Below are 144,179 nucleotides of genomic sequence, written 5' to 3' on the forward strand. Positions count from 1 at the left end.
GCAAGTGAGATCTTAAAAGACAGCTTGAGGTCTCTCCGCTCATCGTAAAAACTAACCCCCATGCTCTTCAGAGCCTACAAGGCGAGGCTATAGACGCATGTTTAGGTCTACCTCGGTGCGCCTTAGCTGTCGCATTAATTTCAACTACTTTAACTATACATCGTTACTCAGGCCTAGAGATATAATGTCTTGAAGAAGAAATAGATTATTTTAATATTTCAAGAGTTATATTCAAATGGTGGTCCAAATGCTTGTTGCACAAAACCAATGGGATATAAATAATGGAAGAAATAGAAACCAGCGATCCTACTTTTATCCACCTCTTTCACTAGTGAAGCGACCCTCCCGGCGACCTGTCGAAAGCACGCTAAGATATTGTGGCCCATGCCAAGAAAAGCCTATGTTGGCGAGGACACTCGTAAGCTTCCGAGTTGTAAGATGAAGTCCAAGTTGTTTTGTGATCAGTTTCGGGTTAAGTTCTTTCAAAATAGATTACGCAGAACCATCGGCGTAATTCGTCGTTTCTGTCACTGACCACCGGATATTCAGTGGCAAGGAAAAGCTGTCTTTGTAGAGTGTCGTACACACGGAGACGATTCTCAGAAAAATTAGTTCAGAAGTATGCGATAGTATACCTGGATTGTGATGATTTGAACTTTCGACAGCTGCGCCCGCATGTACAGTGGGCGACTTGCACGCTGTAACTTATCAAAGTGACGTTTCCATACTTCGAATCTATTACGAACATTGCGCTGTACTGTGACGCGCTCGCGCACGCTCAGCCAATTTTGAGTTTTCTATTGGGTACCTCCAAATCGGTTGAAGTCTACGTATAATGCTATAAAATTATACGCGACCAATTGCGGAATTAAATATGTCTTCCATTACAGCATCCCAACGCTCTAACCACTAGGCCATTAATTTTTTTCACGCTTTATTTAGGCAGGATACTGACTGTGAAACATCAAGCCGTGACTGCGCACATGTTCCTCTCAGGGTAAGATTACTTTTGAAACATCTGGCGCATACGTCACGTGCCAAACGCACTGTTATAAATAGCGCGAGAACGAGACTAAAATTAAAGAAACGCCAACAACTTCCGCAAAAGAATATAAGACTTCCTTAATTAAATTCTTCAGTTTTACGTGGCAGAACCTCCATATGAATATGAAGCATGCCGTAGCGGAAGACTGCGGATCAGTTTTGACCTCCTGGGGTTCGTTAACATGCACCCAACGCATGCTACACGGGCGTTTTAGCATTTCGCCCAGTTGAGATCTGGCCGCCGTGGCTTGAATTTGATTCCGAACCCTCTTGCTTAGCAGCGCTATGTCACAGTCAATACTCAATCACGGCGGCCCACCAGGGTGCCTTAGAAAACGTCATATAGAGGAGTTGAAAAAGTGACATCATGATGTTCTTAACTAAATCAAAGGTATGGGCTTTTGCCCCGCAGCAGAATGTATCGCCTGCGATGCTGTTGTATTATTGTATTTATTTTTACAGACTGTGCACGATTCACATTAGAAGTCCGCACACTGATTCCACATTTGTGTTACCAACGCGTTGGTCAGGGCCTATTTGTCATGTGCCGCCACCAGAACCTTCGTCTTGTCGTTGATTTTGTCGTTGGTGTTGGGGTTGTTTCTGCAGAAGAGGTCTCAACGACATCAGTCGATATCTGTCCATTTGTCTGTTCCTCAACGTCAGAAGTCTTTTGCACGCACACTCCTTGTATGCAAACCTGCAGACAAGACCAATAACCGGTTTAATGCCTTCTTCGTCAAAGAACAAGGGCCAAACTCACCAAAATTTTCGTTTGTAAGAACTGTCTTGAATATGTTTACTGCAGCGCGAATAAAAGACAGAACAAAAGAATACATACACCAACTATCTTTTCCTATCTTCTAATCCTGTCTTTTAGCAGCGCTACTGAAGCCTATTCAAGATGCGTTACCAACACGCCCACATTGCAACCCTCGTGTAAGAACACTTTTTACAGCGACGCTGTTAAGGGCTACTACTCTCTCCAATATCGTGTCCCCGTGTAGGAACAAATCCTGAAGATAGTGCAATGCCGGGGCGACGCAGAGAGGAGGTGACGCAGGCGTTAACCAATCCCCATACGTGAGCCGGTCCCAAAGATTGTGCAATGCCGGGCCGACCCGCGGCGGAAGGGAAGTGGGCGTTAAGCACTCCCCAAACGTGGGCCGATCCCGAAGATTGTGTGATACCAGACGGACCCATGGCGGAGGTGAAGCAGGCGTCTGCCCCATACATGAGCCGATCCCGAAGGTAGTACAATACCGGGCCGACCCACGGCGCAGGTGACGCATATGTTAAGCACTCCCCATACGTGAGCCGATCCCAAAAATAGTGCAATGCCGGGCCCACCCGCGGCGGAGGTGAAGCAGGCGTCTGCCCCATACGTCGACCGATCCCAAATATACTGCAATAACGGTCCAACCCACGGCGGAGGTGCAGCAGGCCTTAAGCATACCCCACACGTGGGCCGACCTCGAAGATAGTAAAATGCCGGGCCGACGCGCGGCGGAGGTGCAGTTCGCCATTAAGGGCCCACATACACAGCTTCGCTGGTCACACTTCTTCACAGAGTCGAAGGGCACTGAGTTTTCTGTTAACATCTTGCCATGGCTAATATTAATGTCCTTATTTATAGTGAATTGCCCGTACCCGTTCTTAAGAATCGTTCTAGGGCAATTAATTCGATTCATTGCGAATGCTTGTACCATGACCGATGTCTCACGTGAATGTGTAACAAATAATCTATAACATCTATTACCAATATAACTGAATAAAAAGCCATGTTTTTGTCTGGTGTGGCATATGACACCTGCACAACTGTTTACTACGGTCAGGCAGTACGACTTACCGAAATCTAAACACATTACTTGCGCATCAAATTAGGGAAGCGTGAATGATGAACATCCAATATCCCGAAAGTGATGATGCTACGCAAAACTATAGGCTTGCTAAGTATTCATAAACTTTACAACTGGCTTTGGGGGCAGTATGACACTCATAGACTTAGATATTAGATTATTGAATAAATAAAGCTTACATATCCGCTCTAGCGAGTGCAGGTGCAACGAGAGAAAAAAGCTCATCTACAGAACTTCGCCGTTTCACGAACCCGTCAAGTTTAGTTTTTATTTATTTTTCATTTCCAATACTGTTAGCCCTTGCGGGCTGTTACTCGCAGCTACGCTGCCAGTACAGCTAACCCAAACCAAATCACATTAGCCATGCTCCAAAAAAACTCGCAGTACCGCCCGAAAGGCGAAGCACCGATTGCGATTGTAAATTAGTAGATAGTTGTGCCAAGTAAGGATAGTAGCTTTAACGGCTGCATAAACTTGTAAACATTCGCTTACTAACTAAATTAGCAATGATGGAATGTGTAAGCGCGACTCAACGAGAACGTAGAAAGAAACAGACACACAGAGACAGCGCTGCCTTTGTATGTCTGCTTCTTTCTAGTTCCTTGTTCAGTCGTGCTTACACATTCTATCATGGATTCAAACCAACTAGCCAGCCAGCGTGTTTTAACTAAATTAACCAGCACGGTGTCACGCACGCACAGGTTAAAATGAACACATTCCGCTCGATGAGCGCGGAAACTCGCTGTCAAAATTCTGGAGTGAGGAATCGTGGCAGCCGCAAGCGAATTAACCTTCATACATCTCCCACTTCAACGCGAACGAAACGTCGAAAGCACAGCGCATACGAAGCTACCGGCACTACGCGCACTCTACAAATATCGCAGATCGATTTGAAGATGAGGCCCGTCCGGGCGCGCACTTTGGCCACGTCGCAGATCGCTTTCCAGACGCACGAGCGCCGGCAGCGCGTCCCTACGGCGTCCGCGATTCGCGTAGCCAACGTCGTAGCAGAGGCCGCGGTTGCTTCACTCTGTACCACGGTGAAACTTTTTACACCGTGCTCTGTGCGCAGCGGCGGGCGAGGACACCGAAGCACCCTAGCAGCCGCTGGAGAACGCCTCTCCTTCCTCGCCTCACCCCCCTACCTCGCGCGTGACAGCAGAGGGCACACGTCTAGGCCGCGTTCCTTGTTCGAGCACGCGAGATTGAACTGCGTTCGCCGGCACACCCTCGCAGGCTTCCACTGATACGGAACCTCACGGCGACGACGACGCAGAAATGCGACTGGAGTGTCCAGTTATAATGATCACGCGGACCCACTTAAGACTGCTTACGTGTGGGAATGCGAAAGCATTATACTGTTTGCAGAGATCAGAACGTCAGGAACGCGCTCATTTTATATACTCATGACATGGCGCCACCTTGACCCATTGGCTGCACCGTCGCGTGCCCAATGAAGTGGGCACTAGGTAACACCTTCAGTAACCGTGGAGCCGCTGTGGCGTCGGAGAAGCGTGCCTGTCTCGCACCCCGGGAGGTCGGGTTCGATTCTCACACAGATCAAGATGTACAAAATTTTTTTTGAATGGCAATAATTTACTTTGTTTACAGGAGCCTCCCTAATAAACTCGACGTTAATTCGAGCATTTTTCGACAGATTTTTGCTACTTCGCCAGTAGGCCATTTCGGAACCATGTTTCTATGACGCCCACGCCGGCCAATTTTCTCGTAAAGAGGCATATAATGATTTCGCATTAAAAAAGCCATAAGCGCGACAAATATCATCTCAGCAAGAATGTACCGCATGATGCTGGGAAATATTGAGTGCGCTAAGTGTTTTGTTTTTTTATTGATATGATATAAGGAGATGTTGGCGCGCAATTTAAGGCGCCGGCTACTCCTTATCTCTTGGGTGGTTCCGTCATACATCATTCCGGGTTCAAGGTTACATATCAAATAATCTTTTCACACAAGCACCAGCACTTATCATGCAACGTTTCCACAGGAAGACTATGACGTAAGGAACACATCGTACATACAATATACAATGTAAATGTCTCCATACTTATGTAGACGAAAGTCTCAAAAGTACAAACGATACTGTCGCCTAATAACACATTGTATAGTCAACGGGTGGTACATACATAGTGTAAATCTATTATCACATACAGTCACAACAGAACAGTCAACATAACATAATTCCCAAACAGATGCATATATAGAGTGACATTGAAATGAACAGAACAATGAAAGCGCTAATAACGTCCAACAATGCCGCTGTCTTCAAGAAAAGTCTTTAGTGCTTTTAAAGGGCTCTTCTGCAAGGCCGTTGTTGGCCAAGGGCCCAAAAGTTTCCTTAAACTGAAAGGTCTGCGGTCTAATTAGCGCTGATTTAAGTCGGCATCTTGGTGTGTCGTGATGTGGGCAATCTAGTGTTCATCACTGGAACTTTATTCGCTTCGGTTGCCACGCGGAATAACGGCAGAATGAAATTAAAAATAAGCCTGTAGGTCTGTTTCGTGCAGATACTGCGAAAGCGACTTACAAAATATATTGAGCTGGCATTATTATTTATGATGTTTCCTGCTAGGTTATTTTGCGTGTGCACGCATATCTACCACACGTTTTCTGTTAACGTTGTATAACTTTTGCTAATAAACTCAAGAAATGTTGATAGCTCACGAGAACTCAGCTACCAGATAATCTGTACCTTTCGACTAAATTGAAACGTCAAAAAGAGAGAGTCGGAATGTATATAGTCAAAGAAATGTGCAAAAGCGTGAAACCTAATTGTTACTGCAGTGATGCTGTCTGATATTACATTTTTATGCGATATTTGTGTCGTCACATGTCCGAAACCAAAACATTGTAGTGTTAGTTTGTCAACGTCTTTTGCTGATATTTTGTTTTGCTGTACGGTCGAAAATAGCACGATTGGTGGAATCAAGTTGAGATGTAATTTCGTGTTTCCATTGCTTGAAACGTTTTCTAATGAAGGTTCGTGCCACTATTCTTCGAAAACTAAATACGTGTTTACTGCTATTCTTAGCCGAAGACGCAAGGGCAATCAACCTGTCTTTTTCAGACGAACGGCTGATCCGAAGGGTGTTTTCGCTTTATTTTTCTCTCTTTACTTCTAAGTTTATTAATGTTCGCGAGCATCTGCACTTTCACTGATGCTACACGGCTAAATTATTTTAGTTGTTCACCTGTACACCTAACGCCTACGAATAAAAGTTGCGAGGCAAGCACAAAGTATAACTAACGTGCAAGGAACACAAACTTGTAGTTATTTGGTTGCTCCTAATCACAGGCATTATATCATTTGAAGAGCATCACTAAGTTACACATGAAGCTTCTTTTTTTTCTGAGAAGCATGTACAGGATTCCTTTGTAGTTTTCTGCTAAACGCTCATGTGCATGACGCCGTTTCCTTTATGTAAAATTTCCTCAACTTGCAGGCATCCGCAGAAAATTTTTACCATATTCTGTGTGTCTGCGTTTCAGCTTAGCTCTGCAATTTGCTAACTTCCTGGTTAACTCATGCAGATTGGAGACCGGACGCACTGAAAAGTTGTTAGTTCCGGGTTCCATCTTCGGACAAGCGCTTCTTTTTCTTCAACTGCTGTTTTCTTTCTCAGAAATTTGTATGAGTTTCCTTTCTCGTTTTGGCAACACTATTGAGGGATGGCAATATTACCCTTTCTTGAAACTTCCTCCAGCTCGAAGGTTTCGCTTAACTGATTTGCCAGACAACGAAGGTGATTCCAGGATTAGAGCGCCAGAGTTCCTTTTATTAGTATGGTAGCCAAATGAGTCAAGCGCTAGTGAACTTGCCTTCCTTTCAATTATCCTTTTGTCACACTTTACAGTGATCTTAGTATAAAATTGTCCTGCCTCGGCTTCTTTTTTTTACAACGCTCCTGCAGCTTAACAAGACAACTTTCTGCGCTATGAACAACGCCTCACCTACTTGCAGTTGCTGTCTAAATATTACCCCGTCCCCTATTTTGATGTTCGTCACCTGAGAGCTCCTTAATTTTCAATTTCTTGACGCTGGCGTGTGCTAAACATGCATAAATTGTAAGTCTGCCGGCCGGTGCTTACGTGATTGGAACCACATTCCATGTAGTCCAACGCGTCTTCCCTTAGGGTAAAGGATACACGGTGGCGCTCCGGTATTTGACCAGCAAATAGATACGTGAAAACTCTGGAAAAATGACACACCACTTTACAGGAACTTTGTTGGACCTGCACGAGGAGCAAAAAGATTTTAAAAAATCATAAGATATTCGTTTAAAATGGCATTGTGCGTGAGGTAGCTTACACTCCCGATATATATAAGAAATATTGATACAGCAGACGTTTTATTCTTACGGTGACGTATTCATACGTGGAGTTTTCCTTGTCGGTTTGCAAAGCCTTGCAAAACTTTTCGAAGGTCACTGCCATTCCTGGGTATACGCTCTTCACAACACTCCCCGCTGATGACACCTTCCAGCACGCTGATCCTACACGGCTGAAATTCAGAAATGGCAAAGCAGTTGCAGCGACGGAAGTGATTGAGATTGTCTTTTTTTTTTTTTTGGAGGGGGTACTTTTGTTACTTGAAGCGGTGCACTCATGACAGTACAATCGCAGACGAAAAACACATGGTGTGTTAGTAGCTATACAGTATGCTATGGTAAAGAAATTACCGCCCCTGAATGTAACATTAGGGGTGTGCGAAAAGCAATTTTTGACACCGCATGGAATACAAATCGAAAACTGGCATAATCGAACAGAATTCACTCAAACAGCGAATACTTTTATAAAAAAAAATGCAACAATGAAAATCCGTTTTCACCATTGTTCTTCATATCCCAGTATATTAACGACGATAGGTAGTTTCTGTTATTACACTAAGCGTCATAAACTGCTGTTTCTTAAAACCACGAAGGGAACCTTAGGAGCAAACCCACAGTCTATTGATGAGTGTGAATGATGGCTGTTTATTTGAAAAATTCTGCTTGCCTAACCTGAGTATAGCCTCTTCCACTGCGTTATAACTTCTCGTGTTTTATGTCTACTATGTGACCGCAGGGATTTAATCATCGCACATTAGCGATTTCATTGATTCCTAGGACTGTACCTAAAATGTTCGTGTTTACAAAAAATGAGTGTTCGATTCGAATAACGAATCGAATAATGCAATATTCGGTTCTGTATGCGAATTATTTAAATGTTCGCCCAGCCTAAAACATCACAGCACTGATCTGCGGTCCAAGATGAAGAAATTGACAGGCACGTGTAGAATCAACCGTTGCTTGGTCTGGACTAGCCTGTCCCCGCCACTGGCCTATGCATAGCTTTTAATCTTTTGCACTTTAAATAGGTTCATGCCTTCGCAGACACTTTTTCGCCGAGCACATTGCTAAAGCGAGGATTGCAGTACCTGTGAGTTACACTGGCGCTAGGAGTTTCTGAACGAAAAGTTGTGAAGTAACACAAAACTTACAACTATCTCAAACGCTTGTAGAACTAACAAAAAGTTTAACTAATACCAAGCGACCAGTAGAACACTGCAATTTTGAGGATACAGGTACTAACAGACTGGTGAAGCAGTCAAGATTTTTCATGTCCCAAGGGCACCGCATCAAAACTAAGACTCAGCACTCCAGTTATTGTCTTTCGATATCAATTACTCTGAGTAGTGGTTCTAAGACCCAACTTTGCACTTCTTTTCAGTGACCCCACGTTACTTTGAGAAAAACCCCACGATATAATACTGGAAAATGGTGAGCCAGCTCTAACGGGAGCAAGAGAGATCTTGGCAAGTCTTGGATAGTAACACTAACACGCTCCCCCGCTACCTGTATAACTCCTGAAAAGTAAATAATAACTAACAGCCATCGAGCAAAGATACTCCTTAGCAGTGGACGGCATTCACGAGTACAATGACTCACGCTCAATATACAGGCGCAAGGCAAGAGCGTTAGTGAAATACAAGGGGTGTGAGCGAAAGCGAAGGATGGTTAAAGTGAGCACAAACTAAATTTGGTAACAGTGGGTTCTACATGGTGTGAGGATCAACATGAGTCTCGGTGGATATCAGCATGTGCGCAAGTGAGCACCTGCGATTGAGTGTAAACGTAAGTGCCCAAGAGTATGAACGCAAATGAATGCGAGCGAGTACATAGTCTGGGATTATACCGCTTGCTATATGCTGAGCTATGCTGGTCGGGCACTTAAAAAAATCATCTGAAATTTTCTCTCGCTACTCGAATGGAAACGTGATTAATCGCGACTTTCCTGTTCAAATGTATATGTAAACGACGGAAAGAAATACGAGCACACATGTAAACGCGCATATCGAAATGCACACAAAGGCACGAAACTGTTTATGTTTCTTCAAGAAAGCAATTATATATCCTGCAGTCGCTGCAAATATGCTAGTGTCAGCTTAAATGATCAAAGTTTCTTTTTTCGATAGCAGTGCGACTTCAGCGTAGCTATGTGAGTGGCCGCTAGGTTTGAAAGATAACAAAATAGAAAATGGGCACGATTGAAACAATATAAACATTTGCGATCGAAAGGCTTGCAAGCTTTTTAATGATCTATAATATGTTCGCCGATTCAGCTCAGAAGCAACACTAAAATCAAATGACAGCAATCGAACTAGGAAGTAGCAAATACAGTCAAATTTAAAACATCGGGATACACATACAACACTTTGAACGAGGCAGTATAAGTGACAAGAGAGCATGTACATAAACAGACATGAACAATGCCCTGAATCTTGAGCAAACTTTTTAGAAACGTAAACAAGCTAGTTCAACTAAAATTAAGGTTCTAACCTCAATAGTCCAGTAACAGCATGTCAAAGACAACAAGTATCATTAGCCAAATATAATATGCCAGAACTAAATTCAGTGCGGGTGAGTGTATGATGTACATGGAGATTCAGAAAACACTTTCAAGAAATGTTAAAACTTGTCTGTGGCAGATAGCACAATACTAGTCCATGAGAGGTCTACTAAAAAGGCGGACATGCACAAGAATCGAAATGCACAGTCAATGAATTAACTAAAATTCGCTAATTAGGTTTCTAATTGATTAATACGGAGCACATATTATAATTTACAAATTATAGCGGGTGGCATTGCAAGGCATATCCACTTGAGAATAACTGTGGGTGCGCCGTCAAACCAGGTGTAAAAATGCACTGTTGTTCCAATTACTTTCTTAACGAGACGTCGTTCTATGCATTGAAGCAAAAAAGTAATTGGAACACCAATGCATTTCTCGGCAGAGTTCGGGAATAAATATTTCGGAACTAGTGCCATCCTGATAATTCGTACCAAGTGGATCCGCTTCCCGAACTCCCCGGCTAGAGTTTGTGAATTTCAATGTGTGCCATACGGTAATAATTAAACACTTAACTAGTCAACTTCTGTTAATTACCCGATTATTCATTTTTTTAGCAAGTTGTGCCCCCTCTTCGAGTACCGCAGCTCATGGACTACAATTGAGCTATCTGACACAGGCAATTTTTTTAGGTTGATTGGTTGAAACAACCGGAATCAATTTGTTCAACGTCGAAATTCTTGATTGAAAAAGTTATCAGAATTGTGGCAGCTCTATTTACTGCAGAGTAAATGTTATGAGTTTAATGCTTTCCTTTTTTAATTTAAGATTTACTAATCTTTAGTACACAAAATTGAAGGCGTAAATAAAGAACTACTTCTAGCATTCGGCAAAGGTTCTCATGTAAATACCAAAACCCCTTACGAAGTTTGTTCTGTGGATGGCGAAAGAAACGATTTTACCGTTCACGCACATATAGATAAAAGCTTCCGAGGCGAGAACTTCAGCGCTTGAGGGCTGGGCTTCCGCAGCTGTTTTCGGTCTTACCGTATAACGTGCCGCATTTGGTTCAAGCTGCACGGCGAAAAACGATGGAATTCGGGCCCTTTGTTGACGTAGCTCATCATGTATCCGTCATTCCAAGGACAAGCTTCTGCACCAGGGTGTCCTGGGACGTCCGCGTCTGGGCCGTCTCCGTCGTGTTTTGCTCCCAGCCTTTGCAACATGCACAAGGACGGCAGGCGTCAGATTTGGAATAGCCCTATTTATTTATTTATTTATTTATTTATTTATTTATTTATTTATTTATTTATTTATTTATTTCAAGTACCTGCAGCGCCCGAGGGCATTATTTCAGGGGGGAATACACAGTGTTACATCAACTCGATAAAATACAGAACTGATCAACCAAAAATAACGCAGCAATAGAAATGTTCGCGCCGCTATAAATTCAACAGAAATGCTCTGAATGACGCTTCAGTGCGACAATAAGCAATTTCCTGCGGTAACCGATCGCACTGTGATATTGTGTGTGGAAAAAACGAGTGCTTGAAGACGTTAGTTCTACAAATAATTTCTCTTATTTTTGAAGAGTGGTCACTTCTGTGAGATAAGAAATGAGGGGGTAAAAGGTAAGTTTCTTTATATATTTCAACCATACCGAAATAAATTTTAAATAGCATTTCTAATCTCATATATTGTCTACGTGTGCTTAATAATTCCCACCCCAAGTTATCCTTAAGTGCAGTAATACTAGAAGTAAAGTCATCATTATTACAGACAAAACGGGCTGCGTGGTATTGTACATGCTCGAGCATATTAGACAGAGTTTTGGTTTGTGGGTCCCAGGCCATACAGGCATACTCAAATATGGGTCTTACGTTCGAAAAATAAAGTAGTTCTTTAATTTTGGGAGGAGCTAACCGGAAGTTGCGTTTAACAAAGTTTAGCATTTTACAGGCTTTCGCTGTAACATATTCAACGTGCTTAGTGCAAGTTAAATTCGATGAGAAATAAACACCAATATTCTTATACTCAGTTACTCGCGATAGCAGGACATTGGCTAATGTATAATCAAACAGATATGGATTTTGTTTACATGTAAAGGAGACGTATTGACACTTACTGGGGTTCAAGGACATTTGCCACCTAACACACCAGCGTACTATACAGTTCAAATTGCGTTGCAAGTACTCGTGGTCAGTGGCGGACCTAATGCAGTGATAAATCACACAATCATCCGCATACAGACGCACTTTGCATGACACAACCTGAGCAATGTCATTGATGTCGACCAAAAACAGCAATGGCCCTAAAACAGATCCCTGAGGAACTCCCGAAGTAGCAGCAATGTAATAAGATTGTGAGCCATTAATTGCAACACGTTGCATCTTGTAGATAACCTTTAATCCAATCAAGCAATGAAGGAGAGATACCGAGAGATGATAGCTTATGTAACAGCAAAACATGGGGAACAGAATCAAATGCCTTTCTAAAATCTAGAAATATACAGTCAGTCTGAACACAGATCGAATGAATGAAAAAGATCGTGGCTGAATTCTAGGAGCTGTGTCGAACAGGAACGACCAGAACTAAAACCATGCTCATATTCTCTAAAAAAATTATTATTTTCTAGATGTTTTATTATGGCATTGTATACTATGTGCTCCAGTGTTTTACTACACACACTCGTTAGAGAAATTGGCCTGCAGTTGGAGACAATATTTTTGGGCTACTTTTATGGATTGGTACCACGTTCGCAACTTTCCACTCCTTAGGTAAGCAAGAAGTACTTAACGATTTCTCAAAAATAATAACCAGATAGTGGGCGATTATGTCAGAACAAGCCTTTAACACATAAGAAGGTATACCATCAGGACCACTTGCAGAAGAAACATTTATATTGTGAAGTAACTTAAGTATACCACCGTGTGTCAGGACAAGTTCCGGCATAGGTTCGAACACGTCGTCGGGAATACGCGGTAATTCATTATGACATGGAGTTGTGGAAGAAGACTGGAAATAAAGATTGAAGCAAGAAGCTTTATCGAAGTCCTCAGTAAGAACTACACTGCCGTTTTTTTTAAGCTCGGGATACCAACTGATCCTTTTCTAATTGTTTTTAAACACTTCCACATTTCTTTCGAGTTATTTTGTAACTTTCGGCCCAATGCTAAGAAGTATTTTTCCTTAGCAACCTTTTTTTTTTACTTTTATGTCTTTTCCAAGGAACTTTAGCATTACAAATACATAAGGGTTACGCTGCTTTCTATAAGCACTCAGAAGACAATGTCTCATATTAATCAATCGCTTGACCTCCCGAGTAACCTAAGGCTTATCACCACGTTTTTTTTTTTGTTTTTTTTTTTGCAGGCAAATGTTTACATGAAACATGTGTATCAACCAACTGCTTTAGTGTGGAGGAAAATGTATCCCATAGGGTATTGCAATCTGCGGACTGAGCTGAGTGACTGAATTCCAGCTGGAATATGGCAAGATCATTAGATAATGAAACGTAATTTCCTTTCTCAAAAAAATATACCTTCCTTGGGTGATCATGCGCAAATGAGAAGGGGACGACCTGAACATGCGCTAGAAGGCAGTCATGGTCACCAATACCGGGAATTACGGCGTTATCAGACACAAGCAATGGCTGATTTGAAAAAAGCAGATCTAAGACAGAAGTGCTATTCGGACCACAGCTAGTAGGTTGAGACACAAACTGATAAATATCATTGGTAACTATTGCCTCGCGGAATGTTATAGACAGAGCGGAAGAATTAACAAGGACAGACTTATTGTGAACCCACCCCACGTCAGGCATACTGAAATTACCACCAATAATATAGTCATTTTTTATTGTAGAAAGAAACTCAGAGGGGGCTCTGAAGGTCTCAGGCGATGTGGAAGTGGGGAAACGGTAAAAGGAGCCAACTGTCAGCAACTGCCCAGTTTCAAATCGGATATTGCACCAAACTGACTGGGGACAATCAATTGGGACTAATACGGTAGGCGATTGCAAGCACGAGTCAACAAGTAGAAAGACTGTACCTCTATGCGCATTGCGATCGGAACGGTAGACGTGAAAACCAGGCGGAAAAACTTCGGAACTACCAACAGATTCGTCGAGCCAAGACTCCGTATCTATAATCACGGGAGGTTTGACTGAAGAGGTCAGAGCACCAAATATATCATTTTTTTTACGCTTCTGCAGTTGACGACTAAAATGGTAAGCTCCGAAAAACGGTGGAATTCAGGCCCTTTGTTGACGTAGCTCATGATGTGTCCGTCACTCCAAGGACAAGCTTCTGCACCAGGGTGTCTTGGGACGTCCATGTTTGGGCCGTCTCCGTCGTGTTTTGCTCCCAGCCTTTGCAAAGTGCACAAGGATGGCAGGCGTGAGATTTGGAATAGCCCAATGTTTTTTTTTTTTTTAATCTTCAAGGCTACTCGTAGGTCTCGAAGGGTATACAAGCAGTCTCTTTATAGCATACTAAGGAAGACGGAATCACAGGAAGATGAGAAGGAAGTTATGAACAGAAAGAAAAAGCGAGGAGAGGAAAGGCCGGGAAGTGAACCAGACGCTCGTCCGGTTTACTTCCTAAGTGGAGGTAAGGGAAAGGGGAAATATAAAGAGGAAGAGAGTGAGCAGTGAGTGCACGTGGGAGGATGTACAGGAGCACTATAAGTTGTCTTTGAAGCTTCCTAGCTTTAAGTCATGCACTAGGGCACCAGTCGCTTTTTTGCCAATGACAGATGTGGCCGTGGTCCCCGCACTTTTTACTCAAAAAATGGTCTGGAGTCCAGTAGGTTTAATGTTGCCCGGAAAGAGAGGCGTTCGATATCATAGTGAGGGCAAATGCAGTAGTCAAACAATAAATGTCGCATGGGCGAGCACTAAGCTGGAAAACAACGTAATTACCTGTCAAAATTAAAAAGGAACTACCATCGTTACCACCTACAACACACAAATGCCTCAACAATTATCGGATCATTCCAAATGGAATCGCGATCAAACGGCACATGTGTTAGCACACTAGCCCTAGCACTAGATGACAAACACAAATCGAATTTCTGAGCACACAAATTCCAACGCATACGACTTGAAATGCCATGTGACGGCCTGCATCTTGCTTACTCTAGATTTATACACTTGTTCCGTCGTTTTCATCAAAGAGTTCATAGACTGCGCTTCATGTGGGTCTAGTGTCCTAGTCCATCGCGTCCTTGTCCATAATATTGCTTCGCAGCGCAGTGGTTCATCATGTCATCGAACCAAAAAGCTCACTGCAACACATTAATACATTTCGCCTCAGTTAACTTACCCCCCCTCCCTTGGTGCCATCGTCCGCCGGGTGCCGAAGACGAAAACTTCATATAAACGCGTGCCAGGCAAGCAGCTGTATCGCTGGCCAAGACCCGTCCGCTTGTGGAAACGTTGGCTACAACGACATCTCTCTTGTTCGACCACTGTTTACTGCTTGCTTTGTTGTATAAATTTAAAGAAAATAAACATGTTATTCGGTTGCTTCGTGGACTCGTGTTTCACAGTCAGACTCACGGTTCTTGCGTTTTTTACTCTTTTTAGGGCAGTTCTCATCCAGTATTTCGGGCTTTCTTGAAGGCTACGATTGTTCATGCCCAGCCAAACTTAGTGCATCCAGTTTTCTTTTACTCGGCCTTGTCTCATGCACAAAATTAATTTATTGTTTGTTTTACAAAGCGTACGGCTCTCCAAAACTACTCGTCCTCTGTTCAGCGTAGAAAAGTTTACATAGATTTATTAATCACGCCCTTCCAGCCCCATCTAGCGTCTAATATTTATGGAAATGTTTCATCCCTAACCAGTGACAAGTTATCTTTTCGACCACTTTCATTTTCTTTGTTTCCTTAATAATTCTCTCCGTTTCAATTTTAACCACAGCTAATTACCCATATGCTTTCCTAGGCTTGATTGCCTGTAGGCTTTATATGGTTGTGATTAACAAAAATAGAGTCCCACTGTTTCCATTCTTCTCGTTCATTAATAGCTGGGTCTCGAATCTTGAAGTCTTGTTGCCATTAGGTAGTGTATGAGGGCTTATCAGCCATGTGCCAGCTCTCCTAAGATCATGTGTTACGTGACACCATCGGGCAAAAAATGATGTTCCACATCCACCCATCATGGCCCCGAGTGAGGCTGGCTAACACTCGCCGGGTTAGATCTAGTAGACATAAAGCCCCAAGCTAACGAAAGAATTGATGGCCGTCGCCGAGTCAGAAATGTTGGTGCAACGCATTAGGAGGTAGTGGGCTTGTCTCCCACCGGCAACAAGTTATCTGTTCTTCCATTCTCATTTTCCTTTTTCTTCATTGTTTTCTGCATCTAAATTTCACGTCCAGCTAATTAACTCTTTTCATTCCTTGGCTGCATTGTCTGTTGGCTTTGTATATATAATCTTTGAGTAATTACTCCTATATCCAATGATACCATACGATATATGAGTACATACGGGTTTTTATATAGAATCCCTTTATGCCATAGTTTTTCTATGTTTTTGCCGTATAAGTACCGTTAAAATGCAGAAGACGACGCGTCCTGTGTCGTTCCTGTCCTAATTAAAGAAAGGTGTATGCGAAAGGTCGATCTTACAGATGAGCGATTTCGTGGGCAAAAGTGTGCGTTCCACTGAAGAGTCCCGGGCTGTCTTCCCCGAGTGCGACGAAGTGGTTTGTGCAGACACCGGAAACGAAGCCGATTCCTAGAAAGAGCATAATGGTTGTAAATGTGCACGTGCCTGAATTTGTTCAACTGATACAATTATTGTTTCGTTAGCGCGTTTCTTGACAATTTATACCGTTCGTTGTAAATCTATCCTATGCTAGCGGGCAAAAATTTGAGCCATCTTATAACATTTATTGACATTTTGTAAGTCATACTGTTATAGGTCAACGTTGTGTTTTGTTTTCTTAATGGATTTTGCAGCGGCAATGCTAAGAAAGCTGGCGCTGATGATTGAGATGGAAGGAGACGAAGTTTTTATGTGGACATAGCACAATGAATAACTTAATGCACAGCACCCGGGGGGGGGGGGGGAGGATCGGTCGGGCTTGTTATTGTAGGCGTCAGTTTGGCGAAGAGCATTATCAGCATGCTGCCATAACTTGACAAAGTTAAACCAATTTTATGTGAACGTAGCTCTTTACAGCAACGAGGAAGTCATCCAGCATGATGACTATTACATCATAAGTTCAGGTCATAAAGTACAAAGCAAAGCTACGGCCAAAAAAATTACTTCTGTGTGTACACGCGTGTACGTCCCTGCGTGCCCTGCTTTCGCCAAAAGATAGTGAAGTCCCTGGGATTCACTCTATATAAAAGCGCTTTCTGCTAGTACCGCATGACATGCGACGTGATAAAATCTTACCTACCTAAACCGGCGGTAGTCATTTTGCCATTATAGAAGGTAAACACGTCGAGCCTGCATGAAATACATGAGACATTTTTTCTTAACTGTAATAAACACTATGCCATCGGTTCGTAGGACAGAATGTAGAGAAAGAAGAGTACCCCGTCATGAGGTAGACACAATCTGGATTGCCATACTCCTTCTTGTGTGTTAAGGCGTGCACTTTGAACATTGTTATTGTTAGGTCGTCGAACAGGTAACCGTCCTTCGGCGAGACAACGTAGTCTTCCTTCTGCAGACAGATGAAAAGTTAACACAGGTTCAGCGCCAGTAATTCTGGGCATTAAAGCACGCGGAGACAATCGTGAAAGGCTCACCTGACTTCTTTCAAGGCCTGTAAGTAGAAGCTTCACCTTTGGATTTGACATGGCTTTATACCTTAAGTTTGCCTAAATATAAAGAATGCGAAAAATAAGTGTGCTAAATAATATTTGAGGAGTTGATTAATTAAGACTAATTATGTAATAGGTGGAATGCAATAAATACTCTGAGTATCCCCAAGCGACGGCAAACAACATTACCTAGGTTCTGTCCAGTTACGTGGCATTTGCATATTTTTAAATCTTGGTGCATGATACTTGGTACACCCTGTATATACAGGGTGTTCATGCGAACACTTTCAAAAATTTTGAATGGTTGCATATGAGAGATAGCGCACTTCTTCTTCATGAGGTGGTCTACTTCAAGTGGTGGACACTACTTGCACAAGAAAATGAAATTAATAATCGACTAATTCATAAACATTCCCTAATTGCCTGTTAAAATAATTACCCTATTGCCCATACTGCAATTTACAAATTCTAGTCATGTAGTTCGCTTGGAAAGAATTCTCAGGCTGACACCAGTTCCTAAATACTCATTCCTGAACTTTGCGGAGAAATGCAGTGGCATTCAAGTTACTTGTGTGCTTGAATGCATAAAACCACGTTTTGTTAAGAAAGTAACTGGAACGGCAATGCATTTCTCCGCACAGTTCGCGAATTAATATTGTTACGTAGGAAGCCGCAGACGAAAAGTTATATACAAGTATATTTACAAGGAAATACGCCGCACTTGGCCAAGAGGCAACAGCCCACGCTGGCCTCTAATCGTCATCGTCGCCTTCACACTGATCGCCTCTTCGTCATGGCAACTACTGTTCCGTAACACTACCCCCGCGGCAAAAGCGCCGTCCCGGAGTGACTAAAGGCCGGACTCGGAAGCAGTGTAGTAGGCCTTGAGCCTACTGACGTGCACGACATCACTAGATGCCACAGTAGATGACGAGGTTGAGCTCACAGGAGCAATTTCGTATGTCACAGGCGTCACCTGGCGCAGCACGCGGTAGGGCCCTGTGTATCGCGAAAGGAGCTTTTCTGAAAGTCCGACGTGATGAGAGGGCGATAACAGGAGCAGGAGCACACCAGGTGAAAACTGTACGTCACGGTGGCGGGCGTTGTACTGACGCTGCTGAGTGGTTTGCGAGGCCGTCAGTCGAGTACGGGCAAGCTGGCGTGCATGGTCAGCGAGGGCGATGGCGTCGCGTGCATACTCACTTGTTGAGATCGCAGCAAGAGGAAGTGACGTGTCAAGGGGCAAGGTCTGTTCACGATCGTACAGTAGATGAAATTGAGAAAATCCGGCGGTGCCATGCCGGGAAGAATTGTAGGCAAATGTTACGTAAGGAAGGGCATGAATGTGAAAGACAGGTTACCTGTTGAATAATTCCCAGGAGTTGTGTATAAGATACCATGCGCTGATTGCCACAGAGTATATATTGGTGAAACAGGGAAGTTCTCCAGACGGCTCAAGGAACATAAACGTGGCGTAAGAAATAATAGTCACATGACAAACGCCATTGCCCAGCATGCGCAGGAACATAATCACAAGATTGACTGAGAAATTGCCACTGTTGTTGCCAAAGAAAAGAATGTGTCATCCCGACGGCTGCTAGAATATCTAATCATTCAATCGACGCCAGCTGTGATGAACCGGACACCAGGGACTATGCCTGCCGTTTACGCACGTTCATTACGTCACGTGCTGGCTATATAAGTGACGACGATTTCCTGTCTAACTCAGTAAACAAGGAACCCGTACGCGGTTCCGAAACGTCAGATTATTCATCAGACTTAGTCAGTGACCGTAATTCCCTTCATTTCCATGCCTGATCAGACGAACTTTCGTCGAACCCTTAATTAAGAAAGGGCAATGGCCCAGTCGTGGTGGTCCTTGGAAACGTACTTGGACAGTATATTGGTAAAAGTATGGTTTGACCGCTCTGTCAGGTCATTGGCTTGAGGATGGTATGAGGTATTCAGCTTGTGCTGAGTGGAGCAGGAACGCACAATATCGGCGATAACTTTCGAGAGGAAGTTACGACCACGGTCATTAAGCAGCTATCGCGGGGCGCCATGAACCAAGATAATGTCACGCAAGAGAAAGTCCGCAACATCAGTAGCGCAACTGGCAGGGAGGCCTGCGTGATAGCCTACCGGGTTGCGTAATCAGTTGCGCCGAATGCCCATTTGTTCCCCGAGGATGACGTGGGAAAGGGACCGAGTAGGTCTAATCCAACACGAAAGCGCGGTTCCACAGGCACGGTGATCGGCTAGAGACGACCGGCAGGTAGCACCTGAGGTATTTTCCGACGCTGGCAGGGCTCACAGGCAGCAACATAGCATCGAACAGAACGAGTGAGACACGGCCAAAAAAAATTATGGGGTTTTACGTGCCAAAACCACTTTCTGATTATGAGGCACGCCGTAGTGGGGGACTCCGGAAATTTCGACCACCTGGGGTTCTTTAATGTGCACCTAAATCTAAGTGCACGGGTGTTTTCGCATTTCGCCCCGATCGAAATGCGGCCGCCGTGGCCGGGATTCGATCCCGCGACCTCGTGATCAGCAGCCTAACGCCATAGCCACTGAGCAACCACGGCGGGTGAGACCCGGCCAATAAAAGCGGCGACGGACGCGGTTGTACGTGCGGGTTACCCCAAGATGTCCTGCAGTGGGTGTGTCATGCATCTCAAAGAGCACAGTGTCGTAGATGTTTTGGCACGACAAGAAGAAGATCAGATCCGTCAGGGACGAGGTTCCTTTCGTAAATAATGCCGCCTTGGAGGACATATCGGCGAACGGATGCGTCGGTAGGCGTAGAGCACAGACGCTCGATGAGTGCTCGCCGCGATAGGTCTCGGTACTGCTCATCGGTGATGTTAGCGAAGGCAGACACAGAGAAAATGCCGTTGGTGGTACTACTGTCGGCGGCGTCAGGCTCGTCTACCGGGTAGCGAGACAGGCAGTCAGCGTCCTTGAGTAGTCGGCCAGATTTGTAGGTGACAGAATACGAATATTCTTGGAGTCGTAAGGCCCAGCGATCAAGTCTTCCTGTAGGATCTTTCAGTGAGCATAACCAGCAAAGCGCGTGATGTTCTGTGACAATGTAAAAGGGTCGGCCATATAAGTATGGGCGGAACTTCGCAACTGCCCAAACTACGGCCAGACACTCACGCTCAGTGATGGAATAGTTGCGCTCCGAGGATGAGAGGAACCTGCTGGCGTAAGCGATAACACGGTCGTTGCCGCGCTGGTATTGTGCCAGTACTGCGCCGATTCCGTGACCGCTGGCATCAGTACGGACTTCGGTAGGCGCAGAAGGATTGAAATGGGTCAGAACGGGAGGCGTTGTGAGAAGGTCGATTAGATGTGAGAATGTAGAGGTCTCGTCATCGCCCCACTGGGAAGGGGCGTCTTTATTCAAAAGCTCGGTTAGTGGTCGTGCTATGGCCGTGAAATTTTTCACGAAACGGCGGAAGTACGAACAAAGGCCGATGAAGCTACGCACATCCTTGACACACTTCAGAACAGGGAAGTGCGTAAGAGCATGGATCTTGCCTGGGTCCGATTGCACTCTGTTCACGTCAACGAGATGTCCAAGGACGGTAATCTGGCGACGACCGAATTGGCACTTCGATGCGTGGAGTTGCAGACAGGCTCGACGAAAACCGTCCAGGACTGCTGAGGGGCGCTCGAGGTGCCTAGCGAACGTTGAGGAGTACTCTAACGCCGTGCAAGTAGCACAGGCACGTGGACCATTTGAAACCGTGAAGAAGCGAGTCCATCATGCGTTCAAAAATGACAGGTGCGTTACATAGACCGAACGGCATCACTGTGAACTGATAAAGACCGTCGGGTGTTAGAAAAGCAGTCTTCTCGCGGTCGAGATCGTCCACGGAAATCTGCCAGTAGCCGGAGCGAAGTTCAATAGAGGAGAAATAGCGAGCACCGTGGAGGCAGTCAAGGGCGTCATCAATCCGAGGTAGAGGATACACTTCCTTTTTGGTAACCCTGTTAAGGTGCCGATAATCCACGCCAAAGCGCCTTGAGCCATCCTTCTTTTTACAAGTACAACAGCTGACGCCCATGGATTACATGACGGTTCAATAATGTTCTTGACAAGCATTTTGAGAACTTCTGCGTGAATAACTTGGCGCTCAGCCGGTGACACTCGATACGGGCGGCGATGAATAGTAGGGGCATCGCCGGTATTAATGCGATGTTTAACAGCTGTAGTTTGGGCCATAGGACGATCGTTAAAGTAAAAAATATCGTGGTAGGAAAACAGAACGTGGTAGAACTCACGAGCGTGTCGGACGGCATGTCGGACCCAATCATTTTCTGTAAGTCGGCGATGGTACAAGTTGCTGACTGCAATGGTTGAGGAGAATCGGCTGACTTGTCGTCTACTGCAAGATATGCTACTGAGTGATCCTCGAATGAGCAAAGCTGGGCCAGAGACATCCCGCGTGGCAGCACTTGTGTCGTCGAGTCAAGATTGACCACTGGCAGGCAGACGCAATTCACCGCAATAGATGAAACTGTATGAGGTACTGTAATCCCGTGTGTAAGGAGGACGTCTTGAATAGGAGCCGCGATGTAGTGACCGTCGAGGACTGGTGGGGATGACACTAAGTCAACTTAAGTCAGTGTCGAAGGTGGCAAGCGAACGAAGTCGACGGAACTGAGGCGACTGGGGTGTGGTTCAGAGGGATCCAGAACAGGCAGGTCAAGGCGGAGATTACTGGCGGAACAACCAATGAGAGAAGAATGTGCGGAGAGGAAGTCTAAGCCGAGGATGATGTCGTGGGGACAGTGGGCGATGACTGTGAATAGGATGATAGTGGAGCGATCGGTGAAGGAGACGCGGGCGGCACACATACTAATTACGGGGGCTGTTCCGCTATCGGCGACACGGACAGCAGGCGTCGTGGCGGGCATGATTATTTTCCTCAGGTGGTTACAAAGGTCAGCGCTCAATACCGACAAATGCGCCCCAGTGTCTGTAAGAGCAGATACAGAAACACCGTCGACTTGCACGTCAAGAATCTTCAGATGAGTGGGCAACGTCAGTGGAGGATTTGGCATGCAGCGTCACCTCGAGGCGCTGCATCGTCTAGTTTTCCGACTGGGAGCGGCGTCCGAAGTGAGTTGGCGAATAGGAGCGACGGGGCTGGGGAGAGCGAGATTGTCGTCATTGGGGCGAAGGCGAACGAGAATAGGTGTGGGTCGGCGCAGGAGAATCAGTGGCGGCATAGGGACGAGAAGGGCCACCTGGGGGGCGAGAGTAGGCAGTATATGTAGACCGGGTCAGGGAACTCCAGCGAGTGCGACAGTGCCGAGAAATGTGCCCGATTCGATCGCAGTGAAAACAAATGGGCTTGTCGTCAGCAGTGCGCTATTCAGATGGGTCGCGGAAACGTGTTGGGTAATAAGATGAGGGAGGGGGCGGAATCGAAGAAGCCGGGTGGGTATCAGGGCGATGGGCCGGCCAGATGGTGTGAAGACCCATGTTTGCGAACTCCTGGCGGAAAACTGCCTGGATCAGGGAAACCGTGATAGCGGGTGCGTTGGAGGAGTGGAGTCGAAGGCAGCCGGATTGGCGGCCTCGATCTCACGCCGGACGATCCTGGTAACGTCGCCAGTGTTGTTGGGATGAGTAGCGTCAGCACAGGAAGATGTCGCGGGGGTGTTGGGCAGACGGGCAAACTGCTGGTCGATACGTCGGCTTTTAGCGAGTTCCAGGCGGCGGCACTCTTTTATAACTGCATCCACCGTCGTCACGTTGTTTAATACGAGCAAGTTGAAGGCGTCATCGGCAATATGCCTTTGAGGATGTGGAAAACCTTGTCTGACTCAGTCATGTGTCCGTCAACTTTGCGGCATAGAGCCAAGACATCCTGAATGTACGTGACGTAGGGTTCTGTTGACGTCTGCACACGGCCGGACAACGCCTTCTGCGCGGCACGTTGGTGACCGTAGGGGTTGCCGAACAAATCTCGGAGCTTTTGTTTAAGCGAATCCCAACTGGTGAGCTCATCTTCGTGCGTCCGAAACCAAACTCTAGGTGTGCCTCCGAAGTAAAAGACTACGTTGGCGAGCATGATAGTAGGGCCCCACCGGTTATTGCGACTGACGTGTTCGTACAGGCTGATCCAGTCCTCGACGTCTTCCCCATCTTTGCCCGAGAATACGCCAGGATCACGGGGAGCAGGGAGAGCGATGTAGGTCGTTGGTGTGGCAGCAGGTGTCGGAGGCGGCTGAATCGAGTTGTCGCCGGGAGCCATGAAGGAAGGCTCGACGTACCATCCACTGCGAAGCTCCGTGACGAGGTACAGGGAACGTCCACCTCCATTAAATATGTTACGTAGGAAGACGCAGATGAAAAGCTATGTACAAGTATATTAACAAGGAAATACGCCGCACTTGGCCAAGAGGCAAATGTCCACGCTAGCCTCTAATCGTCGTCGTCGTCGTCTTCACACTGCTCGCCTCTTCGCCATCGCAAATACTGTTCCGTAACAATATTTTGAAACTGGCGTCGTCCTGAGAATTCTTTTCAAGTGAACCTGCTTTGCGAATTCCGCGGCTAGAATTAGTAAATTGCAATATGTACCATAACGTAGTTAGTTAAAAACTTAATTAGCGAATTTTCGTCATTTAGCCGATTATGCATTTCAGTTTTTTGAGCAAGTAATATCCGCCTCTTAGAGTAGACCAGCTCTTGAACTAGAATTATGCTATCTGCTACAAGCAACATTCAAAAAAATTTAAAAGCGTTCGCTCAAACACCCAGTATATATACGGGGTGTTTCACGTCAATTGAACCAAGGATTTAAAAAAAGTTGTCAACCGCGGATGCGTGAAACCAAGGAAATATGGTTTGCAGTCATGTGCTCCTCAAAATATATTTTTCTTCTGGTTAATTGGTTAATTAACTGACATTAATTATTCAATATATTAAACATTCTCTTTAGGGCCAAGTTCGTTTCGTTACATGTTGTAGAGGGGTTAAGAAACGATGGATCCAATTTTTTTTTGTGGCAAAGTACATGTTACGTGGTGATTTTTTTCGGCGTTTATAGAAAGCCCGGAAAATATGAAAGAAAAGTCGCAGTTTCGTTCGAAAGGCGAAGCATAAATTGCGATAGGAAATTAGTACACAGCTATACGAAGTAAGGATAGCAGATTTATCGGCCGTATAAACTTAAAAACATTTGCCTACTAACTGAATTATCTAGCGGGGTGTCAGCACGCACAGGCAAACATGAACACATCCCACTCGATCACCTTAGGCACACGCTGTCAAAATGCTGGCGTCAGCAAGCGCAGCAGCAGCAGCGAGCGAAGTGGCCATCGTGCTTTCTATCGCTTGAACGGAAACAGCAGCGGGAAAACAGCATGCACAAAGGTATTAGCCGTCTTCAGGACGCTTTCAAGTCGTGGCGTGTGCGACCACGCGCTGCCGCGCAAAGAACGCTGTTGCGGCGGAGTAGAAAACGTTCCCCCTCCCTCCTGCCCTCCCTGCCTCTCCCTTTTCCTCCCTTTCGCGCACGAGATTTAGCCGCGATCGTCATTTCCCCTTGCGCAAGGTCATGAAGTACGCAGTTCCTGCTGAATCCCAACGCCGCCCCCCTCCCTTCCTCACTTCCCATGCCCTCACGAATTCCTTTAGCGCGGACGGAAGACGGCGCGTTTGCCCTCCGTATTCCTCACTCGCGCGCGCCGGACTTTGCCGCGATCGTGGGCTCCGGCCCCTCCGGTGCTTTCACTCGCACATACAACATACGGCGCGTCGAAGGTATAATCGCTCTTGGACTTTATACGGAACACCACGGCGACGGCAAAATGCGCCTGGAGTGTCCATATAATTGCTATCCCAATAATAAAACCACAGGAACTCGCTCACACGCTATCGCATTGCAGCACTCTCAACCGTGCTTCAAGCCCATCGCTTATTAGGGACGACGGCGCTCCTTTCCTGCGTCACCATCAAAGATTCCGATGCATTGTGCAGCCGATTCTCAAAGCCTAGGCCACTCACTCAGCCACTGTCTGCGCCCACGGGTCTTTCGCTCGAAGCAAAATTGAGAGTGTCGCAGGACGACAGAGCACCAGTGCAGTGACGGGGTTTCACTTCATATCTCTCGGGCTTTATTTAAACGCCGATAAAAAAATTATCACGCATCATGAACATTTACCACAAAAATGGTAGGCGACCCTAATCATTAACTTAGGTGTCTCTTAGTGGCACTCGCACCTCGGCGTTGGTCTTCTTTAGGTTAAGCGAGCAAACATCTTTCCCCTGGCACTGTAGGCAGGCGAGGAGTGAGGGAGGGCGAGGAGGAAGCGCAGCGCACGCTACCTGGTGGGTCGTAGCCCACTAGCGGGCCGCGTACGAAGTGCACCTTACGCGCCCTCTCCGGTGCTGACGTCAGAGCATATAACGAGCGCGCGCGCGCAGCTGTTGCGAGTAAGCGAGCGAGCAGGTGAGCGCCTTGAGAGAAGCGAGAGAGCAGAGAGGGATGTCACATCCGCTTTGCTAGACAGATGTTCAGTCTATGCCAGGTAACTGCTTTCCATTAATTATGCGGTTAAATATCACGCCACATTATTGTGTGGGACGTCATTACTTCCGCTTTCTACTTCCGGGTTTACAGGAGTTTTGCCAAATTCGAGCCGACGTGGCGGGTCTCTAAAGTCTACGAGTCTATGCTTTGGTATGCGGTAATCCGTAATTTCGAATTAATTCTAAGTATTCCATGCACTTCAGTAATTCAACTTGTAACTAAACTTATGCTCTGATGTTATATCAATAATTAAACCCATGAATTTTGTACTGTACTATTCTTTTCTACTTTTTTTCTTACTTCTTTTGATTTTTGTTCCCGGTCGTATCAGTAGGTGAACCGGAAGTGCTGCGCAAGGAACAAGAGTGTCACTCGATGCTCCTGCCACTAGAAATTGCATCGGTCTTCTCTTTATCCCCTATACAATGTAACGAAACGCACTGGGCCCTAAAGGGTCTATTAGTTAATTTTTGCTTAAGTAATATATTAACTAATAAAGCGAAATATAAAGATACTCTAAGGAGCATCACATGATAGCAAACGATATGTCGTTGGTTTCATTCAACAGTGGGTAACATCCTTGGTTCAAGTTACGTGAAACACCGTGGGTATATATATATATATATATATATATATATATATATATATATATATATATATATATATATATATATATATATATATATATATAGTAACGGTTAACGAAATCGAGTCCCTCAGTTTCCCTTCTTCTCTCGCTTATTTATTGCGAGGGTCTCGAATCTGGCAGCCTTGATGTCATCACGTGGCTTGCGAGGGTTTATTAGCCACGCGCCCGCTTTCCTAAAATCACGTGTTACGTGACGCCATCGGGCAAAAAAAGGATGTTCCACATCCGCCCACCTTGGTTCTGAGTGGCGTTGGCAAACACTTCTAGGTCTAGATCTAGTAAACAAATATCCAAGTTAGTGGACGAATTGATGGCCGTCACTGTAGCACAATTGGCAGTGCAGCGCACGCGTAATGTGCAGGTTGGGGGCTTGGCTCCCACAGACGACAAGTCATCTTTTCGTCTACTTTCATTTCATTTCTTTAATACTTTCTGTATTTCATTTTCAACTACAGCTAATTTCCCCGATGCTTTCGTAGGCTTCATTGTCGGTTGGCTTTACATGGTAATCATTAGCAAAATCGAGCCCCTCCATTCGCCCTCTTGTATCGTTTATATTATATATGTACTGCCTAAAAAATTTGAACTTCCTGAGCTTGCCAGCTTATCACACTTAAAATGCCGTTCGCATTGGAAAATAAAACGCCACTTCACATGACAAACAGCTCATTTTATCATTTCGTGCATGCACACTGAATAGGTCGGAGCACGGCACGCGCAATGAGCAAACACTTACAGCGTTTATCAAAATGCACAAATACCGCAGTTCGTGCTCCGTATGTCTGAAGTAGCTGTTATGCCTTATGTCAGAAACTATGAAAACTTCCACAGTTACGAAGTCCGGAACGCTGCCTGTGTACCACGATGCTCTCTCACTGGGAACATCTGGAGCTGTAATGCAAAATAGTCTTGTTACGTACATACCTCGAGCCAAAGTGCCTACAGCAAACAAAATTGTTATCTTGGGTGGAAATAAGTGTGAAGCCACTCGCTTAATAATTGAAGCTGAGCTAACTGACCATTTCTTTGTAGCATGCATCGGTAAATCTTCCCTTACTTTGACTGAAAAAGAGTAAAAAATTTCTGGGCATTTCCTCACGGTTTTTGTCTCTTCTGAATTGATTTTTGTGCCCTGTCTGGTTTACTTTGTTTTTTTATTATGAAGTGGTTCACGTGATCCATAATGTGGTTTCCTGAAGGTACTTTAGTTCAGCTCGGAGAAGGAAACATATACCGTTGTTGAGTAGCAGCGTCTGCATGCCCACCGTGCCTATGTTGTACTGGTGTCTCTTTGCACTTGACTCCCTCTAGTGTGGTAAAATGCTCAGTGCTGTTGCCATGTTTCGCTTTCATTTGCACAAGATCCTCAGATACCGTTTACCGAGGATTCCTATACAGGCACATGCTTGAAAATTAAAATTGATGAAGGGTGCAATCTTATCAAATGTAAAGCAGTCAAGAACATTTAAATTGAAATTATATGCACATTCACAGACAAAGTCTAACGATAAGGTTTTCTTCAGTTGATGATGCCGAAGTTTATTTTCGTAGGAGGCCTACAAAAAAATATTCCTCACCTTCACGTCTGTAAGTGAGAGTTTTATCCAACATTTCCTTCTGCTCAATTTCGTGGATCTCATGAGGCACCACGCCATCTTCAGATCTCTCCGAGATCTGCGTTGGCTGGATCCGGTGTCTCGGTCCCACTAGTCCTTCCTTCAGTGTGTAGGAAAAAATGAAATAAAATAATAAATCAATATTTTAACAAGTTCTGGGGCGTTTACGTGCTAGTTAATTATGGCGCACATCCTACTTGAGGACCCCGGATGAGTTCTGACCCCTTGGAGTTTTTTACCGTACACATAAATCTAAGTACACGCGAACTCTTGCATTTCGCCCACGTGGAAATCCGGCCACCACGGCAGGGTTCGAACCAGTGACCTCGAGCTCATCAGCAACACTATATATATATTCACTGAGACAACACGGCTGGTAAAATAAAGCAAAGGCCAAAGGGTATTTAATTAAGTTTAGACTTATAGAAGAAACTATACAGCGGATGGTATAGGCAATCAGTTTTTTTACAAGCTATAACAAATTAACTGCCACTTATATCCATTGTCTGCTAGTAATGCAGCCGATTAACAGGATTTTTTTGTTTAGGTGTAAATTCAGCTAGTCGCTTTATTTTAGCGCTGGTTCATTCCGTAGCAGTCGGAGCAGTATGAAAGATGGATTTTCTTTATCCCAACTTTTTTCCCAATGGCATTATACGTGGGAAGCGTGCATCTTACAATATGTTGCGGCAGGCATTTTTCCTTCTTACCATGCGGACACCGTTTTCCGTTGTGGTCAGCATGACAGAAGCAATTTTTTCTTCGTCTTCGTAAAGATGTTTCTCAATATCATCCCCGTTGTACTGAAATCAGTCATGAGTTTGCTTGAGAGAAAGCATGAACAGAAGGTTTTCATGTTGTCAGAAATAAAGAATCCAATATGGTAAAGACGGAAAGCTGAGCAACTTCGTAAAGTATTCCTGATTTGAAATGTTAAGCCTAAACACGTCTACAATGAACATTTCGTTCACCCTTTTTCAAACCTTTTTTGTGTTTTTACAAAATGTCTTACAAAAAATGTTTACAAAAAAAAACAAATTTTTTTACAAAAAAACATTTCAAAGTTATAATCACGACTCCGATGTAGTAAAATTTTTAACAAGGGTAACTTCTAGTTACAGGGTTATAGCACAACAGTTATACTGAGTGCTTACTTTGGGGTCTACTAGAAGAATGATGTTCGGGTGTACGCATGTATTGCTGTTTTTATTGCACTGGGGACATGACATTCGGTTACTTAACCCTGCAATGGCTTCAGTCGTCCCACATCAAGAAGAAATAGAACGGCATTTTCACCTTTAGTTCTGACCGTGAAGACTACATATGTACAAAAAAAATAACGAAATATTATTTGAGTTATAACTCTAGGAGTGTGCGAATATTCGAAACTTGGAATAACGACTCGAATATATTGCTACTTGATTTGAATCCCGAATCAAATTGGACAATATTAGGTTCATATATGGCAATCTTATTTCGAATACTTTTCAAACATTTCAAAAAGTCCACTGCGCACAATTAAAGAAAATCTTATCAAAAGTACGGCACATTTTCATGCCCGCCGGCATAGTATAAACATGAAGCGTCATACCTTCCGTAGTGGACCAGGCTACCTCGCTTAGGTAGCCGTACTTCAAGGCTGTAGTGCGATAAATCGCGCTTTCTGAAGAGTTCCGTGCATGCAAAAAAATCTATTTTTTTTTGTTCCTTATCCTCCATTTGAGCTCTTAATAAAAAACGCTTCATAACGTACTATGTAAATACAGAAACTTGCGGAATTTAAAAAGAAAATTAGGATATGAACATTGCTTATAATATTATGCATTATACTATTAGATATTCGATTTAATTTGCTTCTGGCACTTTTCGGTCTCAAAAATCACCATTCACGAACCCCTGGAACTCGCGACTTAATCTGCATGGTAATAACAATGAGTAAATGGCCTAGTGAGCTATCAACGACGGAAATATATATATATGTATTATTAAAGGCCACATCGACTTTATCAGAATTTTTTATTCAACTGTGAGGCTTTTCTTTCGAGGAACCCGTATGGCTTTCCTTTGTAGCATTTGCTACAAACGGGTGGATGTCTGATTTTCCCTTTCTTAATTACTGCTCTCCACCTTGCGGGTTGCCGCAGAACTACTAGGTCTTATATATATATATATATATATATATGTGTGTGTGTGTGTGTGTGTGTGTGTGTGTGTGGCGTCTTTGTAGTTCCTGCGACAATACTCCGCAGCCTGGGTGCACTTTCTTCACTGTATACTTGGCCCACGCCACGGCTATTGCGCCGGCGGCCTTTGAACACGTGACAACTTCAAGGTCTTGAATTAGGATTTCTCATTAAGGAGTCATTAAGGAGTGTGCAATAGAAGTCGGGGGTAAGTCCGTTAGACAGGATACCAGTAAGCTATCGCGGGAGACGAAAGATCTCATCAAGAAACGCCAATGTATGAAAGCCTCTAACCCTACAGCTAGAATAGAACTGGCAGAACTTTCGAAGTTAATCAAAAAGCGTAAGACAGCTGACATAATGAAGTATAATATGGATAGAATTGAACATGCTCTCAGGTTCGGAGGAAGCCTAAAAGCAGTGAAGAATAAACTAGGAATTGGCAAGAATCAGATGTATGCATTAAGAGACAAAGCCGGCAACATCATTACTAATATGGATGAGATAGTTCAAGTGGCTGAGGAGTTCTATAGAGATTTATACAGTACCAATGGCACCCACGATGATAATGGAAGACAGAATAGTCTAGAGGAATTCGACATCCCACAGGTAACGCCGGAAGAAGTAAAGAAAGTCTTGGGAGCTATGCAAAGGGGAAAGGCAGCTGGGGAGGATCAGGTAACAGCAGATTTGTTGAAGGATGGTGGGCAGATTGTTCTAGAGAAACTGGCCACCCTGTATTCGCAATGCCTCATGACTTCGAGCGTACCGGAATCTTGGAAAAACGCTAACATAATCCCAATCCATAAGAAAGGGGACGCCAAAGACTTGAAAAATTATAGACCGATCAGCTTACTGTCCGTTGCCTACAAAGTATTTACTAAGGTAATCGCAAATAGAATCAGGAATACCTTAGATTTCTGTCAACCAAAGGACCAGGCAGGATTCCGTAAAGGCTACTCAACAATAGACCATATTCACACTATCAATCAGGTGATAGAAAAATGTGCGGAATATAACCAACCTTTAGATATAGCTTTCATTGATTACGAGAAAGCGTTTGATTCAGTCGAAACCTCAGCAGTCATGGAGGCATTGCGAAATCAGGGTGTAGACGAGCCGTATGTAAAAATACTGAAAGATATCTATAGCGGCTCCACAGCCACCGTAGTCCTCCATAAAAAAAGCAACAAAATCCCAATAAAGAAAGGCGTCAGGCATGGAGATACGATCTCTCCAATGCTATTCACAGCGTGTTTACAGGAGGTATTCAGAGACCTGGATTGAAGCGAATTGGGCATAAGAGTTAATAGAGAATACCTTAGTAACGCGATTCGCTGATGATATTGCCTTGCTTAGTAACTCAGGGGACCAACTGCAATGCATGCTCACTGACCTGGAGAGGCAAAGCCGAAGGGTGGGTCTAAAAATTAATCTGCAGAAAACTAAAGTAATGTTTAACAGTCTCGGAAGAGAACAGCAGTTTACGATAGGTAGTGAGGCGCTGGAAGTGGTAAGGGAATACATCTACTTAGGACAGGTAGTGACTGCGGATCCGGATCATGAGACTGAAATAATCAGAAGAATAAGAATGGGCTGGGGTGCATTTGGCAGGCATTCTCAGATCATGAACAGCAGGTTGCCATTATCGCTCAAGAGAAAAGTTTATAACAGCTGTGTCTTACCAGTACTCACGTACGGGGCAGAAACCAGGAGGCTTACGAAAAGGGTTCTACTTAAATTGAGGACGACGCAACGAGCTATGGAAAGAAGAATGATAGGTGTAACGTTAATGGATAAGAAAAGAGCAGATTGGGTGAGGGAACAAACGCGAGTTAATGATATCTTAGTTGAAATCAAGAAAAATAAATGAATATGGGCAGGACACATAATTAGGAGGGAAGATAACCGATGGTCATTAAGAGTTACACAATGGATTCCAAGGGAAGGGAAGCGTAGCAGAGGGCGGCAGAAAGTTCGGTGGGCGGATGAGATTAAGAAGTTTCAATCAATCGGCCACGATTAGTACATGACCGGGGTAGTTGGAGAAGTATAGGAGAGGCCTTTGCCCTGCAGTGGGCGTAACCAGGCTGATGATGATGATGAACTTAGAAAGACACTTTAAACAATTTACTTGGAGCTTGATGGTTCGCCACGGTATACGTGCACGTTTTAAAAGTTTCAAAAAGCGCAAAATTTCAAGAACAATGATGTTATGCGGTTTATTTGCAGTAACATCTCTGAAATTCGAGTCACTCCTAGAAAGAAACTTTTAAAGGCTCCGACGGCCTTTTTGGACTCCCACTGCCTCGCACATTTAACTTTTCACTGCGGAAGCGGTTTTTCATTATTCATCGCGTCCACTTCACGAAAACTATACGTCATCGTGGTCGACATGGCACGCCAAGCCTTCCTGCTTCAGAGAAAAGGAGCAGCCATTCCTGACCCTTTAGTCCTATTTGCGGAAAGTGAATAGTGTAGACATTAGCAACCCTTCACTTCCATCGTCAACAATGCTCAGGCGTTATCTCGACAACATTCTTGAAACTATTTGCCGATATAAAAAAAAATGAGCGCCTAATTTATGGTTGCACTGCGGGAGCCTTGTCATGGCACTGGCGTGGATTGGCGTGGCTTGAGGCAACTGTATATTGTCATATTCGTTCATATTACTTGCGCTATAAAACAATCGGAGTACTCATTGACATACACAAGTGCACCAACGCGTCAAAACGCTTTATTTTATTTACTGGTGCAAATTAAATGGGGACATGCACATGTTGCCCAACACGTTTCAAGTTTGCCCATATGTAATTCATGATATGTTCAACATGCCCTTTAAGACTTAACGCTCCAGCTGGAACAATTTTCTCAGTGAACTACAGTCGACATTTTGCGCGGATGTTTCGAGCGCATGATCTCGATAACATCTTGTCGCTAGAACAGCTTTGTTGTAAAAGTGGGCATCTGTGGCCTTAAAGATGCTTATGTATTTTTCAGCACTAGCTACATAGAATGTTCATCACCGCACTCTTGTCACGAGCAAAAAAAAATTAGGCCCTCCTTATTGTTTTAAAGTTTCTGGCGATCTTTCTTACCCTCACCCATTTATCAGAATGAAAATAAAAGCAAGAAACTTAGTAAAGTGTCACGAATATAATACCAAACCGGCAAGTTTTAACTAGTGTGACTAACTTTGTCCTGTTCTCTACCGAATGTTCATGAAAATGAAAATTCCTAATCGAATATAAAGCTGCAAAGCAATCCTATACATGTTTCACAGAAAAAAAGCTTCGCAGCTAAGAATAAGTTGCCTTGGTGCCGGGATCGAATCCAGAACCAACGCGTTTTAAGGAGGTCGCTCTGCTGTCTGAGCTAAGCAGGAGGCCAAGCGAATCGCAGAGCTAGGCCGCATTGATCGACAACTCAAAGAACAGGGACACTGAATACGACAGGCATATCAGTATCGCCGAAGCCGGCAGAAACGTTCATAATAGAGAAACGTTTCCATCATCTGCCTCTAGCGCTTATAGTTCCCGTTCACGAACCTTCCTTCATCTTACGGGCTTCCGCAGAACTGATTTGCCGTACTTGAAGGAGTGTTGTCACCTGTATACATGCGACATTAATTAAGTTGAAGGCAACATGCATGCATTAATCTTGTATCATAAATATAAAATTTGCTTATTCTGGCCCACTGTATTGACGTAACACCGACGGAAATATCGACTCAGAAACAAATAGCCATTTGTTGGTCACTTGCGAGTTGAACACAGCAAGTCGTGTAACGGAAAACTATTCTAATCTGATTTAATTTAGTCTCCAGGTCTCAAATTTACTGAACCACCGACGGAAGCATCAGGCAGGGACCCACAGCATCGTTCGAACATCTCAGTCAAACATTCATAAGACGTCACTTCTGTTTGCTTTGAGAATAAATATTATTGGCTGCCTTAACAGGTGTTGGCTACATTTTTATATAATTATGCGTGATAGAAAGCCCGCGAAATACGAAATCGTGTCGCTTCACTTTTAGTGCTTTCCCGGCTTTCTGAGTGGCTTCAAAATCTTTTGATTAGCACGTATTGAGCAACAGAAAGCTGGATCGCCAAATTTTCGAGGGTGGTCTAAAATGGAATAAAATTGCATTTTCCATCAATAATACAATAATATGATGGAGGTAACGAGCAGAACATGCACTGAGTATTAACTGCAGACACCTATTGCACCATCTAGGGATGGCAGGCAAGTGAGTAAGACGATAAAACGTTTTCTGAAATCCTTTAAGCATTTTTGCTTTTTCATTGTTTAAAGTATGCTCGCTGGTCTTTTCAATAAGATGTCGCTTGAAGTAGCGCTCGTGTCCTTTAGACTTTTTTAACGTGTGAACGTTTGAGCGACATTTTCTTCTTGTGTCTGCACGACTCTTCAACGTGGCGACACTTAAGCCACTAGAGAGTTTTAGAATAGCGGCCTCAAACGCTTGGGGCCACTGCGCATGCAAGACACGCAAACTGCGTTTGTGTTATGCGTCGGGCACGCTATTTCACTAATCTAGCGGAAGCCCGAAAAGCTTCCCCAAAAGATTCGCGTAAACAAACATGGCGGCACCCATCGAAGCGGCGGCTCTAACCTAGCAGCAAACTGGTTTCGATTCGTGGTAACGCGTGAGGTTCGCAAGCTAGGAGAAGTGACTGCGGTTATCGCTTTCTCTCAACCAGCGTGTGTTATGAAGATTGATTCATTAGACACCGCTGATTCCGAATTCGATTGTGAATTTTATGGGTAGTAGGCCTAACACGGCCTAGCTTGAGTGGTGAAGGCACGTAAATTTGGTTAGTCAAAACTAAGCGCAACTGATTGTTTCCTGCTATCAGAATAATGGTATATTTTATTTAATTATTCTAATAGCTTTTCTTTGACGCTGTAGTGCCTCTGTCAACGCAAGACGCTATCCGCAAACGCAAAGCCCTATTCTAAAGCTCTTCACTCCTGCGTGTTCCAACGCTAACACCTGCAAAGCTCTTTGGGGCAATCAAGCTATTGGGGCCCCTATTCTAATACTCTCTATTGTTTCATATCATAGCGGTTCCCGGCCATATTTGTTGCAAAACGTAGCGATATTTAAAACTCCTGAAATCAATTATATAATCAGAATCTATTCGCTTTAGTATCTCCGCTGAATCGTATTATTCAGCTTTTCTTTTGCAGTTGATATTGTCTACTTGATTATTAATATAGTCATCTCTTCTTAGAAAGTGGTACTTGATATCACAAGTTTTGCACAGCCATATTTACGGAGCCAAACAAATTTCGTGATAAGAGAGATGCGAAGACACCTTTGCGACCATGTATTTTGATGTTATTCAAACGATTTCACTTAGTATACTAAGTCTCAACAGCGTTTCGTTTACACTACCTGCGTGAAGGATCAAAGTTTTGAAATTTCTGTTGACATAATAAGGATACCTTCAGGCAAAAAAAATTTTGTGCGAGGGCTTTGATTATAGTCTAGCAATCGAGGAGAAATAGCATAAAACATATCATACATTCTTAATTCTTAGGTTATTGTTCAATTCTTGCAGTTGCCGAATTGCAGTCGGGATGTACCCTTAGTAATATATTCATAAACTTGCTTCTATTAATCGCTCACCAAATGCATTGGTGTTCCATTTAACTTCGTCTCACCTTAAGAGATGTAAGTTTTTTCGTAAAATGCTCACCTTGAAAACCAGTTCACATTTCCGTGAGCCTGAAGGCTACATATCCCAGAGCCGCTGCTATTTTCACAATTCCTACTTAGTACCTAGCAAAGAGGACTATAACTTCTGCAGCTTTAACATGTTCAACACAATAATTAACTTAAGGCGTCGCAAAGAAGAAAAATTACGAGCACTTCAGTGACATCGCCAGAGCCTCGTGGAAGCTAGTGGAACTGATGGACGGTAGTATTGGGCACATTTTTGTTATTAAATTTTTTCTCCAGCCTCGCTTCAAGATAATATAATTAATTAAGCAATCAATTATTTATAAAAATATAACTCATAAAGATAAGTAAGTAAACAAATAAATAAATAAATAAACGGAAGTCTATTGCAGCACGAAGATGTCGAAGTCTTGATTGAAGCAAGCGCCCAAGATGGAGCGCCACTAGCTCCCGCTCTAGCGTGCGTCCTACTTGTTTTAAACAAACTGATTAGCGAATCTTAGTAAGATATTTACATACCTAGTAACTATCAGACCTTTACTGGTGTCTGCTGGCGCTAGTACTACGCCGCAGTAAGGCAAGATGCGATTATCTCAATTACACGTGATTAAGTAAACTATTTCTGGCTCTTTCTATAAGAATCAGGCGATATGCCAACGCAGATAAAGAAGCCTTGATACTGGTGTGCCCTGCGCGTCAGTGTTCTGTGCAATTCTTGGTCGTTTATTCTGAATAGTTGCGGTTACAGGGCCTCCTTACGGGGTTTCAAAAAGAAGTGCACATCTCGTGAGATCGAGGCAAGTAATGATGATAAATATTTCTCTACAGTAACTTTCATAGTTTACTGACATTCACTACATGTTCAACTCACAAATCGCGTGACCCGGCGTCCGTCCTCCTCCGTCAGCACACGGATTTCACCGGCTGCAACTGATGATTTCCTGAGGTTCAGCGTGAGGTCATCGTGCACGTGGACCACCATCCTCCCGTCGGAAGACCTCTCCTGAAGAAGTCTTGGGTAAACGAGCATCGCAGTGTCCTGACCTGCGTGACAAAAGCTATGGTCACGATTTGTTGATGATGATATGTGGGGATCGATGGCGCAAGGGCCCATTCTGTATAGAGAGCGCCAACTCTCGTTGTGTCCACATTAGATGTACTATATGTTCTGTAGATAATAAATGTGACACGAAATTCGCAGCACCCGCGACATAAATTTTGTGTCATTAGATTTTTGACATTGCGCGAACAATAATTCCCTTTGCTTGTTTCCCCAGTTGACATATTCAAGAACCAGACCTGGCAATCTGCGCAGTTTCTTCCGCTTGGCGCGCCAGAACGACTGAATAACCATCCGCGTCTTTTCTATTTGATATTCATTGAACCGTACTCAGCTTTGCCTAAAGCTGTAATCGCGCATCGATCACTGATATGTCTCAAACTGAGCCGGAGGAGAATGGCCTGAGGTAGGCCAATTTCGCCTTAAAAATTAAATTATGGGCTTTTACGTGCCAAAACCACTTTCTGATTATGAGGCACGCCGTAGTGGAGGACTCCGGAAATTTCGACCACCTGGGGTTCTTTAACATGCACCTAAATCTAAGTACGCGGGTGTTTTCGCATTTCGCCCCCATCGAAATGCGGCCGCCGTGGCCGGGATTCGATCCCGCGACCTCGTGCTCAGCAGCCTAACACCATAGCCACTGAGAAACCACGGCGGGTATTTCGCCTTGGGAAGTAATGCCTATAATTAATCAGCCCGAGCATCTTCTTCCGACTTGCAATGGAGTAAACATGCCGCACAGTTACATGGAAAGTATGTGAATGCAAAGGATATGTCACTAAGCACAGACGCTACAAGATAGTTTAAGCAATGCTACTAGACGTATAGAAAATAGGGGAACTCTCCTCCGTCAAGTCAACCCATGTCAACTGAGCAGCCATTCCTATATCCAGCGGCTTGTGACGAGAAACAAGTGCTGCTAAACGTATATACTCAATGAACAATGCGGCCTTTCTTAAAAAGTCTTATGTAAGACGCAAAATACCTCACTCCCGGAAATGCATCACTCCTGCAGGAAGACTTAAGTCCTTTATGGTCAAACGGAGCCATTCTAAGTTTCAGGACGCCAACGAAAACCCGCCAAATGTCGACGAACTCTGGGCAGCGCAACAATTACTGTTTTCCGCCACCATGATCGTGACAAAACGAACACACTGGCGATGTTAGCTTTATCATTTTGTGTCTTAGTTACATGGCCAACATATACGGGTTGTAAGCCTGGACAAGTCCGTATTGCAGGTACGCTTTGCACCAGGGAAGCTCACTTAGCGGTGGAGTGCACTTCGACGGACGCGGAAATGGCATGCGCGTCAGGGGGCATAGACTAGCTCCTTTCTTGACTAATATGGAATGAAAGTACGCGTAGATGCAAGGTGAACGCTATACGCACGTGTACTTGCATTCACAGTAGTCCAATGAGCTCAAGAAACGGCCTTTGTGGTTTGTTAAAGTACTTCGTTACTAATGAAATCAGTACCTACGCTGTCGGGTTAAATGGCTAGAATTGTTTAAAACGTGCTCTCAAGAATATCTGCACATGCATCAAAATTTTGAAGATGGCAGAATGTGTGTTTTTTTTTTTGCTTGTCCATCTGTATGCATGCGCGCGCGCTGGTATGCTTTTCTATTTGAGATCTATTAGACACTTGATTTGCGCTGCTGGGTCGCCTTACACAAATATGAATCGAGAAGGCACAATGTCAAGCGCACTGCCTATATGTCTGAGGGACACGGAGGCATTCAACACGTTAAGCTAAAGACGACCAGAGTAGCCGCGACACTGCATGACTATCGCGAAGACGACACTAAAGCTCGATCTCTAGCCTTATTTGTTAGCATAAATTTATACACCAGGCCGTCAAAAAAAGAGAACCACGTTACCTTCAACCTCGAGTAAAGAAAGAGTCGCGAAGACTATATGCATCCCGTAAAAAGTGGGGCCACCTACATTACACCTAAAAGTGCTTGAGTATTAGCTTGTGATTCCTACTTCCAACTATAATAGTGTGAAATTGGTAAAACTGACCTCAGACTTGCCCGAATCTTTCCAAGTGCGTGAAAGTGTTGCAATATGTTCATACAAGAGACGCCGCTGGGCGTGCCAGTTAGAGTGAAAACGTTCAGCTTTTTTTGTTTTTTTTATACTTAGCCTGCGTCAATACTTCGCTTCTCTTTCATGGCAGCAGAATATGAAGTGCGGCAAGTAGTATTTTATGACCACAGGGGGAGACATTCAAGATGGAGTTGCCGATCCTCACTTATTACGGGGCATAAAAGTGAAGGCCAAACTGCACTGTTTACCCGCCTGATTCAGGAAGTCACAAGCAGTAGATCACCTAAATGTGAAAAAATAGTTGTTGACGTCAGCTAAAAAGTGAAATTTATACAAGTAAATCGCACTGTGCAGCTTGCTCCGTGAAAACATGAGGAAGCTGCAGTTTTCCCACTGAGGTCGCGTCTCTCAGTCATTGTTCTTTGACACTTAAAAGCCGCTGTCAACGTACAAGTTATCCTAGAGTCAAAAATGGCACAAAAGCTAGCATTTATCCAAAACTGTTTCATTATAATGGCAGAACATCGTTCAGCTGCAGCTGCTGCTGTCGCGCACTTTAAGCTGAGTGCGATTTTATAATTTTGCTTTCCTTTTAATAGGATTGTTGCCCATGTAACTAATCTAGGCTTGTGGTGGAGTTCTCTTTGTCCTGTTCAGTCAAGTATGAATTCTTACTAACTTGCACAAATTTCAGTTCTTGTTCTATCATTTGAAGGTTAGTAACAACCAGCGTTCTACACAAATTGGCTTGCATCATGTTTTGATTGCCCGACCTAGCACTTGACATGCGATATGTGCTTTGCTTAATATCTCAGTTTTGGCTACTGTACACCAACGCTTTCGCTGAAACTAACGCTTATTTGATTCAGCAAACAGAGCATGCGTTGCCAGCGACATGGCTACTGAAACTTTCTCGATGCGATATGCCGCAGTGGCAGTGCAGTATATAGAGTACGCTGCCATTCTGCTTCAAACAATGAGCAATTATTTGAGGATCACAGCATGCACTGATCGTGACAAGGCGCTGGCCGCTACCGTCGATGTGCTTTCTGACGGCAAACCAATCACAGATGCACCCGTCTGGCGCCTAATGAATGGAGAGAACATATTGAATATCCACTGTGATTAGTTGTTTATTCTGGAGCTCGGCTTCGATAAGCTTGCTTACCATTCGTGGGGGCTTAAACAAATCATGTTATTTCATATTTAGGTTCATCTTCATGCTTTGCCATATATCGCCTTCGCCGGCGTTTTACGCGTCTTGGCTTATTCGCACCTGGTGAGCGGATCTAATGCTTCAATCCATCTAAAAAACATATACTTTTTCTTGCATTATTTACTTTGCCGAGGCGTTCAAGTGGGATGATCTATGATGTTATGCAGTATTCCGAGCTCATAACGCCTTAGCAGAGGAGGAGTGTGTTGAGCAGAAGTTTATTATTAGTAATATATTTCATTGGGCTGATGATATTGCCTTGCTTAGTAACTCAGGAGACCAATTGCAATGCATGCTCACTGACCTGGAGAGGCAAAGCAGAAGGGTGGGTCTGAAAATTAATCTACAGAAAACTAAAGTAATGTTTAACAGTCTCGGAAGAGAACAGCAGTTTACGATAGGTAGCGAGGCACTGGAAGTGGTAAGGGAATACATCTACTTAGGGCAGGTAGTGACCACGGATCCGGATCATGAGACTGAAATAACCAGAAGAATAAGAATGGGCTGGGGGGCGTTTGGCAGGCATTCTCAAGTCATGAACAGCAGGTTGCCACTATCCCTCAAGAGGAAAGTGTATAACAGCTGTGTCTTACCAGTACTCACCTACGGGGCAGAAACCTGGAGGCTTACGAAAAGGGTTTTGCTGAAATTGAGGACGACGCAACGAGCCATGGAAAGAAGAATGATAGGTGTAACGTTAAGGGATAAGAAAAGAGCAGATTGGGTGAGGGAACAAACGCGGCTAAATGACATCTTAGTTGAAATCAAGAAAAAGAAATGGGCATGGGCCGGACATGTAATGAGGAGGGAAGATAACCGATGGTCATTAAGGGTTACGGACTGGATTCCAAGGGAAGGAAAGCGTAGTAGGGGGCGGCAGAAAGTTAGGTGGGCGGATGACATTAAGACGTTTGCAGGGACAACATGGCCACAATTAGTACATGACCGGGGTAGTTGGAGAAGTATGGGAGAGGCCTTTGCCCTGCAGTGGGCGTAACTAGGCTGATGATGATGATGATGATGATGATGATGATGATGATGATGATGATGATGATGATGATGATGATGATGATGATGATGATTTCATTGGGCATAGACAATCGAAGCATTCTCCCACCCTATGGGGCTTGTCTTGTTCCCAAACAATTATCGCGATCAGCCTTGTGCCCCATTCTTTTATTTAGCGCCCTGCCCACGCTGATCTTCTGCCAGATCGCTGTGTCACAAAGAAAAGCGCATGACTTGAGTGGCCCGAAAGTTCCCAGATACGAAATTCACACTGTTCAGGTGCACATTATTGTTTGGGAGGCAAGATAAGCACCTCAGGCTGAACATTTTTCAGAATGCAGATAAATACACGTGTGAAGTTTCGCAGTTCCTTAATCAGCAGTGAGTGAAGAAGAGCAGCCTCCGCCCAGTGCCAGTGTTTTTAGCAATGGAGCATGTCTGCGCCCAGACCGAGGCGAGTGTCCTTGTCCAAACATTAGTTTGAAGTTGAGGCTTTGCATTAGGTGACTGATCATCAATTGAAATTTTCTTCATCATGACACTCCCATTTGTAGTTAATGTAATTCTTAAGGCCAAATGCCAATAGGTGTAAGGTTATGCTATATGAAAAAAAATATATATAATTTGCATAAGGCCACGGAGACTGTTTGTCATAAGAGTAAGTTCACAAAATCTCTACAGGGCGACTGCTATGCCTTTTTATACATGTTACTTATTATTCAATATATTTGGAACTTTGTGACAACTCTTCCGTATGAAAATTGTATACCCTGACAAAATAAAAGTAAATAAGATAAGCAATTTGAAAACGTCATATATAATATAATTAAAATATATCATTTAAAAAAATCAGGAAGGAAGCATTCCTGATGATTACCTACGTAATCCGAAGCATTTTCAGAGGTAAAGAAGGTATAGAATAAGCCGCCGTGGTTGCTTAGTGGCTATGGTGTTGGGCTGCACGAGGTCGCGGGATTGAATCGCGGCGAGGCGGCCCCATCTCGATGGGGGCGTAATGCGAAAGAACCCCCATGTGGTCCGAATCATTACGGAGTACCCCACTGCGGCGGGGCTCATAATCAGGTCGGGGTTTTCGCACGTAAAACCCCATAAGTTAAGGCATAAGATGACGAAGATGGTGTGACGGTGTCTGCGTGACGAACGAGTGGTGATGACACTGAAGTGACGACGACGGCATTTCTACGATAGGGTGGTGACAGCGGCGTGACGACAACGTGGGGCCGATGCAGAAGTGATGCCGATGGGACGACGATCGTAAAGGTACGTCACGATAGTACGACGATGGCGCGTCGGTGATGTCATGACGACAAAGGGACGACAAAGATGGAAACACGACGGCGTGATGACAAAACTTTGCCGACAATGGGTTGACGACAGCGCAATCGCGACGACAAAATGACCTGTGATAGAATGATCCCGATACCATGACGGCGAGATTGTGTTGACGCGCGGTCAACAATTGCATATAGACAATGGAATGATGACGAGGGCATAACGACACCTGCTTGAAGACGGCGTCATGTCGACGATATGACAACGCAGTGGCAGGAACGGGATTAAACCAACGAAAATATGACAACCGCATGACAACGATGGTGCATTGCTGTAGGAGCTTCATGCCTGCGCTCACGTGCATCACCTCCCATCGCGGACCGCCTTATTTTGCACTGTAACCTGTGTTTATTGGCGCTATGTCCAGTGGCTTTCCAAGCTGCACGATCTTTGGAATCGGCCCAAAGTTTTCGCAGACAAAATTGGCCCGTCCTTGCACGTGACCATGATCTTACTTTGACTCCAACTGAGGAAAGGAACGCCTCGCATTTAATAAATAGATGAATAAAGGGACAGTTATTCAGGCATTGTCGTGAAAAGTTGATGGGGAGGCGAAAGGCAATGAAATGGGTCATCTAGCATTCCGGCCAGCATGGGAGGTTGAAAGTGGAAAAGGGTTCATTGTTATTTGAAGAGAAATGAATAGTAGCGTTTGTTTTACTATCTACCTCTTTTGCTATTGTTTGATACGGCTCACTGGCGGACAGAACGCATTACATTTTTGTTAATGTCTTCGAGAGGTGGCCCGGATTTCATTCCGCACTGAATTCAATTTTTAAGACATTTACCGTCACCTAAAATTATCCAACTAACTACATTAAACAAACATCACTCAATAAAAATGTCATTGAAAGGTTGCTGTCTGACAGAAGTATTAGCACACATCAGGTGATTCTTACCAGACACAGGAGGATAATGTTTAACTTCCCCACAATAAGGTTCATTGTTTATCTTACATTCATCTGGCAAGACCACACTGCTCGTCGAGTACTTGTTGATACTGTCGACCGTAGTATAGGCTCGGCAAAACTTACAACGTATGGGTCTTAATTAGGGCGTTCTTCAATAAGTGTCGCCCTTTATCAAACATGAAAAGCTGCGATGAAACTTTCAGATCATTCGCGAAGAAACAATCGTTCAACCCAGAGCATTCGGCCCCTACCGGACTTGGACCGGTCTCCTGGCTTTTAAAAGAGTAGCGACAGGCATTTTGCTCCAGAGACTTCGTCACACGTGTATCGCATGTGAAATCATTACAGTTGTCAAGTATAGAGTGTAGGCGAAAAAAGATATTTTAATTCTATACTAGATTTCATCTCAATATGCCAGACCTGACGTCACCGACTTTATCGTCACGCCATAAGGTGAGATATGATGACGTTGCTAATAAAAGCTTAAAGAAGCTTGCTGCACTTGGGTCATCTGGCCGGGAAAAGCACAGTGACTTCAGTAACAGAGCGGGCGAATGTGTCATGATGACATGACCCATCCAACTTCTGGGTTCCGAAACCGAGGCTGCATGATTCGCAGAAATCAGTATTGTAGCAAATGTTTAGGGCAGTCTGACTCTGGACTTTATTTTCTTTAGTTGATAATTTTGGACCATGACTTAATGCAATAAGAAATAGCAAGTCTAAAATATCATGTCATCTCCCCTCAAGAGACTGCGAAAGAAGTATAATTCCTGCAAGTGAAGCGAAAAAAAAAAGAAGAAATAACGGGACAGATGCAGGGTACAACACATGCGTTTCACTTGCAGTATGGAGTAACAAAAAGGCGAACTTTCTACCCTTCTAAAGTATTATTAAAGTTGTACGTATGACAATGTAGCTACTGCCTGTCATATTAGGGCCTCTTCTGAAACCGAGCATATGTAGACAGGAATCATGGCCAAGAAAGTCTACAATCTTTACAATAATGACACAGAGGCCAAGTGAAATTGCTTTAGCGACTGAGTCAACACGCTCGTTAGTTATGAAGTATGTGTTGTAATTATAAAATTGAGGCCACTAAATACGCAAACCTTACCCATCTGGTGGAAATCCTGCAGGAAAAGTCGGTTTCAAATAGTGCACGAGTGTAATGAACGGCAAAATGCGTTACGGCTTTAGTTTACATTTTTTTACATTGCAGAAAAATGCAGCGCCAAATATATATATATATATATATATATATATATATATATATATATATATATATATATATATATATATATATATATATATATATATATATATATATATATATATATATATATATATATATATATATATATATATATTGCTGCACCATTTGCAAAAGTTTCAGCTGAGTACTGCGTCGAGCAGCCAGGAGAAATTTTAATCGCCACACACTTTTTTGTGTTTGTCCACTAGTTTCTTGTGCGTTCTTGTTCGCGGGATTGAATGTTTCGACCGGTCTTGCCAACAAGGCCGACCGTGTGTACTTGTGCCCTTTATACACAAAATAGCATGGTACAAAAGGACGGCCTTCACAAGGTTGCGGCCACCTTCAATAAGAGTAAACAGCGTTTAACCTTTATTGGCTAATCTTAATCCTTTAGTGGGAAACATTAGGGGATTTATGAGGGGCTCTCGTAGCTTGATAGACTGACAGCGTCATCTTGTACCCCCCGAGGTGTCAAGTGATCCTTGATAGTACAGAGGTGCATCAATCTGCTGACAAATGTTGCCAACGTGGCCTATATTGATTCACCTCCTATGAGAAAGAGAGAAATGGCAACGTGCTTAGCAATTATTTGTGTGAAAACCAAATCACGAGGAAGCCTTGAGAACCTCAGGCCACTTGTTTCCTCTAAACAAGTAAGGTTCTTGTGCAGTCCCGTAAAATAAACATTGACTTGCCAACCTGGCGCTGCAAAAAGCGGATATCGAGCGAAGCTGTTGAAAACCACCACTACAACTGCTGAGGAGGGTACGCAATGCTTCATTGCTCAGTTCCTCCTTTAGCGCATTATTCAGCAGCAAGAGAATGTGGAGATGCGGACTTCCCCTGTGCTGGAATTCCACGCAATACGACCAGCGGCAACCCACCGTCGCTGGTCATATTGCCCTGTCTTTTCCTGTGCCACTCCTCGTATTCACGCTGCTCTTCGGGAGTTCTAACTATGTTTTGCCTGCCCACCGATCCTGTAACAACAATGAAATCAGTTGCTAGGCTGGTTCTTTTATAAATGAAAGACAAGTGACGTCGCAAGCTGCCGTCGCCGCGGTAGCTTGCGCAGCAGCAAGCTTTACCGGGAAATGTGAGACTTTTGACGGCGAACGCAATAAAACGTTGAGAAATCGAACACAAATCAAAACTGAAGAGAATAGTGTACATTTTTTTGCGGGGACATGTAATTTTAACTATGTGTCTCAAAAGCAAGGACAGTGGAAAGTAAACTTTTGATTTAACCTTTGGATCGCCTTCTTGACTATTTCCTGCGTTCCAGGTCGCGTTTTTCTTTTCTTTTTAATAGCACTTTTCCTTGCCCAGCCCACAGCGGTTTCGTGTGGCGTCCGTCGATATCTTGCCGGAGATATTTGTAGTTCTAGTATACGTGCATAGCGCGTGCGTCGAATGCAAGCTCCAGCAAAAATGCCTATACCAGCACCCAATATTCACCGATCAAATAGAAAAACAAATTACCAACGCTTCCCCTACCCGATAAGGGAAGTAAGCGAAGCTTGTCCTGCGTGCAGCTGGCCTTCGTCACGGTTACGTAGCCCACAGGTAACGGTGCCTGATTTCTTCGGCCTACCGCTCCCTCAGCTCGGGACCTTCGTCTCGTTGCTGTCGGAGTACTTCGGCCGGGTGGCTCTAACGGCTATATCGGACTGCCAACGGCTAGCCCTTTCACGGGTGAGTTCTCGCCGCCGTTCTTCGAAGGCTGCCCGTTCCTCGGGGGAACGCACAACGCGTGGCCGTCCCATCCGTTTTCCTAGACTCAACTGAGCGGAAACGAAGCCTGCGCAGTGCGCACGATGCCCTGCCATTTCTCTCCCCAGTGGAAGCGAAACGTCTCTGATTGGTTGTGCGCGTGGTGTGAGTGCGCGCCTACGCAACTGGAATCCTTGCTAAGGACTCACGCTCTAGAGTCGGCGTAGCTGTCAACTCAACAAACCGCCCTTTCTCGCATCCTCTCTACTCTGGAAGCAACTGGGTTCTTTTGCGTGACCACGACAACACCACTTGTGAGCCAATGAAAGCTTCTCTTGAAAAACTCTTTACGCTTTGGAACGAATAGCGCGGGCTCGTTGGCCTAAATGGCCTAGCAAATGAGTGGTAGAAAATAATAACCTGTACGCGAAGCGAATTTGTACATACATGTCACCATATACACATAACATAACCTTAAACACATACCATAACCTAACCTGGATTATAGATAAAGCCTTTTTACGTTGGCACTACTCAGCACCAGTATAGCGATTTCCATAGAGCAAGAATCATTTATGAGCAATAGTGAATAAAGAGACCAGCTTACCTTCCACGCAGAGTATCACGGCAGCCACAAAATAAACAAAGCGCTGGATGTTCCATATCGCCGACCGATAAAAAGTTCCCATGGTTCTCTTTATCATCTGATGAATACGAGTTTGAACTGCAGACTCTTGTAACCGGCCCGCAACAGTTTATTTATATCCACAAGCGGCAAGCTTGATGGCGTGTCATTTGAGGGAGAGGTGTCTTTACCGATCTGTCAGCTTATGTTCAGACACGAAAGGTTGATCCTCGCGCGTCACCATTTCCGCAAACTTGAGTGCGCAGATCACAACCTTTATCAAGCGTAAATTTACTTATCACAGTTCAGATACCTTTCAGCCTATATTCAGGTCGCGCATAAAAAAAATGTGCCAAGAAGAAAAGTAATATCCAGTGGCCAGGGGTGGCAGTAAATGTTTCATTATCATACCCGCTTGATGCGTGAAATTCAAGAATATTTTAATATTTCTTTATTTACGCGAAACGTAGACAATGCAATAGCTACCTCTCGAACTTAAACGCCAACGTGCAAGCCGAAGTCGTGTATTTTTACTCACTTAAGGAAGATACTGATTTTAAGCTCCCTACGTAAAACCTGATGTTTAATCAGTTCAGGTCGCCGCCTTAAATAGTGATTCAGAAGTGAAGCGGACGCAAGAACTGTAACAACGCTGCAGGCGAAATAATAATAATAATAATAATAATAATAATAATAATAATAATAATAATAATAATAATAATAATAATAATTAACTTAAATGTTCTTCATGCCTCCTCTCGTCAGAATCTCTTCCCTGAAAATTGACTCGTTAAAAGAGAATATGAGCAGCATTAGCATTACTACTAAAATACAAGCAAAAAGGAATGCCAATTGGTTCTTTCCGACAACGGACAAGCACAGAAGGAAAAAATAATAACTAAAAGGTCTTTAATATTGTCAGAATAACTCACGTTCAGAGTCTTCTTTAGAAACGTCGAGATCTGCCTGCCTGCGTGACTCTGTCGTGGCGTTCGTCACGGCAGTCTGAACACATATATCACCGCTCTTGTCAAAAACGTGCATTAAAATACGAAATTTACGCATAATTTTTTGTCGCAGGGGTAATCAAAACGAGTGAAACTAGGTTCAGTGCTTTAAGTGCTTTGCGCTCGCTATCAGTCACTGTTACACAGGCTACGGGAGCATAAGCGAAGAGCGCACGCCCAGATGTTGAGGAAGCTTCGGCATCAGATCTCAAAATAAAGGGGAACGCAGAAATTTTATTGCTCGACATTCACGGAAAGAAGTATAGTGTAAGTTTAATCATGTAAGCATTGTCAAGCGCAGCAAATGGCCAATGGACATACGTGCAATATCTTTAAAACCGCAGACGTCACGTATATTGCACTTAGAACATAGCAGAAGGCAACTAGCCAACAAACACTACTACGCTACCTCATATAGCAGCCCACCGCGCCACAATTGACACCCTCGCTTCTCAGTGAACGAGACGAAGGCAGACCGAGGTGTTCTAGATATTTTAAAGATCGTTCGTGTAACTTCGGAGTGCACTGTATACAGACGTGTGAGTACTTCTGTTGCATATTCACAAGTTTTGCAGATTTACTTATGACCTAGTGATTCAATTACGAATTGAACTATGTCCCTGGCGTCTATATAGCCTGTCTAAATTCCGTTCACCACATTCATGAATGATGTATATTTAAATGGCATCCCCCCCCACACTTCAACGGCTCTTGAAGCTGTGGGTACAGCATAAAAAAATGAAATACGATGCCACAAGTGTTTATCTTTCCGATGCACCATAGAGGAGCACTCAAAATCAGCCTTAAACATGAGCCACTTCGTGTGTGTATGTGTGCGCTCCCGCGAACACTCCTGGTGTATCTTCTACAAGGGCAACGCAGCAGTCAGTGCGGAGACCGCAGATAAAACCAATTTCTTAAATGAATGGACATCCATGAACGGCAAATGCTGCATCATGGAAGGTAAAGACGAAAACGAGTGGCTACAAACATTGAGATTTTATATATTATTGAGGTAAAGGTTTACAAGTCTTGCGGTGCGTCGTAAGAAGTGTTCCACAATTCCAATGTTCATACGCAGAACTCGAATGAAAGAGAAACTTTACATCTGAGTATTTCTTTGTGTCACCTCCGAGATTAGACAGTGCCCCGACGCACTGGATAGCTCAGAGGCGATGTGTTGCAACTTGCATTGCACCGTGAGACGCACGCGTCGTCTGCTAACGTGCTTTTGAAATCTGTTACAAAACTAGACAACTACTAGACTTGCGGCTTCATCATGATTGTGCCAATGGTAAATACTACTGATTTATAACCAATTTAGTCAAAGTGATTAAGGAACAAGGAGGGATGCATAAGGTGAAGGGTGTCGTCTGTCCTTTTAACGCTACTAAATTTAGCAACACAAAACACCAATTGATTCTGCCAATATTCTGATAATTTTTGATGATGGCTCCTAATTCATTGTGAAAGAAGTGTTCTTATGCTAAAATAGCGTACAATACGATTAACGAACAAGAACATCCCCTGCACGTTTGCAAAATTCGCAAGAGTTTCTTTTCTAAAAATCTAGACCGCCTTTCTCATGTCTTGGCGCATCGCCCATACAGGTGACAGCCCAATCTTTATAATAAGTTGCCACACCGCTTTTCAATGTGAGTGTCCAGGAATAGACTTACAAATGATCCTGAGGTTAGCTAGTGCCTTCATTGCCGCAGTCTAAACCCGCAAAAGATGTGTCTGCTTATCGACAGATGATTTCGCATGACTGGCACAATTGAGCAAAGTGGTTCCTTGGGTCTTGTTGCTCATCGATCATAGTGAGTAAACATCTACCCCCCCCCCCCGAAAAAAAAAATACGGACAAGGACGTAGCCAAATCGAAGATCATACAGCGCTGACTTCGCATGGAGGTTAGTTTATTAGATGCGCGGAATTTGTACAGTGCTCTCAAAATGGCAATAATAGAACACATTTCATTTGTCAGCAATTAAACCGGTATAAATTTAAGCAAGAAGAACATCTATCGTTCCGATCAACCAAATTTTTATTATAGTGCCCAGGAACAGTTACGGATCCTTCATACTGGTGCACTTAATATCGAATACGCGAGACAAAATGTACAGAGAATACAAATGTGCTAGACAAAAGAATGAGAGATCGAGAAACAAATAGGGAAACGTAAAAGGAGGAAGCGGACGTAAAAGGGAGTTAATCATACAACACTATAGCCTACATATATACAAAACACAGGAAATTAACTCTGATAATCAATCAATCAATCATGTTTATTTAACATGCGCAAGAACAGCCTTGAGATCTGAGTGCTGGCGCATGGTATAAAAATACGTACAAATACAAATACGGAGAAAGAACATAAAACAGCGAACAACAATTATGAAAAACAACAGTTTAAAGTCAACAAAAGCGAAATAACAATTCAAAGACGGAGAAAAACAAGCAATGCATGAAAGTCAGAAATAAATGAATTAATCCAGCCTTTAGATTATGTGCCCCCCCCCCCCTAGAAAAACAAAAAAAACATGAGGTTTTAATACTGGCGCGCAGGTAATCTAACGAAGAGATAGCATACAGCTTTAAATATATCGTTGATCTCTCGTCCATGGGAATCGTTAGAACATGACAGTGAAACGTCTTCACTGAAGCTGTTGCATAGTTGTTTCGTGAACTCGCGGTCCCCTGCAGCGAAAGGCGCTCAATTTGCGGGTCGGCGACCACATTGCAGGCTTGCTTGGCGCGCGGCGTCCTGCTGGTAAGTCGCTTCGGTGAAGGTACGAGCATTCTGGTCCGCCTCCGTAGTGCCTTGGGCAGTCAGTTGAGTTGTGACGCGATCAGCTTCAAGAACGCGAGTGGTAAATTTCGCAGCGTCTGCTGCGAACGCACGAAGGCGTCCTGCTTCACGCTGGCGTGTCTAACGCTGTACCAAAGCGAGATTCGCTCGTCGACGTCGTTGCCTCTCTGCGCCGCTTAGCGCAGCAGTTTCCTTAGTTGGTGCCATCGTAAGCGAAGCAGTAGGCGGCGTGTGAGCACTGCTAATGCTTGTTGAAGCTGCACTCCGTCGGCGGCGAGGCGTCACAAGCTAATCGGGCGCCAAAGACGAACCGTGACCGGAAACTGCGTCGCGACCTCAGCAGAAGGCCTACACCGCCTACACCAGGCTACACCTCGTTGAAGCCTGCGCTGCGCTGAGACTACCGAAACGCCAACTGTCGACGTTCGTTAGTGTCATTATGCAGTACTTTGCTTCACCGCTCCTAGATAGCGGCACCATCCCACCAAGAGAGAACGTATTTTACACGTTGTCTAGAGAGAGAGAGAGAAAAAATTAAACTTTATTGGAGTTGTAGATTAGTAGTTGAGACCCTGGCAGTGGAGCTAACTTGGAAGCCATGTGGCGGCGACGCGCTTAGCCTGCGTCGCGGCCAACGCGACGCGTTGTCTAGATTTTTTTTCACTGACGGTTTTCATGGGCACACCACTGTTACGTTACATTAAGGTCACTGCTGTGCTACACTGAGACGCAACAGTAAATTTCGCGAATGAGGAGCCACCCAATATTTCTTTATAATATCCGCATGTGTTATTGTCACTTTAAGTGCTAACTTCCTTATTCTTTATTTTTCTTTTTCTATGGCCGTTACACCAGATTGTGTAATGCCTGTGCATCTAGTAAAATAGCGTTAGTAGAAAGTCAGCCTTTGTATTCGACGAAAAGATGACAAGGCCTTTGTCTGACGCAAAAGATCACGTTGCACTGGAGCCTTCCAGCTGGAATTTGTACCTCATTTCTTAGCAAATTAGTTGCCACATTGCGGTTAAATGAATCATTTTTAATACTCGTGCATGTTCCCCTTTTTTATACAATGATGGGCGCGCAATAAATTTTAGATCATCCTGCTTATTGTCAAACATGTGTAGTTCTTAACTTGAGATCTGCAACATGCGTTCAAGTAACACTGTAAATGTTGGCCTAAATATCATCTGTGAATGTACTTCCCTATTCTTACGAGTGTGCCCCGTTGTATTGTAAACATTCACTCTTGTGGCTTTTGTCTTTTTTGACTAAATGACTAGGGGGGCTAATCCCAGAGATAGTACACTCTGTGGTGCAAAGTGATTCACTTTCGACTATATTCGCGCTAAGTAAGCTCGTACCGTTATATGACTAACTCTGCGACTGCTTCTCGCTCCTTGTGGACATTTCAGAAGTCGCCTTCCAGACACCATTACCTCGCAAGAGCCCTGCTTAGTTCAAGCTAACTCGCTCGATTTCCTAAAAGTGTTTTGAACGGTGGCTTCGCCTGAGTTGGTCTATATTTCCGGTGATGCAACCTTTACAGTGGTATAGTGTAATGTCGTTATTTCTTTATTATATTGCCGCCAATTGTGCCCGGCCGTAATATTATTTTACTTGCTCCGTGACTAGTTCTCGCTTATCGTCTCATTGGTAACTACATTTTTATACCTTTCGTGCCTCTCTACGACACCTTGAAGGCGCGACGGCGTCATTTTCTTCTGGAAGTAGTTACAACGTGCACAAAGACGAAGACTGTGACATTAAAGTCATTAACTTTGGGAAGAATCCTATAAGTTAACTGTTGGTAATCCAGTGCAATACATTCAATTGTTTTGTTTAAGTGTTAAATGTCAAATGCATTTCTGTTGCTTTCCCATATCTGTGCAGTTGACAACATGCGCGTGCGGGAATACGCTGCATGTGACCGAAAATACAATCTGCAGACGCTTCTGTTACGTGACATTAAAAGCGTAGACAACAGAGAAGAGAGAGAGTAAGCTTTATTCAACACGGCACTCTGTTCGAGATGGAGTGATGGAGCCTTTCCAAGGTGCCGTCGATGTTTTGTTTGAGTGCAAACCGCAGAAATTCGTCAACTCGATAGCGGAGTAACGACATTGCTTGATCATTGAATCACATTTTCCGAGAAATGCATTATTGACTGCTTTGGTAAAAATGTCACGCGGGACACAGATGTCGAAAGTGTGCTTGTGAGGTAAGAAAATCGTTTTTAGAATATCGCATTCGCTCGGCGACGCCATAATTGAATTTTCATTCTGGCACTTCACGGCTATCTAACATTTTCGGCAGGAACGAGGCTACAGTGGAGTAAATTTATTTGCCCCGAAAGAAAATGAGCGTATTTGCCAGGCTGACAAGAGCAACGACAACAGCCACTGCTACTTCAAAGGGCAAATGCTTTTTTTAATGACTTACCCTTCAAAAACAGACTCACCTGATGTACGAGATGTATTTATATATCTCTTGCCAGATCAAGATGTCATTCTGCAACGACACCTTCATGTGCATGCCTTGCATAAGAGGTTAAATTTAATAATTTATTAGCAGCCGAAACTAAAGACATAACAGTTCAGATTACTGCGTTGCGTCGCCCCGCATCTCTAAATCTTTGCAATCGGTGTGAACGAGCTAGCTTTTTTGGCACCAAATACACGTTTGCGTAATGGTTAGGGTGATCAAATAATGTAGTTAAATAGTAGCAAATGGCAGAGGCAGAGATGAGCAACAACATGTTAGTAGAAAAATACAAGTTTTGGCGTATTGGTCATAATCTCTGGCACTCGAGGACTCCGTATTTTTCAAAGGTGATTTAGCAATCAAAAGTAAGAGAAAGACAATCAAGCAAATGCACGAATGTTAACCAGGAGGACGTCCAGTTGGCTACCCTGCATGCGATAAAGTGAATAACGGATTTAAGGAAACGAAAAGGCATAAGAAGGTACAGTACTAGAGAGACTATGGTATGAGCATCTTCCAGGCGTTGTGGTGTCTCTCGTTACTGTCGTGTTTTGGGCCTAAATTTTTTCTCTGGTTTCCTGAAGTGTTCTCAAATTTGTTGATTTTAGGAAAGTCGTCAGTTTTCTGGGTTGCATTTGTGGCACTTAGCGTGAGGCCATGCAATCAAGAGTCCTACATGCAATTCAGGGTCGACCATCCAGTTCACTGATCGCGCATTGAAGAAACTGACGTTGAGCGTCGAAGCGGGTGCCCCTTAAAATATTCAGAAATTTTCGTAATACTATTGGTCAATGTTGACACAATATATCGACAACACATTGAGCATTCCTCGAAACATTATTGAGATGTGCTTGCCGATCATGAAAGACCTCACAGTTCAAGTTAACAAGGGGCGGCCGGCGTCTAGTCGGCAAGGCTTTGGTTACAGTTATGCACTCCACTTGCCCACAAACCAGTTCTTTGTCACTGTATTTATTTTCACGTCCATTCATTTGCTCGAACAACGGCACATGCAAGATGCAATATACGCACCAAGTGTTTTCAGAAAGAAAATTAAATTCAAGGAAAATATTGTATTGTGCTCAAATGCACTGGAACACCTCTACAACAAAATGACGTGTATAACAAAGGATTCATTATGTTCCGACCAAATTCCTATCCTCCGCATGTAGTGTGAACTCTTCTACAACAAAGATCACTACAACAAATTTACATGTACAACGAAGTAATGTAGTCGTCCCCGGCGGCTGATTTGTTGCTTTACAACGAACGCCGCGTAGAGGTGCCCTCACTGCCGTCCGCAGACTCCGTTGCGGTGCGGTTCGTGGTAGCGCTAACGGCAGCGCTAGCGACGCACTTGGCGATCTGGCCGGTGACAAGGAGCACTGCAGCTTTGCTTCGCTGCTCCAGGTATCACTCAGTTCGTACGCTGCTTGTAGCATAGCGGCGGGTGCGACGGTTACAGATTACGCCGCAGTTGATGACGCCGACATCATGTAATGATGATCTGTATAAAATCTGTATAGTATAAATCTGTATAGAGCGGGAAAGACGTGAACGTCAACAAAAGCAAAGTTAATTATGAGGAGTCTGTAAACAAACCGAGAATTTTTCGGCAAGGGAGGCGATAGCCAGATGATGCGATGTGAAGCTGTAGCTGGAGTTGCTTCCATATTTCGCCATGGCGCGTATTGGGAAGCACGGTGTATAAGGTCCGCTGCACTCACACATGTCATCGTAGAATATGTGCAAACGAAATTAGAAGCTTACTTCACTCAGTCTCTATTGAATTCATGGTCAATAAAGGTTTTCACTAGCTGAAAGTGCTTAACTTGCTCTGTTGTGAGTAAGACGGTGTGCGATCCTTAAAACCTGTACAGCGAAGTACTTTGGAAATTCCACGCACTTCGTTATAAAGGCATTTTTCCGCACAAATTGAGTGCAAAGTGAAGATGACAAGTTTACCTTGAAAGACACAGCAGGCCCCACAGAATCAGCAAATTGAGAGGTGTGGCCACAAATAAAAATGGCTGCATCCACCTCGGCAACTTCGCAGAAGGTAACAAGTCCTGATCAAGTCCTGCACGCTATCTGCAGCCTTGGTTTCCATATTTCCGCAGGTCAGCTTCAACGCCGAGGTCTTCACACCAGTTATACGTGGTACCCTCGCCAGTTTCTCAGCAGGTGCCTTCTTACATCTAGGTTCACAATTCAAGTGCATGCAGCCCAGCAGTTTCTTCAAAGCTACGTCCATGGTCTCAGTGAATCATGACATTCAAGGAAATCCACAAAAACACGAGAGCAACGAGCGCGGGTGCGCCACGCCGTGACAGTAAATGCACGCCAGTGTTGGAAACCTCGGAAGCCAGTTTTCTTCTAACCTGGATAAAATGTTTCGTCAAATTTCCCTAGATTTGTGAAAAATGTGTTTGTTAATCAGTTTGTTAATGATTTCTCCAAAGATAAATATTTCGTTGGCATTATGAAAATAGACTGCAAGATTAATAGTTCTAATTTATTTTTTAGGTTATCTTAAAAGATTGGAACAGTGAGGTCACTGTACTCAAGCTGATATAATGTCACAGTGACAACGTTTATACTAACAAGAGTGTCTCTTGCTTAAGTTATATTCTCAGTAGAAGAGGTCCGCGTGTTCTTGCAGCTTTTTGTTGTTCAAGCTTGCTTTGCATGGAAATTTATCAGGTATGTAAGGAAGTTTGGTGCCACTTCACGACACCAATGTATTAGAGGAGAACAATTTTGTGTATGCACGCGCGCACTGACGTAGCACCAGCACAATTACACGACATAATTTGCAGCGAAACGCGCAGATACGCGACCAATTTTTATTTTTCTGCTAAAGCACAACTCGACCAAACATGTGACCACTGGGACTCAGTCCAAGGTTGCTCTTCCAATGGTCCATTATCGGTAAGCTTCGGTATATGCGTTCATAGTCATCTGTTTAGCGTTACGAGCGCATTGTCGTGCTCGCCGCTAGGTACACGTGTCTGCTTAAGCCCAGATTTGAGCGTATTCTACCTTTTTCCCAGCTTCCTGACCACCTTAACAATACTTCGTTACTCCGGCGTAGAGATATAAAGTCTCGAAGAATAAATTGTTTCAATATTTCTATATGGCTGTTCAGGTGCTGGACTAAATGCTTGTTGCACAATACAAATGGGGTATAAATAATGGAAGTATTAGAAACCTGCAATCCTCCTCTTCTCCACCCCTTTCACAAATGAAGCGACGCTCCCTGCGACCCATCGAAAGCACGCCAAGATATTGTGTCACATGCCAAGAAAAGTCTATATTGCCAAGGGCACTCGTTGTAGGCTTCCGAGTTGTAGGGTGAAGTCCACGTTGTTTTGTAATGATTTCGTGTTAAGGTTTTTTATTTGCTGTCAATTTTTTCTAGGTTTTTTTTAGATAGGTTGGCAGAATCATCGGCGTCATTCATCGTTCCTTTCACTGCCCGCCGGATATTCAGCGGCAACTAAAAGCTGTCTTTGTAGAGTGTCGTACACACGGAGACGGCTCTCAGAAAAAATAGGTCAGAAGTATGCGATAGCCTACCTGGATTGTGATGATTTGACCTTCCGACAGCGGCGCCCGCATGTACAGTGGGTGACATTGCACACTGTGATTTATCAAAGTGACGTTTCTCTGTTTCATATCTATTACGAGCATTGCTATGTACTGTGACGGGCTCGCGTAGGCTCCGCCATGTTTGAGTTTTCTGTTGGCTACGTCAGAAACGACTGAAGTATGCCTGTAATGTTATAAAAATGTGCGTGACCAATAGAGGGATCAAACCTGTCTTCCAGTACAGCAGCCCAACGATCTAACCACTAGGCCATTTTTTCACGCTTTATTTAAGTAGGATACTGACTGTGAACCATCAGGCCGTGATTGCACGCATGTTCCTCTCATGGCAAGATTACATTTTGAAACATCTGGCGCATACGTCACGTGCCAAACGGAATATTGCAAACTGCGCGAGAACGAGACTAAGGTTAAAGCGAGGCCAACAACTTGCGCAAAAGAATACGAGGTTGTCTTTATTAAATTCTGTAGTTTTACGTGACAGAACCACCATATCAATATTAGGCGCGCCGTAGTCGAAGACGGCGGGTTAATTTTGACCTCCTGGAGCCTGTTAACGTGCTCCCAACTCATACTATACGGGCGTTTTAGCATTTCACCCACTTCTAAATGCGGTGGCACCGGTCGGGATTTTAATCCGAGCCCTCGGGCTGAGAAGTGCTATGTCGTAGCCCCTGCGCCACTATGGCGGGTCACCAGAGTACCTTACAAGGCGTCATATAGAGGAGTCAAAAAGACGACAACGTGATCCTCCCACCTAAAGCAAAAGGCATAAACGTTTCACCTTGCGGCAGAATGTATCGCAAGCAATGCTATTGTATTACCGTATTTTATTCATTACAGATTGTGTACAATTCATATTAGCAGTGCGCGCACTGATTCCACATTTGTGTTATCACCGCATCAGTCACTACTTCCTTGTCCTGTGCCGCCACGGAAACATCCGTTTTCTCGCAGTTTTTGCCGTCGGTGTTGAGGTCGTTTGTGCATAAGAGGTCTCAACGACAACAGTTGGTATCGGTCCATATGTCTGTCCGTTAACGTCAGAAGGCTTTTCCATGCACACTCCTTGTATGCAAACCTGCAGAGAAGACGAATGACTGGTGTAGTGTCCTCTTCGACAAAAATGGGGGGCAAACTCGCTAAAACTCGTTTGTAAGAACTGCTTTCTGTTTACCTCTTGCAGTGGCCAATACTAGTCTCCTTGTATGTAGTGACTTGCTCATGCCCTTTGTTACGAACTGTTCTAGCGTAATTGATTTGATTCGTTGTGCATGCTTGTACGGTGACCTGTGTCTCACGGGTAAGTGTGATAATAAAGTATAACATCTATTACCAATACGACCGAAGAAAAAATCTACGCTTTAGTATTGTATTGCGTATCACACCTGTGCAACTGTTTGCTGCGGCCAGGCAGTCTTGCACAAATCTAAACACATTGTTTGCGCATCAGGCTAGGCAAGCGTGAGTGATAAACATAGAGTATTACGAAAGTGATGATGCTAGTCAAACATATAGACGTGCTCAGTATTCATAACCTAATGACGCTTAAAATGGCCTGGCTCTCTTTAAAGCTGACTCTTTGGGACAGTAGAGCACACATGAACTTATATATTAGTTGAATGAATATATAAAGTTTACTTATCCGCTGAGGAGAGTGCAGGAGCATCGAGAGAAAAGGCTAAATACACCTTCGCGGTTTGCCGAGCCCGTCAAGCATAGCTGTAGCTACGCTGCGAGGAATAAACATTTACTCTCGCGAAAGTACCACAATATTCCGGGTAAAAGGCGTGTTCGCTACTCATAACTTAATGACACGCAAGCTCTCTGAAGCCGGTACAGCTCAGACAAACCAAATAGCATTAACCACGCTCGAAAAAAAATGAGCGCGACAAATACTCATTCAGCAGGAATGTACCGCATGTTGATGTTGGGAACTACTGAATGCGCTAAATGTGCATCGTTAGAGCATTTTTTATTCGCTTTGGTTGTCACGCGGAATAACGTTAGAATGGAATTAAATATAAGCCTGTAGGTCCGTTTCGTGCAGATACTGCAAAAGCAATTCATAAACTCTATTAGGCTGATATTAATACTTATGTTTCGCATTAGACTATTTTGTGTGTGCACTCATCTACTGCATGTTTTTCTGATGAGGTTGTATAACGATCACTAGGAGACTCAAGAAATGTTGATAGCTCACAAGAACTTAGTTATCAGATTATTGTGCCTCTCAACAGAATTGAAGCTTTGAAAAGCGAGCGTCGGAGGGTATATAATAATAAAAATGTGGAAGAGCATGCAACCTAATTGTTGATGTAGTGATGCTGTCTGACATTAAATTTTTATGTGATATTTGCATCCTCACATGTTCGGACTCCCACCTTACAGTGTTTGTCTACATCTTTAGCTGATAGTTTGTTTTGCTGCCCGTTCCTAAAAAGTACATTTCGTCGCATGATAAGTTGATATGTAATTTAGTGTTTGCATTACTTGAGAATTTTTCTAAATAAGGTTTGTGTTACTATTCTTCGAAAACTAAATATGTGTTTACTGCCTTGTTTCTAAAGAAGCGCTGATCCGAAGGGTGTCTTATCTTCGTTTTCTGTCTTTACTTCTAAATATGTCATTGATCGCGAGTACCTTCACATTCGATGATGCTACACGATTAAACTACTTTAGTTGTTCACGTGTACGCCTAACCCCAACGAATAAAGTTTCGAGGCAAGCACGAAGTACAACTAAACTGCAGAGTACACTAAAAGCAGTTATTTTGTTTTTGGGGGTATCAAAGGCACGCCAAATCATGCAAAGGCCCCCGCCGCACACATTACAACGACAGCGAAATGAAAGCATTGCATCATTTCCGGAGTATCACTAAGCAACAAAAACGTATTTTTTTTCTCTGAAAAGCCTGTACGGGTTTCGTTTGTAGTTTCGTGCTAAACGCTTATGTGCGTGACACCATTTCCCTTACATGAAATTTCCTGCACTTGCAGGCATCCTCAGAAAATATTTGCCATATTCTGTGTCTTGCGTTTACCCTAGCTCTGCGATCTGCTAGCCTCCTGGTTAGCTCACGCAGATTGTAGAGCGGGCGCACCGGAAATGCGTTGGTTCCAGGTTCTGTCTTCGCAGAAGAGCTTGTTTTTCTTCAACTACTGTTTTATTTCTGAGAAATTTTTATGGGTTCCCTTTCCTGCTTTGGCAATACTCTTTAGGGATGACAATATTACGCTTCCTTGAAACTTCCTCCACAGCGAATGTTTTTGCTGAACAGATTTGCCAGACTACAAATGTGACAGCCAGGATTGGAGCATCACATTTACTTCTAATATTACGGTAGTTAAACACGTCAAGTGCTAGTGAACCTGCCTGCCTTTCTATTATCCTTTTCTCACACTTTTTAGTGACCTTAGTATAAAACTGTCTTCTACCTCGGCTCCTTTTTTTTAAAACGCTCCTGCAAGTTAACTACACAATTTTCTCCGTTATGCACAACACCTCTCCTACTTGCAGTTCCTCTCTAAATAATACCACCACGTTTTGATGTTTGTCACCTAAGAGCTTCTTAATGTTCAAGTACTTTACGCTGACGTGTACTAAGCATGCATAAGTTGTAAGTCTGCCGGCCGGTGCTTACATGCTGGGGGCCACATTGCATGTAGTCCAGCGCGTCTTGTTTTAGGGAGAAGGAAATCTTGTAATGCTCCGGTACTCCATTAGACCATACATACGTGTACATTTTGGAAAAATGACACGACACGACACATGAGCTTTGATTGACCTGCATGAGAAGCATAAAGATCACTAATTTCATAAGATATTCGTTTAAAATGGCATTGTACGAGAGGCCGTTTATACTCCCGCTAGGAGTACGAAATGTTGATACGGCAAACGTTTTATTCTTACGGTGACGTATTCATACGTGGAGTTTTCCTTGTCGGTTGGCAAGGCGCTGCAAAATTTTTTAAAGGTCACCGTCATTCCTGGGAACACACGCTTCACAATGCTCCCCGCTGACGACACCTTCCAGCACGTTGGTCCTGCACGGCTGAAATTCAGAAATGGCAAAGCAGTTGCACCGACGGAAGCGGATGAGATTTTTTTTTTTTTTTAAGGAGTACTTTGCTTACTTGTAAAAGTGCAGTCATGTCAGTACAACAGCAGACAAAAAACGCATGGTGTATTCGGAGCTGTACAGTATACTATAGAAAAAAAAATTTACGTCCCTGAATGTGACATTAGAGGAGTGCAAAAAGCAATTTTTGAGACCAGATCGAATGCGAATCGAAAACTGCCAGAAGCAAATGGAATCGACTCAAACTGCGAATACATTTATAATAAATTTCCGGCAATTAAAATTCGTTTTCACCATCGATTATCATATCTCAACCTATTAAGGACGTTAGGAAATTTCTGCCATTACATTAGACGTCATAAAATGTTGTTTCTTAACACCACTAACGGAGCATTAGGAGTAAACCCCCAGTGTGTTGGTGGGCGTGAATGATGGCTGTTAATCCTAAAAAAATCTGGCTCCCTGAGCTAAGTGCATCGCATTCCACTGTGTTATAAATTCTTGTGTTTTATGTCTACTATGTGACCGCCGTGGTCCAATTCATCAGACATTTGGGATTTAAATGATTCCTAGAACTGCTATAAAGATATACGTGTTTACAAACAATGAGCATTCAATTCGAAGACCGAATGGAGTAAGGCAATATTCTATTCTGTATGCCAAATTTCCGAATGTTCGCCCAGCCTATACATTACAGCACCGGTCTGCGATGCCAGAAAATGAAGAAATTGACAGGCACCCCGGAGTCAACCGTTGCTTGCTCTGGATAGGCCTGCCCCCGCCACTGGCCTATGCGTAGCTTTTAATCTTTTGCACTGCAAATAGGTTCATTCCTTCGCAAACACTTTTTTCACCGAGGAGATTGCTAAAGTGTGGTCTGCAACGCCTGTGAGTTACACTGGAGCTAGGAGTTCCTGAAGTAACGCAAAACTTGCTTCCAATTATCTGACACTTTTTTACAACTAATAAAAATTTAACTAATACCAATCGACCATTAGAACATTGTAATTTTGAGAATACAGGTGCTAACAGACTGGTGGGGCAGTCATGATCTCTCGTGTATCAAGAGCGCCGTATCAAAACTAAGACTCCGTACTCCAGTGATTGTCTTTCGATATCGACTACTGCGAGTAACGGTTCCAAGACCCAACTTTCCACTTCGTTTCAGTGACCCCAGGAGAACTTGAAAAAAACCCTATGGTATAATACTGGAAAATGTTTAAGCCAACTCTAATGGGATCAAGAGAGCTCCCGGTGAGTCTTGGAAAGTAACATTAGCACGCTTCCCCGCTGTCTGAACAACTCCCGGAAAGTGAATAGATACTAACAGCCATCGGCTCAAGAGACTGCTCCGAACAGGTCGACATTCACGAGTACGGTGACTCAAGCCCACTCTGCAGGCAAGGGCGTTAGTAAATTACAAGGGGGTTTGAGCGGAAGGGAATGCTGATTAACATGAGCAAGCGTGAAATTCGGTGACGGTGGGATTTAATTAGGCGTGAGGATCAACACGAGTGTCGGTGGACGTGAGCATGTGTTCAAGTGAGCACCGTCGTGTGGGCGCGGCAGCCAGGAAGTGTGAATTGAAGTGACTCTGAACGTAAGTAGCGACGAGTATGAGCGCAAATGAATACGATCGAGCACATAGTCTGGAAAAATATTGGAGATTAGGTATCCGCTTGCTATGCTGACCTATGCTCGTCGGGCACTTTTAAAAACCATCTGAAATTTTATCTCGCTACTCGAATGGAAACACGCTTAATCGTGACTTTACTCGGACTGTTTGGTTCACCGCTGAAATTGATATGTCAATTGCGGAAAGAAATACGAGTACACATGTAAAGGCGCATATCCAAATGCACACAAAGGCACGAAACTGTTTATATGTTTCTGCAAGACAGTAATTATATGTCCTGCAGTCGCTGCAAATATCCTAGTGTGAGCTTAAGTGATCGACGTATTTTTTTTCCATAGAAGTGCGACTTTACCGTAGCTGCGTGGCTGGCTGCTACGTTTGAAAATAACGAAACACAAAACGGGCACGGACGAAGCGATATAAATATTTGCCAAAGAAAGGCTTGCACAGCTTTTTAACGATCGATAATATGTTTGACCAAAACTAAAATCAAATGACAGAAATTAAACTGGGACGCAGCAAATACAGTCAAATTTAAAACACCGGGATACACATACAACACTTTGAACAAGGCAGTAGTCACTGAAGAAAGAACATGTACATAAACAAAAAATATGCAATGCCCTGAATCTTGAGCAAAGTTTTTAGAAAGGTAAACCAGCTAGTTCAACTAAAAATTAAGGTTCTAACTTCAGTAGTCCACTAAAAGCAGGTTAAAGACAACAATCATAAGCAGTCGTGTGTGAAATCCCCAGAATTGAATATTGTGTGTTTCATTGCACTCTTTCAAACATTGTTAAAGCTTGCCTTTGGCAGATAGCACTAGTCCATGAGTTGGTCTACTCGAAGAAGCGGACATCACTTGCAAAAAAAATGAAACCCACAGTCGACTAATTAACTAAAATGCCCTAATTAGGTTTCTAAGTAATTACTATGGGGCACATTTATTTACAAATTCTAGCGGGTGGACTGCAAGGCACATCCACTAGAGAATAATTGTGTGGACGACCCCATTTACGAGATATGCGGTGTCAAACTTGGGGTAAAAGTTCACTGTCGTTCTAATTACTTTCTTAACGAGACGTCGTCTTACGCATTGAAGCAAAAAAGTAACTGGAACACCAATGCATTTTTCCGCAGAGTTCGGGAATAAATATCTCGAAACTAGTGTCACCTGGAGAATTCGTTTCAAGTGGATCTGCTTCGCGAACTCCCCGGCTATAATTTGGAAATTGCAATGTGTGCCATGAGGTAATTAGTTAAAATCTTAATTAGTGGACTTATGTTAATTAGTCGCCTATTCTATTTATTTCTGCAAGTAATGTCCCGCTCTTCGAGTAGACAAGCTCATGGAGTGCAATTGTGCTATTCACCACAGGCATTTTTTTTTTGAAAATGTTTACTGAAACACCCGGAATCTTTATTGAGTCGAAATTCTTGATTGATAAGATTATCAGATTTGTGGTAGCTCTTTTCATTGCAGAGTAAAGTTTACGAGCTTAATGCTTTCTTTTTTTTAATTTACGATTTATTCATATTTGGTAAACAACATTGAAGGCGTAAATAAATAAACTACTTCTAGCATTCGGCAAAAGTTATCTTCTAAATCCCAAAAACCTTATAAAATTCGTTGTGTGGATGGCGAAAGAAACAATTTTTCCGTTCACACACATCTAGATAAAAGATTCCGAGGGGAGAACTTAAGCGCTTAAAGGCTGGGGATTCCGCAGCTGTTTTCGGTCTTACCGGATAACATGCCGGATTTGGTCCAAGCTGCACAGCGAAAAACGTTGGAATTCAGGCCCTTTGTTGACGTAGCTCATCATGTTTCCGTCACTCCAAGGGCAATCTATTGCACCAGGGTGTCCTGGGATGTCCGGGTCTGGGCCGTCTCCGTCATGTTTTGCTCCCAGCCTTTGCAAAGTGCACAAGGACAGCAGGCGTGAGATTTGGATTAGCTCTATGTTTTTAAAAAAATCTTCAAGGCCGCTCGTAGCTCTCGAAAGATACAGAAGGAGTTTCTTTAATGCATACTAAGCAAGACAGGATCACGCGAAGACGAGAACGAAGTTACGAACAGTAGAGAGAAAGCGAGGAGAGAAAAGGCAGAGAAGTCAAGCAGACGATTGTCCGGTTTACTTCCTACAGTGGAGGTAAGGGGAAGGGTAAATAGAATGAGGAAGAGAGTGAGCAGTGAGCGCATGTGGGAGGATGTACAGGAGCACTATAGGCGGTCTTTCAAGCATGCGAATAATAAGCCATACACTAGGGCACCACTCGCTTTTTGGGCTAGTGATGGATGTGGCCATGGTCCCAGTAGTTTTTACTCAAAAAACGGCCCTGAGTCCAGTAGATTTAATGTTGCCCGCAAAGAGATGCGTTGGACTTCATAAGGAGGACAAATACAGTAGTCGAACAATGTCACATGGAGGAGCACTTAACTGCGAAACAAGGTTTTTACCAGTCAGAACTTAGAAGGAACTACCATCGTTGCCACCTACAGCAATCAAATGCAGTGAAAAATTATAGAATCATTCCAAATTGGATCGCGATCAAAATGCACGTGGTTTAGTGCACCGCCAGTAGCAGGAGATGACAAACACAAATCGAATGTGTTAACACACAAATTCGCGCGCATAGGACTTGAAACGCCATGTGACGGCGTGCATCATGCTTACTCTAGATTTATACACGTTTTTCGCCGTTCTCATCAAAGTGTTCATCGCCTGCGCTTCATGTGGGTCTAGTGTCCCAGTCCATGGCATCCTGGTCCATAATACTGCTTCGCAGCGCAGTGGTTCGCCATGTTACCGAACCAACTAGCTCACTGCAACACATTAAGACATTTCACCTCCCTTTACTTACACCCCCGCTTATTTCCAACGTTCGCCGGGTGTGGAAGACGAAAACTTCATATAAACGCTTTCAAGGCAAGCAGCTGTACCACAGGCCAAGGCTCGATACAACACCTCCATAATTTTTATGCGCACAAACGGTGGCTGGAAGGGCGTCATTAATAAATCTATATAAACTTTTCTACGCCAAACAGAGGGCGAGTAGTCTTTGAGCCCAACGCTTGTAAAAGAAAAAATAATTAAATAGAAAACAAAAATAAATTTATTTTTCTTCACTTGTGGAAACCTTGTCTACAGCGACATGTCTTTTTCGATCACTGTTTACTGCTTGCTTTATTGTATAAGTTTAAAGTAATTAAACATTCATCATCCAGTATTTCGGGCTTTCATAAAGGCTTATGCCCAGCCAAACTTCGTGCTGCCATCCAGTTTTTTTTCCTCGGCCTTTTTTACGGAAGTTCTTGCAGAACATTTATTTTTTGTTTGTTTTACAAAAGTCCGGCTCTCCAAGACTACTCGCCCTCTGTATGGCGTAGAAAAGTTTATATAGATTTAATAATGATGCCCTTCCAGCCACCGTTCGAGCGCATAATGTTTATGGAGGTATTTCGTCTCTCACCGGTGACAAATTATCATTCCGTTCAAATTAATTTTCTTGTTCCCTTCATATTTTCAAAATCTCAATTTTAACCACAGTAATTAGCCCTATGCATTCCTTGACTTCATTGCTTGTTGGCTTTCTATGGTTGTGATTAGCAAAAATCGAGCCCCTCTGTTTCCCTTCTTCTCGATCATTAATACCAGGGGTCTCGAATCTTGAGGCCTTGTTGCCCTTAGGTAGTGTACGAGAGTTTATCATCAATGTGCTGGTTCTCCTAAGTTAACGTGTTACGCGACGCCATCGGGCAAAAAAGGATGTTCCACATCCACATATCATGGCCCTGAGTGACGCTGGCTAAGACTCGCAGGGTTGTATCTAGTAAACATAATGCCCCAAGCCAGTGAAAGAATGGCTGACCGTCGCCGTAGCACAATTGGTAGTGCAACGTATTGGGAAGTGTGGGTTTTTCTCCCACTGGCGACAAGTTCTCTATTCATCCACTTTCATTTTCTTTTTTCATCGCTATTTCCGGCATTTCAATTACCACCATTCGCTCCTTAATTTTCTTGCTTGTTCGCTTCATATATGTAATCTCTTGGTCAATACTCCTATATCCAATAATATAGGAGATATGGGGAGACACGGGGTTTTTGTAGACTCCCTATATGACATAGCTTTTCGATGTTTTCGCAGTATAAGTACAGTTAAAAGGCAGTTGACGATGCGTCCTGTGTCATTCCTGTCCTAGTTAAAGAAAGGTGCAAGCGAAAAGCCTATCTTACAGATGAGCAATTTCGTGTGTGAAAGTGTGCGTTCCACTGTAAAGTCCCGGGCTGTCTTCTCCGAGTGCGACGAAGTGGCCTGTGCAGACACCGGAAACAAAGCCGATTCCTAGAAAGAGCATAATGGCTGTAAATGTGCACGTCACTGAATTTGTTCAACTGATACAATGATTGTTTCGTTAGCGCGTTTCTTAACAAACAACCCATACAGTTAATTGTAAATCTATCCTATGCTAGCGTCTAAAAATTTATGCCATGTCCTGTGCCTCTCGGCCTTTATTGACATCTTGTATGTCATAACGTTATGGGTCAACGTTGTGTTTTGTTTTCTTAATGTCTTTTGCAGTGTTCACGCTAAAAAAGCTGGCACTGATGATTGAGTTGCAAGAGGACGATGTAGTGAGGTTGACATTGTCGAATGAACAATTTATATTAGTGCATAGCCCTGGGGGGCGGGGGGGGGGGGGGGGGTGTGCAATAGATTCGACATGTGATTACAGGCGTCACATTGGAGAAGAGGATTATTGCCATAGCTTGACAAAATCAACTACTTTTATATCAACGTAGCTCTTTACCGCAATTAGGAAGTCATTCAGAATGACGACTATAATGTCAAAAGTGCAGATAATAAAATACAAAAAAATATTTATGCGTGTAGGCGCGTGTGCGTCTCTGCGTGCCCTGCTCTCGCCAAAAGATAGTGCAGTCCCTGGGATTGACTCAATATAAAAAACGCTTTTTACTAGTGCCTCATGGCGTGATACGTGATAAAATCTTACTTACCTAAACCGGCGTCGGTCAGTTTGCCTTTATATATGGTAACCACGTTGAGCCTGCATGAAATATATGAAACATCTTCTTCTTAACTGTAATTAACGCTATGCCATGGGTTCGTCGGACAGAGTTTAGAGAAAAAAGAGTACCCCGTCATGAGATAGACGCAATCTGGATCGCCATACTCTTTCTTGTTTTTTATGGCGTGCAATTTGAACATTCCTATTGTTAGGTCGTCGAACAGGTAACCGTCCTCCGGGGAGACAATGTAGTTTTCCTTCTGCTCACACATGAAAAGTGAACACAGGTTCAGCGCAAGTAATTCTGGGCACGCGGAGACAATCGTAAAAGGCTCACCTGACTTCTTTCAAGGCCTGTAAGTAGGAGCTTCACCATTGGGTTTGACGTGGCTTTATACCTTATGTTTGCCTAAATATGAAGAACGCGCAAAAATAAGTGTGGTACAGCAGAAAATAGAGTTACTTCACCGGGCGCGAGCTTTAATGGCGCTGGCGAGAAGTGTCCCTTTGTCACAAAGCATTGAGCAAGGATAAGTTTTGCAACAGGCGTGGCTCAGACAGCCCCGTCAGGATGGGACTTACCGTGTGATTAGCGATCGCCATTAACGTGAAAAGTAAGGAAGGGCTCCAAGGGTAATTTTTCCTCTGTCAAAATGTTTGCTTCAGGATGAACGTTTGCTTCTTCGCCGATCCTTATTTACCTGGAATCTCAACTGTCATGTGGAAAGGCAGTCTTCTCTGGATTTCGCCCGACAAGAAACATGTATACATGTACCAATGAGTCACTTTGCCTCCTACTTCTCCCTTCTCCTATCTTGCTATTCCTACATTCACCCAGGCTAGTACGTATTTGAAATGCTCTATCCCTGCAGTATTTGACATACTTTTGTGAGCATTCTGTGAGCTGTTCTTGGGCACTTCCGGAAATAAATGAAATAAAATTTTGGTATTTCAGATATACATTCGTAAAGCAGAATTTTGTAGAGTAATTAATTACAACCTGGTGTCTTTCTTTCTCCTTTTTTTAAGATTTGTACTCTAAAGATATAGGGGAATGGATTGTCTTAATGCTTTACTCGCGCCGTCTACTGGCACTTTCAGAGCCAATCCTGTGACGTCATCGGGCGCCGATTTGGATAAAAATGTCACGAATCAGCGCAGAAATAGCGGGTGTGCTGCCCCGCACCTTTATGATGGCTGTGTGCGACCGTGTTTCCATGATGTTCTAGGCTTTTTTTCGACTCGGCGAATTTGGCTTAGCGGCCAACTTGGTCTGCAGCAAACGAAAAGGAGCAACAAAGTCGCGCGCACGACAAAGACTTTCCTTTCAGAACTCGCCAGCGTACAACGCTCAAAATGCAGCTGCACAACAAGTACTCTTCTAAATCGAGTGCGACATTGTGGTATAAGTAAGATGAGACATCATTATTGAAGTACATCACCTACAAGCGCTTTTTTTTTATCTTGAGCACAACGCTGCTCTACTGGAGAGCGGCTTTCAGTGTAGGCGGCGATATTTAAGAATAACGCAGTCTCATCATCATCATCAGCCCATTCATGTCCAGTGCAGGACGAAGGCCTCTCCCTGCGATCTCCAATTACCCTTGTCCTGCGCCAGGCGATTCCAACCAGCACCCGCAAATTTCCTAATTTTGTCGCAGCATCTAGTCTTCTGCCGTCCTCTACTACGCTTCCCTTCTCTTGGTACCCATTCTGTTACCCTAATGGTCCAACGGTTATCTAGTCTGCGCATTACATGACCTGCCCAGCGCCATTTTTTTCTCTTAATGTCTATTAGAATATTGTCTATACCTGTTTGCTCTCTGATCCAAACCGATCTCTTTCTGTCTCTTAAAGTTATGCCTACCATTCTTCGTTCCATCGCTCTTTGCGCGGTCCTTAACTTGATCTCAAGCTTCTTGTCAGCCTCCAAGTCTCTGCGCCGTGTGTCAGCACCGGTAAAATGCACTGATTGTATACTTTCCTTTTCAATGATAACGGTAAGCTCCCATTCAGGAGCTCACAATGTCTGCCGTTTGCGATCCAAGCAATTTTTATTCTTCTGTGAATTTCTTTCTCGTGGTCCGGGTTCCCTGTGATTAGTTGACCCAGGTAAACGTACTCCTCCACAGACTCTAGAGGCTAACTTGCGATCTTGAACTCTTGTTTTCTTGCCAGCTTATTTATCATTATCTTTGTTTTCTGCATATTAATCTTCAGCCCCACTCTAATACTCTCCCTCTTAAGGTCCTAAATCATTTGTTGTAACTTGTCTGCATTGTTGCTGAATATAGCAATGTCAACGGCAAACCGAAGGTTGTTGAGGTATTCGCCATCGATCTTTACTCCTAAGCCTTCCCTGTTTAATAGCTTGAATACTTCTTCTAAGCGCGCAGTTAATAGCATTGGAGAGTTTTTGTCCCCTTGTCTGACCCCTTTCTTTATAGGTATCTTCCTACTTTTCTTGTGTGGAATTAAGGTGGCTGTGGAATCTCTGTAGATATTTTCCAGGGTATTTACGTAAGCAAAATTTTAAAAGCAACGCTTTCCGAAGGCGACGAAAAGTTTTTCGCAATTTAACCCTTCGCTTTGTTTGACAAAATAAAGCGTTCAGTGATGTAGAATTCATTTTGTTTTTGCAGTGTCTCGCATTTTCAAAGTATCTTGAAAATAACGGAATACATTTCTCGGTATATTGTACTCTACATAGGTAGTGCTGAAAGTTGTATAATTCGTAATTTATGGAGTAAATATTTTCCCTAGCATTAGTACATTAGCCTAACAAGATTTTTTAGCACCCTGTTCAATATCGGCCATCGCCTGCATTCAAAGAGGCTAGACCGAGCTGTTGGGATGGAAGTCTTCGGCTGCACCCTAGGAGTTTCTCTGGAAGCTGGGCGAGATCAGATATTTGGCTCTTGATTCTGTTTCAGTGTAGCCCGTATTACTGCCAGCGTGTTTAGGCTGTTGGCCACATTCCGCTTGCTCGCACTTCCCGATTGTAGCTGCCCGTTCATGTGGTTCGTGATTGCTGAGCACATATTTGCTGGATCTGGGTGAAACGCAAAAACGGCCGTGCCCCTTGCATTGGGGGTACGTTAAAGATTCCCTGGCGGTATAAATTATTCCAGAGTCCCAGCTACTACAGCATGCCCCATAAACAAATCGTGGTTTTGGCATGTAAAATCCCTGAATACACAGATTCGCTGTTGCTGGTTTTTTCTACCCCTTTAACCTTTGGCCGGGACATGATATCCAACTTCACAAGAAGATTCAGCAGTACCATAACGACGTTGGGAAAGGCGACGCTAGCTCGAATGTCTTGACTTAAAATGACATGTCTACTAACCACATCACTGCATGGGATTCTGCTGCCCCAATCGAGGCATAGAAGTGTCTATTCGTGGACACTCTCAAAATCGTTATTAGGAGTGCGCGAGTATTCGAGGTTTTGAATACGACACTTGAACAGGTTATATTCGTATTAAAAAAAAACTGTTCGCTATAATGAAATTAAAGAATACTGCGCAATAAACGACTGTTAAAGGCTGGTTACCTCGCCCGTCTGTTAAACAATGTATCGCAATTTATCGGAAGTGAAATAATAACAAATGTGTTCGAAGCAATGCAAAAGAAGGTAATGCAAGCTTTGTTTATTGCGCTGCGGTGAGAACCTACATGAAAGCCTGTGATTTTTGCTTGTAGTCTGTCGTTTATTCATGTTGGTCTAGTCACGCATGATGTATCAGTTTTATGTTTTATGCTTCAATCAGTGATGTTTTCCTTGCAACAGCCCATTTCAGATATGTCTACGGCACACAAGTGGTTCAGCAGTGATTTTTTTTCGACGAAGTCCATCTTTTCTTCGGCAACCATCTTCTCTACAGTCTTCATGGAAAGCGAGTAATAGACAACCGTCTCCTTGGAAAGCGAGTAATAGAGCAGTCATTCGTTCTTGGAAATTATTTAATTGTGTTGTACGTGCCAAAAGCGCGATTTGATTATGAGGCACGCCGTAGTGGAAGATGCCGGAATAATTTTGACCACCAGGGGATCTTTAACATGCCCTAATGCACGAGACAAGGGCGTTCTTGCATTTCGCCCCCCTAAAATGTGGCCGCAGCTGCCAGGATTCGATTCCGCAACCTCGCGCTTAGTAGCGCGACACCATATCCGATAAGCCATTTCGGCGAGTCATTCTTGGAAAGGTGTCTGTATAGCCGAACAAAACAAAGCCACAAGAAACGACGACGAAGACAAGCGCTTGTCTTCGTCTTCATTTCTTCTTGTGTTCTTGTTTTGTTGCGCTATACAGATACCTTTCAACGATGACCGCCCAACAAGGCCATATCGCCTACCTCGTCGATTTTATTCTTGGAAAGCACCTTGCTCTATAAGCTCTAAACATGTGGTGAGGCTTATCGCACAATTGTTTTTTATTGGCAATTAGTGAAAGTGTGTTTAAAACTGATCCCTTGTCCCTGATACCTGTCCTTCTCGCACTAGTCGGCTCACTCGTAATATCTCTGCTGTAATTGTATGCGTCTTGTTTGACTATTCGATATTTGATTCGCTATTCGATACTTACTATACATATTCGAAAAACATTCATGAACGCGCCAGGAACGTACGCACTAGGCACACCTTTAGTAAACCATAACCGGGGAGCAACGGTGGCGTCGGGGACGCGTGCTATCTCGCACCCCGGAGGCCCAGGCTCGATTCCCACTCAGACCGTAATGTGCCAAATTTCAAAGCCATAAATTTACTTTGTTTACGGTAGCCTGTCTGATAAATGTCACGTCAAACCGAGCATTTTATGAAGTCTTCTTACTGACTGCGGTGTCTCCAGTTCTTGGTACCATCTTGCATAATGGGGCGTGTAATGCCATGCGTAATAAAAATTGATATTCGCCCACCTGTATTCTTTATATATTGTGTCGACAACACACATGATTATCACGATGGGGAGGGGGAGGGGTCACGTTCCCTAGATATACACGCGCACTTTCTCTCTCTACTTTGCGCCGCCTTAAGAAAAAATAATCGGACGCACTCACGCTGCTCTTCCTTGCAAACAACGGATCCGAAGCATTCCCGTAACGTAAATTATGTGTGCGCCTTCTTTCCAACCTTAGGCAAGTGCACGTTTCATTTCGGCCATGGCAGCCAATGGGAGATGCCCACTGGCAAATGTCCCTCTTTGACCTTTCCTTTTATATATTGTTTCTCTCTTAACGGACCCCTGCGCTTCGCGTATGTTTGCCATCCACGTAAGGAAAAGATGAAGAGCAGGCATAGCACCCATTTGTAGTTGTAGCCTCTCATGCATTGTTACCCGGTCACCAACTCTAGAATTATATTTGAAGCAATTGCAAACCTCACGGGCGTTGTGAAAATGGGGCGTCAAGGAAAAAATGAGAGAGGCAAGGAGGATATGACACGTACAATGCTCAGTGACGTCATAATTGGTCCGCATCGCGCTCAGTTTTTTTTTCCACCACCAGTGGGCGCTAGGGACAGCGGGCCATTGTGGTGTACGATTGAAGCGAAGGCATTTGTGACAGATTCTATTGCACTTGGCACCCCAGTGCCCACTAATGGCACAAGAAGCCCAGACCGCCATGAGGGCTGGTTATCGCGTTCGAATCATTCAGCACTGTACAATGACTAGCTGCTAGGCACTTGTTACAACCCGCAAGAAACTGGTGAAACGGCGTAGAAAAATAATTGAATCAGCCACGCGAACGTCGCACAGCCCTCTAATTTTTTCATGAAGGAAAAACAAGAAAGCGCACACCAGTGCAGCACAGCTGGGATCACAGCCCAGTCGTTGACGAATCCGTTTCCTTCAAGCAGTTACATCGGAAGATTGAGCTGCCCGTAATTAAAAGGCACTTTAACACATTGGCCTATAAACGATTCAACCGTTTGAAATGTTGCTTTCATTTAATGCTTACGAGCGCTTGTTTAAGAAATATTTAGAAAAGGGCACACTTCGTTCACCCACGCACCTTTATTTTCTGTTGAGTTCAGCGAGCCATAATGTTGCCATCATTTTCACCATATTTCACCTCGGTGTCGGCAAGCTCTTCCTCTACAGGCCAATAAATTCCACGCAATTCCTTAACACATTTATAACGGTCTGCAGCACTTGCTTAAGTAATTTAATTCAAACGCCATAATATACCCGCAAACGTCAAACTTTGCCTACGCATCATCCATCAGCTTCCCCATGTTTCCACTAAATATAAATATAAAAAGGTGGCTTGTTTAGTCCACCGAAGGCACCCTCAAAATGTGAACTTCCTCAGCTCGCCGGGTTATTATAGTCAAAACAAAATGCTGTTCGCATTGGAAAATAAAACGCCACTTCACACGAACGCCACCAGAAGGGGCAACTGCCCCTTCCGGTGGCAGTTGCCAGCCTGCTCCTCGCTTTCCCTTTCCTGTTAACTGTGTATATGTGTATATGTGTTCAAAACAAATAATAATAATAATAATCTACACTGAATTAGTCCGAGCACGGCACACGCAATAAACAAACACTTACAGCATTTATCATAACGCACAAATACCACAGTTCGTGCTCCGTATGTCTGAAGTAGCTGTGATGTTTTTTGTCTGAAACTATGAATACTTCCACAGTTACGGAGTCCGGAACACTGCGTCCATTCCACGATGCTCGTTCACTGGGAACATCTGGAGCTGTAATGGGAAATAGTCTTGTTACGTACAGACCTCTAGACGAAGCGCCTACAGCACACAAAATAGTTATCGTGGGTAGAAATAAGTGTGAATCCACTCGCCTAATGATTGAAGCTAAAAAAATTGACCATTTCGTTGTGGCAGCATGCATCAGTACATCTTCCCTTACTTTGACTGAAAAAGATATAAAATTTCCAGACATTTCTTTACGGTTTTCCTTCTTCTGAATTTGTTTTTGTGCTCTATCTGGTTTACTTTGTTTTTTGATTATAAAGTTATTCACGTGGCCTGTAATGTGGTGTGCTGAAGGTGCCTTATAAATAAGGACAATGGTTGATTAGTAGCGCCTGTGTGTCTACCATGCCTTATGTTGTCCTCGTGTTTCTTTGCACTTGACTTACTTTTGTGTGGCAAAATATGCTCAGCGCAGTTGTCATGTTTCGCTTTCATTTCCACAAGTTCCTCAGATATCGTTTACCGAAGATTTCTATCCAGGGAACATGCTTGAAAATTAAAGTTGATGTAGGCCGTAATCTTATCAAAAGTAAAGCAGTCAGGAACATTTTAATTAAAATTATACGCACATTCACAGACAAAGCCTAATGATAAGATTTTCTTCAGTGGATCATGCCGAAGTTTATCTTCGTAGGACGCCTATTGCAAAATATCACTAGAAGTAAGCCTCACCTTCGCGTCTGTAAGGGAGAGTTTTATCCAACATTTCCTTCTGCTCAATTTCGTGGATTTCATGAGGCACCACGCCATCTTCAGATCGCTCAGAGATCTGCCTTGGTTGGATCCTGTGTCTGGGTCCCACTAGTCCTTCCTTCAATGTGTAGGAAAAGGCGAAATAAAATAATAAGTCAATAATTTAATAAGTTCAGGGGCTTTTACGTTCCAGAACTCCCAGCAGATTATGGCGCGCGTCCTACTGGAGGACCACGGATGAGTTTTCACCCCTTGGAGTTTTTTTTGAACATGCACAAAAATCTAAGAGAAAGAACATTCTTTAATTTCGCCCCTATGGAATTGCGGCAGCCACAGAAGGGTTCGAAGCAGCGACCTCGAGCTCGTCAGCGAAATGCCACACATATTCACTGAGATAACACGGCGGGCAAGATAAAGCAAAAGCCGCAGGATATTTAACTTTAGACTGATAGAACAAACTATATAGTGGACGGTACGGGCTTTCAGTATTTTAAAGCCTAAAACAAATTAACTAGCACTTATACGTCTGCTCGTAATAAATCGAACCAATTACCAGGCTTTTCTTGTGCGAACGTAAATTTAGCTAGTCGCCTATTTTAGCACTGCTTCATTCTGCAGCTGTACGAGGAGTACAAAAGGAACCTGTACCGTGGCGTCAGCATCACACTGTATAAAAAAACGAGTGAAAAGATTTCCTCGGCGTCGCACATATTCCGATATTTAGCGGGATCACGATGGGGAAGCAACTGTCGATTAATGTTGCTCCTCCATAAGGCCTGCGTTGTCGGAAAATTACGGTATTACCTATGGATCCTTCACAAAATGTCTCCCACAAGCAAGAGAAAACTTGAGGCAGCACGAAACTGTCTTCGAATATGTCTTGGCCTTCCGAAGGGGTCGTTTCGCTCAGGAACTGTAGCAAAAGCTCGATGCCTACCTCTTGAAGTGCGAACTTCGCAGAAGAGACTTCGGATTCATCTCAAGCACATCGTTTATACAAAGACCCAATTTTAAAGTTTCTTTTTATTGAAGCCATGCTACATCTAGCTTTGGGCAGGCCGTCGGAGGCATATTTATTTGGATTCCTGTTCAGGCGTCACAAATTATGCCACGAAACATATCACCGTGGACACTGTCACGACTGACAATCATGCCATATATCTCTGGAATCAGTGCGAAAAAAGAAAATGCCTCAAGCAGCGACCCATCCGATAGCTTCGGAATATATGCTTAAAGAATATGCAACTGCTATGTATATTTTCACAGATGGCTCAGCTCAACCCCATTCATCGTGCGGACTTTTTGTGCCCTCTACAGGGCAGCAATTCTCGTTTCGTCTCGAGCGAGTGAAATCATCTACCTCATCTGCGCTATACGGCATTAAGGAGGCCCCTGTGTATGTTCTTCGCCAGCAGCAGCCAACTATATTGGTGATATTCACGTATTCGAAACCAGCCCTAAAAAGTGTGTGGAACAGGCATAGGCTATGTAATAACCAACCTGCAGCATTCGACACTGGCTATCTTCACCACAAAGCTAAGATTTTTGGGCATTACGTTCCAGTGGATACCTGCCCATACCTGTATTTCGGGAAACGAAAAAACGGATGAAGCTACCCGGAATGAAGTCCAATACAGAAATTTCAGAAGGATAATTTTTACTAAAGCCGACGCTTCGAACAGGGCAAAAAATATGCGTATAGAGAAAAAGATCACCTCTAGAATCAGCCGATTCACGAAGATAGCTTTGTGCATTATATTGATCCAGAAGTGAGATCGAAAATTCCACGACGACTTCCTCGACACTTTCAGACATTGTACCATCGTCTTCGACCGAACGTGGCATACACCGACAGTTATCTGTATCGCATAAGACGTACCACCAATCCCTACTGTGATAACTGTGGCAGCCTAGAGACAGTGGAGCACGTACTACTTGAATGGCTCGCGTACCGCGACGAGAGACAATTTTTTAGCGACAATTGATTTGCCATGATATGTTAACGCCACCGAGCATCTTAGGTCCAATGCCCGACCCTCCCACACAGCGTCGTGTTTTGGATGTACTGTTCGAATACATGTCAGAAATTGGCCTCATCGGAATGCTTTAAAGATTCAACATTTCATATAGAAAAGCCTAACCCTACCCGTCATCTCGCCTGTAAATATTAGTATCCGGCCCACTTGAGCATTTCATATTTATTGTTATTCTTCTTCTTTTAAGTTTTTCCCCTCTCCTCTGCAATTTTTAGTCCCATTCCCCATCCCTATACAGAGTAGTATGCCAGCGGCTGTATACGCGCAGGCAAAAAGCTCTGTTTTCTAATAAAGAGCATCTCTCTCTCTCTCTCTCTTTTATATTAGAAATGTTTTCCCAGTGGCATAATACGTGGAAAGCATCCATGTTAAAATACATGGCGGCAGGTATTTTTCGTACTTACCATGCGGACACCGCTTTCAGTTGTGGTCAGCATGACAGAAGCAATTTTTTCTTCGTCTTCGTAAAGATTTTTCTCAATATCTTCCCCGTTGTACTGAAATCAATCATGAGCTTGCTTGAGAGAAAGCATAAACGAAATATTTTCCGTGTTGTCAGGTATAAATAATCCAACCTGGTAACTATGGAGAGCTGAGCGACTTCGTAAGGAATAATGGTTTGAAATGATAGACATAAACACACGTACACGAACACATTTCGTTCACTATTTTCGAACCTCTTGTGTCTATGCTTTTAGAAGGAACATTTTAAAGTTACAACAACGACTCCAATTCAGTCTTTCACAGCGATAACTGCTAGTTACAAGTTTATAGCAGAAAAGCTTACATTGAGTTCGTAAGAGAGGCTTGTTTGGCTAGCTGGTGCATGATTATACTTGGAGAAAGTCAGCAAATTTGAATATAGTGCTTACTCCCAGGACTACTTGAAGAATCACGTTCATGTGTGCTCCTGTGTTGTGTTTTTATTTCACATTGGACATGACATTATGTTACTTAACCTTGCAATGCCTACAGTCATCCCATATCAAGAAAAAAAAGAACATTTTCACCTTTATTTCTAACTACGAAGACTACAGATGTGCAAAAAATAATGAAATATTATTTCAGTTATAACTCTGGCGATGTGCGAATAGAAGAAACGTGCAATGACGAATAGAATAGTGTCCTATTTGATTCAAATCCTGAATCGAATAGCACAATATTCGATTCCTATATGGGAATCCTTTTTTTATACTTTTAACATGTTTCAAAACGACCACTGCACCCAATTAAACAAATTGTTAACAGAAGTATGGTACATTTTCCCCCCAAATAGAACAGTATAGACATGAAACATCAGAACTTGCGTAGTGTAGCAGGCTACTTCCCTTAGGTAGCCGTACTTCAGAGGCTGCACATCGATCATTCGCGCTTTCTGAAGAGTTCCGTGCACGCAAAGAAACTACTTTATTGCTCCTAATCCTCCATTTGATGTTTTAATAAACAACGCTTCATAACGTACTGTGCAAAGACAGAAACTTGCTGAATTTAAGAAGATCAGGATGTGAACATTGTTTATAACATTATCTATTATACTATACGATATTCGATTCGATTTGCTTCCGGCACTAATGGGTCTCAAAAATCACTATTTTCCCAGCCCTAGAACTTCTAACTTAATCAGCAAATTAGTAATAACGTCTCAATATCTCAACTACAATCGACTACAATATATATATATATATATATATATATATATATATATATATATATATATATATATATATATATATATATATGTGTGTGTGTGTGTGTGTGTGTGTGTTAATAACCCACAAAAGACCTAGATAGGCCGTATGTTATCACAGTGTTTCGATGCAGTCCTTTCCGGCGAAGACGTCCTTCTAGTCCCTGCGACAATACTCCGCCGCCTGAGTGCACCTTCTTCACTGTATGCTTGCGCCACGCCACGGCTGTTGCGCCAGTGGCCTTTGAACACGTGACCGCTTCAGGCTCACGAATAAAGAGTTCTGAACTTATAAAAACACTTTGAACAATTGATTTGGAGCTTAGGCTTTCGCCACTGTACGCGTGCACGTTTGAAAAGTTTCAAAAAGCGGGAAACTTCGAAAGCGACAATGATGAGCGGTTTATTTGCAATAACAATTCTGAAATATAAAATTCGAATCACTCCTCGAAATAACCTTTTAAAGGCACCGACGGCCTTCTTCTTGGACTCCCACTGCCGTGCGCATTTAACTTTTTACGGCAGAAGCGGTTTTTCATTATTGATCGTTTCCACTTCACGAAAACTATACGTAATCGTGGTCGACATGGCACGACAGGCCTCCCTGCAGCCATTCCTGCCCCGTTGTCCTGTTGGCGGAAAGTGAGCTGTGTGGAGATTAGTAAGCCTTCCTTTCACATCGACAGCAATGTTTAGGCGTTATCTCGACACTGTTCTTGAAACTGCTTGTCAACATCAGTAAATGAAAGCTTAGCTTATGGTTACATGGCAGGAGCCTCGTCATGGCACTGGCGTGGATTGGCGTGACTTCAGGCGCCTGTATATTCTCATCATGTATACATGGACGCTTCCGCAAGTGTTCTTTCCATTTCCCAGCTTTTGGACATGGTCAACGAGCAACGCCATGACACTACTTTGAGGACCCTCATTGACCGAAAGGAATCTGCTCTTACTGATCCATCGTTACGGTGGTTCGTTCTCAACGACGGGATATCGTACCGACGCAGTTTTCATCCTGACGATCCTCCCCTTCTGTTTCTCGTTCCTCAACACCTCCGCTCGACCGTGCTTCAGGAGCTTCATGACGCCCCAACTGCCGGTCACCTTGGGGTTGCTCGCACATACGACTGCATGCGCCGCCGCTTCTACTGGCCCGGCCTCGCACGCTCCGTGCGGCGCTATGTAGCCGCTTCCAAGCCCTGTCAACGTCGGAAAAAGCCAGCAACGCTTCCTGCCGGGTACTTACAGCCGATCGACATTCCACCTGGGCCCTTCTTTCGCGTGGGTTTGGATCTCCTTGGCCCTTTCCCCGAGTCCAGCTCTGGCAGCAGGTGGATCGCTGTCGCTACTGATTACGCGACGCGCTATGCCATCACTCGGGCACTTCTCACGAGCTGCGCAACCAACTTCACAGATTTCCTACACCGGGATATCATCTTAGTACATCGCGCCCCGCGACAGCTCCTTAATGACCGAGGCCACACGTCCCTCTCCCAAGTCATCACCGATATCCTCCGCTCATGTTTTACCAAGCACAAACTGGCCACCTCCTATCATCCCCAGACCAACGGCCTTACATAATCTGACCATTACTGACGTGCTATCGAAATACATTTCACCCGACCACAAGGACTGGGATGCGGCGCTGCCCTGCGTCACGTTCGCCTAAAATTCATCACGCCACGATACTGCTGGGTAGTCCCCCTTTTACTTACTTTTCGGTCGTGACCCTGTATTACCATTGGACGCTTCACTCCCCTTGATACATTCTTCGAGGACCAAGTATGCCCGCGACGCCATCGCCCAGGCCGACCATGTTGGCTAGCTTGCACGCACTCATCTGTTGGCAGCGCAGGAATCTCAACGGCACGCTTACACTCACCGCCATCATGACATATATTTTTCACCAGGCTCTCTCGTGCTACTTTGGTCCCCCTTGCCGCCAAGTGGGCCTCTCCAAGAAACCCCTTCCGTGCTACAAAGGCCCTTACCACGTTCTACGTCAATTGACCAATGTCACTTATGAGATATTCCCCGAGACCTCCGTCATGCCACCCGGTTCCACATCACCTGAAGTCGTACACGTCTCTCGGCTTAAGCCTCACTATGCCCTTACAGACGGCCCCGTCTGAAGCACCGGTACGGTGCTTTTTTTCTGCCGGGGGTCGCGTTACGGTGGGAAAAGAGGACAAGGTCGTCGATTGCGAAGACAACGAAGTGGCAACAGCCTCTCTTGATTCTCGGCTGCTGTTTATATACGCGTTGTAAATATATCTTGTAAATAGTTTTATACCCGTAACAATATCACTCGTGCTATAAAACAATTGGAGTAATCATTGACATACACAAGTGCAGCAGTGCATCAAAACGCTTTATTTCATTTACTGGTGCAACGTAAACGGGGACATGCGCCTATTGCCCCACGCGCGTCAACTTTGTTCATCACCGCACGCTCGAGAAAGGTCACAATTTATTTCAGTGGTTGCCGAGCCACTGCAGAATTGTCGGCAGCGACAGCGCAAATGAAACTACTCGCTCGGCTCATAAAACGCATCAGCGGGTGCCTACACCACTGTCAGTAAAGGATGCTGAGCGGAAACTTCAATCACTTGCTCGCCACATTGCACTTCCACAATGGAGTTCACCGGGTTTCACTTACTCGCGCTTGCACTCTCTCGACCCTAACTTGTGACTTCGGCTGCTACTGGGACTCCACCGTCGCGAAACAACGTGACTGTGTCACGTGTGGTTGGGCGTCGCATTTACAAATGCCTATCCATTCCAAATAGGAATGATCAACAGTGCGGCGATCAACTTGTGCGAGTCTGCTGACACTCCAGAGCACCTTCTGTTTCATTGCCCATCCTTTGACGCTCAACGACGTACTCTACAAGCTAAATTTAGCCTGTCATATAATAGAGTGCTCTCGGAGGAAAAGATCGTCGGAAAATGGTCTGTGCATTCTTGCATGAGAAAGGCCAGAAGAGCCCTTCTGCCCCTCTTGAAGGCTACTGGACTGTGCGAGCGCTTGTGACAGTTGACTTTCCTCTGCGACAGACTCTGTGAATGACTGACTCTTTATTATTTTTATTCTCTCTCCTTCATATCTATTCCTCCCATTTCCCTCTCCCCAAGTGTAGGATAGCCAACCGGGCGCGTCATTGTTAACCTCCCTACATTTCCCTTTTCGTTTCTCTCGCTCTCTCAACATGCCCTTTAAGGCATAACGCTCTAGCTCGAACAATTTTCTCAATAAACTTCCGTCGTCATTTTGCAATATCGTTTGGAGTGCACGATCTCAATAACATCTTGTCACTATGACAGCTTGGTTGTAAATGTAGGCATCTGAGCCCTTCAGCACAGTTATCTTTCAGCACAGCCGACGTAACAACTTCATCTTCGGGCACTTGTCGCGAGCAAAAAAAATCGGGCCTTCTTAATTGTTTCAAAGTTTCTGGTGATTTGCCTTGCCCTAATCCATTTATCACGATGAAAATAAAAGGAAAAAACTTAGTAAAGTGTCACGAATATAATACCAAAGCAGCAAGCTTTAATGTAACAAAGCTATAGCTAGTGTGACTAACTCTGTCCTGTTCTCTGCCAAAAATTCCTAATCGAGCACGAAGCTACTAAGCAAACCTACTTAGTGTAAAGAACGGATAAGGCGTGCAGACACGGACACAAAAGTAGAGAAACGAACAACACTAACGCTGTCGGCGTTCGTGTTGTCCACTTCTTTTGTGGCCGTGTCTGCACGCTTTACCCCTTCTTTACTTCCTGAATCCTTACCAACTAGCTCAGCTTCACTGTCGTTCTGAAACTATGTAGGCTTCTCAGAAAGAAAACTTCGCAGTTGAGAATAATTTGGCTTGGTCCCGGGATCGAACCCAGGACCAAACCGTTTCCGAGGAGGTCGCTCTGCTATCTGAGCTAAGCAGGAGGCCAGCGAATCGCCGAAGCAGGCCGCATTGATCGACAACTCGAAGAACAGGGAAACTGAATACGACAGGCATATCAGTATCGAAGAAGCCCGTAGGAACGTCTGTCTCTAAGTGGAAAAAGTTTTCTCCATCTGTCTGTAGTGCTTAGTTCCCGCTCACAAACCTTCCACCACCTTGCGGGCTTTCGCAGAACTCATCTGCTGTATTTGAAGGAGTGTTCTCACCTGTATACATACGACATTATTTTAGTTGAAGGCAATACGCATGCATTCAATCTTGTATCATAAATATAAAATTTTCTCGTTCTGTCCCACTGTATCGACGTAACACCGACGGAAAAATCGGCCAAGAAAGGTGTGTAGTGATTTGTTGGTCAGCTGTGACTTGAACACAGCAATAGTCGTATAACGGAAAACTATTCTAATCTGATTTCATTTAGTCTCCAGGTCTCAAATTTACTGTACCACCGACGGAAGCATCGGGCGGTGACCCACAGCATCGTTCGAACACCTCAGTCAAACATTCATTAGACGTCACTGTTGTTTCCTTTGAAAACAAATATTATTGGCTGCCTTAACAGGTGTTGGCTACATATTTATGTACATATACGTGAAAGAAAGCCCGCGAAATACGAAAAAGTGTTGCTTCACTTCTTAGTACTTTCCCGGCTTTCTGATCGGCTTGGAAAATCTTTTGTTACCATGTATTGAGCAACAGAAAGCTGGATGGGCAATTATCTAGGATAGTCTGAAATGGGATAAAATTTCCTTTTCCATCAATAATACAATAATATGATGGAGGTAACAAGTAGAACATGCACGGAGTATTAACTACAGGCAGCTATTGCACCATCTAGGGATTGCAGGCAAGTGAGTTAGACGATAAGACGTTTTCTGCAATCTTTTAGGCCGTTTTGATTTTTCTTTGTTCATCGTATACTCGCTGGTCTTTTCTATAAAATGTCGCTTGAAGTAACGCTCGTGTCCTTTAGACTTTTTAATAGTGTGGACGTTTGAGCGACATTTACTTCTTGTGTCTGCACGACTCTTCAACGTGGCGACATTTAAACCATTGTTTCATATTATAGCTGTGCCTGCCGTATCTGTTGTAAAACGTAGCCGTCTTTAAAACTCCTGAAATTAATGATATATTTTGAATCCATTCGCTTTACTATATTTAATGAATCGTATTATTCAGGTTTTCTTTTGCCGTTGCTCTTGTGTACTGGATTGTTATTATAGTTATCGTTTCTGTGAAAGTGATACTTGATTTCACGAGTTTTGCACAGCCACGTCTACGAAGCCGAATAAATTTCCTGATGCTAGTGGCGCCATGGCACACCTTGCAATGGTTTGAAAGTTTGAAAGCTTATTTAACCTAATTAACTTAATTTATTTCTCCACCCTCGCCTCAAAGTAAATAAATATTTAAGCAATTATTTGTAAAACTGTGCATTAATAACAATAAGTAAATAAATTACAGTCTATTGCAGCACGAAGATGTCTCAGGCTTGATTGAAACCACCCCCAAGATCGAGCGCCACTAGCTGCCGCTAGGCGCTGGCGACGCCGCTCTAGCGCGCGTCCTACTTGTTCTAAACAAAGTGATTACCGAATATTGATAAGATATTTAAATATCCAGTAACAATCAGACCGTTACTGATGTCTGCTGCCACTAGTATCGCGTCGCAGTAAGGCAAGACGCGATTATCATAATTACACATTCTTAAGTGAAATATTCCTCGCTCTTCCTGTGACAATCAGGGCCCGTATTCTCAAAACATTCTTGTGCTTAAAGCATTCGTGCCAGCCACTAGTGATGTAGGACATATTATGAGCGAAGGCGATCAGCCAATGAAAAATGGCACTTACGAGCGGAAAGCTTTGTGAATTCGGCCCCATATGATATGTCAACGAAGATGAAGAAGTCATGATACTGGTGAGCCCTGCGTCATATATGTTGCGCAATACTTATTTCTTTATTCTGAATACTTGCGGTTATAGGGCCTCCTTACGGGGTTTCAAAAACAAGTGCGCATCTCGTGAGATCGGGGCAAGTAATCATGATTAATACTTCACTACAGTAACTTTCATAGTTTACTGACATTCACTACGTGTTCAACTCACGAATCGCGTGACCCGGCGTCCGTCTTCCTCCGTCAGCACACGGATTTCACCGGCTGCGACTGACGATTTCCTGAGGTTCAGCGTGAGGTCATCGTGCACGTGGACCACCATCCTCCCGTCGGAAGACCTCTCCTCAAGAAGCCTTGGGTAAACGAGCCTTGCACTGTCCTTACCTGTATGACAAAGGCTATGGTCACGGTGTGTTGATGATGATGTGTGGGGTTCGATGGTGCAAGGGCCCATTCTGTATAAAGAGCATATATGTATGTCCACTCGGTATGTCCACATTGACATGTATTTTCTGTAGATATTAAATGTGATACGAAATTCGCTGCGCCCATGACATGAATTTGTATCATTCGATTTTTTTTACATAAATGTAATGTCCCTCGTTGAGCTAACAAATATTCCCTTTTCTTGTTTCCCCACTGACATATTCAGAAAATGGACCTGGCAGTCTGCACAGTTTCACCCACTTTGCGTGCAAGAAGGACAAAATAACCAGCCAAGCCTTCTATATTTGCAAGTCATTGAACCATTCTCAACTCAGTCTAAAGCTCTAATCACGCATCGGTGACTGATATGTCTGAAACTGTGCGGGCGGAGAATGGCATTAGCTAGGCAAACTTAGCTTTGGATAGCCAGGCCTATAATTGCTCCGCCCGAGCATCTTTTTCTGACTTGCAATAGACAAACTTGCCGCACAGTTGAATGTAAATAAATGCAAAAGGTAGTTAGCACTGACGCTGCAAAGTTGTTTGAGAATTGTACCAGACGCAGTGAAGATACGGAGCCTCTGCTCCGACAAGCCAACCCACATCCACTGAACAGCCAGTCCGACTACATTCAGCGGCTGCTGATCAGAAATAAGTACCCCTAGACGTATCTAGTCGTTGAACAATGCGGCCTCTCTCTCGAAAAACTTAAGCAGGAGCCAAAATATCCAACTTCAGGAAATTCATCGCTCCTGCGGGAACACTAGGTCCTTCATGGTCACACGGAGCCACTCCAAGTTTCGGGACGCCAAGAAAAACCCGAGAATCATCGACAAACTCTAGGCAGCCCGACAATTATTGTTTCGCGTCACCATGATCTCGATAAAAAGGGACGCACTGGCTATGTTAGTAGTATCATCTTGTGTCTTAGTCTGTCTGGACAAGTCTGTGTTATGTGGCAGGCATCTGCTACCATGACCATGCTACCATAAAAGGGGTGGTTTAGACATGCACTGCATCCAGTCAGGCTGCAAGACAAAAGTGATTTAGATGAGCTTATATGTGAACTGATCCGTTAACAGCAGGAATACGCTTTGCGCCAGAGAAGCCCACTTACTAGTGGAGTGCGCTTCGACTGACGCTGAAATGGCATACGGGTCAGGAGCGCTTCCCTTGACAAATAGGAGATGACAGTATGTGTAGATGCAAGATGAACGCTATACGCCCGTGTACTTGCATTCAGGGCCGTCCAATGAGCCCAATGTGCGGCCTGTGTGGTTTGTTAAAGTACTTCGTTACGAATGAAATCAGTACCTACGTTGTCAGCTAAATGGTTAGAATTGTTTAAAACGTACTCCCGAGATTATCTGTAAACGCATGAAAATTCTGAGGTAGGCAGAATGTGTTTTTTACTTATCTATTTGTATACATGTGTGCGCGCTGGTATACCTTTTTATTTGTGGTCCATTCGGCACTTTTTTTATGCTGCCGGGTCGCCTTACACAAATATGAATCGATAAAGCACAATGTAAAGCGCACTGCTTATATGTCTGAGGGACACGGAGGCACTCAACACGTGAAGGTAAAGACGACCAGAGTAGCCAAAATACTACACAACTGTCGTGAAGACGACACCGACTAGCCCGATCTCTAGCCTTATATGCTAGCAAGAATTTCCGTGAGTTGCCACACAGAAATGCCCGCATGTTCTGTATGCGATCCTCGTCAGTCAACCATTTATTCATGGAGCAAGCATACTCATAAAAATGAAGCCAGGTATGTAGACCGGACGAATCTCCATCAAATATGTCCGGTTTTAAGGAAGGCTTCCAGATCTTGACAGCGTAACAAGATCTACCAGCTGCTGCTGTTGCTTCATCGGGCATTTCTGAAGGGCAAGCGGTGCATTTACAACAGTTATATCACTTTCTGGCGGCGTTACAGCTGGCTGAGTTTCATGGGTTAAGATGGGTCCTTCAAAACAAGTTTCAGACTCGTCTTGTTTATTGTAGGCAGGAACGGTACCGTTAGTGACGGGGTTGTCGGTCGTAAACCAGAGGCGCTTGGAACGCTCCATGGAACATCAAGCGTGGTGACATCCTCCAGTGGTCCGGCATGTTTGTCACTTGCTTTGTAGCCCTCGATGGTAGTTCGTCCCTCGTTGAACGCGACGTTCATCTTCTTCTCCACAGGTTCCTGTTTTCGACTGCGCCCTTTGAGCTCTATACCGACGCATCTTATTATGGAGTAGGCGCCATACTACAAAGCACCAAGGAAAGAATGCTACAAAGCAAAAGGAAAGGAGCTGAGGGCAGTAGGTTACTACTCTTCCACTTTTGCGAAGGTACACGAAAATTATTCAATGACGTAGAAAGAAGCACTGGCGGTGGTGTTTGCCTTGAGATACTGCAGAAGCTACCTGGAAATCAACCACTTCAAACTGTTCACAGACAACCAGGCGTTGACGTACTTGTTAGATCTATCGCAGCCGAAGGGCAGAATACCTCGATGGGTTCGCGCGAAGTACAACAATTCAGCTTTGACATCATACAATCCCCGGGACGAAAACATCAAGGTGCCGATGCCCTATCTTGACTCCACGTGCCGCATGAAACCCCAACTAGAAATATAAACCTGTTACAGCTTTGAGAAGGCACACAGGAGATCGAAGTAAAGAATGGTGTATTATACATCCCGGAGACCAAAGTGCCAACAGTCCTGAAGCTTTACCGCACTAGTCCAGAGTCAAGAGGACACGACGGATTATGGAAGACATACCACAATATAGCCCAGCGTTTCGCTTGGAAAAAAGATGAAAGAAGACATCACAAATTATGTGAAAACTTGTCACCAGTGTCAGCTTCTTAAAGCCAAGTACAAGCCCAGAAGCAACAGCATGGTATTGCCAAAGTATTGCGATATCCTCTTCGAGGTTCTGCATCTTGATTTCGCTGAAATCAAAAAGAAGGGAGAGGGAGTTAAGAGGACGCAAGCATTCCTTGTCGCCGTGGACGAGTGCACGCGTTTTGTCGCCGCCAAAACTGGAAAGGAGGACGCAAACTGCGGGATATCATTGCTGGAACGAGAAATTTTCAAGAACATCACAGTCGTCGTCGCAGACAAAGGCCCAGCCTTTAAAAGCGAAAAACTGCGAATTTAGGCTGAGAAAAGAAACATCACCCTTCGCATCCCAGCACCTTACCTTACAAAAGCTAATTCTCTTGCAGAGCGAAGGATAAAGGATTTAAAAATGTACATACGATTAAACCCCGAATTCAAAGGCGGCTGGAAATGCACCTGGGAAGCCGCCATTGCACATCACAACAGATCATATGCAGTGGGCCTGGCATGCAGCCCACATATTGCAGCATTTGGCATGAGCTCAAGGCTACCAGCGGACCACGAATTGGGCATAGTAAAACATATTGATCAAAAGGAAGATTCTAAGACTTCTCATCAGCGACAAAAATATAGAGCGACAACAAAAAAGTGTTTTGACCACAGACACTGCTCAAAGATGCCGGAGATTGAACCAGACTCGTGGATTCTGGTCCGAAAGGGACTTGATTCAGAAACGCCGTTTACAGGACCTTACTACGTCATCAAGACAGCTAGACAACAAGGACTGCTGAAGAAAATTTACTACCAAGGTTCCAGTGAAAAAGTTGAAAAGGCTTCAATCGGGAATATGCTACCGTATTATCATCGTGGGGGCCAGGACAGCCGATTGGGAGTGTGTGGGGATCCACATCGCCAGCGGGGTAGTGAGAGAGAGAAGAGGACGAGGTTAGCCTGAGAAAATTGCAATAAATGCGGTCTACCTGCAGTACCCTAGTGAAATCTTTACAACCACCACCACAACTGCTGAGGAGGGTATGCAATGCTTTATTGCTCAGTTACTCCTCCTGCGCATTCCTCAGCCACAGGAGAATGTGGGGATGCGGACTTCCCCTGTGCTGGAATTCCACGGCAATACGACCAGCGTCAGCACGCCGTCGCTGGTCATATTGCCTTTTCTTTTCCCCTTGCCGCTCCTCATGTTCACGCTGGTCAACGGGAATCCTTTGTATTGCCTACCTATTGGTACTCCAACAACAATGAAATCAGCGGCTAGGCTGGTTCTTTTATATATGAAAGACAGGTGACGTCACTCCCCACGTCGCAAGCTGTCGTCACCGTGGCAGCTTGCTCAACAATAATCTTTACCAGGAAACGAACGCGGGGAGCGATATTTGCCTCGCATTATCAGCAGGAGCGCCTTCTCATCAATTATGTGGTTTAGATGCTTGTTATGTGCTTGTTCTTTATCGAAATGAATACTGTGCTATATGTTGTATGCGTGATATCAAACAATGTGTATAATTTTCGCTTCGATCGCTTAAGTTCCTTTTTCCGTGGGAGCAGCGCCGCGAAAAATCTCTGCCAACTAGAGGCTAACAGCTTCTCTGTGAAAAATTCTAGAAAACATAAGCACTTCTTACGAGTTTTGAATTTTACGTTTTCAAATTTTGAAGTTTATGAGTGGGCCTTCGAGATCACTCCTCGCGGGCTAGCGAGCGCATTGAGATGCTTGCCCAACGCCTCCTAGACAGCACAGGACGGTGCACTCCAATCCGTGACGTCATACTACCTTGCCCGACTGCCGTGGTAGGATTCTCTTGCGTTGGCACAGAAGTGGTGTGCTCTGATTGTTTGTCACATTTATTGCAGTCACATGATGTTCGACCGATGTCTTAGCTGCTGAGTACACCTCGGCTTTCTTTCCTCGCAACGACTGCCGTTGACCACAATTGCTCATTAGGATCGAGAACATGCTACAAACGATGGAGCATCACTTTGGTGCGAATACTCTTCCCTCTTCAGACGACTGTCCTGATGGCATCACTCAGCAAATGTCTAATCTAACCAGGTAGATTGTCCACGTGGTTGATATATGTTGTGCGTATTCATCTTGAAAAAACTTGTCGGATGTGGCAAAATATACTGGAAGGGCAATGTTGCTTCGAGCGTCATCTTGATCTTGTCACGCTATGTTACCGAGAAGACGCTATGCCGTTAGTGCGAACACTTCTTGGTTAAAGTTGATAAGCTGTATGCTACCAGCGGCAAGGTCAGCAGCACCCGGAGCGGGCCGCCCCCCCCCCCCCCTCCCCATCCCCTTGTGACGCCACCCTGAACCACTCAGCATTAAGGTAAATTAAATGGAAATAAATTCAACTAATAAATAAATGAACGGAACAATGAGTCGGTTAGTCAGTCAGGCTATCGATCTAACTGAAAAATTATTCTACTCCTATGGGTGTCGCTATGCCCCTCATCACTAGTATAGCGATTCCCATAGAGCAAGAATCATTTTTCAGTAAGAGCGAATAAAGATACCAGCTTACCTTCCACACAGGGTATCACTGCAGCCACGAAATAGACAAAGCGGAGCATGCTCCAATGCGTCGACCGATAAAATGTTCCCATGGTTCTCTTTATCATCTGATGAATACGAGTTTGAACTGTAGACTCTTGTAACCGGCCTGCAACAGTTTATTTATATCCACAAGCGGAGCACTTGACGGCGTGTCATTTGAGGAAGGGATGTTATTACCGATCCGTCAGCTTACGTTGAGACACGAAAGGTTGATCCTCGTGCTTCATGGCATTTACCTTTACCAAAAGTAAATTCATTTATCACAGTTCAGAAACCTTTCTTTCTGTTTTCAGTTGAATGATGAAAAAAAGTGACAAGAACAAAAATAAACTCACATGGTCAGGAGTCAATGATTAATTACCATACCCGTTAGGTGCTTGACATTCGAGAACGCTTTAATATTTACTTATTTACATAAAAAGCAGACAGCGCAATAGGTACCGTTCTAACTTTAACGCGAAGGTGCAAGCCGAAGTCGTTCATTTTGGCTCACGTATTGAAGATGCTGATTTTAAGTTCCCTAAGTAAAATCGGCTGTTTAATCAGTACAGGCCGCCTTTTTAAATAGTGATTCAGGAGTGAAGCAGACGCAAGAACTGTGGCGACGCCGCACGCAAAAAAAAATAATTATAAAAAAATAACTAAAATCTTCTTTATGCCTCCTCTAGTCAGAAAATCTTCGCTGAAAAATGGCTCGTTAAAATAAAAAAAGAGCAGAACTAGCATTACTACTAAAATGCGCAGAAAAGAAGGCTAACTGGCATTTTTTCGACAACCAGCACGTACAGAAAGAAAAGTAAATAAGTAAAATGTCTTGGATATTCTCAGAATAACTCTCGTTCAGAGTCTTTCGAAACGTCGAGATCTACACTGCCTCCATGCCTCTGTCATGGCGTTCGTCATGGCGGTCTGAACACATATATCACCGCACTTGTCAAGCAACGTGCATTCAAATACGAAACTTTTGCATTCGTTTTGTTGCAGTGGTAATAAAGACGTGTAAAGCTGGGGGGTTCAGTGTTTAGTTTTAAGTGTTTTGTGTTCACTATCAGTCGCTGTAAAAGGCGACATCTCAGGACGTTACATGGGCTACGGTAGCTTTGGCCAAGAGCGGACGCCCAGATGTAGAGGAAGCCTCGGCAGCGGATCACAAAATACAAGGGATCGGAGAAATTTTATCGCTTAGTATTCGCACAAGCAATCTAGGAACTTCGTGGCACCTAAAAGAAAGGGATTCTGAATGCAGTCCATATCGAGCAAATAATTAATGTATGCGAGATATAAAAGTCGGGTAGACTGCATAATGAGCACAGCTGCAGTGAGGCACTTAAAGCATCTTATACGTGCTGCAGATGGTGTATATGGGCGCTGGAGCGCGTAAATGACGTAACCAAATACGCAAGCTACATTTGTTCACGCAACAGAAAGCTTCCGTGCCTAACTTATGTTACATATGGTGGGTGTCTTGCGGTCAAATTTTGCAACCGTGCTCGCTCCCTGTGCGTAGTGAACCCGTTTGTTTTGAGAAGGGTATTTGGGCACTAGGATGAAACAAAAAATGACCCAAGCACTGGTGGAGCCCGAAAGAGTTCTGCGCCACTCGAGCCTGCCGGACTCGTAAAAGGTTGGGGCTCCGGCGTTTGCGCTCCGTGAGAAGACGGACATATTCTCCTGTAGTAAAAAGAGGTTGGACATCCCTGTGTAGGGATTTCTGGACCTTCTATGTTCGACGCAGGAGAGCCACAGCCAAACAAGCGTGAAACTTCCGCAAGACATCCCGTACTTGTAAGGCTTATAACATTTCCTTATTTATTTATTTATTTATTTATTTATTTATTTATTTATTTATTTATTTATTTATTTGAGAAAGGCACGTGACGGAACAATCTTCCTTTCTATGCCTTCATCAAGGGCTGTGGTAGCCCAGCACCTAAGCAAGCTGGCGCGCCTTATGACATTGCAGAAGCAGCGCACCTCGGACTCTCGCCCCATCTGCGCAGCTGCGCCTGTTACTTGGTCTTTCCTGAACTAAAAAAAAAGTGCTGTGTCGCTTACGCCTGGGCGTTGCATTCGCCAAAGCATGTTCATTTTTTATAGGAGTGATTCAGTGAGCGAGTAAAAACTTTATTAATCGAAGGTGTGAAGGGTAAAGTACGCTAAGCTTGGTAGGCTGCCTGGTTGTGCCTCTCGATGACGTCTTCAATGACCGATGGTCTCGAGTGCAATGCCTGTTGTGTCAAGGAGACTATAAATCATCTCTCTGGCTACTGCTGCCTGTCCTTTGAAAATGAAGCACTTCACCTCCGCACAGTTCTAAACCAACCAGAAAGCTCTTGCTCATGTAACAAAATTTTCTAGTGATCGCTTCGCGTGTGGCCACTGCAAAAGGCCACAAAAACGCTGCGGTGATTTCTCAAGGCTATCGAACTGAGTGACTGTCTTTGAGATAACATAGAGAACTGTCACTACACTGATGATATCAACAGTGGACTGTCTCTTCTCTTGATCTTTTCCTCTTCATTCTCCTTCTCCCATTGGAGGCCAATCAATCAGGCTCAGTGCAGGTTAACTTCCCTACCTTTCATTTATTCTTCTCCCCTTGCCTTCTCCCCTTATTCTTCTCCCCTTGCCTTCACTCCTGATGAGAACAGGTTTACGTTTGATGGATTACACATACTATGGCTGAGTGAGCACTTTCAAACACTATTCCCACTCGGATCGACAAGCGTACTGCCGAGCTATGCCTCTCTGAACGCTGAATGAGAGGGTAAATTTAGTTTCGACGGCATTTTGCGTGACGCGACAGTGGCGCCATCTGCACACACAACCCATGCACGATCTAATAATGGCTTCGTTCCTCTAAACAAGGATACCAATGTAAGGTGCGTGGGTAGTGCGGTTGCACGGATATAAGCAATAATAGTATAACACGTTTTCTTTACATGTGGGTTTGTCCAGGGCTCCCCTCTGAACGAATTTAAAGACTGTTCACATAAAAAAAAACTTGTAGTTCTCTAAAAAACTGCCAAAAGTTTATAACTGGAAAGTGCACCATTTCAAGTCCAACGTGGACAAAGTTTGATATTCACTTTTCAGAAATATTCCAGTGATTTCTTAACATGTACCTTTCCAAATTGATGTAACGAAAACAATTTCTCGTAATTTGTTAAGTAATGTACCTGAGTCACTCATATAACGCGTTGTGCATTTTTCTGTCCTCTTCCTTGTATCCTTGTATATTGTATGTCACTGAATAAAAAATTAGTTGGCAACGCATCGTTTTGTCTATATTATCTTTCTTTGTCTGTCATCGTATGCGCTGTTTCGCCAAAATAATGTGCTATCATTGTGCGCTTTAGATACTATGCGATGTAGACTAACAGTATAAGTTACGGGCACGATGGTACGGAGTATTAAGTGTACTACAGTACTTTTCGTAAGTCACACATGTTTGTGGTCGTCAGTCGAAACGTTGCTTCCAGCAGCTGGCAGTTTTTTTTTTTATTACGGCAGAAATTGCTTATAAATTTCTTCAGCGTTTGCCAAAGTCGACCGTCTCTACGTTTCACATGCAGCGGAGTTAGGGAATCGGAGTTAACTATCAGTAACGTTATCTCTTAATGCGCTGCCCGAGACGCCAGTGGAAGGCTCCCTGACGAGTCAAAATTCGTTTTAGAGAATTGGAGACGCTGCGAGTAGTGCCGGTATAAGTGTTTTAGCTTTGCGTGTTACGGGCTACGTCTTACTTAATAATACGTGATGCGGTAGGTCCACTGCGCATACGCCACCTATACGTGATGCGGTAGGTCCACTGCGCATACGCCACCTCTCCGCGGCACCGCAGTACATATACTGAGAAGTCAATGTTTCAGCATAACGTCACCGCGTACTGTGCTAGATCATAGAATTAAACTAATGATATTGAGAATAGCTAGGCTTTCGAAACGTTACGTATCGCAACGCTATAGCTGTTACGCAACCACGATAACCGGCGGTAGCTGTCGCTACCACCGCGCACGCTCATAGCGCACGTTGAGGTAACGTCTCGCGATATCGTATGACTTACCACATAAAAGTAAAGTTGCCTATTATTGCTGAATATCGGACAGCAGCCCACAAAGATACGACACATCGACGGAGAAGCGTGTGCCGTGCATTGGGTGCACGGTAGAGAACCCCAGGTGGTCAAAATGAATCCGGAGTCCATCACTACGGGCATGCCTCATAACTAAATCGTGGTTTTGGCGTGTAAAACCCCAGAACTAAAAGGAAAAAAGAAAAGATGGAGAAGGCCACTGAACACTCACAGGTTCGCAACTGAGCTTTATTCATACTCCACAAACACACAAGAGGAAATCAAGATCCTTTGTATAAGCGCGAGAAAAAGCACGTGTCACCACGTATACTATCCTTCCCACAACGAGCTGCCAAGGTAGGCCTGTTCTTTTCTGCGACAGTAAAATTGAAGCCTGGATGATGCAGTCAGCACCTCTGCTTGCAATCTGAACTGTTTCGGCTATCAGCTTCGCGGGACTGATCCCGGTGTTTCAATAGCCCCTGTGTCGTGCCTTTTTTGCGCTGTTCCTACAAAATGCAGTTATGCCTACTCGCCCATTGAAGGCGTCTCAATGTCTCTGGTAGATCTCGGTCAGTGTAGAAAGGAACCCCTAGAATTACTTAAAACTGTGAAGTTGCTTAACAATTTGGCTGTCTCTGATGTACGAGTTGCTCAGATTGACACATATCTGGAAAGGCTTATTTTTTTTACTTTTAACTTTGTCTGCGTGCTTCGCATAATTTTCCCACTCCTGGGATAGCTCAATGAAAGGCTGTAGAATAATAAATAAATAAATAAATAAATAAATAAATAAATAGATATATACTTGTTAATAATAACTTTTGTAGCCTAGGGCGTCTGCCTCCTTCTGGAACTTGCGTTCGTAATAGCCATGTGCGTTAGAACAGTAATATATGCACTTCTTGTAAGTGCGCCGTACTTTACGTGTCGCTGTTCTCACCTGGATGCAAAAGGCAACGTTTTTCGTTACAGCTCCCACCACCACGATGTGCGGGAATTTATCTGGCAGAAACAGAGCACGCCAGGCTGTCAAATGTGTGAAGAGTTTCTCACGGTAACGTCCAAAATAGTAACATTTGCTCGGTTGTCGACTAGGCTCGTATAATATTCAATGAATGTATATGTGATTCCTGGATGCGTTCTCTTCCCAGAATACCGCATGTTTTATTATCCTACTAAGTGTCATTTTTTTATTCTCTTTTTTTTCTGTTGCCGTTCCACCGGATTGTGTAAAGTCTATGCATCTAGTAATAGAGCATTAGTGACAAAGTCAGCCTTTGTATTCAACGAAACTATGACAATGTCTATGAATAAAGCAACAGATGACGTTGCACTGCAGCTATCTAGCAGAAAATTGTAGCTAATTTCTTAACGAATACGTTGCCACATTGCGTATAAATCAATCGTTTTGAATACTCGTGCATGTTCGCTTTTTTATACAATGATGTGCGTGCAATGAATCTTAGATAACGCTGCTTATTGTCAAGCATGTGTAGTTCTTTAGATCTGCAACATGCATTCAAGTAACACTATATATGTTGGCCTAAGTACCATGTGTGGATATGCTTCGCTATTCTTACGAATGTGCGCAGTTGTATTGTAAGCATTTACTCTTGTAATTTTGTCTAATTCTTATTCTGTGGGGTCTTTATTGCATGTGCTTTTACAGCGGTTGATTTCTACTAAGCAACCTCCCCCCCCCGTCCACTGCATAGGTTCTTACCACAATACTTACCTAATCTTGCGTTTTTAACTTTGCCTTCGCGTGCGGTGAATACGTCATGCATGTATATGCGAAGCAAAAATGCGCTCTCGCACACGTCTGGAAAAACGTGGCCAGTGATCTGAATACAGGCATCCACAACACATGATACCCGGTTAGCAAGGCTACAAGGTCGGGACTGCCGTACTCAGCCTTCTTGTTTACGGCATATTTTCTAAACCATTTTATTGTTTCTTCATCACACAACTTACCGTCGCGATATAACACATCATCATCAGCAGCAGCAGCATCATCATCATCATCATATTCATTTACAATGAAGGACGAAGGGCTCTCTCTCCTTGCGATCTCCATTGCCCTTGTCCTGCGCCAACCGATTCCAACCAGCACCCGCAAATTTCCTAATTTCGTCGCAATCTAGTCTTCTGTCGTCCTCTACTGCGCTTCCCTTCTTTTGGCACCCACTCTGTCACCCTAATGGTCCAATGGTTATCTATTCTGCGCATTACATGACCTGTCCAGCGCCATTTCTTTCTCTTAATGTCTATTAGAATATCGTCCATATCCGTTTGCTCTCTGATCCAAACCACTCTCTTTCTGTCTCTTAAAGTTATGCCTAGCATTCTTCGTTCCATCGCTCTTTGCGCGGTCCTTAACTTGTTCTCAAGCTTCTTTGTCAGTCTCCAAGACTCCGCACCGTATGTCAGCGCCGGTAAAACGCACTAATTGCATACTTTCATTTTCAATGGTAACTGTAAGCTCCCATTCAGGAGCTCACGATGTCTGCCGTATGCAATCCAACCCATTCTTATTTTTCTGTGAATTTCCTTTTTCATGGTCCGGGTTCTCTGTGATTAGTTGACCTAGGTAAACGTACTCCTCCACAGACTCGAGCGTATAACACAGCGTATGATTATTTCTAGTAAATGTGAAAAAGAAAGAGCTCATTAACGCCATAACCAGAAAAAAATAAGGCCATTTGAACGAGCTTCACATCCAACTGAAATATTACCTCGTCTTTTTCTACGCCGACAAGCACTAGCGTAAACTTCGGGAGGATTGGCTCGGCAAATCGTAGGTTTGCCTGGAAACAAACAATGTCCATGTATTCTGCGCAACATACATTCCATGAAGGGGTGAGCAATACGAAGCAAGTAATAACAGTTAGGCCACGAGGTTCTATCTTCAAAACTGAATATACATGTGCTGTCGTTGTAGAATGGCAAACCATATTGTAAGCATTGTAGTAACAGTGAAGAAACAAACGCCATCAATATTGTAAGTTAAAAAAGCTTCTTTCTAAGCTTGAGTACAGCATTGTTTGCACCTAATGTCTGTACGCCAATCTTCATAAAAGATAATCTCATATTCGAGCAGTCACTGCAATATAACGCTTTCTTTCAACTCGCCCCGTCTTTCGCTCGTTCCCGCATCTCTTTCCTTGCAGCACCAATTCCGTGTAACTGATATACACGCCGATGACCAAAGATAAAAATTATCCTAAGTCAATCCAATTATCTTGGATTCGGTGGTGAACAACATATTGGTAAGTCCCTTCTTTAAGGATTCGTTGAAGAGGCTAAAAGCTTGCGAGAAAGAGCGGCAAGTGATAGTTTCAACTGTAACTTGAAGAGTATGCTGTGATATAGTTACTAGCACTAACAAGACTAACGTAAAAAAAGGTGGGACACGACAGAGCGCTAGACTTCAACTGACAGCTTTATTTTAAAAGAATATGCAAGAAACTACCGTATGGTCAAATAAATGCGCAAACGGACGCATAAACGAATGTGCCGCGTAGGAGAAAACCAAATGCGCAACGAAGCCGATAGGCGCTCACAGCAAGCCATTACAAAGCATTGATCAGGTTCTCCTCAAGGTACAATGCCTACTTATCAATGAGTGCCAGTGACGGAGCGCTTACACATTCATCAGCAGCTTTTGAAATCTAATACACCTCAAATATTTCCCTATCTAACTGCCTGGTGAACCATCTGAGCACTTGCGTATTATGAAAACACGGGGAGAATTTTTGTTTGCATCTGCGGCAGTGGTCAGCCATGTGCCCAGCGCCTGCAACAGCGTTAACAGCATTCCGGTGCTTCCTAAGCCGGTCATTGAGGCCCCTGCCTGTTTGTCCAATATAGCACTTTACGCAGGGAAGTGAAATTTTGTACGCCACTCCCACATTGCAGTCAGCAAAGCGGGTGACAGGGTCTTTAGTGCATGTACCTTGACTCCCGGCGTTGTTTACCAGCCTGCACATTCTTGCGAGCTTGACTGGCGCTGAAAAAACAACACCCACGTCGCACTTGTTCGCCACCTTTATTAGGCGGTGGGACACCCCATGTACGTATGGTACAGCCCCCCCCCCCCCTGCGGTGCGTGCGTTATGGCCCCGAGTGGCTGCCCGGGTCAGCTTTTACCTCTCTCAGTGACTGACACCAAGGTGTCATCGGGATACCCGGCGCTATACGTAAACGGCTCGCTTGTTGCTGACCGCCGCAGGAAACCTGGCGCACACGAGATTTAACCAGAGCAGCGTTCAGGCAATTAGTAGCTGTACCTATTTTTATTAACTAGGAGTGGGCCGAACCGTATTCAAGCAAGGGCTTCTTGCTCCTAGGAGAGCAGATCCAACATAGGGAACTATCATTTATAGTGATACAGATATCTAGAAGTTGTAGGCGACCATCTACTGGCAACTCATGTGTGAACTTGAGACCTACTCCGCACTTTTCAATAACACCCAAAACGTCTTTAACAGCATAGCCCCTCCCCTCAGGCTTCACTCCTTTCAGCACAACAGGAAAGTCATTGACATACCTAAAATTTTTAGCTACAAAAGTTTTGTCAAGTAATGATAAAATATGATGGTCAACAACAAATAAAAACAAATCACTTAAAAGAGGCGCTGTGACCGATCCAATGCCGACACCATCTTTTTGGACAAAAGTGCCCTGGTCAAAAGCAACAGGGGTATCAGAGAGATAAAATCTTAGCATCTCAAAGAAATTGTCAACAGAAAGGCCAGGGGAATTTCGAAAGTCAACGGGAGCAGACTCTTCGATGTGCTCCCTGACGGAAATTAAAAGCTCAGCCTGGGGGAGGGAGTAAAAAAAGTTCTTGCACGTCAATAGAGAAGGCGGACCACGATTCCCGATGTTTTCACGTGCCGAAAGGTAGTTAACTAGTTCATTAGAGTTACGTAACACGAACGGGTCATTGACATGCAACCTTTCAAGGTGTTTCTAAAGAAATTTTGACATTTCCCCTTGCCAAGACTCTCTTTCAGTTACAATTGCTCTTAGAGAAACGTCTACTTTATGCGTCTTAGCGGAAAAGAACATTGACAGGTGCCTTTCTTCGTGGCTAGCATGCGCTTCCTGAGGCCTTCAACATGCAAATCCTGGCATGGTGTCAAGGCCCTCTTTTTGACCCTCGTCGCGACATTAAGCAAATGTATAAAGTTCTTAGTGACAGCAGCACGTGCATCTTCAAGTAAACAATTCTGCGACAGGCTAACTCCAACAAAGACAGGTTATTATCCTTTAAAAATGTAAAGGACAAATTTTCATGTGGGCAAAGTCATGTGGACAATTTCATGTGGAAAAAGTGAACCAAAATATGTAGAAATACCATGAGAACACTGTAAACGAAAAATAAAGTAAAGAAAAGAAAATAGCTGCACCGATGTCGCCACAGGCCCATCACCGGCCACATCACTTCGAGCGTGAAATTCAGGAAAGCAATACCGCGCTCTCACTTTCTGCGCCAGTAACCTACCTTACTTCCTGCGAAGAAATCAAATTGAAAGAATTCGTAACCACGCTAAAACTACCTTAGTGATTCTTTTTTTTCGTTCATTTTAAGATGCCGCGGTTGCGGACGACTGCTGTATGATTGCTGTAACTGCTGTATGAAAGCGTCAACTACTACTCCGAAGAGAAAAGAAACTGACCACTGCAACAATGACTTGCACTTTATTATGTTTTTTTGGGCGTGTTGGATTTGGTACCGCTCTCATACTTCCAGATTTTTATTTCGAACCAGCTGTTTCAAATATCGCGGCTTACTTTCAATCCTTAGCGATGGACCAATGGCGACAGGCCGCTTTACGGGCAGTTGTTAGAGAGAACCCTGAAAACTTTGTACGCGCAGCGTGCAAGCGCTACACTTGGGAGTAATATGGGAACGCCCTGTAGCTCAAGGCCACCTTGCTTCCTCTTGGCATATGCGGCAGCTGTCTGCAAACACTTAACCCGCATGAACCGCGTGAACTTCTGAGTGGCATTTAGAATGTCCATCGAAGAGGCGTTTCGAGATGCGGTGGCTGTCTTTACTGCGGACACGAAGAGCCGTCGCCTAAATACGAACCACGGTCATAGAGCTGAATGTGCCCGCCTAAGGCATTTTGAGAATAGCAGCGCTCCTTAAAGTGCGCTGTTTGTCTGTGGCCTACAGAAGACTTTGCCTTGTTCCGCTGCGCTACAGTAGACCCACAATAAATGATGCAAGATGTAAACGTGGAAAATGTAAGCCTAACACTTTAAAGAATAATACGTAGAAAATTAAAGTATGCTAATAAACAGCCCGTTAACAAAAACAAGCGTTCGCGACCTGTAGCCGGCCTCTTGGAGCAGTGAGGGGTATGTTTACTTAAGCTAAAATCTCATCGATGACCTTTGCGATTGAATGACTCTGCGAGTGAAATCTTCCGGCAGATAAATGGTTCGAGTGCATGTGGCAGGCAGTTAAGGGCAACAGTGAAAGGCAATGAACGAAAGCACTCTCCTAGGTAAGTGAAACCTGTATGGAATGGTGGAGTATGGTCTGCCATTAAGCTCCGTTGTTGCCTACGGACTGCTCATTCTAGAGCATGATACCGCTAAAAATCCGCAATTCTTAAGCGTTAGCCGGGTGTTTCAATGTTTTGGGGGGATACTGCTATTGAAGGAACCTGTCAATAGCTTTGTTTGCTTACTTTTCCCGGTTTTCACCGTCATTATGGCCTCGGAAGCGGGTAGTGCCAATTGGGGAGGAGAAGGAGATGCGAGAGTGCAGAAAGCAGAGCCAGGCCTGTGCAGGAGAGTATCGTGCCAGAACTGCTTGATGAGCTCGCTGACGGGGCCAGTGAAAAGTCTCCGTCAGTGGTGCTCTTCCATACACGGCGCAATGACATTACGTGAACTGTGGCATGAGCACCACCGCTGCTCGGTCACAATGAAAACTGGCTCAGATTTTTTCGCTGGCTATGGCCGGGAAACAAAAGCACGACTTAGCGGTGAGCCGCAGCATACCACAGCCACTGAGGCAGATAGGAAGGCTTGGTCGAGGCATTTTGTACGTCTTATTTGGCATACATATTGGTCCAGTATAATATACGGCTTCTTCAACGCAGAAGTATGTTTTAGCGTTGCCTTGATCGCTGAGTGTCTCATTCAGCACGAGGGCAACTTACCAAAGCGGAAAATCAGAACCCTGGACAAGCGCCTGCTGACAAGAACGAAGCGCCGCGCCGCAAGCTCGGCACACATCGGCACCTCGTCGAAAGCGCAGGTTCCCCGCATTCCCTAAAGTCAACCACGCGTACTGGTTGGTTTCAGTGAACGGTGCACCATCGTGCAACCGGTGGCGAGTGTGGCGGTGGAGATTAGCTCCGTGGTCTCCGGTCTATGGCGCCAATCTTAAGTGTGCATGCTAGAATGAACTATATACTGCCGTTGTGAAAGCTCGGTTGAACGCGAATAGTGTGATAAAAAAGAAGAAGAGCAGGCAGAGGTGTAATCAGAAAGACATCTGGTTGCCTACCCTACGCTGGCAGAGGGGAGCTGGCAAGTAAAAGAAGAGCGAGAGCAAGGGAAGTTGAGTTCAATATGTGAACGCGCGCGGAGATCACATGCATAGTCAATGGGACTCAGCCAGGCCAGTCGTTTTCAAAAAGCACAAAAGTTATTTGGCTGTCTTCTGGACCTACTATCCGTGGCGAATGCGTTCCAGTAGCGCCTGCATGGACAGTGGGTGATCAGCTCCTCACCGCAATGCATTGTACATTTGTTGTTTTCGTACATCATATCGAGCAGTAGCAAAATAAAGGGTCCATATGTTATGTAAATCTGGGGTATTACGTGCCAAAACCTCGATTTTATCGTGAGGCACGCCGAAGTGGCGCACTCCGGATTAATTTGGCTACCAGGGGATCTTTAAAGTGCCCCCAATGCACGGGACCGCGGGTGTTTTTGCATTTCGCCCCCATCGAAATGCAGCTGCTGCGGCCGGGATTTTAGGTCGATGTGACATGCGCTGCATCCTAAAATATCGTAGCATGAATGTAATGGACCTCGTGCCTCGAGAAAGTAGCGATAACAGTGTAAATCATGACGTCATTTACCGTATAAACCGGTGCAAAGGTTTGCCCAGAATGTAGTTCTACGCCTGTTTTTTGCTTGGCCAGACGATGATTCACAATGTGCTAAAGACGGTCATATAAAGCAAGGAATGACGTAAGCTATCTTTATATTTCAGGAACAAATCTTGACTTATATTATGGTTCATACTGTATTGTACACGTAAGACTGCCTTTACTGCCTAGAAGCAACCAACTTTTTCAACATATCGCAAAGAGAACACAGACGATGAAAGAGCCCACTTGTGTAAACCAGAACGACTCTTTATTTATTTATATTGCTGGAATGCACTCTCTTTTCACCACAAACTGCCATTGGAAATGTTTCTAGTGACGTAGATTATTTTATGACTGACCACCATCAACTTTCTATACAAATGCTGTCCTTGCATTTCTGAAGAAAAGAGAAGACATGAAAAAAGAATTAAGATCAAGATAGAAGTATATTCTGAGTACACGATTTTCTGAGCGTTGTCCTTTCGGAAATCGAGCTCTTACTCGTCGGTTATCATCACAATCTTTTCGGTTCATCTTCCAGAAATTATAGTAATACTATTGAATATGTGGTAACTTTTACCGACAAAAAACATCTACTCTCCGGTTTGATCGCAGTTCATAAAGCCGATGTCGGGATGAAGCAAAGTCACCAACATGACGTTGCCATAGCGAGTGTGAATGTAGTAGCTAAAACAATCGTAAATCAATGATTGAACCAGAGAAGGCGCATTAGTCGTTTCCAAGATGGAGTCGCTGAGCATGTGCTGGTGGGCTAGTTGGTTAAGCATGATTACAAAGACGGCGCCGAATAAAACAGCACACGATGAAGGGAGACACGAGACAAGCACGTAGGCGCGTACGTGCTTGTCTCGTGTCTCCCTTCTTCGTGTGTTGTTTTATTCGGCGCCGTCTTTGTAACCAAGATGGAGCCTCCCAACGCGCGATCTGTTGCGGCTGCTGAATGTACCATGATGAGGTCAGCGAACCGCATGCGCCAAGGTAGTCTGACAAGCGCAGAGGGATAAAAATGGAAGGAGGAAGATGGAGAGAACACCACCTCAGAACCCATGCGCTAGTTTATTAAAGAAGAGGAATGTACTTTTAGTTTTTACTGAAGATGATCATGTGTAGAAGTAGCGGACCAGAAGCTTCCATACTTCTAGAGAATAAAACTGTCTGTACGCCATAGTTGCTAGAGCAAGAGGGAGAGGGGGTATAGGGACGTGCTCAGACAGTCATTGAGTCAAACACGCTCGTGCAAAGTTAACTTAGAACAGTCGGACAGTGAAGACTGAAAATGAGAACACAAACTTTTCCTTCTGTTTGCGTTTTAGACGCCCAGCTCTTCAAACCATTAATTTTTACCAACTCGCTTGGCTTTGTGTCGCTCATAGAACGAAGGATGTGGTGGCAGCTGCTTTTTTCGATAGTAAGCGCTTCTCACACGTTCAACTGCATTTTCTATAACTTATAAAGCAAAAAATCTTTGCTCACTTCTCCGAGATTTGCCCTGTCGTCACCGTCAGTCTCACCGAGTGGATAATCTCAATTAAAGGATATATATACTACCTCCCTGAGGGTGAGTCTTCAACCCTGATCAGCGAGTACGTGTAGGATTCTAATGCATGGGATCTGCATGATTTATCTATCCCCTGAACGAGAAGGTTACCCCCACGTGGCCACAATAACAGCAAGCTTACACTACCGCGTAATGCAAAAAAAAGCTAATGAATAGTGTAAACATGGCACCAGCAGTTTCATCCCCCAAAATAATTTTCCTGCGCTTCCGTTGTTTGTAGGCTGGATATCTCATGCGGCTGTGTTCGTGTAGGTAATGAATCAGGGAGGCTTGCAGGATTAGATTGGCCGAGGTCGATGAGGTATGATTTATGAAAACTGAGAGATGCCGTTATCTTTAGTAGGCTAAATAAACTATGTTCATTGTCATATAGATAGGTATTGTTAAAATTAGCAACAGCAGATATTGAGTTTTCCCAGTGAACTAGGTGCTACGTGTCCCATAGTCCATGAAACTGCGTGCCTAAAACATGAAATACAAATGGGATGTTACCATTCTTGAATTAGATTTGTTGCAAGGGGTCCCATCGAGTGCGTCTGTGAGCGCGTAATATGACAGTCCTCCTTCGGATTTCAAACGGCACCGCCACTTGCAATGAAGCAGGTCAGACTCCCGCTGTAGCGAAAGAGAGAACACCTTTAGCTCGAAAGTGAAATGTAGGTATGTTCAATGCAACGAACGTTTGGGAAGATGCTTTAAAAAAATCAGCCTCCAATGAAGTATACGTTCATGCGACGCGCTATACTTTGGACATTTTTCGAAGTCTGCATGCGAAGGCGATGCATTTGATGGGCAAGTGTTTGCTAGATCATTCGGTAAAACGAATGGGCCCCGAGTGTCACTAAGGGCGCATTGAAACCGCCGGTTGACAGACGTGGCCTGACCTACCGCGACTGGCGACGAAGGAGCGATTCGAGGCGACTGATGTGTCGCACCGCCAAATACCGCGCCGCCTGTCTTGTCTCCGCACTGAAATGTCTCGCGACAGCAACCGCGCCATTTGCGTCGGCTCGGACTGCCGCAGCTGCCACGCGCCACTGAAGTGCAGGCGTACAACGACGTCCTGCCGCTGCGCCGCTGATCGGTTCGGCATTTTTGCGACTCCAGTTGCGGAGCTGAAAAATTCTGAAGGCCCAATCCACTCTGTGAAGGTGGACTACCAGCGAAGCTATTACCATCCATTTAGCCTTAACGCACATCATATTCGCGTTGCTCCTCGGGAGTTCTTACTTTGCGGGGCCTACCCACAGCTCATATTCTAACTGAACCACGTGCATACGCTACATACGATGTGTGGTTTTATACGTAAACCGAGACATACGTATTCAGATGCACCTCGCACTAACTCCCACTCGCTTCTACGCAGGAACCTTATAGCAGCGCCAACTTATTATTTGGTGACTCTTGCCGCGATCCATCCCGCATGGTGACACCATGCCGCCCGTGTGCGCGTACGCTACATGTGTTTTTTGCGCTAAATCGTCGATTTCTAGGAAGCCGAGTTTTCTGTGGACCGCCACGAAAGAATCACCGGTTGGTAGAGGTAAACAGCTTCGCTGTAAAATATAATCGCGAGCGTCTGATCCGCAACGGTCACGTTTCGACGAAAGCGACCATTTGCGACCATCGCATTGCGAACAACTTGGTCGCTCGACCTGCGCTATTAGCTGGTGTGCATGCCGCCTAAGGATGGCCCAGTCTCTTGGATAGCCTGGTGAAACCATAAAGCCCAATACGGAGAGAGTACCTATTGCTGTGGTATCTATATACCTATCGCACTTCTCGAATACCTATCGTAGTATCGTAGTGACTTCCCGGTAACTATCATTATCACGCCGTCGCGAAAGCGATATAGCATCACATGTGTGAATAAAAAAGGAAAGTTTAGGCGTATTTCAGCGGCAGCAGGCAATGACAAGCAGGAGACATAGGCACCGCGGTGCGCTCCCGATTGATTGTCAGGATTGCGAGCATCTACACCGAAGGAGCTTGCATCGACGTATCCCCACAGTCAGTAAATCCGCAAAATTTTAACACCTTCGGCCACTCTGCATTTGGCCTCAGCCACAATAATGCTTGGCTTGGTTGTTTCAGGCTATATCTGCGCTAGAAAAAAAAGGCGCCTTGTTGATTTCGTTCTCAAAATTCCAGATTGAATTTCAGTAATAATAATAATATCTCCAAATTTGCTAACCTTTTGTAGATCGTCCGCTTTTTGACCCCAACAAGATCACTCCCCTTATAAATATTATGTCTTAATATTATTTGTATGGGTTGTAGTTTTCTTTGTCTTACTTCCGTATTTAAGGGGAGTATGGTAGCGCGATTCAAAGACGGGACAAGAGAAGACACAAAGGGACACACACAGCGATGTGTGTGTCCCTTTGTGTCTTCTCTTGTCCCGTCTTTGAATCGCGCTACCATTCTCCCCTTGAAGATGCATTACCAACAAGCCCACATTGCAAACCTCCGTATTTAAGTTCCTTTTTTTTCAGTCTCCCTCAAATAGCCGCTTCCTTGCCGCATCCCCAGTAGTGCGTATATTCCACGCTTGAAAGAGGAAACAGAATTCGTGGTTCTAGAGAGTTAAGTATCTTATAGATACTCCCTTACTTCATGAAAACTAGAACGTAACAATACCTAGGCCTGTTATCGCTTAAGGGCAGTCAAGCGTATGTCAACAAGAAAAGTGGAATAATTTGCAATAAAAAGGAAACGTAACTCTGCATACTCACATCAAACATTTATTCTTGACGGTAGAGATTTGTCAACGGCAATTAAATCGTCTTACCTCAGCATAGGAAGCCTTCGGGTACGTAGGGAAATACTTCTTGCAGTACTGCGTCCCATTCGTGATGTCTCCAGGCAGTTTCACTGCTTTGTCAGGCAGGTTGGCGATTTGCGTATTGGGATTCGTGTTTTTCAAGAGACACGCAGAACCTGATAATCTGAGCATAGTTAGCAAGGTATATCAAATTAATTGCCGCGAAACCAACCAAGAACAAGTCATACGAAGTCACCATGTCATTTGAAGCGAATATATATGTCTATATCCGAATATATAAATATATATCAAAATAATATTTACAGTAACTTATCTTTACTAACAAGGCCCTAAAAAATTTTCTCCCAAAGAAAATCAATTTATCTTCAAATACAATATGAGATATATACTATAGGACTCAGTGTTTTCTGTTTAAACCAAAAGAATACTTTATTTGGCATGCTATCTTTTTTCGCGGAAATCGGTTTCAACAGAAATTCATCTGTGAAAGACAAATTCGCCAGAGCAATTTACCACGGCCATCACGGGTCGCAGCTGCATGACTGCGTGGAGTTCGATGCAGGCAGCCTCGCGTCGGGCTGTCGCCCTAGTTATGAAATAGTTAATGTGGTTAAGGCACACAGGGTGGAATATAATACCAAATTTTGAGGTTTGTTTTATGCATCATTTATTGCATTTAAAGCATTGTTAGTGAAAACAGCAGTATTGGACGAGAAGAAACGAGGGGCCATCAGATGGCGCTGACCAGTGCTTTTTAGTGAAACGCCTTGAATTTCAATTATGCACAAAGAACAAGACCAATGATGGGAGATGGCTACAAAAAAAAAAAGCAGGACATACAGAAAGGCTATCTGAGCCATTTTTATCGCGCATGTATTTAAGGAAGAACTGCTAGCACACCTTTGGAGCTTTCATTCTCAAAGTATTTTACTGTGGCTCTCGCTGTCTTATCTGGGTACTTGAACAGCGTTTGACACTGGGAAAACACGAGGTTACATTTGCACTGCCGACAGTGCGAGGCTCAAAATCATGTAATCATGAGCTGACTAAACCTTACCGTCAATACTCGCTTCTGAAGCTCTTACTTTACCATTTTATGGTTATTTGTTCTTTTTTTTTGCACAATGGCTTACATGATCTAATTGTTTGTACATTTTCCTTTGTTTCTTCTTGGAACGCCGTGCCCACAGAACGTTTCAAATAAAGTCTTATTCTATCTATGTCTGCTTCTCTGATGCACTGACTTTCAATTCCTGCATCCGTCGCCGTGTGGCGCGTACACTTGCTGAAGACTGTTCTTTTAGGACACCAACATTTTGGGAAAATATTAAGTATCAGATGATCCGAATACGCTAAATGAGTAACATAAACATTGTTCGTGGTTCATAATTGGTTTATGGGGTGATCGCAACTTTTATGCAATATGCATAATTCGGTTCTGTACTTGCAGTGTATTACATGTGTTGTGTGTTTTGGCTGTTCAAAAGATCTGACTTTATATATGCGTACGGGGACTGAAGAGAGAGAAAACAAGGGTAGGAAAGGCAGGGAGGTCAACCAGAACAACATCCGGTTTGCTACCCTACACTGGGGGTGGGGGAAAGGGGAATAGAAAGAGGAAGAAAGGGAGAGAGGAAGCACTGAGTACGTGTGGGAGCGACACCATACACAAGGACACTATAAACGGTCTGTTAAGCCCGTGCACTTCAAGTACCGCACTAGTGCACGAATCGCTTTTCGAGCTAGTGACGGGTGTGGCCACGGTCCGAGTATCTTTGACTCGGTGAAACATCTCGAGTCCAGTCTGCGTAAAGTTGCCCGCAGAGAGAGGCGTTGGACATCGTAGCGAGGGCAGGTACACAATAGGTGCTCGATGGTCTCCTCGCACCCACAGGAGTCGCACATCGGGCTCTCGGCCATTCCCATACGGTAGGAGTATGCGTTCGTGAACGCCACTCCCAGCCACAAGCGACACAACAAGGTTGCTTCGCCGCGGGGAAGGCTAGATGGCAGTTGTAGCCGTAGCGTGGGGTCCAGTTTACGTAATCTGCAATTTAGGCCACTTGAAATCCAGAGATCTTGGGACTTCTTACGCGCAAGTTGGCGAAGTTCTCTGGCAGCGTCCGACCTCGCCAAAGGTGTTGGACGCGTCTTGGTATCTTCGTGGGCACACCGGGCAGCCTTGTCAGCTAGGTTGTTGCCGACGATGCCACAGTGAGCAGGAATCCACTGAAATATAATGTGGTGTCCACTTTCCAGAGCATGGTGGTGCAGTTCCCTGATTTCAGATGTCATTTGCTCGTAAGTTCTGGGACGTAATGCGGACTTGATGCTGTGAAGGGCTGCCTTTGAGTCACAAAATACGACCCATTTCTCTGTAGGCTCTTCGGTGATGTACATCATAGCGGCATGGAGAGCTGCAAGTTCTGCCGATGTAGATGTAGTCGTGTGTGATAATTTGAATTTAACTGTAACGTTCTTGGCTGGAACGACGAATGCGGCAGTTGAGCTGGTAGGTGAGGTGGAACCATCGGTATATATATGTATGCGGTCATGATACGTCTGGTGCAGTAATATGAGTGTAAGTTGCTTCAGAGCCGGCGATGGATGATTGGACTTTTTTGTAATTCCCGGAATAGCAAAATTCACTTGAGGCTGTCGCAGGCACCACAGGGGAGAGGAAGGCTTCGCCGCCGGTGTAAATGATGCCGGTATGTACTCATGATGAGCGCTAATAACTCGTGAAAAGGTCGCTTGAGGTCTCTCGGCTGGTAGGGAGGCCAAATGATGGTCGGGGATCCTTGACAGATGGCGAATGTGCGCTCTGAGAGAGTCGACAGCTACATGTGTCTGGATTGTATGGTCTCCTGCGATGGCGATTGTCGCTGCTGTTGAGGTGCACCTAGGCAGCCCTAAACACGTGCGTAGGGCTTGACCTTGTATGCTCTCCAAGGCGCGAAAGTTCGTCTTGCATGCATTTGACAATACTGGTAGGCTGTAACGAAGGAGTCCGAGAAACAAAACCCTGTACAGCTGCAACATAGAATGGACTGGTGTACCCCAGTTTTTCCCGCATAGAAATCGGAAGACCTGAGCAATGGCGACTAGCTTCTTCTTCAGATAGACGCAGTGAGGGCTCCATGAGAGGTTGCGGTCAATGATGACGCCCAGAAAGCGATGCGTCTTAACATAGAGTACAGCTTGACCATTGATCGTAACAGGATACGATGACATTTGTTTCCGCGTAAAACCAAGTAATGCGCACTTTTCAGTAGACACACTGAGGCCTTGCTCTCGGAGATAAGAAGCCGTCATGGTTGCCGCCCGCTGAAGCCTGGCTCTTAGCTGAGGGCGAGTCACCGCAGAGGCCCAGATGCAAATGTCGTCGGCGTATATTGAGACATGTATTGTCTGCGGTAGGTAATCCGCTAGTCCTACCAGGACGAGGTTGAACAAAATAGGGCTCAACACTCCACCCTGCGGCACACCACGGCAGATGGAATGGTCTGAAGTTGGGCCGTCTTCGGTCTGTAAGAAAAAACGCCTCTCAGTCAAATAGTCCCGAATCCATTGATACATCCGGCCACCAACTCCAACAGCCTCAAGTGAGTTTAGTATGGCCTCGTGGGCGACGTTGTCGTATGCTCCTTTTATATCCAGAAAAAGTGCCGCAGATAGGCGCTTGAGGCTTTTTTGATTTTGGACCCATGTTACGATGTCAATGACGTTGTCGATGGACGTGCGACCTCGACGAAAACCTGTCATGGCGTCCGGATAGATGTTGAATCGTTCTAGGTACCATTCCAATCGAGCAAGAATCATTCTTTCCATCACTTTGCCGACGCAGCTCGAAAGCGCAATCGGACGATATGATGAGATCTCAAGCGGAGACTTTCCAGGTTTCAGAATGGGGATCAAGCGGCTCAATTTCCATTGTTTAGGAACGGCGCCGTTCTGCCAAGATTCATTGTAGTAGTTGAGCAGCTCATCACGTGCGTCATGTCCAAGGTGGCATAGGGCAGCATACGTGATGCCATCAGGTCCTGGTGACGAAGAACGCCGGCAGGTCGCCAACGCAGCATCGAGTTCTTCGAGTGAAAATAGCACGTTCATTTCTGGTACACGTGCCTCAGGGATGTCATTCAATGCTACGTCAGTAATGATGGCCACTGACCCAGCAACCCGTGCACAGAACTCTTCAGCCACTTGAAGTTCCGAGCGGAGTTGGTAGAGGGCCAGAGCAGCGAAGGGCTTCCTTTGATGCGGAGATGAGCGAAGACCCCTAACCGTTCTCCATATGTGCGAGAGCGACTTGCGGGGATCAAGCGACTGACAGAATGCTTTCCATCTCTTATCTTCCAATTTATCCATGCGACGCTGGACTTTCTTTTGTATGCGTCGTGAAGCCCTCAGATCCAAGACGGACTTCGTGCGCCGATACCTCCTCTCCGCTTGTCGGCGTGCTGCACGCAGCCTCTCCAGTTCCATGTCCAAGTCTGTTCGCCTTGTTGACCTTGGAAGCGAGCAGATGGATGTTTTCAATGCTTCTGCGATTGCTTCTTCGATAGTGTGTGAGAGGCCTTCCTGACATGTGTCATCCATATCCTTCTGAAATTTTGACCAATCAACTGTACGCAAGGCAGTAGAGGAGCGTTGCTCAACTCCTCTAATCTTTATGTATGTTGGAATATGGTCGCTTCCATGTGTTTCTATGTCTGTAAACCATTGGACGCTCGAGGCAAAGCGCCTTGACACCAAAGTTAAATCCAAGCAGCTACTGTAGGTCGTGCCTCGCAGAAATGTAGGGCTGCCGTCATTCACGCAGCACAAATCATGGTCGGCAGCAAAGGAGGCAAGGCTCCTGCCTTTGGAGTCAATTTTAGTGCTTCCCCATAGCTGGTGATGCGCGTTGAAATCACCTGTGATAACCCAGGGGCCACTGTTCATTTGTAATATTTTCTTTAGTCGTTCACCGTCAAAGTGACCCGCTGGGGATATGTAGGCTCCAATTAGTGTAAATGACACATTCTTCTTTTGGACATTTACGCAGACATATTGGTTGTCGTCATGAGGCTCTATCGCATTAGCGACATATGTTAAGTCCGTGCGGATGTAGATTATCACTTTCGTGCTCGCACCGCATGTGGACGAGACGAAAGATTCATAACCGGACAGTCTGAGTGGAGTTGATGTATTTGGTTCGCAAATGACCAGTATGGGGAAGCGATGTGTGAAAATGAATTGGCGAAAGTCTGATATACGGGTCCTTAGACCCCTGGCATTCCATTGAAAGATCGACGCACTTTTAAGTTCAGTGCGGAAGGGGACTATTGATCGAGCCATGATGCTTAAACGATGCTAGCAAGCACTGGATTTAGTGCATCCAGTATTTGCAGAGCGCTTCGAGCTGCTGGTGTTTGCAGCTTGTTCAGTATAATGCGCATTGTATTAATTAGCGATTGCAGCATATCAGCCACCTGCCTGTCGTGGTCGCACAAATCGCCGACAGTAGACGTCGGGGGTTGTCCAGCGAAAGCTTGCTGTGTGTCTGTTGGTGAATGTTGTCGTTTCGGTAGAGCCGGCCAAGATTCGGCAGACGTGGTCTTCTCAGTGGACTTGTTCTTTGCGGTCCTGTCCACATTGTCTGGCCTGGGCGGTGGAGGAGGAGGTGGTGTTGTAGGAAGTGGCATGCGCCTTCCTTGAGGAGCCTTCCTTGAGGAGCGCCGGCGACGTGAACGTCGCTTCCTGATTTTTTCGGCGGCTTCGCGATGAGATGAATGATCTCTCGCCATCTCTTTCAAGATGGCCATTTCCTTCTTAATATGTGGGCATTTCTTCGATGAAGCTTCATGTGATCCTCCGCAGTTGGAACACTTCACTACAGTCGCGCCACATTTATCTGCAGCGTGGGGCTCTCCGCAGCGGGGGCATGCTGCCTGATTTTCGCAGACGCTGCTCACGTGTCCCAGTTTCATGCATTTGCGGCACTGAAGAGGTTTCGCAATGAAAGGCCGCACTGCATGTCTGAAGTGTCCCACCTTAACATGCGAGGGTATATATTTACCCTTGAATGCTATTTTCACGCAGCGTGAACTGCCTAGCCGCTTAACATCAACGATGACCTCATCATTGGCTGGCTTGATAAGAATCGGCAAGTCGTTATTAAGGATAGCAACGTCTACGTCGTAGATAACACCGGTGACTACGTCAGATCCCAGAGGGATGTAAGAGCGCACCTGAATGCCATCGAGGTCCGTTACGCTGCGTAGAGTGGTCAAAGCAGCCGCATGCTGGACATCAACCGCCAGAAGATTTTTTCGGGTGTTCATTCGAATGTCCGATATTTCGTTTGGCACCAGGGCTTCCAGTGACATCGACACAGATTGCCTGTTAAGTAGCCTCATGTTGACGTTGGGAAGCAGGGGCACAAATATGATGGTATTGGCGTCCGGCCTCTGCGGCTGTCTCACTGTTTGCGTGCTTGACGATGAGGACGTCCTGGTGTTCCTTCTCTTCGCTCGGCGGCTCTGCACAAGCTGGAAGTCGTCATCGGAAGTGTCCTCACTGCTGAGAGAGTAGACATGGGTGTCCTCGCTGTCGGTGTCGCTCTGCTGACCGATCCGCTTCCTGGAGGCGGCCGCCGCTGACGCCGCCATCGCCGGCAGACGTGCGGGGTCGTCCACTTCCATTACGACCGAGCAGGGAGCGAAGACCAGCGGATGAACTTAGGTTTTCACAGAAATAAGGCGGAGCTAGAAAGAACAGCGCTGTATCAAAAGACACTTCGTCGTCTTCCCGGGGACTGAACTAATGCACGAAGCTTTGCGGCTCATATACTGTTGGACTGTATATTTTTTATTCATCCAGTGTTCTACTGAGTGCCCTATTTTGTGTCGCTATTCTGCCTTTTTACGCAAATTTGTTTCCGTTGCCAAGTGACAAGGAGTAGCCGGTGCCACCATAAAGGCGCCAACCTCTCCTAATATTCATTTCAATAAAAACTTTTTTGTTTGCAAACATTGTTATTCTGTGCATTAGATGCAGCTACAATGCTGAAGAACAAAAGTTTCGGGTATACAACGCCTTTTGACTCCGTCAAGTCGACGAAACATTCAGCTCTAAATAGAAAGGACGGTACACTCAACGCAAGAAGTTATTCACTGAAAAAAATGCGGTGATAGTTAATCTCGGAAAATATACTCAACGAGAAATAAAAAACTAACTTCAAGGTGGAAACAAACATTAAGCGGAACCTTCCTCAACTGGAACTGCCCAAAATATAGGTAGCAGTAGATGATGGTCGGGGTGGTGCGGAATGTGTTATGCGTGGTAATGTGTGTGCCTGAGTGTATGGGGGGGGGGGGGAGGTTATGTTGATGTATTTATGCGTTATTTATTTATACATGCGTGAGGAGTACAAGCAGAGGAGTGCACATATTTACACTGCCGAACATATGGATTCCGCACGACGACGGCCGGCTTTTAGTGCTACGTACATCTTCGACAGCTCCCTTTCAGGGAGGTTCCAACGCTTAATTTGTTTGCGCAATGCCCGACGCGTCATAAACAAAGCGTTAATGACGTCATAGGCAGCGGAGGGGGAGAGCTCGAGTGGAGCATCCTCTCGTTTTCGGTCCTCTTTAGTCACCTTGAATCCTCACTGGTTGGGTGTTTACCTGGGCATCCCACACTCTTTACTACCCTCGTTTTAGTATAGGCTTAGGTATTTGTGGCCGATAGGTTCAACACCTCCTTTCTAGGTGTGGCGTGTGGGGAATGGCGAAAGTATACGGCCTCGTAAAATGCCTTGGGCCGGCTCACCCATTGGTATCGCGGACAAGCTGCCGTTTGTCACTGTACCACGGATGGCAGCTATCGACCGCGCAGACAATGGGCTTAAGCTGCCCATTCTCGCCCTGTATTGGGAAAAGGGTATCACACGAAATTTTGCGTCAGACGTGCCATATAAAGCAGCGCAATAAGAACGAAGTGCGCCGAACATTGAGAAAATTAAAACCGTAAACGCAAACGCGTAGAGATAACTTACTTCAAAAATGTTTTTATGGCGTGCTTGCTGCAGCTGGAAAACATGAAGGAGCGTGACCCTCCTGCTTGGAGACTCATCAGGTAGCCGTCCGAAGCGCTGCAGTTCTTTGAGGTGGTATAACCATCATGATCAGAGCCAAGCCTGTAAAAGAAGGATGTTTACAGCCGAAGTCGGCCATACGGAAAAGGTTTCGTTTCTCGAACCCAACAGTCAAGAAATGTACATAATTTTTTTGCATAAGCAGTCGTGTGTACATTCAAAATCTCGTTCCACATTGGTCACATCAAGTGACACATATTTGCGAAAAATGATCCACTTTATGAAGCTAACGTGGAACGAAATTACGAGTAACCGACGGATGGTAATCCTAATTTTGTTCCAGACAGAGTGCACATTAGCAACTGGAACGTATTTGCAATAATGTTTCACTTCCTAAATGGAACCTATGGGGAACGAATGCCCTCAAGCGCCGGCTCTTCCTTCGGCCGAACTTCTTGACACTGTTATGTTATACTGCCTATGACTCCGGCCATCGTTCCGCATAAGTTTCACTTAGTGGAACATACTTGCATATATGTTCTACTTAGTGGAACTCCCGTGGAACGAGCTTATGAGAGTACCGACACAGCGGCTCATTGTCGCTAATTAATACCTGTTATGCAAAATTACGATAAGCTCATACTAAAAAGCAGTGTCGCATTTGTGACACGCACTGTCAAGTCGCCTAGTATTCGCAACCCATGCAGTGCCCATCAGTAAGTAAAATATCTTGCAAGTGTTCTACGGGCTTGCTGCTCTTTCCTCCTTGACTCTTGCTCTAAAATCATCTTTTTCGTTTTTGTACTTGTCGGTTTTGCCCAAACTCCTGCAGGCAATGCTGACGCCTAGCGAGCACATTCTTCATTCCTTGAAAAACGGCGTCAGAATGCATTAAAATCGCTTTAAACAAATGACAGGAAAAAGAGCCTGAATAGTTGGTTATGGACTTTTACTGAACTCTGTCAAAGGTGGCAGGGGTTTAAAACGCTTTAAGTGGCACCTCAATAAAACTACGGACCATATAAGCACGGAACCCTAAACACTAAAAAGCTGCTCCTTCAAATTTACTTATGCGAATTGTGGCGGGCAGTTCAATTTTCAATACTCTTTCGGAATTAGTTCTTGCTTTCTGTTTCTATTGAATTTCCAAACCCACATACCTCTTCCCGTCACCAAACATACCGACATCATGAACTTTCTAACTGGTCCTTGGTTAAACTTGAGATTTCTTGAAGTTTCCGACATTCCATGCAATTTGTTTATTTTGTTTTCAAATGTTGGCCTACTTGGCTTCACATTCGTGTTTATTTGAAGCAAGAAAAACTATAACAAACCGTTATTCACGCACCAGTTGAAGACGTACACCATTATCCGTATAGCTCTAAACAACTACAGTTCTTGATGCCGCAGCTGCGTTGGTGTCTATTTAAACTTTCCCGCAAAAACGACGCGCAGCAAGCAGTTTACTCATAATGACTGTGGTTTCATTCACTGCTGGCTATATAAATACTTACAGATGTGCAATCTCGTGAGCAGCGTACTGCACTCCCGTAAACAACCCAGGCTTGTCCTCTCCGACTGCAACCTTGAGATTCCTGCAGGCTTGGCCTTTGAAGGCCAGCCCTGCGTGGAGACAAGCGCCGCATTTTTCGAGCAACGTAGCATGCTAAGCCTGATATTCAATTTAGGAACACCGTAATTAGAATCGCGTAAGTGGTTTCGTATTCCAGCTAATTGCTCCCATTTGCGTGGCAAAAATAGAAAGCTTTCCATAGTTAGTGCATACTAACTGGGTTTAAGACATGTGGCGCCGGTGAAAGCAGGACTCGCAACCTCGGCTTGAAGCGCTCTGTTGTCTTCTACTAATTGAGCTACATATAGCGACGGCTACCCCCGCGTCATATATATAGCCTGATAGCGTTAGCCTACGTGACTCGGGACCATGGCGTCAGCTGGGTGGCATCACTCCAACAGCGGACGTCACGTATATAGCACGTGAACTTAAGAGCACGCATGTTATCTTTCTGACAGCTTTAACTTTTGCTTTATTCAACGTTTCAGCTAAATCTTTCTCTTTTCTTTCTTTGGTTTCACTGTCTTAATTTCGTTTGCTTCTTATGAGCCCTTCATCTTAAAAACTAAGATTGCCTAAAAGGGATTCATGTTGCACTTTCTTTTTACGTGATAATATGTGCGAATCTTAGTTTTCCTTTCTTTTTTTCTTATTTTTAATTTTGAAGCAAAGTTTAGTAAGAGTCTCCTGTTAGCCCACTCTAAATCTGCGTTAGTATTTAATCTGCGTTAGCATCTGAATATGCTGGACGTTTTGGGGACTAAGCGCGAACGTGGGCTGTCTTGTGTTGGCTGATCATGAAACGTGCCTAAAATGACTGCCAAAATTGAAAGAGCACACCGGGTTGGCACGACGGAGCATGACAGAAAGCCGTTTATAGTCAGTGAATTGTTTCCCTTGCGCGGTCTGTGGTCCGGAGAGCCTGTGTAAAGGCATATAGATTACAATTTGTGAAACAAAAACCACCAATTACTTATTGTCATTGAAACGTTGCCATCGTATGACTTAAGATTGAGTGATGATGTACGACTGTCTATATTACGCCGCTTAAAGAAAGTAAAGAAAAGATCGTAAGAAAATAATGCACATGTTTTCTGCCTCAAAATCGCGGATACAGCATATGAGGGGCCATCGTAAGGTTATCTGGCACCTGGGTCGCGATATTTTAGCGATGCCTTTCCGGATGCTGTTGTCTTTTCGCGCTATTCGCATTCGTCACTGGTAAGAGCGACGCTCGGTGCGTTATCATCGGAATCAGATTGCCATAAGAGGTGGATAAGAAAGAGAGAGAGAGAGAGATCAGTCATAAGGGAAAGGCAGGGAGGTTAACCAGGCTGAGTCCGGTAGGCTACCCTGAACTGGGAAAGCTGGAAAGAGGTGGGTAAGACTGGCGTAAAATCAAGCGTAAGGCATTGCTAAAAGATAGAGGCCCACTTCTACATCACAATATTCCTAAGCTCTAATCTTCGGTCTCCTGAGCAAGACAGAGTGCGGTACACGCATATATCCTTTTCCTTCTCTATGCAGTGAGCACCCCTTCCCCTGCCCCCTTCCCATTAAAATTTCGCCCTACATTTTGAAAGCACACAATCATTCGATTACACACCATATTTCGTACCAACTCGCTAAGCTGTCGTTCGTAAGTTTAACCGCTGTCTACCCTTCCTTCACATGCCCCGATTACCAAGCAAATGCAATCGACAAACGCTCCAGCTCTGGAGCGCCGTGCCGCATGCCCCAAAATTGCAAAATCATTCAGGAGTCCAGATAAATATGAATAGCTATAAGAACCTGATCACAACTTTAAGGTAGGCACACCGCACTTTCGAACTAGCCTTGGAATGAATTCATTTATTCCTCGAGATGGAAATGACGGGAACCATCTCCCTGCCTTCGTCGCTGCCGTCACCGACGTCAACGCATTCAAGGAAACCGCCGCCAATTTTGTACGCCCCTCCTCTCTGTAATGTCTATGATTCTTAGAGTATTGAAAATAAATAAATAAATAAATAAATAAATAAATAAATAAATAAATAAATAAAGAGTCTTCTTTATGAAATATCACATGCATGTTCACGTATATGACAAGAACGGGAAGAGCAGAATCGTTTGTACTCTTGCTGTTGCGATGAATGAAATCAAATTAGCCTCATTGGAAATCATATTGGTGGCCGTTCTGAATGTTCACGATTGGATGTTGCTGACTCCCTTATAGTGTGCCATTTTTTTTTTTAATGTATGCACGTTGTCCTTACCTGCAACTTCGGAACTCTTGGTACCATTGACTAATTTAATCATATCTAGCCTGCAAATAGACACACAAAAGACACATTAGCTTCTTAAAAATTAAAATACCGTCTCAGTATTCTTGAGTGGTAAAGAAATAACTTCAAACCAACAGCACATTTTTTATGTCGTGTTCTAAAAACAGAGAAAACTACCCAAAGCCTTTGTGTAATTGCAAAACAAGATTGAACAGTTATTTCGAGAGAAACAGGGACCCTCCTGTACCTGCATAACGAGAGAGAGAGATGGCAATGTTAAGTGAAGATTGAACATGGGCACCTTTCCTAGCCAAAGCTGAAGAATTGGTAGAGAGTTGGAAACGCGACTGAATGCGCGGAGCAAATGTCCGTGCCCTAGTCGAGTAAAATAACGCCCGCCAGTGGAAAAGAAACGCAATCGGTCGATGGTACGATGCAGAGCTCGAGGATTGCATGAAGTGATCAGATTAGACTAGAAAGTTTGCAGACATATTCTGTATTCACTTTGCTCAGTAGGGGTAATAAAGTCCTATTGTAGAATAATATTACCTTCAAGATTAACTAACTTAGAACGACTGCGAATGCGCATGATATATGCTGAGAAGAAGCACATATTTTCATGAATATATCAGCCATTCCATTAACTACTACACAGGACGCAGCACCTAACGTGGCCGCAGTTTCAGCCACCGAAGTCAGAGTGGCGGATAGAGATGCAAAAGTAAGGACGCGCAGGTTAACCAGAGCATACGTGCGGTCGAACAACTCGTACACGGGGAGAAAAAAAGGGGGTACGAAAGATACGCAAAAATAAAGAAATAAGAGAAAAAGAACGAAAAGAAATAAGCGAATGAACAACGTAAGAATGCGTGTTTGCTGTCACACAGTCTGTCACGTGGCCGCCTAGTCACACACAGTATCAGTATTACTTACACAGACACACCTCACACAGTCACAATTTGGCAGACAATCAAGCATACTTCATATAACGCAAGAGCGCTTATGTAGCCGCTCGCGCTAATACCTGTGTTGGCCAGTATCCACGAATTTTAGTTTCTGCGTGTAGGCGACTCTCCAGCCGATCTAATGCGGAGCACAGCGCTACACATTGCTGCTTAAAACGAGGACATTCCCAAAAAACGTCCGCGATCGTTTCACTGCGCCCCGCATCGCACTTGGCACCTCCTATTCCCTTCACCGCATAATATAGCAGAGAGAGGATAAGGAGAGAGGGAAAGGAACGGTGGTTAACAATGCATAGACCGGCTGGCTGCCCTACACTAGGGCAGAATGGTAAAGGAAATTAAAAGCAATGTGAGGAGAGACGCGCGAAGAAGAAAACAAAGAGCGAGAAAAAAATTTGCAGACGCCATCGACGAGGACTGTCGCTGTCAGCGAATAGCCGAAAGCTTCTAGAAAAGTACTCACTTTATTAAAGGACTGGTGAGCTTGAACGTGCATATTTGCTACAGTTAAGAAGTTAAGATATTTAGGTAACACTCTTTATCTGGTCGAGTAATTTTGCAGAGAACATAGTCGTTAAGGAGCCCATCTGCAGCGATAGCATATTTAACTAACATAGTCCACCGTGGTTCCTTGGTGGCTTTGGCGCTGTGCTACTAAGCACGAGGTCGCGGAATTGAATCCCGGCCATGACAGCCGCATTGCTATGGGAGCGACGAAATGCAAAAAACACCTGTGCCTTGTGTGCACGTTAAAGAACGCCAGGTGGTCAAAATTAATCCGGTGTCTCTCATCACGGCGGGCCTCATAATCAAATCGTGATTTCGGCACGTAATACACCTGAATTTAATTTATAACATAGAAGCCGGTTCGTCATACATGTCTTTTCTGCAGCCGAGTAAGCACTGGCGTGGAAGCCGACTGCCATTCTCCTCTCCCCCACGGAATGCCCTCTCCTGCAGCAGCCACCACAAAGAGAACGGGCATCATTACTCGAGTACAGCAGTACCGCAGCGTTACCCAGTTACGCGAAAGCCCTCTGCATCTGCGCCTTTTTATCGCCTGGTGAAGTCCAACCACCGACCACGAAAGCGGGCGACAGAGCCAAAGAAAGCTAGTCACATAAAGAAAGACTGTACTGAGCAGGGTTCTCAAATGCTTCAAGGCGAAGATGTCCTTTTACCCTGATAAAAGGTACACCAAGTCTGATTTGACCATTGATGGCTTGGTCACCATGTATTGTTGTAGCTTCTTCAATGTTTCTAAGCCAAGGAGATCCTTCTTCCACAAGCTCACGTATGGCTCATTTGTCTGAAAAACAAAAATAATTTTATTAAAGATCTCCATTATAGTGATCCCGCCAGGAGTCCGAATGCTTTAGAGGGAATATAAGATAAAAAAAGATAAAGATAACAGACTACAGGAAATATACAAACTTGGATTACTTTGTTCATGCCGAATCATTGCCTCAGACCACTTGTGCTACTTGAAATACCGCGAATATTCACGCTTGTCGCCAGGCCTGAGGTGAGATTTGTCTTCGTCCTCTTTGCGATGGACGTCTCTTATTTGTTTCATTCACTGACGGTCGAAGTATAGACCCGCCATGGTGACTCATTAGCAATGGCGTTGTCCTGCTGGCCGCGAGGTCGCTGGTTCGATCCCCGGCCGAGGCGAACGGACTTTCACAGGGGTAAGCGTCCGTTTACTTAGATTTAGATGCATGTTAAAGAGCTTCAGGAGGTCAAAATTATTCCGCATCCCACCCCTGCGGTGTCCCTCGTAAACCACTGTGCATATTTCGCGACGTTCGATACCGCACTTTAATGCAGCACTTCACGTGTATATGCGAACACTGTGATAGCGGTCCATCTGGCAGACCTCAAGTTCCGCACAAATAAATGCCCTTGAATCTGTTCAGAACCGTGCCTCTGGTTATATAGATACTTTCTATTATTCTCGTTACCAAGACGTTTCATCAATGAAAATTAACATGCGTAGGTCTACCGACACTTCAACCACGCCTTGAAAAGGTTCCGGCTTAGGATCCTTTCACCGCAATTACAGTAACGCAGCTCTTGCAAATATCTTTTTCTTTCTGTGATCATCCTATAGGTCTTCGTGAACGATAAGTAATTCAAGGTAAAAGTTGTGTCCCGGTGGATTAATTTCTGTTATGCTTATTTCTAGCCACGAACATAGCGTGACTGGAACCGCCTTCCCGCTTCCATCACTGCAAAGTATAATGCGGCCGCCTTCAGAAAGGCACTAAATGATATATATTGTTAACCGCTCCTTTCTACAAGGCTATAGGGCCCTATGAGTATGCAAATTAATAAATTAATTAATAAGTAATCGAATGAATAAATAAACCGTTTGTTTTAAAACCCTCCTCTATCATCGTCTTTTTGTTATATGTTCGTCGAAAACGCAGCTATCGGCAGCCAATTATTATATTTGCTGTGATAAATACACACATCATCAATTGATTTACGGTCATGGCGCTTCAGCACATGAACTGCGCAGTAGCACCATATCATCCGAAGCCTCAAATGCCCATTTACACGGCTTACCTTTAAATAAAGCTTTCTTACCTTCATCGAAAAGACTACTGACGCAATTTAATACTCACTGCTCTATCGTATTTAAATTTTTAAGCGATGATGATGTACCGTGCTCGTTCCTTAAAAAAAAAAACATAATTTATTCATTCTGCGGAACAATAAATTTAACTTTGCCAAGATTAACCATAGTTTCGCTAATTGCTCTCGTAGACACGAATATGAGACGTGCACATATTGAATTCAGTGATGTGCTCTGTTCCATCTCGCACATTTACTGATTATGCATTTATCAACGAACTTTCTTTCTTTCATTGAAAATTATGGGGTGGCAACTTTTATTTTGCTCACCATCATTCCATTTTTTTCTATACCGTACTAACTGGACTGCAACGTGAAAAGAAAGCTGTGTTAATGCAGCACCTAAGGATACATTACAGAAACTAATAGATGCGGAAAACTCGCGCACGTCAGTACCTTTCATCTATCTTACAGCCAACTTGTGCGCACCGTATTATTTCTTTACAAGCCAAAAAAATCTGGCGACGAATGTTACGAAGGTCTCTAATGTCAATAACTACATCAGCCAGTCTTCCGCTTCTTTAGCAGTCCACTAAACAATGCATGTGACACTGCTTAGGCAACCATGTAAATAGTCTGTCGTCGCATGTAGGCGCATGTCATCGAAAAGGGAATAGCTTGAAGCTTTGTTTCACAAGGTCCCTAAGGAGCACTGAATTCATGACGGAAGGCTAACCTCTACATTGCTGAAACATCACTGCAAAATGTTTAGTTACTTTGTTATTTTTTTCTTTGCTGCTTTAGGTACACGTAATATAAGCGTGTTTCTTCAGAGGTATAGAATTCAAACCAGGAAAAGCGAACGCAAACCTGTCAATGCGTTCTACTTACAGTGAACGATGCTTCGATTGCCGTTAAAATTATGTTACCAGGGGGCTCAAGCTGCCGCATGCGAAGGCTGACCTGCGAAACAAGAGTGCAGAGAAGCGAAAATAGTTAAGCGACCAAAAAAAAAGCTCGCAATCCCGGCCCTGAGAAACTGGTTATCCAACAAAGCTGTTGAAAACCACCACTGCAACTGCTGAGGGGTGCGTGCAGTGATTTATGGCTTTAGTGTAATGGCAATAGTGCTATATTAGAGTAATGGTAGGAATGGGAGTAATGGTAATATTGGCAGGCGCCGCCGCCCATAGCGGGGCTGCAACAGCATTGAAATCAGTTGCTATCATTTTTACATACGACACGCTATAGGGACCCCACAGTCCACGTCGAAAGCTGCCGTCGCCGCGGCAGCTTTCGCAACAGTAATTTTTACCGGAAAACGTGTGCGAAGAGCGCTACATGCTTCACATTGCAATTGTGAGCGCCTTATCATCGGTTATGTGGTTCGGATGCTTTTTTTTAGCTTTATTGAAATGCATGCTGTTCTGTAGGTTGAACGCGTGATTCTAAAAATTATATGCACTGTTCGCTTCACTTTGCTGAGTGCTTGTAGCCTCTGCCTTAGAGGGTATAAGCCATTGATGATGATAGTTTTCGACATACTGTTCTGTATGATGTATGCATGATTCCAAAAAAAAATGTATGCACGGTTCGCTCCACTTTGCTGAGTGCTTGTAGCCTCTGCCTTAGGAGGTATGCGTGCTTACGGGGGTATGAGCCAGTGATGATGGTAGTTTTTTTTTTCTTTTTGTCGACGGATGCGAAAGAATCCCGGGATCGTAGCTATATACAGCTTCGCTGTAACATTTTGCTTCTGCCAGATTATATGAAGGTGGGGCTACACAAATACTAAATGATATGATAAATATATTCTAAATTAACGTTTAGAAATTCTGGCAGTCTTGCCTCAAGGGCGAAGCATTGGCAGCGACAGCAAGGTTTAGCGTAACGCTTGAACTCCTGGAATGGTGTTCTCACTGTACATAGGTGCGACATGTTTGCGCACTTAACATGCAAGGCAACTCCTTCTACGTAGCAAGAACCGTGTCCCCCGAGCTCGTTCTCCGCAGAGAAGCGTCATGAGCTACCGCGGCGGGCCAATACAACAATGACAGAATAAATTTTCCATGTGAAGCTGCCCTAACAAGAGCTTTGCATCCAAAGATCATCGAGACGCGTGTGACCCTTATGCGTTTATGCCTCGGAGAGAACGTTGATGCCACTCTTAGCAGTGGCAACTTAAGTGGACTTTACACGACAAACCGAATTCCTCGATGGCGCATATCGTGGCTGAGTGACAACGAATTGCGTCGCCGACAGTTTATCTACTTCGTTTTTGATTGCAACTTGATTGGGCGGCACTGGGTGACTTAATGCTCGTCCGTAGAGTTTGTTCCGGCGTACGAATCTATCTTTAACGACTTGTAAAGCCGCCAGCCATCGGAGGTGTTGCACGTGATATACGATCGAGTTGCTAGCGCATATACCAAAGCGCGTTCAATGACCATAGCATGCAGAGAAAAACTACGTGTTAGAAGGAAATAGCAACTTCAGAGTAGAAACGTAGCGCCCCTTTTACAGTTCCATTCACGAATTCTTTCCAGAGAAATGGAGAAAAGTTCTTTTGCGCAGTAAGCCGACCTTCTGCACGTTATGCTCTAATTCTAAATCTGCGTTTTGTTCTTATGCGCAATTCATTCTAAATATCTAGTGAAACACATTAGTTATAAAAAAAAAGATTTTCTCTTTTTATAGTAATTTCGTTCGTTTTTGTTTTCTTGGTGGACGGGGGCAGAATCTTCCGCAAATCATATGTAACAAAATATTAAGAAAATCGCATAGTATAGACGCGTGCAGCCCTGTGTGATGCAGATGCTGCAACAATGTCTTAGCATACACGTATACTACAACTACAATCATGAATTTACCGGTTGTTACGACTGGCCTGTGTGATAAACAATTTGTGTCACGCCACCAGAGCCACGGCGAAAGCCCGGACGTTTCAGTTACCTCGAGCCGCCCGCAACCGTTGAAAAACGCCTGGGAGGCCGCAACGCCGATGTCTGTGTGCTCTCGCCAGTGCTGTCTCCCTTCAGCGAGTGAGACGGTTAAAAGCTTCGTGTGCGCGTTTCCTCCTCCTCCTGCTCCACATCGAGGGAGAGGACAACTGGGTCTGCGCATACACGTCAGTGCCTTTTCCTCGGCTGCACCAGTGGCAGTTGGAAAATCGGTTGAGCTAAGGCCGATTTACGCTCGAGCCGCCAATCGCCGCAAGCCGCACCGCACGCGTGCGGTCGCGCGAAAGATTGCATGTATCAAACACTTGTGCACAAATTTCGGTTTACAATGTGTAAGGTGTACGCTGTGCACACAGTGTAAGTGGTAATTTATGCACAATTGCTGGATACGTCAAATTTGTCGCGCGACCGCACGCGTGCGGTGCGGCTTGCGGCGATGGGCGGCTCGAGCGTAAATCGGCCCTTACCTGAGCGAGGGCGTTCGGAAGACTATTAAAGACGCCTCCGCCAACGGATTTCAGCCTTCAGCACAAGAAAGCTTGTAGAGCGGACCGCTCCGTCGCTACTTTGTTACTCCTTACATCGATCGTTTGCCACATGCCACCCCTAGATTGGGGTGGCATTTATGAAAGCTTGCATGTTCTGCATTGGAATGGCAGACATCCCTAAGTGGGACTTCTGCGAGACCGAAGTAACTACTGAACACGTCCTGAGCTTTTGTTCCCGTTACGACGTCCACCCCCGCCCTCTCCGGACAGCATTAAACTGGCTGGACTCAAGACCGTTTTCAAAAACCTAGATTTTTTGGAACATGGTCGTACGCGTCGCTGGCGCAGAAAGCAACGAAGGCATTGTTGCTGTATTTGAGGTATTCTGGACTGTGTAGCCGTTTATAGACTCACGCACACTTTCATATGTGCGCGCAACTAGTGCTCTCTTCCCATCTTTCTCTCTTTTCACCCCATTACCTTCTTCCCCCAGAGCAGGGTAGTAAACAGGACGAGCGTCTGCTTAACCTCCCTGTCTTTCCTTGCTTCTCTCACTCTCAAGAGATGTCCTTGAACGAAATGTGAACCCTCAATATGGCGCACGAACGCTTAAACTTGACAGCGTGACCTAACAATGGTTTAAAAGGCTTGTTTTCTTTCCATTTTTTTCCATGGAAAGCAATGCTTGTAAGTACTGTTTGGCTAAATTGCTACCGATTTCTGAGGCTATAGTGTCGCTCACGATCGAACTTCCATTAAATTATAACTCCCGATTTTAAGTTAAGTATATGAGAACATTGTGTACTTGCCGAATGCATTAACGCTGTAGCGTACATAATTCTCTGCCTCTGACGATTTCCGAAGAACTTTGTGTGCTTAAAATCGGTCATGAGGTAGACCTCAATAGTGAAGTTCGATGGCACATCTCTGGCTTCTGAAAAGAATAGAAAACCACGTTAGTTTCTTCGATCCTGCGTCGTAGGCAGCTATAGCGACGCGGAACAATTCTTTGCAAGTCACGCACCAATCTCGGGAAGCTCCTCTTCGTAAAGCCGGCTCCCTACAAAAGAGTACTTAGCGATCAAGTAAACGCTGAAAGTAGATGTGAAGTTACAAGTTTCATTTCAGTCTGTAAGTGCTATTTGGGATTTTCCAACTTTCTTTTTCAAATCCCCATCAATGATCATCACCAGCCTATTTATTGCCCACTGCAAAAGAAAGGGCAATAAGATATATCGGATTCACAATCTGCGTCAGTCGCACCAATACAATAACTGCAAATATGGTTATTTTATTACCATCATTACCATACAATCACCTGCAAAACAAAACATGTAACAATAATGATGTGCGCCGCAGCCATTTCAAGCGATCTCCATCTGATATTGTTGCAATTAACAAAGGGTCTAGCCACTCGATTGTCTTTATGTACTCTTCGCTCAAAAGCTAACTAAAAATCCTGTTTTAAGGTATAAACAGGTGCTGTGTATTTACAGTTACTGTTGATGGATACCTTCCCTGCTTTCTCACGGGAGGTCCCCTGTACAGCCTGTTGACTCTGGGACCTCCCTCTGTGCGTATGTATAATTCCCATTTGTAACCTTATTATTATGCACAAATAAACAACTTGGAACTAATCGGGAAAAAAAAACATTTGGACCCCGTTAAAATCGAAAAACAAGAAAAAGCAAAAACAAATACTTACCACCTGCTCCTACACCATCGCATGTTGCGCCGTCACTTACAATCTTGGATATTTTGTGCACAGTTCTGCCGGACCTCTCTGTAGTTGCCAGAGGCTCAATACGGTGAGTGTCATTCAGAAGACCAGTCTGCGCAAATATGGCACGCGGGGATGTTTTTTTGTCATTTGTTTAAACGAGGCATTTTCTAACTCGCAGCTTTATGTGAAGGCTTTACTCACTATATGATAATCGCCTCTTGTTTGAGGTTCCATGATCAACGAGGCTTTGTTGCTTTCATCCTCATATAAATGCGCTTCATAGTCGGTTCCGTTAACCTTAAATAAAGTGCATGCGTAACATTGGCTTACACAATCAAATATGTTAGAGTACGCGCACATTATAATTAATCAAAGCATCTTAGGACACGCTCTACTATTTCATGTATTACTCATGTTTTTTTTTTCAGTGACATAAGATTTACACTACAAGACCACAATCAAAAAACGCTTAATGAACAAAGTGTGCTCACGTATCTCTCATGAACACCTTCTTCGGTAACGTCACGAAGTAAAAGATTGTCAGCGAGCATAGAAGCCTTCCTCAGTCTAAGGGAGTGTCCACCTTCAATTACGAGGAGCTTTTCTTCGGCCTTGACTTGTCTAACTTCGAAAACTTGAGGAATGACTTCAAGGCCGTCCTCGTCAATTTCTTCTTGGAGAGTCATAACTGCATAGGAATGTCAACAATGCGCGTCTGCTTTGCACAAGTGTACAAAACTTCTATAAGCTTTGTGGCGGAAAATGTTGCCACGTTGACAATCACACTTGGTAAGATGATGGTTTGGGCTGTTTGGCATAACCTTATGAACGAAACAGCACGAAACAATATCTGCCCTTTCATCGCACTGCTTATTTGTATCACTAAAAGCATACTAAGAAGTAATGTATACTGATCCAGTTTGTGTGTGATCATGTTAAAAATTTCACACGTCTTCATCGGTTTATCCTTGCTGAATGTTTAACATAAAATCGCACCACCTTCATTTTGCGTGTATGAGCACGCGTGCGTGCGCGCGTGCGTGCGTGCGTAATTTGTTACGCAGGAAAGTGGCTTTGTTTTTTTAATTGGAGAATATTTCTTTGGCTACCCCACCCCACCTTTGGTCTGTCTATGCGGTCTCCATGCGATGACCGCGTGAAAAGAATTGTGAAAATCTAGCCCCTACAAGGAACGACACCCGGGATTGCAGCATAGTAGAGGGGTTCCTATTCTCGGCGCCACGCCAGAAGTTTACAAGGGAATTTGGAATACGTGCGACAAAAAAGCAACGCAGCTCTGCCACCGCCATGCTGTACCACAATGTGGGACACGCATACGTCCGTGGATGGTTAGAAGGTCTCCCAAGGCGCGCACTGCGTTTGGCTGCAAAACCGGCCAAGTCGAACGGGCGCACCGTCACGCTCCGTTCGATGGGCTCTAGTGGAAATTGGACAAAACATTTGCGCTACGTGAATTCTCACGCATAACTTAGAGGATCGTTGCAGATGGGTTCTGCTGCACATTGCTTCTAGATATCTGCGAATCGTCACAAAGCTTGCATCTGATCTTTGCACTCGACGCTGTAATCATCTAGGCTCCCACGTGTCCTGCGTTTATTGTGGGCTTTCTTGCGCCTCCGCCTGCGTATTACTATTATTGAGAATATGCTTATAGGGCGCCATATACTCTAAGTGATCAGAATAAACAGAATGAAGAAATCAGTCGCAGCATTTCTTATGCGACCGCACTGTACAGAACTGCTGCTTCCCTTTTATGCTACGGCTCGGTTGAATAAGTTATCTCGATTGGCACAACTGGCATTCAACAGATTTCTACCGGGCAGTTTCGCTGCATGGCAGGCAATTCGCAACCACTTCAATATACAATAGTACTTTGCCTAAGGTATGCGCTGTGCCATTTTTGCCCGTTGCCTATGTTTCTCTTCACACATTCATAGTTCTTGTACTACAAGTGATACGTTCAACGCACGCCTGCTCTTTAATACGGCAGCCATTTCATGCATTACTGCAGCAATGCAGAGTGCCACAGGAGCTCCCATATACTATTAGTCAAAAGTAAACATCGGACAATAGCTAGCTGGTGAATGAATCCAAGCTTTAATATGCAATGGTACTCACCCATTGGGACGCTCAAGACGAGAAACTTAATTAAATTTTCTACATTTTTATAGCCAGAGGCGTTTGCAACAAACATTTTACGGGATTGTCTAACCATCTTTATATTTAAATCTTCCGCAAGACTCTTCCTTTTATTTGTGAGTTGTCATGTGCTGTTGAACTAACACAGTGCTAACTAACACAAATATGAACCGTGAGGCTTGTTTACATCTTACATACTAAGTCAAATGTCCCGGTATTACCTGCACAACCACAGGTTACGTTTCACGTGTCCGGTGTTTTTGCAGTGCTATTAAAGGTCATTGTCGAGGCGTCTTTTTGTGGGGTCGTCTACCTAACGCCTTGGTTAAGCGGACGCAAATGCCCAATCCAATCGGTAAGAGCCATCGTCAAAAAGCATTCTGAGAGATCACATCGTTTGGGATCCTAACATTTCGTGCTAATAGATCGCGTAAAAATTTACCATATGCGTCTGTCTCTCAGGGAAAGTCATTAATGTCATCGATAGACATGTTGTGACGAGTAACATCTTATTACTTTTATTTCAGTTAGCCAGTGTTGCCATCTTAGTGATTTTGTCGACAGATTTGGCAACCTTTCGCTCTGTTTAGCGAGAAATTCTTGTATTTAGTGACCGGAGACTTTTTCTAATGACGTGGCAGAACAGCTGGAGACATGTTAGCGATGTTGATATTATAAAACTTGCTTTCAAACATGCCTTCTAGAGCGCACTTTATTATTCAAAAGCAACAAAATAGCACCAAAATAGATTGTACCACGCGTGGGCTCTATGACCATTTTGATGCAGCTGTGATCTGTTATAGGCTGCCATTAATAGAACCGATGCAAACAGTTTTCGTATTGTGGCACGAACATGCACGTTCTTTCGTGTAATTTTTTGGAGGAACCACTAGAAGAGATCTTAAAGCCGTGGTGGTAACGCCTCAGAAAGCACAAAGCAGATTCGATCGATCAACGTTTCAGAAGCGTACCATTAAATTAGCGTACCATTGTTATTGCATTAAAATTTTTGTTAAACTTCGAACGCACCAGGTCAAAAATAGGATGGGTAAACTGTAGAAAGGCGTACATATCGGACAGGTTGGGCTCCTTCATGTGAATGCGAAGGAAACGTCTCTGTTTTTTTCATGGCTTTCGGATATATCAAACGCAGCACGAAGCTTTCAGGTAGTAGATCAGGGGCTGGAAGTGTAGTATTCAACGCGTATAAAGGTCGCATAAATCGCATCGTCATGTTAACAACAGGACCAGTATTGTGTCGCATAATTTGTTTCTGATATCGCGAGCGCTGAAAACTAGAATATTTTCCGGCCACGGCGGCCACATTCGATGGGGGCGAAATGCAAGAACACTTGTGTACTTAGATTTAAGTGCACGTTAAAGAACCCCAGTTGGTCCAAGTTTTCGGAGTCCCCCACTACGGCGTAGCTCATATACAGATGCTGGTTTTCGTACGTAAAGCCCCGTAGTTTAATTTTACGGGGCTTTACATAGCGAGGATAACGAGGACCAAGGTTGTCTTTGTGCTAGAAAAATTTGGTGACCCGCGTCTTTTTCAGCGCAATAGATTTGTAAGCTTAGAAACTGAAGGTAAACGCAGGAATTCCGGTGTTATTGGTATTTTTAATAGATTCATAAATTAGAAGACATCTACACAGGGTTAGTGAATTCCCTGTTTGTTCCTCACCTACGTGAAAACCAGACGAACGCGAAATACTCCTGAACATGCCTTAAGCCAAGTTATCCTTTATTATATTGTTTCAAAAGCGTCTATACTATATAACGTTCAATCTACCCATTTAACGACATTTCAGCGACTTTTAAGCAAACCCTACGAAAAATTTAATATCTTTGTCGCACTTTAGCGACACCCTGAAAAAATGTTAGGAAAATTGTAATACCTTTGCTGCTTGAATTAGCTTACTTGCGGTATATATTATTTGTTTATAGGTCAAGGGTCCAAAAGTGACATTGCATCAGGGCTATATTATATCAATGCGTAATTGTATTGTACATGGGCAAAACTATTATAATATGGCATTATTTATTACTTAATTTGGAACAGAAGGACGTCTAGAAATCCACAAAGCACACCACATGTTTTTGCCATGTGTGCTGTTTCACGTCCAGCATGTTTATTCCATAATATGTGCCGACTTAAGATGACGCTCAGCAATTTCTTTCCGCTGCAACTGCTATCGTTATAGTGCCAATAAATATCAGAAAATCATGTACTGTCTTGTTCTGGAGGAGTGGGAAATAGACAGCCCGATATATACTTATGCGTGGGTGCGTCTGTGTGTGTAATAAGTATGTATCTTTCTAGAAATTTGAATCTTTTTCTGATATCGTTGTTCTCCTGCTTAAGAGTAATTGCCTGTTTTGATCTTACTCGGTCTCGCTTGTAATTTTTGTGCTAGCAAGTTAACGGAAGTGTTTTAATCTCCATAAGCCGGTAAAGTAGGATGACCTACCTTAAGTCATCGAGTTCATGGCTTCGGTTTGCTTCGCCACGTATATGCTCTTTTCTTATTCACGATGCGCTATTGTACTTAGTGACATCAAGCTCGCGAAGGTCAGTCTGACTTTTTTGATATGAAGACAGGCGAGCAGTATATCCAGATGGTAACATGCAGACTTTTCCAAGTAGTTCTCTTGAATAAGGTGAGCAATAATTGTTAAAGCGTGCGATGCACCTTAAAGGCCAATGAGGTTAAGTTTAGGTCAAGAGATAAGTCGCAGATGGTAAATGACTCGACTATAGTGTATGCCTGAACTATAGTGTGAGTTGATCGATCATTTCTACAGCTGTAGGGCATGCTGGGAAGGAGGGAGAAAGAAGTCAAATTCAGACTCTGGGTGTCGCTTCTGTTATGACAAAAACATAGTTAAAAGGCAACAACAACAACAACACGGGAAAATCTTATGTGTGTTCAGCGAATATTTAATAGGGGCGTCGTAATTAGTTTACGTTGCCGTGTTCGTATCAGTTCTCACTGCAATCTTCTCATTTGAAGCATTCGATGGGGATCACCGTTGTCACTTGACTGGAAGTGCCGTTGAAACGTCGATGGCAGCAAGAACTGCGTGGTCTATGGCAAGATTAGATGAAGCAGTTCGCACATCTTGCTTTGTGCGTCTTATCTACTAGTTATTTTCAGACTAACGTATTTTCTACTGTCTTTCGCCAAGAGACTTTTGTTAGTCCCAGCTAAATCACAGGCGAGCGTTTCATCAGATTTTTATTCTATTCCTCGTCCGTTATCTGCGGCTCTACGTTTGCGCTATACCGCCGCCAGTGAACATAATAGACCCCATAGTTGATATAAGTACTACTTCCCAAACCTACTTTGCAGTCTTATTGTTTTTGTTGTCCTTTACAATAAAACTTACAGTTCTTATTGTGTTATTTAACAACTGCTCAGAAACACGAAGCTATATCCGGCTCCATCATGTGCGGCTATCCCAACTTACAGTCATCAAATTGAGGCTAGCTCTTTCCCCGTGGGCAGCGCAAACACATACCACAGACACAGAAATGTACTAAGCTGTAAGTGTGGTAAAAAAAAATATGTAAGTATCGGCAAGGAAAAAAAAGTCTTTAAAGCATCCCACCACGCATACGTGTTAGTTAATGAAAGTTCAAGTTCAATGCTTAATAAAGACACTATTCTACGCACCCCGACGTATGTCACGTTGTTTTAGTAGTCGTAAGAGGAAACACTGAATGTGAGTGCATTTCTCTAAAATCTGCAAATCAAACCTAATTAATTAGGTTGCTGTCATCAAGAAAAACCGCTAGGGCTGTCGAAGCACATCTTTGTTTAGCAGGGCGTGACTGTACACTGAGTTTAGAGAAGGGAAAAACCTTTTTGTATTGCGCAATTTATAGGAAGGAAAGAAGAAGGCGACAGGACCGAATGCACTGAGCTCTGGCTTGTCGCCTCCTTCCTTCCTTCTTTCCTTCCTTCCTTCCTTCCTTCCTTCGTTCCTACGAACTGCACAATAAAAAGGTTGTTTTTTTCCATGTCTAAACAATATCTCACAAACCAGCCCAAGCAGCCAGTCTTTTGTACACTGAGTACTTTGGCTGCAAAAAAAAAAGATCGAGTACCTTCAAGCGGCTCAACTAATCGGGCAAACGGACTCGATGTTGATGATATTGCGGGAATTTCATGAGAAATTGCTCGACAAAAACGTATGAATTGTCACAGGAGGAAATAAACTAGACATTTACTGTTTCTGATGTGGTACAAAAAGCGAGGCATGTAGGCCAGTTAGTGTCGTACGTAAGTAGACCTGTAGTAATAATGTGCAAATTCACAGCGCATGTCTTAAATGAAATAGAGTGACGCACACTATACCGAGGTCTGAAAGAGACTAAAGGTTTCGCACTTGCCGAGGCAACATTTGTCAGTTACCCTTTCCCGGTGTCGTATTCGACTAACGTAGGAACAGGTCAAATTATGGAACATAATAGCACACATCAATCTACTGCCAAAAATAGAAGAAAAAAACGAGAAGGAGAAAAACAACATAACTGGAGACACGACACATGTATTCCAGCGGGATACAAGCCTCATCGAAACTCTGTAAATAACCTTTGCGTTAGGGTATGTGGATGGAAGAAAAATTTTAGGCTTTTAGTTGCCAAAAGCGCTATCCGATTATAAGGCACACCGTAGTAAGGGACTCCTAAATAATTTTGAACACCTGGGGTTCTTTAACCTGCACCAAAATCCAAGTACACGAATGATTTTACATTTCATCCCTATCGAAGTGCAGGTCTCCACCATAGCCCCTAAGCTACCGCGGTAGGTTTATGTGTATGTATGCAAGTATGTAGTGCTGTCGTGCCTGTATGTATACATAGGCCTGTTTATTTACCTTCACTGTATTTTCTGTCACTATGTTACCCTCTTACTAAATTTTCTTAATTGGGCCGTTAAGGTACGATAAATACATATTTAGCGTATTCGTGCTTGCGTGCTTTTTTTGGTCGTCGTTGTTGTCGGTTCTTTTTTTCGTTCTCTTTCTTTCATCCCTCACCAACTTACATGGTTAGCGTGTCGCAATACGCTAACCTCTCCACTTATTGTTACAGCGACGCTGTTAGCCTATAGTTGGTCGCTATTTTTCGTGTTCGCGCCCATTAGCAAACATGTCGGCCGATCCTGGTGGCAGTGCAGGGCATGGCGCAACGGTTCGTACCGCGATAAGGCTGAGGCTTCAAGCACTTAGTAAAGTGAAACGAACAGTGCATACATTCTTTGCTAGAATGCATACAACGTACAGAACAGCGTACGTTTTAATAAAGAACAAACACAAAACAAGCACCCAAACTACATAATTGACAATAAAGCGCTCCTAAAAGCAATTCCAAGCACCTAGCGCTACCCGCATGCGTTCCCAGTAAAAATACTGTCGCGAAAGCTGCCGCGGTGACGGCAGCTTGCGACGTGGGGAGTGACGTCCTTAGCATTTCGTATATAAAATAATTATCCTAGCATCTTATTTCAATGTTGATGCAGGACCACTATGGGTGGCGGTGTGCTGTAAAAAATTACCATTAATATCATTACTATGAAGCAATAAAACATTCCATACACCCCTCAACACTTGTCCTGGTAGTTTTCAACACCTTCGCTGGATATCCACTTTTGCAGGGCCGGGACGGCGAGTAAATTTTTAAACATTTTTAAATCTTTCTTTGGAATGCTCGTATAAAGAAATTATTCATAGAACTATTGTGACAAGTGCAGTTGTTCAGCAGGTGCTCATTTAATCACTCGTATGCGTTGCAATACGACATCCAATAACCTTCGTTAACGAAGTGTTTATCTTTATTGCGTAGCTTTTACTTCACTTTCCTACCACACTTTCATTTGACACGAGCTTTCGTAAACGAGAGAAAATGTGAGTTGTATCCTCTGCGCATTTAACAAGGCATGCTGAATGATCGGTGAATAGTTTGACAATTTCTGAGTTACTGTATTTCACCATTATCGTAGTACAAATAAAACAATATAACTGAGCATGCAAAGTACGAGAGCTTAGGTTTATCTTTACACACTTACGTTTTGGTCTTAGTTAGGCAGATGTCGACGTATACATAGATGTCACGGAAAATGTGAGCGCCATAGTAAACATAAACATCTGACAAATATTCAGGCTACTAGAGAAGGCACCCTACTTCCTTCTCAGCTCAACATTGCGAGTGAATGCACCGCAGTGACGTCAGCAAACTCCATGTGCCAAAAGGCTATAACGGACACAAGGAAGTTATTGCTTCAGCGAAAGAAAGAAATAAAGAAACAATCTAGAAAGTGAAAATTGCAACAGCATTTATTGTAGCAATAACTTTTATTAGAGTGTCTTGTTCCTATTATCTTCGACATTTAGTTGCTTTTTTTTATTTTTTTTGTTGCGAGGTCGTTACAAAATAAATGAACAGTTTCCTGCGTAGCTCTTTTACTACAGCGCTGATTAGCGTCCTTATTTTCACCGTACTGCTCAACTCCGTGCCTATAAGGAGAAAGGTCAACTTTTGTATATTTCCGTTAACCAGTATATCCTTAATATGTTTTGATGACCAGACAGGGTGTGGACCTTTACTATAGCACCACAATTACTCCACTTGAGGCAGTCATCTATCACCATTGCTTGCAGGCACCTTCCTTGCATTTCTGAAAATGTGAAAATAGAAACAGAGCTAACGTGGGGCTGGTTAGTGCGCAGTATAGATAAAACAAGTCACAGCGCATAGGACAGGGAAAACGCCAGGAACGGACAAGCGTCCACTGTCAAGCAAACTAGATGGCACAGAGTGTACAGCAAAATTTACAATTTATTACTTTTGGTCGTAATGTATAAGTGTGCCGAACGGAGAGAGGGGTAGACAAGCATGCAAAATACAAAGCACAAACGCAAGAAAAGCAACTAAAGCAACCATGACAAAGCTATACAAACGTCTATGATTATGGCCTATGTGTCGCTTTTTCTTCTTTCTGTTCAATAAGTATTTATGCATGAACAACACGGCAAGTTCTTTTTAGCTTCTTTGGACACTGGCAAAAAAATATACCCCTTTTGTGTTACACGTAATAGTTCTGCGGAAACCCGCAAGGTGGAGAGAATCGATTAAGGGAAAATGAGACATCCACCTAATCATAGCAATTCTCGTAGTAGTTCTGCAGGTTTCCGCAGAACTATTACGTGAAACCCTTGCCTTTGCTTCGAGTTGTTGACATATTCGACTTCGCCCTGCTATTTGCTAGCTGTGTGGTTAACTCAGATGGTAGAGTGGCTGCCCCGGAAAGGCGGTGGTCCCGGGTTCGAGTCCTGGACCAGGACGAATTTTTCTTCAATTGTGAGGCTTTCCTTTCGAGGAACACGTATGGTTTTCCTTTGTAGCAATTGCTACGATTAGGTGGATGTCTTATTTTCCCTTAACCTTTTGTGTTAGTGCGGAAACAAATTGAGACTAAGACAGACAACACTCAAGAGCTGAAAACTGGTTTTGTTTATCGCGTCGCGCAAAAAATAGGCTACATGTAGGTTCCACGTAAACAAGTTCCGATTAATAACTTCCGTGGAACTTATTCTAATTCTACGGAACCCATCTATCGCATGACGCTATAAACAAAGGCAGTTGGTATTATTCGCTCATATTGTGTCTGTCTCGGACTTCGCTTCTCTCGCTCTTTTGTCGCCAAGACGAGCAAACAGCCCAACGTCCCCGCTTTTGAATTTGTGTGTTTGGAAGGCAAGGATGTGGCACTTCATTGGGATACCGAGGACAGCGCGAAACGCAGTGAAAATCAAATTTAAAGGTGTAGTGATTTAAAAATATGCGGAGAAAATGGAACAGGGAACTCCTTGGGGTTTTCTGTATTGCAGCTAAGATTAAACGAGATAGATCATTTTGAACGTGTGTCCGCATGTAGGAAAGATGACTGCCGGTTTAGTAAAAGAACAGGGTTTTGAAGAATGCATAGACACACTGCCACTAGCAACAGATATTGAATCTCAGATAGATGAGCCTAGGAAATAGGCCGGACTTGGGTGGGCGAAGCCAGCGTAGTATAGGGTTTTTTTGGCGAGAAAGTGCGAGGTGCCCTTGTTTTTGATGTAGTGAAGTTTAGACGGCAGCTGAGATTATTATGATGCTGCTAAGTAAAGATAAAAGTAGCAGTTCAGGATATCGCACTTGCTAAAGAGCTAGCTTTCAATTTTTTTCTTGAACTACTCTGACAGTGCATATGATTAAACTAAAAAAAATCATTAGCCCTTCCACTCTGTGAAGAATAACGAGCAGCGAAGCTGTGGTGTGTTTTGCCTCATTCGACGCATCTACGTATACCTAGGTATTATTATTATTATTATTATTATTACTATTATTATTATTATTATTATTATTATTATTATTGTTGTTGTTGTCGTTGTCGTTGTTGTTGTCGTCGTCGTCGTCGTTGTTGTTGTTGTTGTTGTTGTTGTTGTTGTTGTTGTTGTTGTTGTTGTTGTTGTTGTTGTTGTTGTTGTTGTTGTTGTTGTTGTTGTTGTTGTTGTTGTTGTTGTTGTTGTTGTTGTTGTTGTTGTTGTTGTTGTTGTTGTTGTTGTTGTTGTTGTTGTTGTTGTTGTTGTTGTTGTTGTTGTTGTTGTTGTTGTTGTTGTTGTTGTTGTTGTTGTTGTTGTTGTTGTTGTTGAAGGACACAGACAACGAATACATCTTTCGACTGTGGAGTGATTTATTCTTATTCTTTTATGAAGTAGTGACATGTGCAAGTATCGCCGCATGGCAGGCGGGAATTCTACAATATTTACAACTTCCCTGTGAACTACGTACTTATGAAAAGTAGATGAAACTCGGCGTAATGTTAGAGCCGTCTTACCGGCCAATTTAAGTATGATTGATCGTTTCGGGATAATTTCGATGAAACACGAGTAAAGCCATTTTCTGTTACCATACTCCGTCCGCAGATGGCCATGTATTGATAGCAGATAGGAATTCTGTAACGTTTACAACTTCGCTGTGAACTAATTGTGACGAGTAAATTAAACTCGCCGTAGTGAAACTCGTCTTAGCGGCCAATGTCAGCATTATTTTTTTCAAGATACCTGCATTATATTGAGAGCTACAGAGCATTCAAGAGAAACTGGAGACGAAACTTTTTTCGTGTCGACGCGACACGTAGACGGGCGGACACCGCCGACCGCAGGAGGGTAGCTACGCACAGCTTGGCTGTAAAAAGAGCTTGTTACCATTTCCGGGCGAGTACTGTCGCAAGGAGTCCCGTCGAGTGCGTCTTTGAACGTCTGACTTCGGGGCCCCAATTGACACCGTAACCTGCATCTACGAAGGTCAGAATCACGCTGTAGGCAAAAGAGAAAATGTCTTAATATTTAAAAAAGAGAAACGTACGTGCTCGAAGCGGTTAATCTAAGAAAGGTTGTGCTACGCATGCCGCAACGACGAAATGACTATCGAGGCAAATAGTATGCCTTACCTTAATGTAGGCGACGTTCTTATATGTAGAGAAATACTTCTTGCAGAATTCTGCTCCGTTCAACAGCTCTCCCGGCAGTTTAATATTGTTGCTAGGCAGTACAACGACTTCAGGATTTGTATTAGTTTTCAGGCACGCAGAACCACTTAATCTGTGTATAGTTAAAAAGCGAGGCTACGTTATGTGTTGGACGACCTCCAGAGTAGAAGTTCCAAATTCATAATAACATTCGAAACGAAGGGCAAACAATAAATTTGTCCTTCGCAAAAATTTATATTGAAAGAGCTTTTTTTCGCTTGCAAGATGTCTTAAACAACGGAACATGCTGTTTTGTTTCTTTTTCTGTGTTTCCCCTGTTCAGACAATAGTAGACGGTGTTGGTTGAAGTATGTTAATCGAAACAGCAGGCATGCGTCGAAAATAGCAATGTCCAGGTGGCTAATCAAAAAAGTTTCACTAATCGCTGATTTGTTTCCTTTAAGACACATCTTTCAATTGCAAAACTGAAGGCCGCTTATCTTGAGACTTCCACCACTTTCGAGATATCAAGCGTCTCCATGGTCTGCTGTAAAATGCACTGACGTTCCAGTTAAGATTGTCCGGCGCTTCAAAAGGGACACTGTTAGGAAACTCTAACCTGGAGCGGCAATGTGTAGCACATTTTAAGAACGAATATGCCGAAAGTGATGCTACAGAGATTTGCAATTTCTGCTGAGCAGACGTGAAATCATTTCTGCTCAGCCTCGATTTGCCGCGAGGGTGGCGATACGGTCTCGTTGGTCGGTCGTCATTGGATGGTGCCTGGATAGTGCAGCAAAACACGGTCACAAGAAGAAACGAACCGATGAAAAGAAGCCCTTACTATAGACAACGATATCGTATTTCCAGGATTGGTCGTACTTAAACACACACTCAAAAAATCACATGCACAGCGATATCAACCTCGAAGATACATACATGACGGCATAAAAACAATATAAAACCGGTACGCCAAGAAAACACCAAGGAAACCTAAATGATACATTGCAAATGCGGTAAGCTTTCATGGCATGCGAAAATAATCCAGTTCTCTCGCGGCCATGATGGTGACGGCTTGCTGATGCATTGGTCAGCGGCCGAGAAGATTTACGCAGTTTGTATAATTATTCTTGCACACTAGGACTTATTTATCCCTGTCTGTAATAGCGGTGTCCATTAAAAGAGGGCGACATGTACACGTTTTGCAACAAAACGCAAGAAAACCGACACCTGATACACAGTGTACCTTGTTTCTGTGCTCTCTTAAGCGCTCATTGATGCATCTTCCGATTTGGCCTATGTACCGCAAAACAGCGGGATACGATAGACCACCCCTGCATAGCATTCGACAAACTGACCTTTGCGTTTCTTGCCACACACCGGCTTTTTCAGCTCTAAATCAGCTAAGTACCTCATGTAAAACCACTAACCCAATGAGGGAAGAAGTTTTCATGCCCTCATGTACGTACATCGAGGTTGATATCGCTGTGCGCCTGTGTCTGTCTGTCTGTCTGTCTGTCTGTCTGTCTGTCTGTCTGTCTGTCTGTCTGTCTGTCTGTCTGTCTGTCTGTCTGTCTGTCTGTCTGTCTGTCTGTCTGTGTGCGTGCGTGCGTGCGTGTGTGTGTGTGTGTGTGTGTGTGTGTGTGTGTGTGTGTGTGTGTGTGTGTGTGTGTGCGCGCGTGCGTGTGTGTGTGTGTGTGTGTGTGTGTTTGTGTGTGTGTGCGCGCGCGTGCGCGCGCGCACTTCTGTTAGTACGGGATCGGAAATAAATCCTTGCTGACAGCGCTTGTCTACGTTCGTTCGTTTCTTCTAGCATCCGCGTTGTGCTGCTCTATCCAGAACCCTTCGATTTCCAAGTTACAACACCTGCCATAAAGTGAATAAGTGAATTATTTAAATAATGTCTTTTTTGAATAAGCTGCCTAGACACTTGGATTTCTCCTTCAGATAAGTGCTTTCTCTTGGAGCAACAAACGACAAGAGGCGCCGACGGCACTAGCACGGTTAATTGCTAAAAAGATCTGCTCGGACTAAAAAGAAAGCAGGCGGTATACCGAAACGGCTCTGAGTTCACTTACCGCAGAAACGTACTAATTGCATCCTTGCTGCACTTTGAAAACGAGAAGGAGCGTGCTCCTCCCGCAGTTGGGCTCATCAAGTAACCGTTCGTGGCGCTGCACTTCATCGAACTGCCATGCCCGTCGTGTGGTGAACCTAGCCTATATGGGAGGAAAATTTGTTCAAGCCCGAGTTGGGCGTCCTATAGACCATTCTACTACTTATCTTCAAATGTAAACACTGGTAACGAGAACCGGGTGAGTTAAAATACGTTCGCGATCTCTCTGCACAACCACAGACGATGCGCAACCATCTACCAACTGAAACTTTAATGTATGCACGCGACCAGTATTCAGCGTGATCACTTTTAAGTTTTGTGGAATATTTAGAAATCGTCTGTGGCAGATAGCGTTGCCCTTTAGCTGGATTACTCGAAGAGGCGGACATTACTATCACGAGAAATTGAAAAAGATATTCAACAAACTCACAAAAATTCTCTCATTTTCTTAAATAATTAATTTAGGCACGTATTGCAATTGGTGAACTGCAGCGGGTGAGTTTCCAAGACGTATCCACTTGAAATGAATTTAACGGGTGACACCTGCAGTTTCGATATATTATTTCCCAAAGTATGGGACGAAACACAGGGACGTTCCTGCTACTTTTGCGCTTGAGCGCATGAAAGATCATTTTGTTAAAAATAAAAGTGGAACAATGCAAGTTCGCGGTGAGTTTCATGGCGCACACCTCCGAACTTGGGTCATCCTGGAAATTTATTCGAAGGGGGTACGCCTAGAAAACTCACCGTAGCAAAGTAGGTAATTAAGACGTTAATTATTCAATTCTTGCTAATTAGTAGAATTTGTGTCTTGGTTCAGAATATCAGAAATACGATTAGCGCATTGCATCACCTGCTAAAGCTCAGACATATAACTACCAATCCATTCAGCTACCGGTGGTTCATGCTGAAGCCAGCATAAGATTATTTTTCACGGGAAGCATAGTCAAATGCCTTTGATGAATCCATAAATATTCCGCCACTCTGGGACTGTTCATTTTTACTTTGAGCATGATCATGCAGCGTCTCCGGAAATTGCACACGTAGACAAACAGCTCCGGAATTCATCTAGAACTGGATGAAGTATACCATTGCTCTAAACAAACTTTCTAAAGAATTTAAGAACAATACGCTAGAGATGTTCCCTGCAGCTGCAGGTTAGTGAGATAGGCCAAGAAATTCGAGGGGGAGAATATCACCGTATTTGTGCACTGGGTTTATTTTCTCAACCTTCACAACAAGCAGCTCACAATCGCGGATAGATTTTTTTTTTCCAAGGTGAAACTACTCGCTAACTGGCTGTGTATACCATTTACCAAAACATTTCGGCATTTTATCAATACCATCAATTTTTCAGGACAAAGTGTTCTTAATATACGTGGTTTCATAGAAATGTGCGTGACAGTGTTGCGTATATAGGTACAGAGAGAGAGGAAAGGGGAAAGGCAGGGAGGTTAACCATATATAGGTACAGATGTGTGGAAGATATGTGTGGAAGGGGAATATGTTGAACACCTTTCCGCATACCTGTATCTATTGATATCTGATAATTCTTGCCAAATATTTTTTCACACAGAGTGGTTCAGAATGTCTTTTTTCTCGAAAACAATGCGGTAGCGGAAGAGACTGCACCAGAATGCTGCAATTTTCAGTGGTCGAAGAAAGATCGACCGATTCGTTTTAGACTTTGTTAGATTAATGAGATACTACTGTCTACTGTAATATTCCCTGTATGCTAACAGCAGGTTTGTGTATTCTTAATTCTTTAGGGGTTTAATAATTTTGCTAACCTTTGTGCTGTAATGTGTATGTCATGGTGCGCGCATCTACTTTATGTGTTACCTCCCTCTGGAATATATATATATATATATATATATATATATATATATATATATATATATATATATATATATATATATATATATATATATATATATATATATATATACATATATATATATATGGATAGATACCAGGTCATATTAATGAACCGTAGTTCCATATATCTAATACGCCAAGTGGAACTTCCCCCATTCGCAATCACCTCCGCAAGCGAACCATTGTGCACGCTAGAGGAAGGTCCATCGCCTCCTGTAGCAATGTGAAGGACCCAAGACATTCCGGAATGTGCAACGGGCCAAGGAGGTGACACCGTTTAAGGACCGGGTCCACCACGCCCTAACGTCAGATACACACTCAACTCTCCATGGAGCTTAGCTTGCGGAGCTT

At 44.0% G+C, this 144,179-nt stretch overlaps 3 protein-coding genes and 1 long non-coding RNA gene across 6 annotated transcripts; all 4 read right to left on the minus strand.

The window, feature by feature from the left end:
• Positions 1-1,486: 1,486 nt before the first annotated feature.
• LOC126545065 (venom metalloproteinase BumaMPs1-like) lies at positions 1,487-37,312 on the minus strand. The gene is made up of 12 exons (XM_072284743.1): positions 37,114-37,312; positions 29,063-29,155; positions 28,314-28,452; positions 27,473-27,627; positions 17,515-17,586; positions 17,299-17,429; positions 17,160-17,209; positions 16,381-16,489; positions 10,797-10,964; positions 7,281-7,695; positions 7,011-7,154; positions 1,487-1,744 (listed from the first exon to the last, which is right to left on the minus strand). Exons 1-12 carry the CDS (start codon positions 37,270-37,272, stop codon positions 1,571-1,573), a joined length of 1,809 nt encoding a protein of 602 aa, XP_072140844.1. The 5' UTR covers positions 37,273-37,312; the 3' UTR covers positions 1,487-1,570.
• A 20,855-nt stretch (positions 37,313-58,167) lies between these two features.
• On the minus strand, positions 58,168-91,875 carry LOC129388116 (venom metalloproteinase antarease TserMP_A-like). The gene is made up of 13 exons (XM_055078197.2): positions 90,912-91,875; positions 85,310-85,482; positions 77,960-78,052; positions 75,499-75,637; positions 74,657-74,811; positions 68,441-68,512; positions 68,233-68,363; positions 68,093-68,142; positions 67,310-67,418; positions 64,818-64,985; positions 61,267-61,408; positions 60,998-61,141; positions 58,168-58,435 (listed from the first exon to the last, which is right to left on the minus strand). Exons 1-13 carry the CDS (start codon positions 91,006-91,008, stop codon positions 58,265-58,267), a joined length of 1,644 nt encoding a protein of 547 aa, XP_054934172.1. The 5' UTR covers positions 91,009-91,875; the 3' UTR covers positions 58,168-58,264.
• Positions 91,876-103,393: 11,518 nt separating this feature from the next.
• LOC126545067 (venom metalloproteinase BumaMPs1-like) lies at positions 103,394-130,459 on the minus strand. Of its 3 annotated transcripts, XM_055078199.2 has the most exons (14): positions 130,290-130,459; positions 128,642-128,838; positions 128,352-128,447; positions 128,133-128,259; positions 127,452-127,487; positions 127,237-127,361; positions 123,871-123,942; positions 121,581-121,708; positions 119,426-119,475; positions 117,112-117,220; positions 115,559-115,699; positions 107,518-107,674; positions 105,219-105,341; positions 103,394-103,544 (listed from the first exon to the last, which is right to left on the minus strand). In XM_055078199.2, exons 1-14 carry the CDS (start codon positions 130,384-130,386, stop codon positions 103,512-103,514), a joined length of 1,491 nt encoding a protein of 496 aa, XP_054934174.1. In that variant the 5' UTR covers positions 130,387-130,459; the 3' UTR covers positions 103,394-103,511. The 3 variants fall into 3 exon arrangements, with proteins under 3 accessions (XP_054934174.1, XP_050048712.2, XP_054934175.1); XM_050192755.3 differs by lacking the exon at positions 127,452-127,487; XM_055078200.2 differs by lacking the exons at positions 103,394-103,544; positions 105,219-105,341; positions 107,518-107,674 and adding an exon at positions 115,253-115,427.
• A 5,993-nt stretch (positions 130,460-136,452) lies between these two features.
• LOC140213608 (uncharacterized) lies at positions 136,453-139,962 on the minus strand. The gene is made up of 3 exons (XR_011890515.1): positions 139,817-139,962; positions 139,572-139,682; positions 136,453-136,996 (listed from the first exon to the last, which is right to left on the minus strand). It is a non-coding gene; the product is annotated as an uncharacterized lncRNA (long non-coding RNA).
• Between the last annotated feature and the right edge of the window lie 4,217 nt (positions 139,963-144,179).

This window comes from Dermacentor andersoni, chromosome 10, assembly GCF_023375885.2.
Source record: "Dermacentor andersoni chromosome 10, qqDerAnde1_hic_scaffold, whole genome shotgun sequence".
In the NCBI taxonomy this organism is placed as follows: Eukaryota; Metazoa; Arthropoda; class Arachnida; order Ixodida; family Ixodidae; genus Dermacentor; species Dermacentor andersoni.

Bases quoted from the DNA above. Each gene is read 5' to 3' on its own strand.
- LOC129388116 (XM_055078197.2), bottom strand. From the start codon at position 91,008: ATGATAAAGAGAACCATGGGAACATTTTATCGGTCGACGCATTGGAGC. The intron at 75,638-77,959 runs GTAAGTACGAAA...TACACATTGAAG, and splicing joins CTGAAAGCGGTGTCCGCATG to GAAGGACTAGTGGGACCCAG. The intron at 74,812-75,498 runs GTGAGGCTTACT...TTCCCATTACAG, and splicing joins TCTCCCTTACAGACGCGAAG to CTCCAGATGTTCCCAGTGAA.
- LOC126545065 (XM_072284743.1), bottom strand. From the start codon at position 37,272: ATGCTCGTTTACCCAAGACTTCTTCAGGAGAGGTCTTCCGACGGGAGG. The intron at 16,490-17,159 runs GTAGGTAAGATT...TGCTCTTTCTAG, and splicing joins AATGACTACCGCCGGTTTAG to GAATCGGCTTCGTTTCCGGT. The intron at 7,696-10,796 runs GTAAGACCGAAA...ATTCGCTGTTTG, and splicing joins CAAATGCGGCACGTTATACG to AGTGAATTCTGTTCGATTAT.
- LOC126545067 (XM_055078199.2), bottom strand. From the start codon at position 130,386: ATGGTTAGACAATCCCGTAAAATGTTTGTTGCAAACGCCTCTGGCTAT. The intron at 128,260-128,351 runs GTGAGTAAAGCC...ATATTTGCGCAG, and splicing joins CAAGAGGCGATTATCATATA to ACTGGTCTTCTGAATGACAC. The intron at 107,675-115,558 runs GTAAGTTATCTC...AACTATGCTCAG, and splicing joins GCCATAAAAACATTTTTGAA to ATTATCAGGTTCTGCGTGTC.